General features: G+C 48.1%; 3 protein-coding genes and 2 long non-coding RNA genes across 9 annotated transcripts; 2 read left to right on the top strand and 3 right to left on the bottom strand.

Moving 5' to 3' along the window:
* Positions 1-2,109: 2,109 nt before the first annotated feature.
* LOC133227142 (macrophage-expressed gene 1 protein) lies at positions 2,110-6,229 on the top strand. The gene has a single exon (XM_061381606.1). The coding sequence runs from the start codon at positions 2,222-2,224 to the stop codon at positions 4,373-4,375; it is 2,154 nt and encodes a 717-aa protein (XP_061237590.1). The 5' UTR covers positions 2,110-2,221; the 3' UTR covers positions 4,376-6,229.
* Positions 6,230-6,977: 748 nt separating this feature from the next.
* On the bottom strand, positions 6,978-51,013 carry DTX4 (deltex E3 ubiquitin ligase 4). 2 transcript variants are annotated; one of them, XM_061381608.1, is made up of 9 exons: positions 50,952-51,013; positions 41,078-41,789; positions 33,019-33,080; positions 32,239-32,400; positions 29,702-29,763; positions 28,349-28,501; positions 24,687-24,848; positions 15,903-15,992; positions 6,978-10,395 (listed from the first exon to the last, which is right to left on the bottom strand). In XM_061381608.1, the coding sequence occupies exons 2-9, from the start codon at positions 41,680-41,682 to the stop codon at positions 10,162-10,164; spliced, it is 1,530 nt and encodes a 509-aa protein (XP_061237592.1). In that variant the 5' UTR covers positions 41,683-41,789; positions 50,952-51,013; the 3' UTR covers positions 6,978-10,161. The 2 variants fall into 2 exon arrangements, with proteins under 2 accessions (XP_061237592.1, XP_061237591.1); XM_061381607.1 differs by lacking the exon at positions 50,952-51,013 and adding an exon at positions 50,134-50,373.
* Positions 51,014-63,198: 12,185 nt separating this feature from the next.
* Positions 63,199-70,977, bottom strand: LOC133227141 (uncharacterized). Its single transcript, XR_009729732.1, has 2 exons — positions 68,993-70,977; positions 63,199-67,930 (listed from the first exon to the last, which is right to left on the bottom strand). It is a non-coding gene; the product is annotated as an uncharacterized LOC133227141 (long non-coding RNA).
* A 17,095-nt stretch (positions 70,978-88,072) lies between these two features.
* Positions 88,073-103,684, bottom strand: FAM111B (FAM111 trypsin like peptidase B). Of its 4 annotated transcripts, none has more exons than XM_061381602.1 (3): positions 103,393-103,684; positions 100,302-100,417; positions 88,073-91,747 (listed from the first exon to the last, which is right to left on the bottom strand). In XM_061381602.1, the coding sequence occupies exons 2-3, from the start codon at positions 100,380-100,382 to the stop codon at positions 89,618-89,620; spliced, it is 2,211 nt and encodes a 736-aa protein (XP_061237586.1). In that variant the 5' UTR covers positions 100,383-100,417; positions 103,393-103,684; the 3' UTR covers positions 88,073-89,617. The 4 variants fall into 4 exon arrangements, with proteins under 4 accessions (XP_061237586.1, XP_061237587.1, XP_061237588.1 ...); XM_061381603.1 differs by having other exon boundaries at positions 100,302-100,414; XM_061381604.1 differs by lacking the exon at positions 103,393-103,684 and adding an exon at positions 101,000-103,386.
* Positions 103,685-105,934: 2,250 nt separating this feature from the next.
* On the top strand, positions 105,935-121,747 carry LOC133227140 (uncharacterized). The gene is made up of 2 exons (XR_009729731.1): positions 105,935-108,909; positions 114,127-121,747. It is a non-coding gene; the product is annotated as an uncharacterized LOC133227140 (long non-coding RNA).
* Positions 121,748-122,361: the final 614 nt, after the last annotated feature.

The following is a 122,361-nucleotide window of genomic DNA, read 5'->3' as shown; positions in this document are numbered from 1 at the left end:
TACTTTATCCTTTCATCTGTCAGTGGGCGCTTATTGCTTCCATGTCTTGGATATTGTAAATAGTGCTGCTATGAATATTGGGGTGCATGTATTATTTGAATTAGAATTTTCTCCAGATATATGCCGAGGAGTAGGATTGCAGTATCACATGACCACACAAATCAGGCTTTTTTTTTTTTAATTGTGGCAAAGTGTTAGTTGCTCGGTCATGTCTGACCCTTGGCCCCCACGTGGACTGTGTCCTCTGTCCATGGAATTCTCTAGGCAAGAGCACTGGAGTGGGTTAGCTGCTCCCTTCTCCAAGGGACCTTCCCAGCGCAAGGACTGAAGCCAGGTCCCCTGCAACAGAGGCAGATCCTTTGCCATCTGAGCCACCATGGAGAAAGTCACAGACTGGAAGCACACTACTTTACCGTAGCTCCCCGTGCAGTCCAGGGGCACTGAGTGCATTCGCGTTGCTGTGCAGTCTCACCATCATCCGTTTCTGGGATGTTTCACCCTCCTAAACTGAAGCTCTGTCCCCAGTAAACACTGACTCCCACCCCGCTGGCATCTAACAGTGTACTTTCTGACTGTGGATTTGACTATTCTAGGTACTTCGCATCAGTGAAATCAAGCAGTATTTGTCTTCATCTAATGTATATTGGAGCACATTTCTAAGGTTAGCTTGATATGTGTCCTACAAACAGACTGTATGTATCTTCTCTTTTCCCCTGGACTCTTCAGCTGGTTCTCATTAGCGATCTACTTAACTCACACACATGTGAGCCCCGTTCACCCCACCCCATTTTCCGTCTTTGGTGCCCATGCGTTTGTTCGCTATGTCTGTTCTCTAAGCAAACAGGTCCATCTGTATCATTTTTTCTAGATTGTGTCAAGGTTTTAATAGCAACTAGTGATGCTCCGCCTGTAAAGCTAGGCAACCGGCCTCATTATTTCTGAAAACACCTGTCAGCTGCCTCAGTGACAATCCTGTGGTGATTCAATTCCTTGAAATTGTCTTTCCAGAATGCAGACAGGCAGCCTGTGAATTGAAACATGGCTTTTGCAGTCTCAGTCCTGCGTCTGGTTCATGGTGTAAGGGTGCAGCTGGGAGCCATCAGGGTGACATAAGGGTGCAATTGGGAATTTCCATTAACTCCTCTGGATTCCCTGGCTTCCACTCAATGTGCTAGTTGTCCCAAAGAACCAACAGAACTGGGCTCCAATCAAGCCTGATTTTAGGTCTATGGGCCTGAAAAGACTACTTTAAATAATGAGGCTTAATAGACTTAGCACTAGTTGCTGCTGCTGATGCTAAGTCGCTTCAGTCGTGTCCAACTCTGTGCGACCCCATAGATGGCAGCCCACCAGGCTCCCCCGTCCCTGGGATTCTCCAGGCAAGAACACTGGAGTGGGTTGCTGTTTCCTTCTCCAATGCAGGAAAGTGAAAAGTGAAAGTGAAGTCGCTCAGTCGTGTCCGACTCTTAGCGATCCCATGGACTGCAGGCCACCAGGCTCCTCCGTCCATGGGATTTTCCAGGCAGGAGTACTGGAGTGGGGTGCCACTGCCTTCTCTGTTAGCATTAGTACACAAATGCAAATTCATGAAGTTATCTTCTCCTTACGACACAACAAATGAATTGCTGCTTTAAAAACCTGAATGGTGAAGACCGCATTCATTTTTACACATCTGTCTAAGTTACATGCACTTAACCATGGAATGAAAAAATTAAAGTTATAAGAGCAGGTACCGAGTTATTGCCAACTATACACAGAGGAAAAGGAGAGTGATATTGAAGTCCCAACAGAGAGTCATTAGGGGAAAGCAGAACCATCAAGAGAGTGAATAAAAAATGAAACCAAAGCTTTCTTTCAAAGCTGGAACGCTCTCATGGGGGTAACGATAAGGTGTGTGGTTGTGTTTTTTCTGAGTGCCCACTGCTGTGCAGAGTAACCAGCTGGGCGCTGGGGGGTCGGGGGCAGCTGACTGTTAAGGATACAGGGCTGGGTTTCCTATCTAGTGCCACACAATGTTTTCAGTCCTGATGGACCTTAGAGTTCGAATCGACTCTCATTTCCCCATTTCGAGATTAGACTAGCCCAAAGAGGAACTGGTGGCTTTAGGAGAACTGCTAAACTTTTTGTTTCAGCAACGGCTTTCTTTCCCATCAGTTCAGTCTGCTCCAAGCCCTCTGGCCACAGCTTAGGACCGGTGGGTCAGGCCGGGGCTGTCTGAGCCATGAACAGCTTCAGGGGTGCCTTTCTAATCTGGGCAGTGGCAACATGGGCTGAAACGGACACATCTTGGGGAGCGACTGATGAGCCTGGGTTTCAAAATTGCAAGAATGCCTTAAAATTGCCCGTTCTGCCCGTCTTACCCGGAGGCGGCTGGGATAACCTGCGGAACGTGGACACGGGACGGGTGATGGAGTTGGCTTACAGCCACTGCAGGACCACGGAAGACGGGCAGTACATCGTCCCGGATGAGATCTTCACCATTCCCCAGAAGCAGAGCAACCTGGAGATGAACTCCAAAATCCTGGAGTCCTGGGTAAACTACCAGAGCAGCACCTCCAACTCCATCAACATGGAGCTCTCTCTTTTTTCCAAAGTCAACGGCAAGTTCTCCCTTGAGTTCCAGAGGATAAAGACGCTTCAGGTGAAGGATCAAGCTGTAACTACCCAGGTTCAGGTAAGAAACCTGGTCTACACGGTCAAAATCATCCCAGATGCAGAGCTAAGCTTGGGGTTTAAGAAGGCGCTCATGGACATCTCAGAGCAACTGGAGAACAACCAGACCCGGATGGCCACCTACTTGGCAGAACTCCTGGTCCTCAACTACGGTACCCATGTCATCACCAGCGTGGACGCAGGGGCCGCGCTCATTCAGGAGGACCACATCAGGTCGTCCTTCCTGCAGGACAGCCAGAGCAGCCGCAGTGCCGTGACCGCGTCCGCTGGAATCACCTTCCTGAACATCGTGAACTTCAAATTTGAGGAGAACTACACCTCGCAGAACGCCTTCACCAAGAGCTACCTCTCAAACCGAACTAACTCCAGAGTTCAGAGCTTTGGAGGACTTCCGTTTTACCCAGGCATCACCCTCCAGGCCTGGCAGCAGGGCGTCAGCAACCACCTGGTGGCCATGGACCGAGCTGGCCTGCCTCTGTATTTCTTCATCAACCCCGAACGACTGCCTGACCTGCCGGGACCCTTGGTGAGAAAGCTGTCGAAGACGGTGGAAGCTGCCGTGCGCAGGTATTATGCGGTCAACACCTACCCCGGCTGCACAGATCTCAGCTCCCCCAACTTCAACTTCCAAGCCAACACTGATGATGGCTCTTGCGAAGGGAAGATGACCAATTTCTCCTTCGGGGGAGTTTACCAGGAATGCACCCAGTTCTCAGGGAATGAGGTTGTCCAACTCTGCCAGAACCTGGAGCAGAAGAATCCTCTGACTGGCAGCGTGTCCTGCCCCTCTGGCTACTCCCCAGTCCAGCTGCTCACTCAGACCCACGAGGAGGGTTACAACCACCTGGAATGTTCCCGCAAGTGTACCCTCTACATCTTCTGCAAGACAGTGTGTGAAGACGTGTTTCGAGTAGCCAGGGCTGAATTCAGGGCTTTTTGGTGCGCAGCCAGTGGCCAAGTATCTGAAAACTCTGGGCTCCTTTTTGGTGGGCTCTTCAGTGGGAAGAGCATAAATCCTCTGACCAATGCCCAGTCGTGCCCAGCCGGCTATTTTCAACTGAAACTTTTTGAAAACCTTAAGGTATGTGCCTCTCTGGACTATGAGTTGGGATATAGATTTTCCATTCCCTTTGGTGGGTTCTTTAGCTGTGCGGCGGGGAACCCCTTGGTGGATTCTGCCACATCCAAAGATCTGGGGGCACCTTCTCTAAGAAAGTGTCCGGGGGGCTTTAGCCAACACCTAGCCCTCATCAGTGATGGGTGCCAAGTGTCTTACTGTGTCAAAGCCGGGCTTTTTACTGGAGGGTCTCTGCCTCCTGTCAGGCTCCCTCCTTACACCCGACCACCCCTCATGAGTCAAGTGGCCACCAACACTGTCCTGGTGACTAACCACGAGACGGCCAGCTCCTGGATTAAAGATCCCCAGACCCACCAGTGGAGGCTGGGGGAGCCCCTAGAGCTTCGCAGGGCCATGAGAGTCGTCCATGGAGACGGCGAGGGTCTGTCTGGAGGAGCAGCCGCGGGGCTCACCCTGGGGGTGACCATCGCCCTGGCAGGGGTCGTTGCCCTGGCCATCTATGGTGCCCGGAAGTCCAGGAAAAAGGGATACCAGGCCCTCCAGGATGAGAAGCAGAGTTTGGCTGCAGGCGCTGCTGTGAATGGAGATGCCCTTGACCAAGAGCAGGCACAGAACCCTGCCTAGGCTCTCCCAGGACACCGTTTCTCTCCTCCCCAGTCAGGCCTTCAAGCATGGCTTTCATTTCTTTTTCTCTCCACTTCTGCCCTCCTAAGTATTGCTGTGTCAAGTGCAACAGAAGTCCTTGTGGAACTGTGACTTTCTAGGTCTCTGGGCCAGGAAATAAATATGGACAAAGTTGGGAGAGGGACTGGAGGGCAATTGTGACTGTTTAAGCAAAAGTCATCCTGGAGCCTAAAACTTGAGGCGGTCGTCTCTTCTCGGTGTGTGCCATTATCTTCACCTGAAAGTTTGTGTGCAAGAAGGACAAGGGAGAATGTTCATATTTGGATTTGAGGATGCATTTAATCTGAGGTCAGCCATGGTTTCCAATTCATGAGCTCTAAGGATGTCTTTGAACATTACCGCCCCCCCCCCCATTTTGTGTTTTTTGAAAGCTGTCTGGATTTCACACTCCCAGAAGAGCCCCAGAAGACACAGCAGGTCCTGCTTGGCTATCACATTTCTTTTTGAGGTACTGATGACTGCGTCGTCTCCTCTGGACCAGGAGATGGTGCCTAGACCAAGCCTACTCTTTTCAAGCTCCCCACAATTAAGAGTTACTGAGACCAGGCCACTCTTGGACTTCAGACTAGTGTCGTGAGGTCCTCAGAGAATATTTTAACATTTAAACTTCTCTTAGGAGGTCAAGGGGGAAGGGGTGGTTTGGAGACCAGCAGTGAGTGAAGAAAGGGTGAAAGCTAGAAAAGATTCTGGTACTATGGGGAAGTGGAATTCTTACCCAGAACCAGCTGCCTGGTTTCGTCCTCTCAGCTTGTCCTAAGTGGGGCAAAGAACTTGGCTAGATCAAGCGTGACCCTCTCGTTCTGTTACCCAGGTATGGTCCCTCTCTCTTCCATAGATGACCATCCCCCCTTCTATTCTCCCATCACGTGCACACACCCACCTCAACACACACGTACACACACCCCACATTCTGAAATTTTTCTGGGGGTGGAAGACAAGAAAGATGCAAGAAATCAAAGTATATCCACATCTAATTATCACTGCATCCCCCAAATCTGGACAAGATAGAAAAAACCCAATCATGTACCCTGTCCTTTTCTTTTCTCCAGCAGAAAGGAGGTTGATGTGATCAAATCAATGTTCTTAAATGAAAAGAAAAAAGACACCCAACATCATTTGTGGCACGTTTATTTCAGTCCCACACTGACTCCCCTGGGACACCTCATAGGATGCATGATTGTCACCTGGCATTTGATGCTTTGCCTAATTTTAATAATGGTTTCACTTAATTGTAATTATTAGGGTGACTCTGTTAATAGTCTGCACTGTATTTTTAAAGCTATGTATTTCTTCACCAAATCGAATGTCATGGGTGAGTTATCCTGGATGAAGGATAATTTGTCCTGTCCTCATTTAACACCTGCAGTCACAAGTTTGGCTTCTACCAGGTCCTTCTTCTGGGAGCTTGAACTGTCCCAGACTGTGGGAAGACAAGAGGGAGGTCCTACAGTCACTCCCACTACAATACAGAGGAGTGACTCACAAAACTGGAGCTGTGCTCTCAACCAGACAGAGATTTCTACAACCTCTGTACTAAACCCCTGCTTCTTAAGCATTAAAATGCCTTCCCTCACCTCTGGGGGTTTTGTGGGTATGTTTCAGCCAAGCTAACCACTTTCCTGCTGATACTGACTTCCCTATGAGTTCTTGAAGATTACTGAATCGGATAAACAAAGTATACCTTTAAACTCTGAGACTTTTAATGTACTAACAGCCCACTGAAATGAAAAGTTCTTCACCAACTTAGGCTTCTAACAACGTTGCACGTAAATATGTATTAAAATGTGTACTTGAGGAATGTGTTCTCTATTCATCCACAGGAAATCAGAATGAGACAGCCTGAGGTTTACATTCATCAAGTCACTTTACAAAATCCAAACCCTGATGGGGGTTACATAGGTTCTACTCTCTGAGTCCTGCTTTCTTGACTGGCTAGCTCAGGTTGGAGTCTGGAAACACTGATCCAGACTTCCAAGAAAACCACACTCCGTGGACCGTCAGAAACAAGGACACATTTGGGTGACAAAAGCCCCTTTGCAATTGCATTTTATCTTTGTGTTCTCATTCGAATCGGGATTTGAAAAACTGGAGGAGGAAATGGCAACCCACTCCAGTATTCTTGCCTGTGAAATTTCATGGACAGAGGCGCCTGGTGGGCGACAGTCCCTGGGGTCGAAGAGTTGGACCCCGCTTAGCAATTGAGTACATCTGAAAAACACAGCCTGTGAGCTATTGAAATGTACCGGACATTGTGGCCAAGTGAAGGGAACTTTGAGAAGCAAACGCTCGTGGTTTTTAAGATGGTCTTTCCCCTACTGCTTCACTTGTTTCCCCTGCCAGGTCGTCTGTTTCTTTGGAGGAACAAGAAGTCAAAGTAGGTTACTTGGTCAAATGTGTGGGTAAAGATGTAAAAAAGAGTAGAAAAAGGGACTCTCCCGTTCAGTGGAAGGACTTGCGGTTGCTCGCGGACTTGGCGAGGTTCCCCAAATCCTCACCGGTAGGCGCACGGATGGACGGAAAGCAGGCTGAGGACACTTTGCGGTTGTTGTTTGCCGTTTATTGTTCCGCACGTAAACCTCATGAGCACCAGGTGGCGATGTCCACTCACAGAGCAACACCAAGGACTTCAAAACACACCAGTTACAGTGATTTACAACAGGACAGTCACCCGCTCTCCCCCAGAACCACCAACCCCCCGCCCCCCGCCCCACCATCAATGCCAGGGACCACAGACCAGGAAAAGAGGACAGGGCCCTTCCTTGTACCACACAGGACCTTCCCCCCAACCATCTCATGCCCACAACACCAGGACGAGCACTTTGGACCAGGCGTGAAACCACAAAGAAGTCCAGGCTTCCCCAAAGGGGTATGGAAACACAAAGGCAACTACACACACACACACACACACACACACACACACACGATCCACCTTTCAAGGGATGAGCACTAACAGGGTTTGTCTCCAGTCCCACGTGTCCTCCCCGGAGACTCAGGAGGGGAGACACGAGGCTGCTGGTGCTAAGACGATGAGAGGACAGGCGTGGGATTCCCTGCACGGGGCAGGGAACACAGCAGGGCTTCCGGCGGGAGGACTTCCTGCGTCCGAGTGATGGATGCACAGGACCTCTGCCGGCGGGGGTTCTCGCCCAACCCAGGGCTGTACCTTTTCAGGTTGGCATGAGAGAGAGGGCAGAGGCATGCCCTTCCCATCCCCTTTGCCTGGCACAGTGTTAGAAAAGGACATGAACGGTTCCTTCTGCCCAGAAAGTCCCACTAGAAGAGCAGCAGATGAGGTAGCCCCTACAAGCATCTCGGGAAGAGACACAGGCCATCAGTACTATCAGCATCCTGAGGGGGAGGCTGGAAGGTGTGAAGACGACTCTCAAAGGGGCACCGCCTGCCTGCCTTTCCCCTGCAGCCTCTTCTCTCTGCCCTGGGCCCGTCTCCTTCTCCACCCGCACCTTCTTCTGGCCGACCCAGGGAAATCAGTCTCTCCACCCGGCCCTCTGCCAGTTACCAGCCTCCCTTCTTTCCCCACATCTAGCCACACCGCTCTGTCTACCCGCCGACTCTGGGTCTGTTTCCGCGTTCCTGTGGGTGAGGAGCTCAGAGGATCCCGGACAAGGATGCCGAAGGAGGGTGGGGGCGTAGTCGGGCTTACGATGAGGCCCTTCTCTGGCACAGGGTGGTCCGGCAACGGGCATGGGCTGACATGAAATGCTAAGGGAGGGCTCTCCCGTTGAGTTCAGATGTTTCCTTCCCGGCTGCGGCAGGAAACTGCCCCGTTGTGTGGTGGGCTGGGGGCCAGTCTCCTGGTCTGCTGGTGAGATAAATGACCGATGGGTGAGGCTGGAAGGCCTCCTGCCAGAGCGCCCTTCGCTGGAGCTAACTAATATCCCCAGGGCAGCTTGGCAACTAACACTTTCACGTCTTCTGCCACGTGGAAGAGGAGGACGAGCTCAGCACCAGTGCGCCCGAGCGAACCCACTGGCCGCCCCCGTCAGAATGCCTGCAGGCCTGAGAGCAGGGCACTCAGAGCCGACCCTTGGAAAAGTTTGGCTGTGGCTTCTAACTTCAGTACCGCGTCTGAAGGCTTTTCCATTTCCATTTTTCCAACATTGAAAACCTTCTCTCTCTATATATATAGATATATATATATAGAGAGAGATATATATATGTCAGAGCCCCAGACACGAGGTATATAAATTCGAATCAGGATCCAGAGCGACTTCCCCCAAACACGGAGTTCAGAGAATCCACTTTCAAAGGGGGCAGAATTGGGGTTGCCTTCTTCATCCCGTCTCTCCTCCCTGACCCCCAACTTCATGGGAGCCGAGGGGAATGTAGGGGAGGGGACAGCAGGGTGTTGGGTCACAACCCTGACACAGGTTGGACTGGACCCCAAGGTGGTCCCACCCCTGCTGGGAAAGGGCTGGAGGCTCCCTCATGCACTGGGCCAGCCTGTCATTGCAGAGGGAGATGAGGGTCCCCGCACCCCCTCCAGGCTCATTAGACAATGTGCATGGAGACTTGCTGAGGTCCTCATGGACCAGCTCAGATCCCACCTTGAGAGAGATATACAAAGGGGCCCATCCACCCCACACCCTACACCTCCCCCCGCCCCAAGCGGAGCTCTGTCTCCGTCTGGGTTCATGTTGACTATGGGACAGATGTCAGACAGTGAGGCACATTGACGAACCGCTGCCTGGCTGTTTCAGTCCCATCATACTGGGGTCCGACAGCTTGCAGAACCAGAGTGTGAGATCATGATGGGACCCTCCACCAACCTGGCCCAGCGGCAGAGCCTGGCCCAGCGCTGTGCACACAGGCATGCACACACACACACACACACATCCACAGATGGCACGGAGCCCAGCCTGGGCTCCACTCACAGTGACTGGATGAATCACAAGGAATCTTTGAGCTGGTCTGGGATGAGTTGGAAGAGTTGGGCTCCTCTCCCTGAGGACTAATTCAGATGCTAAGTGGGACGCAGGCTCTGGTCTGATCAGAGAGGGGCGGGAGACATAGCGCCCCAGAGAGGAATCCCAGAGTCCCTCCGTCTGCATAAGAGAATCGGATGCCTCTTTGGACAGGGGAGAGGGGTGAGCGGGAGGCGGGAGCAGCCAGGACCACGATGGGAGCTGAGATGCTCCTGGAAGCCCTCACTGCTCAGACCCTCTTGGTGAGAAGCACTTCCTCGATGTACATCGAGGCATCGGTTGCCGATGTCGCAGTGGTTTAGCGGTTCACCCCTCTGCCCCTCAGTCTTGCACAGTGAGAGCTCCTCACCTCCAGGGGATGAGAGAAAAGTAGAAACTCCGCTCTCCAAGCAGAGTGGAAGCAGCGAGAAGCCAGCCAAGGCGGGCGCCTCTGGCTTCACAAGGCCAGGGTAAGAGGTGCCCGTACCCTAAGTGTGCTGACCGTGCCCCCTGCTGGGGGGTAGGGGGCGGTGAGGGGAGGAGTCCCTGCCTACCCAGCACCGAAACTCCACAGGAACAGATGGAGGGCGGCCCTCACCCTGTCCCACAGCCCCTGTGTGTTGGATGAGGTTTGTGAATGACACCCCCTTATTCACTCTGGCTCCCTGCTGTGGCCGGAAGGATGGGAGATGGAGACTGCACAAGGGGCTCAGGAGGGCACGGCACCAACTTCCACCCTGACTCTCCCCACTTCCTGCCCTGTGGCTCCCACACCCCTGCCCCCCCGAGGCCCCACCCCCCCGCTTAGTCCTTCTCCTGGGCAGTGCTGTCCTCGGAAATGCCCTGGGCGGCCAGCTCGGCCAGCACGTTGTCCAGGTAGTTGGCGTCTGGGTAGCCGTGGCCGGTGAGGTTAGAGCCGAACTCTGTCTTGTGATGGACTTCATTCCAGATGACGGTGTCTGACTCACCCGTGGTGCTGGATGTCCCGATGGCAAAGATGAGGCGGCGGTCCCAGGCCACGAGAAGCAGCTTCAGGACCTGAGAGAAAACGGGGGAGATCAGCGCCAGACAGGCTGTGCTGGTCAAAGATCATCCGCAGGGAGGACGCTTTCCCCGCCCAGGGGTCCCAGCCCTGCCCACATGACAGTGCTCCAAGAAGCACAGGGAATGGACAGGAGTTGGAAGTGGACTCAAGGACCTGGTTCAGTCTTGACTCTGTCACGGACCAACAGGCTGGCCTTGGACAAGTTACATGACCTCTCTGAGCTTTCAGTGGTACTACTTACCTCCAAAGGTTGTGAGCGTCTTAGGGGGCCCTACATGCAGAGTGCTTTCACAGCAGTGCCTGGCATAACACTCAACTAATGTTAGGGCCCAGCATCACGCACGCTAAGTCACTTCAGTCATGTCCAGCTCTCTGTGATCCCATGGACTGTAGGCCACAAGACTCCTCTGTCCATGGGATTCTCCAGGCAAGAATACTGGAGTGGGTTGCCATTTCCTGCTCTGGGGGATCTTCCCTATCCAGGGATGGAACTCACATCTCTTACATCTCCTGCACTAGCAGGTTGGTTCTTTACCGCAAGCACCACCTGGGAAACTGGCATCATAGCAGCATTTTAAAAGCTGGGATCTAGGAATTTGAGGCTCTTAGGAGCAGTCTGAGATCTTCTGAGCCGTGCTCACCACCACCAGCACAAGAGTGTGGCATTAACTGACTCACAGCTAATGCTGTGCAGTGCTTCTCCAGGGACATGGTAGAAGTGTTCGACCTCTTCCAGGCCATTTCATAGTTATTTTTTCATCCGATCCTCACAACCACCCTTGGTGCTAGATTTCCCATCTGAGCCTCACCTTGGCTGTGAGGCTCAGATGGGAAATCTAGCACCAGGTCTGGCAGGTGCTGTCATTACCTCTGAGTCATGGGTGAGGCTCAGAGAGGTGTGAGGACGTGCAGCATGTTTCAATTCAGCTACACTGAAAAACAATCTTGGTTGAGGGAGACAAACGCCTGACGCCCTGCCCAGTGTGAAGAAGGCACCTGATAAAAATGCACTGGGTTCAAAACCGAAAGCCTGTAAACATGGTATGAACTGGAGGTGAGGAATCTTAGTGATCAGATCAGCAGGGGCTTCCCAGTGGCTCCATGGGAAAGAATCTGCCTGCTGGTGCAGGTGATGTGGGTTTGATTCCGGAGCTGGGAAGACCTCACATGCCTCGGAGCTCATGAGCCATGACCATTAGGAGCCGAAACTACTGAGACCTTGTGTCCGGACGACTGAAGCTCCTGCACCCCAGAGCCCATGCTTTGCAGTAAGAGAAGGCCCTGCAGCTAGAGAAAAGTCTGTGTGGTGAAGAGCCAGCATGAAGACCCAGAACAGTTAAAAAAAAAAATAAAAGGCTGGAAGATGCTGAAACTAAGAGCCACCACTTCCTGACTGCTTACCTACTAAGTGCCAGACTCTGGTTCATCTAATGGTCCTAACAGTTGGCTATGACAGGATACTCATTATCCCTTCTCTGCGGAAGAGGAAACAGGTTCGGAGGATAACAGATGTGTCTGGGTCATGCAGCTCAAAAGTGCCAGAGCGGGCCCTGACTTCAGACCTGCCTGCCTTTACATTCTGGTCTCAGGCATGACTCTGCTGACCCACAAGTGGGTGTCAGGATAGATTTCATGGAGGGGATGCTTGTGAGCTGAGTCTCAGAGAGCGGGGAGGATTTGAGGTGTATTAATAGAGAAGAATGTACAGGCACAGGGAAGACATATCATCCAAGGCACAGATCACTGCTGCCACCAAACTGGGCATTTCACAAAATGCTTATTGTTATTGTTGCTTAGTTGTTAACTTGTATCCAACTCTTTGGTGACCCCATGGACTGCAGCCCACCTGGCTCCTCTGTCCATGGAATTTCCCAAGCAAGAACACTGGAGTAGATTGCCATTTCCTTTTCCAGGGAATCGTCCCAACCCAGGGATCAAACCCACATCTCCTGCCTTGGCCAGTGGATTCTTTACCACTGAGCCACCAAGGAAGCCTTTCATCAATGCTGTGTGTGCTAGTCGCTCAGCTGTATGTTACTCAGCAACTCCTTGGACTGTAGCCCAAGCTTCTCTGTCCATGGGATTCTCTAGGCAAGAATATTGGAGTGGGTTGCCGTTTCCTCCTCCAGGGGATCCTCCTGACCCAGGGATTGAACCCGGGTCTCCCGCATTGCAGGCAGACTCTTCACAAATGTGAAGAAACTCTTCACAAGAAAGAATTCTTCATTTAACTCTTACAACATCCTGTCCACAGAGCTGGAAATGATCACACGCTTTCAGGGATTAGGAGACCGAGACGTAAATCAACTTCATGTCCATTTCCCACATGTGGTAAACGGCAGGACTAGGATTTGAAGCCAGGCTGGTCTGGCTTCAACGCTTACGCTCTATCACCTTGCTCTGCAAAGGAACCCAGGGTGAGGGTCTGAGAACAGCAAGCATGGGGGATACAGGCGAGGACCGGGTGGGAAGGGACAATTCAGACCCAAACTGTGGGAGGTCTTGTCTACTGAACTGAGAAAACCATCCTAACAGTTTTGCGTTGTCTTCTCTCTATTTCTGTTAAACAAAGGAGACTGATGTGGGAAACTGTGTTTTAGAATCACTATTCTGGTGACAGATAACTAGTTTGGAGGATTAGGAAAAGATTCAAGTGGTTCGGAGGGCAGTGCAGGGAGGAGTGTGTGTCTCAGGGCCATGTTCATGCGCCCAGCATGGTTCCAGGGATACAGAGCATGGTAAGTCCCCGAGATATGAGTAAGGATAGCACATCCGTTAAGTCCAGTGCATTCATAAGTCCAACCCAACTACACAGACAGCAATACAGTACTATACCATAATAGTAGCTTATAATATTTTCACACAAATATTACATAAAAAAACAAACAGAAAATAAGGAAAACATTTTTAATCTTACAGTACAGTACCTCGGATGTGAGAGTTGGACTATAAAGAAAGATGAATGCCAAAGAATTGATGCTTTTGAACTGTGGTGTTGGGGAAGACTCTTGAGAGTCCCTTGGACTGCAAGGAGATCCAACCAGTCCATCCTAAAGGAGATCAGCCCTGAATGTTCATTGGAAGGACTGATGTTGAAGCTGAAACTCCAATACTCCAGCTACTTGATGCGAAGAGCTGACTCATTGGAAAAGACCCTGATGCTGCGAAAGACTGAGGGCAGAAGGAGAAGGGGATGACAGAGAGGACAAGATGGCTGGATGGCATCACTGAATTAATGGACATGAGTTTGAGTGAACTCTGGGCATTGGTGATGGACAGGGAGGCCTGGAGTGCTGCAGCCATGGGGTGGCAAAGAGTCGGAGCAACTGAACCGAACTGAACTGAACAGCACCTTGAAATCATAGTACGACAGCTGGCACACAGGGGCCGGCATCGAGTGGACAGGCGAGAAGAGTCCCTGATTAGAGCAGGGAGAGGACGTGGGAGGTGGTGGAGCTGAGGGACCATCAGCAGCAGGAGACGGGGGTGAGCTGCAATGTCACTCACGCCTGATGCTGGTGGAACGCACGCTCACATCTTCGAAAGTTCACAACTTGAAGGTTCGCATGTAGGGGACTTAGTGTATGTCATTAACAAAAAGAAGGAGACCTGGCGGAGAAACAGCTCTTGGCAAGAGGATTCACGTTTTAACCACAGGACTTGATGGTGGGGTCATCTAGCCAGCAGTTGGGGCTGCAGGTCTCGGGTGTAGAGACTTGTTGGTTCTGAGCAAATGGGTACCAGGACTGGCTCCGACGACTCATCTGGGGACACTGCACTGGGCACCCCTTCAGGATGACGTGGTGGACTCTCTTGTTGTCCCAGACTCTCTGCTTCTCCCGCTGTGAGAGGCTGTAGGCACGCTCTTTGCCGAGGAGCCTCCTGGTCTGGCTTGCTTGTGACTTGCGGGAGCCTATGAAAGGCACGGGCTTCCCTGGTGGTGCAGATGGTAAAGAATCTGCTTCCCAATGCAGAAGATGTGGGTTCAGTCCCGGGGTTGGGAAGATCCCCTGGAGGAGGAAATGGCAACCCACTCCAGTGTTGTTGCCTGGGAAATCCCATGGACAGAGGAGGCTGGCGGGCTATAGTCCATGGGGTCACAAAAGAGTCGGACACAGCTTAGCAACTGAACAGCATGAGCAGAAGTGACAAGCTTCAGGGGGAAGCTTTGATGGGATTGTAGAATCCACTTGCATTCTCTCTTGGTCCTCTGCCCCATTCCATGGGGAGGGAATGGACCAGGGAAGCAAATCTCTTTCTCCCTGAATTTTAGAACCGGATCCTTGAAAGCTGACCCACAGCAGCCACTGAGTCATAGTCAGTAAAACGCAAACTGTATGAGAAATAAACGCAGGCTGGAGGAAGCCACCGAGATTTAGAGGCTGTTGTTACGTGCCATGACCTAGAGAGAGCTAACCAAGACGCACCTCTTGGCCAATAAATCAACAGTTCTTTTCGCTTTTGAGATCAGGAAAGGTTTTAAAAAACCCAGTGATTTTTCTGGGCTTATCCGCAGAAAAAATGAACATGAAGTTGTAATTCTAACTTTCGAGTTCATGAGACCACTGAAGCCTCCCCCAGAATCACTAGGAATCCAGAAACCCAGCGATTTTTCCCTCTGCTCTTTTGGGGAAAGTCAAAGTATTCATTGACTGAGTCCCTGGTGGCTCAGTGGTAAACAATCTGCCTGCCAATGCCAGCAACTTGGGTTTGATCCCTGGGTCGAGAAGATCCCCTGGAGAAGGAAATGGCAACCCACTCCAGTATTCTTGCCTGGGAAATCCCATGGACAGGGAAGGTTAGTGGGCTACAGCCCATGGGGTCACAAAGAGTCAGCCATGACTTAGCAACTAAATAACAACAAAAATCTTCATTACAGAGAACAGTAAAATGCCACAGATTAAGATCCCTGCTCAGAGTGGTGCTTCACAAGCGCTCAGGTGCTGTCAGGACCCCTGAGATCTGGTTAAATGAAGTAGTTCTAAGGACCTGTATTTACATCGAGCTCCCAGATGTTGCTACTGCTGCTCTTCCCAGGACCTACCAGTAAGCAGCAAAGCTCTAGAGGAAGAACCTAAAATAGATGAATTATTGCCCGTAAAATCCAGGAGAGAAAAAAGCCAAAAGTCCAGCCCCCACCATGCTACAAAAGCAAAATTGTAGTCATATCTCTTCGCTCCTTTAGCTAACTCCACTATGACTTGGGACATTTTTTTTTTTTTTTGGACCCAGACCATTTGTAAAGTCTTTATTGAATCTGTTACAATATTGCTTCTGTTTTCGTTTTGGTGACTTGGCTGCAAGGCGTCAGGGATCTTAGTTCCCCAACCAGGAATCGAACCTGCACCCTTGCATGGGAAGGCAGAGTTTTGACACTGGACCATCAGGGAAGTCTCTCTATGGTGACTTGATTACACAGGCATCTAGAGCTAAGAGACCCAGTTCTGCTCAGCACCACTGGGAGCAGAGCTGGGGCCGGGACGCCGACACCTGCCCTCACCTTTCTCCCTTTCTCGCTGTCCGGGAGGTAACAATGTCGAGGGAAGCCACGGGCGCTGAAGCTTTTCCCAGGATTTGGGTGTTCCGGCCCCTGAAAGCAGCAAAAAGAAAGCAAAGAGCATTTTTAAAAGTGTTTCAGATAAGGGTTGTGATTGATCCAAATACTGATGGATCCAAATATTATTATCCATATAATAATAGCCATCGGGTCTAGACAGAGAACAGACCCAAGGAGCGATGGGGCGGTGGTTTAACACATACCGGGGTCCTTGGACCCAGGTCAGGACTCAGAGCGGGGGCCTCCCAGCTGTGTGAGCCGGAGCTGCCATCTCTGAGGCTGTCGGTGACCCAGGCCTCAAGGAGGGAAGACGTGCAATGCTCACTTTGTAGGACGTGATGTTAGGTGAGCCTGGCGCACTCTCAGAGCCCGGGAGCTGTTTATATCACCTTGGTCAGCATCTCTTCCAGCTCTTTTGTTTCACAAAAGAGGAGAACTGCAGCCCCAGAGGTTAAACGACTTCTGTAGCATTAACAGCTTTGCCAGAACCTCAGCCCAGGTTTCCTGGCTTGTACTCTGGATTGTTGAACTGCTGAACTGCTCAGAATGACCCACGTGCTTCTGAGCTCTGAGCCAAGAGCCGAGAGATCAGAATGATCTGAATGACTCTTGGGGATTTTCTCCTCGGTCCTCACGGGTGTCGGTCTGTTTCCTTATTGAACGATATGCCTTGGCATCTGCATGACTAAAAATCTCCTAAGATTTCAACTGTCACCGCCCAACACCCCTGTGAAACAAGCTGTCTCAGGCCACGAGGTGAGAAAGAAACTGAAGCAGAGTTTAGCCAAAAGCCAGTCTTCCTAATCAGGGTTCAGAACAATCTACTGGCCTGTATGAGAAGCTCATGAAAAATGAGGGATTTCCTCCCAGTATCAATACACATATTTCTCCTCTACACCCACGTGCTTGTGTATCATTTCTGAGCAGCCCGGTCCCTCCTCAGAGGGTATGAAACCCTGTTTTAAAATCCCTTCTAGACAAAGCCAATAGAGTATGGATGATTCCACACCACTCCTGGCACAAGCTCTCACACAGGAGACCAGCAACTATCTCCCGGCTGAACAAGTGAATGAGTGAGCGAATGAGTCGTAACCAAACTGCAAGAAAAAACACAGATTTCCCGTTTTCCCTTACTAACATGACAGTTCCAAAACAATTTAAAAATTATGTGATTAAAACAAAAATGAATCCCATGGTTCAGACTGTCTATGATTTTGCAAACTGAGCAGCAGGAGTCCAATGAGGCCTCAGGGAAGGAGAGATTACAGGGATCGGAAAGAGGCGGCAGTGTCTTCTGGGAGACGCAGGACCGGAAGTTTCTGAATTTCATGTTCATGTGAAAGCACGTTGACAACACTCCCGCAGCCAAGGCTGTTTCTAAGCCAGGCTGGATGACTGGTGCCGATTCTGACTGTGGCTCCGCTCCCCTCTCCCGCCCAGGATGTCTCTGTCATGTGGCCAATGCAGAAGCCTGCCTAGCACCAGCTAAGCTCAGCAGTCACGACTTGCCCTGGGCCCACTCACAGCTTCTCCCCCAAAGAATCGTCCCCTGCAGGGAAGGCAGAGCTTACAGGTCCTCACTTCGCATGACAGCCCAAGCCCGCGTGGCCCTTGGAGTCTCCAGGGATGGACATGGCATGGAGGATGCAGGCACTGACTCTCGGGGGAGGTCTATGGACCACCTGTCAGGACAGCGCCCAGATGCACGCCCTTCGACACAAGCCTGGGCTTTCTTGGGGGAGCCGTGGTGCCTACAGGGGCGGCAGGTGGGCACCTCTGGACCCTCATGCGGGATCTCTACCCTCTAGTCCTGAAGCCTGGAAAAACACTGCATCCTCCCAAGTGGTTTCCCCACCCCAAACTTTGCCCCCTGCAGTCTGTCCTGCTTTCCACCAAGTCCGCAGGCTGTTTCTTGGGATTCCCATATTTCCATTCATTTCCCCATCGCGCCCTCAGCAGCCCTAGAGTCATCCCTGAAGTCTCATTTGTCCTCACATCCAATGGCATTGCCCTGGTCCAGAGTCCTCCTGGGGTCACTGCTGGAAGCAGTGGTCCCCTAATGGGGTGGTAAGGTCATCTCGACTCTGGCTAGACTGGCTTTGCTAAAGCATCATCCCAACCACGTGACCTCCCATGATCCTAGCCACCCGCCCAATGACCTTCAAGGACCAGCCGTGCCCCCAGCCTGCCGAGGAGAGTCAGTGGTCCCGGCCACAATGGTCAGGGCCTCCCCAGACCAGGTCACTGTCTTCCCCCAACCGACTGCTCCCTCCTCCTCTCCACCACTCGGGCAACTGAACCCAGATTAAACTTCTTTACGGGCCTCCTATAGCCCTCCTGTCTCTCCTCTGAAACTCCGCTGTGCCTGCCAACTAAAAAATGTTCCCCTTTATGGTCGCCAGTGGGGAGGGATGGAGGGAAGGGCTAGCTAGGGAGTCTGGGATGGACATGCACACACTGCTGTATTTAAAAGGGACAGCACATGCAGCTCTGTTCAATGTTATGTGGCAGCCTGGATGGGAGGGGAGAATGGATACATGTACATGTATGGCTGAGTCCCTTTGCTGTTCACCAGCAACTATCACAGCATTGTTCATCCGCTATTTCCCGGTACGGGTTTCCCTTGTGGCTCACCTGGTAAAGAGTCCGCCTGCAATTCGGGAGACCTGGGTTCGATCCCTGGGTTGGGAAGATCCCCTGAAGAAGGGAAAGGCCACCTACTCCAGCATTCTGGCCTGGAGAACTCCATGGATAGTCCATGGGGTCCCAAAGAATTGGACAGGACTGAGCAACTTTCACTTTCACTTTCTATATCCCAGTATAAACTAAAAAGTCAAAGAAATAATAAAATGCTAAAAACTTTCTCTTCCATTTCTTCATGTCTTTGCTCTACTACTGAGGGCCCTGCCCCAGAAAGGCTCCTCTGACTGTCCCAGACAGACAGACAGACATAGGCCCCCTTCCTTGCCCTGACAAGTAGGATACTCAAAAATGATGGGGGACAGGTACTGAGCACCTTGGTCCTGTGCCCGGGACCCTCATATGCACACACAAACATTATCACCCATCTTTACAAAACCCCTGCATATTGGCTTCATGGTTGTGCAGATAAAGAAACAGGGCTCAGGGGAGTCTAGCGGTCAAGGTCCAAAATCCCCTGCGAAGGAGGACATCAGCCAAGGGTCAGAACCGGGCCCATCAGACGCTGAAGTCCTTGTCTTGCCCCTGTGCCTGTCCCACCCTGCTTCCCACGGCTTGTATCAACGGTGCCCATCGGTTTTTACTCTAGAGCTCAGTGACGTGTACCTATTTCTTCTTGACTGGTTGCTAACTCCTTCAAAGAAGAACCGTGTTTTTTATTCAGTTCTTCTGCAGGCTGTTAGGTTTCCCTGTTTTATTTCTTCCCAGTCCCACTAGAATGGGGACTTCGGAGGAGTAAAGATTGTGTCTGTGTCACTCACCATTCTTCCTCTAGCACCTAGTTTGGCTTACAATTGACTCTCAGATATTTGTTAAATAAAAGACAAAAGGGAGGAAGGCGAGGAGGAAGGAGGAGAGGAGGGTAAACTAATAAATATTTGGTAAATAAAGGAATCCAGGGAGCCCCCTAGAACATTTAGAAAAAGCTTCAATTATGAAGGAAGGGACCCATTTGTATCTGTTGTTGTTCAGTCGCTCAGTCGTGTCCAACTCTTTGAGACCCCGTGGACTGTGGCCTGCCAGGCTCCTCTGTCCATGGGATTCTCCAGGCAAGAACACTGGAGTGGGTTGCCATTTCCTTCTCCAGGGGATCTTCCTGGACCAGGAATCAAACCCACATCTCCTGCACTAGCAGGTGGAATCTTTACCACTAAGCCACCTGGGAAACCCCACATTTGTATTTACTGACTGGGAAATTGTTCAGTTTCTTCCTATGGGCTGTCTTTAGAAGACTCACAAGAAGAAAGACACGCCCACAAAAGTCAAGGACTATCAACTTACACATGCAAATACCGTCTGACAAAAAAGATTCCACTTTAGAAAATTATTCTATGGAGATACTCACAGGCATGAGAGGTTATTCATTATGGCATTATTTGTTAAAGCAAAAGGTTGGAAACAATCCATACGCCCATCACATGGAGACTGCTGAATACAAATTATAGCCCCTTTATACAAGGGATGATTATGCAAAGCTAAGCACGAATGCGGAAGTTCTCTTTCTATGGACATGGGAAGATCTACACACTATATTGTGCGTTGAAAATACAGCATGCAGAACAATGTGGCTGATACGTCACCCTTTGTGTGAAGCTGGGAGGAGTGGAAGAATCTTTGTTGCAAATGCACAAAGAACCCTGGAAGGACGCATAAGAAAGTAAGGACAGCGGTGGTGAGGGGGGAGGGGGAGACTGGATGGAGGGGCCCCAGAGTGGGAAGGAGACTTTCCACAGGGTAACATCGTCTTAGCAGCTCGGGCTGCTCTAACAGAATGACAGCAAAAACAACAGGAATTCTTTTTTCACAGTTCCTGAGGCTGGGGAGTTTAAGACCAAGGTGTGGGCAGACTCGGTGTCTGATGAGACTCTACCACGTAAATTGTTTGCTTTCACAGGTTCGCAGCTGGAGATGAAGTGGCCTCAGGAGGAACTATACCTTCAGTCTCATCTCGCTCTGGTTTAGATGCTATTTTAAAAGACTTTGGACCTAGATTTTAAAGTGCATGCTGGAGCCCTTCCCTGGCGGTCTTGGGGCTAAGACTGTACTACCAAAGCAGGGGACCTGAGTTCAATCCCTGGTCAGGGAACCAGATCCCACGTCAGGGAACTAGATCCCATATGCCCCAAGGAAGACCCGGAGCAGCCAAATAAACAAATAAATACTTTAAAAAAAGAATTACAGTGGGTGCTGGATTGTGCAAAGACTTTGAGGACTACTGGGATGGGAGAGTTGGACTGTGAAGAAAGCTGAGCGCCGAAGAATTGATGCTTTTGAACTGTGGTGTTGGAGAAGACTCTTGAGAGTCCCTTGGGCTGCAAGGAGATCCAACCAGTCCATTCTAAAGGAGATCAGTTCTGGGTGTTCTTTGGAAGGACTGATGCTAAAGCTGAAACTCCAGTACTTTGGCCACCTCATGTGAAGAGTTGACTCATTGGAAAAGACTCTGATGCTGGGAGGGATTGGGGGCAGGAGGAGAAGGGGACGACAGAGGATGAGATGGCTGGATGGCATCACCGACTCGATGGATGTGAGTCTGAGTGAACTCCAGGAGTTGATGATGGACAGGGAGGCCTGGCGTGCTGCGACATGGGGTTGCAAAGAGTTGGACATTACTGAGCAAATGAACTGAACTGAACTGGGATGGAATGAATGTATTTTGTGGGTAGGAAGGACACAAATTTTCAGAGGCCAGGGGCAAAAAGCTATAGATTGAAAGTCTGGGTTCCCACCAAAATTAATATGTTGAAATCTCACCCCCAATGTGATGGTATTAGGAGGTGGGAGTGTTCTGTGTGGGCGATTAGGTGAAGCCATTATGAATGGGGTCGTGTGTGTGTGTGTGTGTGTGTGTGTGTGTGTGTGTTAATCTCTCAGTCATGTCCGACTTTTTGCGATTCCATGGACTGTAACCTACCAGACTCCTCTGTCCATGGGATTCCCCAGGCAAGAAGACTGGAGTGGGTTGCTGTTTCCTTCTCTGATGACCGGGGTTAGCACCCTTATAAAGCAGACACTAGACAGCTCTCTCACTGCTATCACGCTGGGACGCAGGGAGAGGGTGGTCCACGAACCAGGAAGAGGCTTTCACCAGACCCCGAGTCTGCTAGCACTTTGATCTTGAACGTCTCAGCCTCCACAAGTATGAAGAATGACATAGATGCACCACTATATATAAAACAGATAACTAATAAGGAACTACTGTACAGCCCAGGGAATTCTACTCAGCACTCTGCAATGACCTGTATGGGAAAATAATTTTAAAAAGAGAGGAGATGTATATATATATATATATATATGTATAACTGCAACCATGAAATTAAAAGACACTTACTCCTTGGAAGGAAACTTATGACCAACCTAGACAGCATATTAAAAAGCAGAGACATCATTTTTGTCAACAAAGGTCCATCTAGTCAAAGCTATGGTTTTTCCAGTAGTCATGTATGGATGTGACAGTTGGACCATAAAGAAGTTCAGTTCAGTTTAGTCACTCAGTTGTGTCCGACTCTTTGCGACCCCATGAACCGCAGCATGCCAGGCCTCCCTGTCCATCACCAACTCCCAGAGTTCACTCAGACTCATGTCCATCAAGTCAGTGATGCCATCCAGCCATCTCATCCTCTGGCGTCCCCTTCTCCTCCTGCCCCCAATCCCTCCCAGCATCAGAGTCTTTTCCAATGAGCCAACTCTTCACATGAGGTGGCCAAAGTACTGGAGTTTCAGCTTTAGCATCATTCCTTCCAAAGAAATCCCAGGGCTCATCTCCTTCACAATGGACTGGTTGGATCTCCTTGCAGCCCAAGGGACTCTCAAGAGTCTTCTCCAACACCACAGTTCAAAAGCATCAATTCTTCGGCACTCAGCTTTCTTCACAGTCCAACTCTCACATCTATACATGACCACTGGAAAAACCATAGCCTTGACTAGATGGACCTTTGTTGGCAAAGTAATGTCTCTGCTTTTGAATATGATATCTAGGTTGGTCATAACTTTCCTTCCAAGGAGTAAGTGTCTTTTAATTTCATGGTTGCAATCACCATCTGCAGTGATTTTGGAGCCCCAAAAAATAAAGTCTGACACTGTTTCCACTGTTTCCCCATCTATTTCCCATGAAGTGATGGGACCAGATGCCATGATCTTCGTTTTCTGAATGTTGAGTTTTAAGCCAACTTTTTCACTCTCCTCTTTCACCTTCATCAAGAGGCTTTTAGTTCCTCTTCACTTTCTGCCATAAGGGTGGTGTCATCTGCATATCTGAGGTTATTGACATTTCTCCCAGAAATCTTGATTCCAGCTTGTGCTTCCTCCAGCCCAGTGTTTCTCATGATGTACTCTGCATAGAAGTTAAATAAGCAGGGTGACAATATACAGCCTTGACGTACTCCTTTTCCTATTTGGAACCAGTCTGTTGTTCCATGGCCAGTTCTAACTGTTGCTTCCTGGTCTGCATACAAATTTCTCAAGAGGCAGGTCAGGTGGTCTGGTATTCCCGTCTCTTTCAGAATTTTCCACAGTTTATTGTGATCCACACAGTCAAAGGCTTTGGCATAGTCAAGAAAGCAGAAATAGATGTTTTTCTGGAACTCTCTTGCTTTTACCATGATCCAGTGGATGTTGTCAATTTGGTCTCTGGTTCCTCTGCCTTTTTTAAAACCAGCTTGAACATCTGGAAATTCATAGTTCATGTATTGCTGAAGCCTGGCTTGGAGAATTTTGAGCATTACTTTACTAGCATGTGAGATGAGTGCAATTGTGCGGTAGTTTGAGCATTCTTTGGCATTGCCTTTCTTTGGGATTGGAATGAAAACTGACCTTTTCCAGTCCTGTGGCCACTGCTGAGTTTTTCAAATTTGCTGGCAAATTGAGTGCAGCACTTTCAAAGCATCATCTTCCAGGATTTGAAATAGCTCAACTGGAATTCCATCACCTCCACTAGCTTTGTTCATAGTGATGCTTTCTAAGGTCCACTTGACTTCACATTCCAGGATGTCTGGCTCTAGGTGAGTGATCACACCATCATGATTACCTGGGTTGTGAAGATCTTTTTTGTACAGTTCTTCTGTGTATTCTGTGTATTCTTGCCACCTCTTCTTAACATCTTCTGCTTCTGTTAGGTCCATACCATAAAGAAGGCTGAGTGCCAAAGAATTGATGCTTTTGAACTGTCATGTTGGAGAAGACTCTTCAGAGTCCTTGGACTGCGAGGAGATCCAACCAGTCCATCCTAAAGGATATCAGTCCTGGCTGTTCATTGGAAGGACTGATGTTGAAGCTGAGACTCCAATACTTTGGCCACCTGATGCAAAGGGCTGACTCATTTGAAAAGACCCTGATGCTGGGAAAGATTGAAGGCAGGAGGAGAAGGGGACGACAGAGGATGAGATGGTTGGATGGCGTCACTGACTCAATGGACACGAGTTTGAGTAAACTCTGGGGGTTGGTGATGGGCAGGGAGGCCTGGTGTGCTGCGGTTCATGGGGTCACGAAGAGTCAGACACAACTGAGCGACTGAACAACAGCAACAACTGAATCACTTTGTTGTATACCTGACACTAACACAAGATGGGAAATCAACTGCACACCAATCATTTTTTTTTAAAGTCTGTGTTTTTTGTTCTCTTTTAAAATTTTACATTGGTGTGTGTGTGCTGAGTCACCTCAGTCATGTCCGACTCTTTGTGACCCCTGGGACTGTAGCCCGCCAGGCTCCTCTGTCCATGGGATTCTCCAGGCAAGGATACTGGAGTGGGGTGCCGTGCCTTCTTCCAGAGCACCTTCCCAACCCAGGGCTCAAACTGGGGTCTCCTTTGGCTCCTACACTACAGGCAGATTCTTTACTGCTGAGCCCCAGGGAATAGCTGATCAACCATGTGGTGTGAGTTTCAGGTGTACAGGAAGTTGGGTTAGACATGAACACATTCTGTGTTTTTCCTTGGTTACAGCAGCCTAAGTGGCCTAAAGACAAACATGGACCTGCAAACATTTAAATATGAAGTCATAAAAGCCAATGGCCAAGGGCGGGCTGACCTGGATGCCGGGGGGGATGCTGTAGATGATCCGGATGGTTCTGCAGTCCGGGTGGCCAGGCAGGGAGTGGGGAATGACGTGGTACTCCATCTTCCCTGGAGGCTGGGTGCCTGTCTTCACCCCGTAAATGGTCTTACAGGTCGGACACTGCAAACTCCCATCCTGAAGAGACAAGGCCCGAACTTCCAGTGTGGGAAACAGGTTTGGTCAGGACCACCCCACCCAATCTCAAAAGGTACCAGAGATAAAGGGCTGGTGTGTTAGTCACTCTGTCATGTCCAACTTTTTGTGACCCCAGGGACAGTAGCCTGCCAGGCTCCTCTGTCCATGGGATTCTCCAGGCAAGAAGACGAGTGGGTTGCCATGCTCTTCTCCAGGGGATCTTCCCGATCCAGGGATGGAACCCAGGTTTCCTGCATTGCAGGCAGATTCTTCACTGTCTGAGTCACCAGGGAAGCCCCAAGAAGTTGGGGTCAGGGGCAAAATGCACCCACACCAGTACTAGATCTTAGCTGCTCCCCTGCCTGCTATCAGGACTACTGAACGCTGAAGTTTTCTCCAGAGCAACAGGAGGAACACTCCAATCCAGCACTGGGCTCCGTGCTTGGGGACATATATGAAAGACCTCATCCTTAAGAGGGAGAAGGAAATGGCAACCCACTCCAGTGTTCTTGCCTGGAGAATCTCCTGGACAGAGGAGCCTAGTGGGCTGCTGTCCATGGGGTCGCACAGAGTTGGACACTACTCAAGCGACTTAGCATGCATTGGAGAAGGAAATGGCAACCCACTCCAGTATTCTTGCCTGGAGAATCCTAAGGACGGAGGAGCCTGGTGGGCTGCCGTCTATGGGGTTGCACAGAGTCGGACATGACTGAAGCAACTTAGCAGCAGTAGCATCATCCTTAAGAAGGAGACCAGGATTTACCCTGCTCATCAGGGCTCTGGGGGGCTTCCCAGGTGACTGAGCAACTAACACTTCCACTTTCAGAGTTCTGTTGGGGCAATGGCGGGGGGACTCTGGATTCAATGAGGTGAGGAGTCCTGGTTTCACAGCAGGACCTCATGAAGTGCCATCTTGGGGTAGAGCCTGGACAGTAAACCCTATTCCCAGGCTTGAAAACAGACAGGGGGTGAGGAGGAGCCTGTGAGTGGGCAGAGAGTGACGTGTGTACAAAGTGCTCTCACGCAGCTGGGACCAGAGCTCTCCAGGACATCCGGGTCTCCTCGGGGAAGACTGGAACTCACTGCGGGGCTATTTAAGGACACTTTAACCCCAACTCCACTCATTTAAAGAAACAGCTTGCATTCAGCTTGTGTTCGTGTGATCAAAGGGTGGGAAGCCAAGGTCAGGGTTCCACTCTCTGCTCTGGTCTTAACTTGCTGCATGACCTTGGATGAATCACCCCATTTCTCTCTGGGCCCTTCTCACCCCTTTTAAAGAAAATAAAAAAGGCATACTTCAAAGTGTAAGTGCGAAAGAGGATAAAAGATCGTGTCCGCACCCTTTTTGAAGCACCATGGAAATAAACGCAAAGGTACGAGATTATTCTTATATGCAGTTATCAAAAGGAGAACGAAGGTGCTAAGAAACCCCTTTAAATCCGAAATAACCTCTTCAAAGGCTGAGTCCTACTGAAAGTTTTTATTGTAGTGTCAGGAAACTGAGCAGGGAATCCAGACACACAGCATCCATCAATAACTGAGCTCTCTGAGACACAGAAAGATCCCGACATTGGCACTTTGGGAATTTCAACCATAGGACTACATTAGGATGAAGAAAAAGAAATTGTCATAGTACAGAGGTGTCAATTTGAATAAAAAGGGTTGAAAGTGTTAGTCGCTCAGTCACGCTGGACTCCTTGTGACCCTACAGACAGCAGCCTGCCAGGCTCCTCTGTCCATAGAGGGTTCTCCAGGCAAGGATACTGGTGTGGGTAGCCTTTCCCTTCTCAAGGGAATCTTCCCGACCCAGGGATTGAACCCAGGTCTACCTGCATTGCAGGCAGATTCTTTACCGTCTGAGCCACCAGGGGAGCCCCTTTCCCTTTTTCTTCTCACTTTCATCATGTTAGGAAGTAGGGATTGTTCTATTTCCATTTTCCAGATGGGAAATGAAATCTCAGAGAGATTGAAAATCTTGCTGCCCGCAGTCCTTTGGCTCCTCAGCCAGGGTTTGCACTTGGGTAGGCCGCCTTTACTCTTTTCCTCAAGCAGGATAAGGACAGGGCAGCCCCTGAAGGCCAGACATACTTTTGGATGAATAAGTGGTGGGAGGATATCACAAAAATCCCAGACTCTGATGCAATCCCAGCTGGGCCTGGAGAAATGAGAATTCGGAATCCCATAGATGGGGTCAAGGTGACCCAGGCCTGGGACAGAACATGAGAAAAGCCAAGGGCTTTAGGCACTGGTGGCTCAGATGGTAATGCATCTGCTTACAATGCGGGAGACCCAGGTTCAATCCCTGGGTTGGGGAGATCTCCTGGAGAAGGAAATGGCAACCCACTCCAGTATTCTTGCCTGGAAAATCCCATGGACGGAGGAACCTGGTAGGCTACAGTCCATGGGGTCGCAAAGAGTTGCACACGACTGAGTGACTTCACTTTCATTTTAGGCGCTGTGTGGAGAGACTTATCATCTGAGGGCACATCCAGGTTCCTGGAAGCCAGCTCTAATGGGGGACGGCCACTCCACTATCATTGGTGGGTAAGACAAGATCACACAGCCCTCCTTTCCAACAGTTGACCTTAAGGGCTTTCCAGCCATCCTTTGACAAAACCTTTAGTGCTTTTGAAAGGACAATGAAAGGCGCCCAAAGAACATGAATGTGACTGAGAAGCACGAGGCCTGGGAGAAGGAAGGGTCACTGGGGAGTCCTGTGCCAGCACGATGGACACTCACCATGGGCTGGTCACTGTAGAAAACTCCCTTCCAAACCCTCAGGGACAGACGTCTACACCTCTCAGACCACCACACAGTGTAGACACTGGGAGGAGTTGGGTTGGTGGTTGTTGTTTAGCCATTCAGTCCTGTCCAACTCTTTTGTGACCTCGTGGACTGTAGCCCACCAGGCTCCTCTGTCCATGGGATTATCCCAGTAAGAATACTAGAGTGGGCTGCTATTATCCTTCTCCAGGGGATATTCCTGACCCAGGGATGGAACTTGAGTCTCCTGCATTGGCAGGTGGGTTCCTTCCCACTGAGCCACCAGGGAAGCTCTGGGAAGGTAGGCAGCATAGCCCAAAAGGGAGGTGCAGACAGATTTTGCCAACATAGTAATTTTGGGGAAAACTGATGAGGCTGAGAACAACCAAGATCATCACTCCTGCTCCTCTGGGCTGCCCCTGCTCGCACGCTCAGTCGCTTCAGTCGTGTCTGACTCTTTGTGACCCTGAGGCCCTTAGCCCGGCAGACTCCCCTGTCCATGGGACTCTCCAGGCAAGAATACTGGAGTGGTTGCCATGCCCTCCTCCAGGGATCTTCCCCACCCAGGGATTAAGCCCGCGTCTTCTGCATTGCAGGTGGATTCTTCACCGTTGAGCCACCAGGGAAGCCTGGGGGTGCCTCTAAGACCCCCCCAAAGCACCTGGGTGCCACTCCAATAAGGCCTCCAGGCTTGGGTGCTGCCTGGGAGGTGGTGGCACCCCTGAGCTGGCACCCACCTTGTTGCCATTGTTGTACATGGCCACCAAGCAATAGACGTGGTAGACGTGGCCACACCGGGACAGCTTGCCCACCAGGTCCGGCTTGACCGTGGGCTGGGGGCCCTTGTAGCCGGATGGGGCCGTGAGGCGCTCCATGCAGATGGTGCAGTCCTGGGGGCGGAAAGGGGCAGAGGAGAAAGACTGTCAGTTCCCACTCAGCCTGGGAGGCCACAGCACCTCCACGGTCTTCCAGCATGATCTCAGCTGCCAAGCGGGCTGCTGCTGCTGCTCTTCCAGAAAGCCCACAAACCGGGGAACACGCGCCACTGGGAATCTAGACAGAATTCTGTCTTCTTTGGCACAGCAGAGTAACTCTTGAACTAATTCCTGATGGTGATACATGTTAATTTAGGCTGCCAAACAGAATGATAGCCCCTCCTTGGGGGCTGTGACTATCCCTCCGTGGGATCCCTCAGAGGTCTGTGCAGGAAACCAACACTTGCTGATTTGACCCACTGACCATTTACTTATTTAAGTGGACATTTGTAAAGGAACTGTATTTGAAGTGCCCTGGAGAGGCTGCAGCATGTTTCAACATTTGGGGCTGGATAATTCTTTGCTGAGGACTTCCCTGCTGGTCCGGTGGTTAACAGTCCACCTGCTAACGAAGGGGACACGGGTTTGATCCCTGGTCCGGAAAGATTCCATACGCTGCAGGGCAACTAAGCCCACACACGGCAACCACCGAAGCCCTGTGTTCCAGAGCCCCTGGTCTAGAACAAAGGAGGAGGCGGCAGAGAAGAGACGTCAGATAGATCGCATGGCCAACTCAGTGGACATGACTCTGAGCAAACTCCGGGAGACAGTGGAGGACAGGGGAGCCTGGCAGGCTCCAGTCCATATGGCCGCAAAGAGTCAGGCGTGACTCAGCGACTGAACAAAAACAGTTCTTCGCTGCGGGTGCTGTCCCGGGCCCTCCTGAGCAAGGTGGTGGGTTTAGCAGCATCTTTGGCCTTGGCCTGCTGGATGCCACCAGCGTCTCCTCTTCCCTCCAGTTCTGTAAAATCGCCTCTGGTTGAGAATCTCTGATCACCATCAAGCCCATTTTTAAGTCGGTTCCCATAGCTTATCACACCACTTTGCTTAAATTCACGGTAAGACAGTTGAGCACCAGTCAGCAGTTTGCTGAACAGGCAGGTGTGAGAAGTTAAGCCACAGCTGTGGCCCAAAACATCCACTCCGACCAGCTCTGAGTTGGTCGGGACCCAGAAAGCAGTGCCAGCTGCGTCCTGCAGAAATCTGGCCGGGGAGATGACTGGGGGTGGGGTGGGGAGGGTGAATCCCCCCACCCCCCGCCAGCCCTGGACTCACCTCGTCTGGCGGATGCCGGACTTTCTGCAGATACTTCTTCAGCACTTCTTCTGGGGTTTTCCCTGTGGGGACAGGATGATCAGGGGGCCACCAACAAGCTGGACATGCCAGAGAGGGGGGCGTTGTCAGCCAGGCTCAGAGCTTTCAGAAAAGACAAGGAACCACCGCGCAGTTGGATTTAAGGATGCAAAGGGGACACGGGGTGGACGCGGGAGCCAGGTGGTCTGAGGAGGGGGCTGTTTAAGTTCGCCTCATCTCCTGCCATCACCTCCCTGACACCAGCCTGCCTAATCGCAACAAGCCCACTTTTTCACTGGCACGGGCCAGCGGGCTTCCCTTCCCCAACGTCAAAGAGCCTGGACCTGCCCAAAGGCTGCATCGGGCTAACAGTAACGAAAACTCTCTGTAAACAGTTTCACGTCTTAAGACATTGGGCCGGTTTACGGCATTCCCTTCCCAATGTGCTAAGGACCGTCTTGATCTGTAATGTGGCGTCAAAGCACCATCATTTTTACGGGAAACCGGGACTTGACGACCTCAGCTTTCTGCCAGCCTTCCTCCTGTTGACGGTGCGGTTGCTGCCCAGCAGTAGGGAGAGGATGATGCATCCTGGCGGGGGCAGTGACTCTGGGATTTGGGGGGAGGGGAGCCAGGCCCCTAGGAGGCAGCCAGGACTAAAAGCAGGGGTTGGCAGGAGACAGCCTTGCCAAGGGGCAGGGAGGAATAAAGGGCTGGAGCCTCCTTGGCGACTCCCTGACCTTCTCTGAGCTTCTGTTTCTCACCTAGACAGTGGGCAAGAACAACAGCACCTGCCCAGAGGGGCGCTTGGACAATTAAACGACATACAATTAAATGGACCTAGAGCCCTGTGGCACTTAGCCTGCTAAGAGTCAGGTAAGTGCTATTAATAATAACAGGAAGAATGGGAAAGCGCAAAATCCCATCACTTCCTATGAGACCGCCAGGAAGATGAGCGAGTTCATTCAAGCAGAGAAGCGTCGATAGACTGGAAAAGTAGGACAAGCGTTTCACGAAGTGGAGCCTCCAGCGTCCAAAAGCTGTGGCGCAGGCCCTCCCTCCCCGCTGGCCTGCTCCTCTAACAAGAATTAAGCTTCTGTCGACTGAGAGCCTCTTGCTTGCTGAGATAAGTTATAACATGCTTACGATCCCACTGAAACCTCACCGGTTTGCAAGGGAAGGGCTTAGGGCTGACGGTCGAATCATTTAGAAATTGATACTAGAGACCAGGGGTTTCCCAGGTGGTGTCAGTGGTTAAGAATTTGCCTGCCAAAGCAGGAGATGCAGGCTCAATCCCTGGGTCGGGAAGATCCCCTGGAGGAGGAAATGGCAACCCACTCCAGGATTCCTGCCTGGGAAATCCCCTGGACAGAGGAACCTGGCGGGCTCCAGTCCAGGGGGCCACAAAGAGTTGGACATGACTTAGCCACTACACACACACACACACACACACGGACACACACGGACACACACACACGGACACACACACACACACACACACGGACACACACACACACACACACACACACACACGGACACACACACACGGACACACACACACACACACACACGGACACACACACACGGACACACACACACACACACACGGACACACACACACACACGGACACACACACACACACACACACACGGACACACACACACACACGGACACACACACACACGGACACACACACACACACACACACGGACACACACACACACACACGGACACACACACACACGGACACACACACACACACACACGGACACACACACACACACGGACACACACACACACACACGGACACACACACACACACACACGGACACACACACACACGGACACACACACACACACGGACACACACACACACACGGACACACACACACACACACACGGACACACACACACACACACCCCCCAGAGCTAGAGAGAGCAGCTGTAGAGGTCAGGCTGGGTCCTTGGGGCCCAGGTAGGCACAGGTATATTGACCTCTTAGCTGCGGGACTGTGAGGAGGGGATGAGCTCTTGAAGGAGGGTCAAGCAGCCAGAGCTTCTGGAGTATCCCAAGGGACACGAGAAGTGACTTCCACTGCCTTCCAGGACACACCTGCTGGGTACTGGCTGTGTGTATTGTAAAGGGGAGAGAATTGAGGCAGCCGGGGGTCTCGTGACTTGCAGGGCACAAAGTTGGGATCTGAATCCAGGCTGTTCGGGTTCCCATGCTGAGGTGCTCCATCTCTCTAGTGTATATTCTCTGTGTCACATGCTGTATCTTCATGTGTCTGTATCGTTGCCCTGAATTTCTCTGTTTCTCAAAGGGTCTCCATCAGATCCAAACCTATCCACTTTGGTGTAATCCTCAGAGTGGGGATTAGTTAGCCCATTTAGCAGATGCAGAAACCGAGGCACAGAAGGCACGGGTGTGATCCTCAGTGGTGGAGACAGAGCTGGGCTGGGAGCCAATCTGTGACCACCCCCGCCCCAGGACTCCTTTGGACAAGGAGGCTGATACCTTTCTTGGCTTGCTTCTTGGTGGTCTTGCGGCTTGTGTTGGAAACCCCGGGGATGGATTTTATTTCGCTCTTGCTGACGGGGGGTGGGTGAAGGACCAGCTTTGGTGGCCGGGTGAGACACACAGGCAGCCCTGCTGCGCTCATGAGGATCCCAGTGATTCCTGGAAGACAAGGGCACCAGGGAGGAGGGCGGAGGGTCAGCCCCCAGCCCGCTCCACACTCCCCTCCCAGTAACCCGCTCGCCCCTTCTCCACACAGATCCTCCCAGAAACACGTCCATCCCCCCTTCTCCACAGTGAGCTTTGCGTTTTGCAATCACTTCGCCCAAACTGTTCCTGCCCTTCCCATCCACCCCCTCAGGCCCTCGTCTGTCTCAGTCACCACCAGGATTCTCTCTTTTTACAAACGTCCATGACACCTGTTGCTTTTGCTTTTCTTGTTTTTAACTTCTTTTTATGTGTTCTTAAACTTTTCATTTCGTGTTGGGGTACAGCGGATGAACAAAGTGGTGACAGTCTCAGGGGAACTACATTTCCATGCGTCCATCCCACTATAAACTGCCCTCCCGCCCGGGCTGACATGACACTGAGCTGGGTCTGCTGTGCCCTGCAGTAGGTCCTTGTTACTTGTCGGTTTATCATGGACCAGCACGGACCGTGCAGGCCACGGGGTCGCAAAGGACACGCCTGAGCGACTTTCACCGCACTCAGTGCTTGCGCGTCCATCCCAAAGGCCCTCCTAGCCTCTCCCTTTTGTCCCTTCGGCCGGGGCTTCCTTACCTGCCAGCGCAGGGTTGACGGGGCTGGACCCACTCAGGTTCTTCACGGGGACAGTGGGGACCCTGCAGAAGCACAGAGCAGACACATCACGCTTTCGACAAGCGGGAAAAGGGCCACAGTGCTGGGAGCCCCAGAGCGTCAGGGGTTCCCCTGTTACAGGAGCCACGTGCTCCTCCTAAAGCCGCAGTCAGCCCACAGCCAGAGCTGAGCCCTTCAAACCCCAGCAGAGCACATTACAGCTCCACTCAGAACCTCACAGCCCCGAACAGACCAGGGCTCCCTCAGGTTCCGCGAGGCCTGTCCCGCCCTGTAGAGCCACCGAACAGCCCGCCCGAGCACCCCCCACCAGCTCCCTGGTCTCCCTGGTCTGCCCCGAGTCACTCATCTCCTCCTGTGATGTCGCTGTCTCTCCTGCAGGCCGGGCACACCCCAGCCTCAGGGCCTTTGCACCTGCGGTTCCCTCTGCCTGAAGTGTTTTTCCACCTGACCCCTGCTTGGCTCCCTGCTACAGATCCTTCAGTACAGGCTCCGACGTGCCCTACTCAGCGATGTCCCTGAGGCCATCTCATTTAACACGGCTACCCACCCCTCCACCCAACCCTGAGATGCCAAGTCCTCTTCCTTGGTCCTTTTTGCTTTTTGCCCACACTGGTCGACCTGCAGGATCTTAGTTCCCTGACCAGGGATTGAACCCGGGATCCCGGCAGTGAAGTCCTAACCACCGGGCCACCAGGGAAGTCCCACTTATGGTCTTTTGAAATAAATTGTTACTTTTTATCTCCCCTCTCGAAATCTACGCTCTATCAGGACAAATATTGCTGTCTGTTTCATTCAGAGCCTGACACTTCATGAATATGGCATTTCATGAGTATCAGTGGAAGCAATGAAATGAAAAAAAAAAAAAAAAGAAGAAGCGAGTTCAAAGCCACAGGGTATAGTCACCTCAGAAGCTTCTGGAAGGGAGAGCCCCTTGCCTGAATCAGAAGTTCCAGCTGCACTTGGAGGAGCTTCTGCTGAGAGGTGGGCAGAGGGCACCCACCCCCGGCCCAACAGGCGGAAACCATCACCTCTTTACCCAGAGAAACACAGACAAGTAGGCAGAGTCTCCTTCCTTGTCCTTCTCTCCAGCAACTTGAGCCAGGCTGGAGACAAGCCTGGAGACAGCCCCGCTGCCCAGGAAAGTTGGGGCCTCCCACGGGGCTGAGGACAAAATTACGGGGTGCATGGGGCTCGGTCTTGCGCCATCCCCTGCTACCCAGGCCTCTGCAGGTGGGCTTGGGGTGGGGGACGTGAGCTGGAGATCCTGATGGCCTGGGTCACAGACTACTCCAGGGGCCAGACTGCCAGAGAAGCCAGCAGTTCTGCTCTGGGGGGGCGCGAGGGGGTGCTGGGAAAGCAGGGGGGAGGGGAAAGAGCATTTTGCTGGCTTACTTTTCATTCATGTGCTTCGATGCCCATCCCGATAGAGACCCCCTTGGTGCTGGACACTCTCCCAGATGCTGGGGACACAGTGGTGGCCCACACAGCCTTTCATCTGCATGCTGAAATCACTAACGAGTCCAGCCTGCTTGATCCCAGACACCATTCTGAATGCTCAGAATAGACACATCCATCCAACCCTTCCAACCACCTATGCGAGAGATGTGATTGTCATGAACTCCGTTTTCATAGGCAGGGGCGCTGGGGCACAGAGATGGGAAGCTAGCTTCAGGGAGGCCACACAGCCAAGGGTTTGAAGCCAGCCCATCTGGCTCTGGAGCCCATGGTCTCAGCCACTCAGCATGTTCCTGGGTCTGTGTGGTTCTTATCACACCCCCGTGCTGCAGACAGAAAGCGTGAAGCTGCGAGCCTAAGGAATAAGTCCACCCTGAGAGGCGAGGCCAGAACGGCATCTGCAGGCTGGGCTGGGCGCTAGTGCGTCTGAACCCCACGCGCCGGGAGGATGGGCGCGCCCTCCGCCACGCGGAGTCCTCTGGGGTCTCTGTCTCCTCCCGGGGATGGTGACCGTGCACCAGGCTTGTGAGGGGATGTGAGAATAACAGACGCGGGAGTGTTTGTGTCTCCACAGGCCACCGAAGGCCACTTGTCCTCAGAAACCGGCTTCAAGATAAATCAAATCCTGATTGGGGCCGGGGGAGGGGAAGCTGAATTCAACATGAAAGAAAATCTCAAGGGGGCTTTCCTGGTGGTCCAGTGGCTAAGACCCCCAGCTCCCAGTGAAGGGGGCTTGGGTTCGATCCCTGGTCCGGGAACTAGACCCCACGTGCTACAAATGAATATTCCACACGCTGCAGCGAGAAGATGCTGAGGGCTGCAGCCACCAGTGCAGCCAAATAAACACTAAAGAAAAAAAAAAGTGAAGAAGAAAGTCAGCAAGAAAAAGAGGAACAGACTGGATTCCGGACTCTGTAACCTGCCCACAGGGCCAGGCGTGGCACAGCAGGTGGGAGTCCGAAAAACCAGGTTTAAGACCCAACCCCGCCAGGATCACGCAGGCGTGCTAAGTCACTTCAGGCATGTCAGGCTCTCTGCAACCCCATGGACTGCAGCCCTCCAGGCTCCTCTGTCCACGGGATTCTCCACGCAAGAATCCCGGAGTGGGTTGCCATGCCCTCCTCCAGGGGATCCTCCCTACCCAGGGATCAAACCCGTGACTCTCACGTCTCCTGCATTGGCAGGTGGGTTCTTTACCTCTAGCGCCACCTGGGAAGCCCACCGGTCACAACGTCCATCAACTTTATTGAGCCTCCATTTCCTTATCTGTAAAACTGTGGAAGTCTTAGGTAGGAGGCTGCATACTAAAAAGCAGACATTACTTTGCCAACAAAGGTCCGTCTAGTCAAGGCTATGGTTTTTCCAGTGGTCACGTATGGATGTGAGAGTTGGACTATAAAGAAAGCTGAGTGCCAAAGAATTGATGTTTTTGAACTGTGGTGTTGGAGAAGACTCTTGAGAGTCCCTTGGACTGCAAGGAGATCCAACCAGTCCATTTTGAAGGAGATCAGTCCTGGGTGTTCATTGGAAGGACTGATGCTGAAGCTGAAACTCCAATACTCTGGCCACCTGATGCAAAGAGTTGACTCATTGGAAAAGACTCTGATGCTGGGAGGGATTGGGGGCAGGAGGAGAAGGGAATGACAGAGGATGAGACGGTTGGATGGCATCACCAATTCAATGGACATAGGTTTGGGTGAACTCCGGGAGTTGGTGATGGACAGGGAGGCCTGGTGTGCTGCGATTCACAGGGTCGGACTGAGCGCCTGAACTGAACTGAACTGAGAGGCTGCGGGGAGAGACTTCCTGATGATTCTCCACTCCAGAATCTGACGACCCAACCTTGGGGGCAGTCTCCCTGCTGGGTTCCACATCGGGTCTGGTTCCCCTCCAGCCTCTCCAGGAGGTGCGGGAGGGTCTGCTCCCTGGATGCCCACTGTGGGGGGGCAGGCACGGCCCAGCCCTGCACCTGCCTACCCCCCTCACCACCTTTGAGGCCCCCACTCAGGCTGATAAGGAGCTGCAATCTGCAGGACAAAAGCCACCTTTGTTCCCACAAACTGGACCAGCAGGTTTACCTGGTCTGGTGAAGGAGGAAATAGTCCAACCTCCCCAGAGGGCTCGCCCAGGGTGGCCTGAGAACTGGGGGCTGGGAGGAGGGTCTGGAGAGACAGGGAGGGTGTGCCCCCCACTGCTGGCAGAGAATGCTGGCAGATGGGTGGGCGTCCCCACCACTGCCTGATGGCAGGAGAGGTGGAAGGGCTTGTCAGCGGCCCTGGACGCCTGCAGCAGGGCTGGGGAGGGGGACGTGCTTATGAAACGCAGAAGGGCCCAGGGGAAGGGCCCGCCAGGGGGTCGGGAGGCCTGGCGTCTAGGCTGACCCCGCGGGGCCTTTCTGAGAACCGCGCAGTCTCTCTGCCATCCTCGGCCACGTCTGCGTTACCGCGGCAGTACACAGGGCGCCCCAAATCTCAGTCCCTGGGAGGAATGCGGATCTGGGTCGCATCTTCTGTAAACAGCCCAGCCCTGTGCGAATCTGGGTGATCGTTTACATTCTTGTTTCCCAAGGGTAAGAGGAAGCGGCTCCAGAGAAAGCCTTTTCCTGCTTGGTGGTGGTTTAGTCACTCAGTCGGTTGGACTCTGTGACCCCAGGGGCTGCAGCCCGCCAGGCCCCGCATTCTCCAGGCAAGAAATCTGGAGTAGGTTGCCGTTTCCTCCTCCAGAGGATCTTCCCGACCCAGGGCTCGAACCCAGGTCACTTGCAGGGCAGGCAGACTCTTTACCAGCGGAGCCACCAGGGAAGCCCTTTTCCCCTGCTCGCCTAATGTCCCAGTTTTCTCAGATTCTTGAGGGCGTCAAGGGTAAGCATCAAGCTGAGTGCTGGGCAGACTGTGGAGCTGCAAACACCCGATCGCCCTCCAGCGGTGTTCCTGGTGGAGGTGAAAACCCGGGAGAGCGGCCTTCAGGGTCCACACCAGTCACAGCCCGCTGGGGCCCCTGGGTTATAGGCTTCTGAGCCCTCTGTCTGGAAATCAGCAGGCCAGACAAAGGGTGGTGAGCATTCATCCACCTCCTCCAGGAGCCGGCTCAGCCAAGGCTGCGGGACCCGACCCCCTGTCGGCCAGTGGGCAGACCCTCCGGCCTGCTTGCTCTGGGTGTGCATTTTAATTTCAGTCTCAGAGAATACAAAACGGAGAGAGGAGTGGCAGGGTGGCGGGGAAGGAGGCGTTGGTGAGGGGAGAGCCCCTCTGCAGACGCCACGGGAGAGGCAGTGTTTGTTCAGGGGGTTCTGAGCCAGCCCAGGGGTGGTCAGCAGAACCGTGTTCTTGTCTCTCCAGCCACCGAGGTCTCGCTGGAGATGGAGCCGCCTGCGTCCAGAAAAGAGGGGCGACTCCCGCCCTCGGGGGCACAGCTCCCCCCTTCTTTAGAAACCGCCCCGCTTGTGTCTCTGAATAATTCACAGGGTCTTTTGTTCCCCCCAGACCCTTCTCTCCAGGGCACCTCTCCCACCCTGCCGGGTCTTCCTCTTTTCTGGGGGAAGTTGCTGGGAGAGGTCACGGGCAGAGAGGGGAGGGGCCGGCCGCTGGATGACAGCAGGGCGATGGCAGAGGCAGACAAAGGGAATCAACGGGCTCATTAAGCGGCCGTGGGGGTGAGGGAGGTGGGGAGAGGCTGAGAGGAGAGAGCTGGGAGACGGAGAGCTCTGTGGAGGGGCCTCCCCTGTCGGGGAGACAGCACAGGAAAACCAACGCCTTTCTATAGCCCTTTTCAAACTGAACTGCCCAGAACTCCGCCCTCCTGGGTCCCTCAGATTCCATCTGCCCTGCTGACACTACAGCAGAGAGATAAAAGCTGAGATTTACAGCGATCTGGGCTTCCTTACCCTCAGTTATGGCAAGGAGGTCACTTGGCTTTTGCCTGCTGCTGCTGCTGCTAAGTCGCTTCAGTCGTGTCTGACTCTGTTCAACCCCAGAGACGGCAGCCCACCAGGCTCCCCGTCCCTGGGATTCTCCAGGCAAGAACACTGGAGTGGGTTGCCATTTCCTTCTCCAATGCATGAAAGTGAAAAGTGAAAGTGAAGTCACTCAGTCGTGTCAGACTCTTAGCAACCCCATGGACTGCAGCCTACCAGGCTCCTCCGTCCATGGGATTTTCCAGGCAAGAGTACTGGAGTGGGGTGCCATTGCCTGGCTTTTGCCTAGGGCACCAGAAATGAAGTGGTGGAGTCAGCTTAGATCTGACTTCAGCAACCACAGAGGGCCTAGCTCAGATAGTTCATAGTAATAATAATAGCAGCCTCTGACCAAATTCTCATCACGTGCCCAGCATTATGGTAAATCCCACTGAAAACCTCCTATAATCCCCATGGCAAATCCTATAAGCAAGGAACCGTTCCTACCCCATTTTGCAGATGAATAAACTGAAGACGGATGGTGCACAGCTTGCTCCGAGTTACTCAGCCAGAAACCTGGGTCCCAGCGCAGGTGGTGAAGCTTCTAGAGGGTGAGCTCTTACCTCCACATGAGAGTCCCTCTCCCACGGTGGCACGCACCAGGAACTCCTGCGAGAGGCCCCAGGAGGCTGCCTTTCGCCAGCGTGGAGACAGGACCAGCGGCGTCGTGCCGGGACCCGTCCCTCTGCCAGACTTTCCTGCAGGCCCAGAGGAAGTCATAGGAAAACCCCCGCACCTGAGCGGCATCTGACCATTTATAACTTGCCTTTGAATACAATGAGGAGCTGGCCTTTAGCCAAGAGAGCACCGATCGGATGCGGAGACGAAGACCTGGGCCCCAGCCCCGACTCTGTAACAGGTGGAGTGTGCAGCTCTCCCTGCGTCTGATGCTTGGAATGGGTCCTTGCTGGCAAGTGCATCTGGGCAGATGTTAAGGAGCGCCCTCTCCTCGTTGAGGGTTACATGCTGACTCGGGGTGGGGGGCAGGGCAAGCCTGATACCCCCAGTCCACACAGGCGGGAACGTGGATGTGCGGACAGTCTAGGGCTCCCCCAGTGGCAGAGGCAGGGGTAAGCTGGGCCACCTCCCAGTCCTCAGCATCCTCTCATCTTCTCTCCGCCCAGGGCCGAGACCCCCAGTGCAGAGACACTCCTGGCAGCTCGATCTTCGCAAGCTGGTGTCCACCCTAACTCTAAGGCTTCCTGAATATCTGCGGTTAGGGGTGTCCGCCAAGTCAGGCTCCTCCAGAGAAGGGAAGGCTGGCAGGTACAAGAGGCCCAATTCACATGAAATCCATGGCCAGCAGCCAAAGGCGGTGGGTACCATGTGGACCTGGGTCTCTCTGATTTTATGACTAGGAAGACTAAGAAGCTTGATAGAACACGGGAATAACAGAAGGGACAACTCCCCCAAGTTGTCACAAGTATTGACTGACCTCGTGCACGGAAAGTGTCTGGCACATATAAGTGGAAGTGTGTGAAAGTGAAGTCGCTCAGTCGAGTCTGACTGCTCATGACCCCATGGACTGTAGCCCAGCAGGCTCCTCTGTCCGTGGAATTCTCCAGCTAAGAATACTGGAGTGGGTTGCCATGCCCTCCTCCAGGGGATCTTCCCAACTCAGGGATCAAACCTGAGGCTCCAGCATGGCAGGCGGATTCTTCACCATCTGAGCAACCAGGGAAACCCCATGGTAAGCATTTACTAAACAGGGGCTGTTATTCCAGTCTGGAGTCCCTGGAGGCGAAGGAGTAACTCACACGGGACACCTGTGCGTGCGGTGTTCGATTGCCAGGGAAGCAGCGTGGCAGAGTTGGAAGAACTCCCTAAAGTTTGAGTCCCCGTCTCTGCTGATAACCAGATATGTACCCTGGAGCGAGTGAGCCTTTCGGGTCTTCCAAGGTAAAATGGGACCAAAAACCCGTGCTTTGTAGACTTGCAAGGATTAAGTAAAGCGATAAGGCCTGCAAACTAGAAGTGGGGGGAGCCCACGAATGATGTCTGCTCTTCCTTGGCAGGCATAGTCCTCACCGCAACCCTAACACCATGGCTGGGATTTACAGATGAGCAAGTCAGGATTCTACGATATTAGGGAACCGGCTTCTATCACAGGGCTGCTGTTGCTGCTGCTGCTAAGTCGCTTCAGTCGTGTCCGACTCTGTGCGACCCCATAGACGGCAGCCCACCCAGCTCCCCTGTCCCTGGGATTCTCCAGGCAAGAATGCTGGAGTGGGTTGCCGTTTCCTTCTCCAAAGCACGCACGCATGCTAAGTCGCTTCCATCGTATCCGACTCTGTGCGACCCCATAGACAGCAGCCCAGCAGGCTCCTCCGTCCACGGGATCCTCTAGGCAAGAACACGACTGGGTTGCCGTTTCCTGCTCTTAGTAAGAGGCAACGTCTCCTTCAGAATTCAGACCTGCCGGGACCCCAAAGACCAAAAGGCTCCCCTCCGCACCACACCACTGCGGGCCTTTCCCCTGCTGCCAGGGGGTCTGGAGAAGCCATGGAGGAGCTTAAGCCAGAGCAGCCCCTGGGTCCTCTGACTCAGGCGATCCTCAGGTCTGAGGCCCGGGGCTCCGGACGCGCTCAGGGGTGTCACCGCAGAAGCACTTACCCAGAGGCGATCAGCACCCGGGACTGGGCGAGGGCCAGTCGCTGCAGGCTGGTCCGATTCAAGGTCGCCAGGGCCACCCGGCCGGCCTTGCCGTTGGGCCCCGGCGGGCTGGCGGGACAGGCCGCGGGGGCTGCCCCTGCCGCCGCGCTGGAGGCTTGTCTCCGGATCGCCTGCGACGACGGGGCCGGCTTCCCGGGGCCCCGGCCTGCGCCCGCGCTGTCCGGCGGCGTGGCCCCGGGGCCCGGGGGCGGCCCCTTGAGGGCCGCGGGCGGGGCGGCGCTCCTGCGGGCGGCGGGGGCCGGCGGCGCCGCGGCCTTGACGCTCCTCACCAGGACGCACTGCGGGCAGGAGCAGGGCGGCGCGCGCGGCCCCGCGGCGGCGGCGGCCCCGGGGGCGGCCGGCCAGGACGCGGCGCGGCCCGCGGCGCCCGTGACCAGCGGGTAGACCAGGTCCAGGCGGCGGCGCACGCGGCGCTGGCGCTGCGTCTGCCGGTTGATCTGGCCCATGGTGCCGAAGTCAATGACGTAGCCGAAGCCGATGGGGCTCAGGTCGATCCAGGGCCTCTGCTTCTCGAAGGCGTGTTGGATGGTGATGCCCACGTCCATGTCGTAGGGCGTCCAGGAGCCGTGGTCGTTCTCCCACTCCCACACCACGCCCTTTCCGGGCGCCGAGGCGGGGTCGTAGTAGTTGCGCCGGACGGGCCGGAGGGTCCCTGCCGGAGAGGGACGGAGGAGGCGGTCAGCGGCACCCAGGGCTGGAACCCACGGGTGCTACCTTAAGAGGCTCGCGGTAATCGAGTCTACGTGGCCGGCCCTTGGCTGCCTTGGCTTTGAAGGAGGCGCCTTCCTGCCGTTTTAAGGTCTGCCGTGAACGGGGAGGGTTCAGGGGTGCAGGCTGGGGTGGAAGGCAGGGTGGGAAGCTGATGAGCTGCAAGGGAAGGATGTGGGTGACGCTGCAGGGTACCCCAAAGAGCACTGCCTGGTTTGGAGTTCGGAGACTCTACTTTAGTTTGCAGCCACATTTGTTTGCTTAATATAACAGCCCACAACCTCCTTTTCTCCCCCAGGAGAAATAAGATAATAGCTCCTTTGCAAAGTTTTTGCCATAATTAAATGTTGCTCTCTCACTCAACATGTATGTATTTGTGCCAAGTCCGGGATTTCTCAAGCGCCCTGTCCTTTGCACTAAGGCATATCACCTTTGACACATAGTAGGTGCTCTTAAATAATCTCTCTTCTTCCGTGACTCTCTGAAGGCCTAAGCCCCCGAGGGCTAAGAGGAAAAGAACACAGGTCAGGGAACCCTAGAGAACGTAGGAAGACTCTGTCCCCACCCAGGATGCCCGCCCAGGTGGTGATGGAGCTGGCTGTCTGGACTTTTATGTGTGTGGTAAAAAAATAAAAGATCAGGGTGGAAGAACTCTCTCATATTTCCCAGCATTAAATCTTATATCAACAACAGTAATAGCGATCCTAAGAATAACTTTCTATTTATCTAACATCTTTTATTCAAGAGGCTCAACCTTCCTAAAGATAGGGTTGTGGCTGTTTAGTTGCCGTTTAGTCAAAAGTTGTGTCTGACTCTTTGCAACTTCATGGACTACAGCCCACCAGGCTCCTTTGTCCATGGGATTTTCCAGGCAAGAATACTGGAATGGGTTGCCATTTCCTTCTCCAGGAGATCTTCCCAAGCCAAGGACTGAAACTGAGTCTCTAACATCTCCTGCATTGGCAGGCGGATTCTTTACCTGCTGACGCCCCAGGAAAGCCAAAGGCAGGGTGAAAGTGAAGGTGCTACTTGCTCAGCCCTGTCTGACTCTTTGTAGCCCACTAGGCTCCTCTGTCCATGGAATTCTCCTGGCAAGAATACTGGAGTGGGTTGCTGTTAGCTTCTCCAGGGGATCTCCCCACCCCTGGAATTGAACCCGGGTTCCTGCATTGCAGGAGGATTTTTACCATCTGAGCCACCAGGGTAGTCTCATTTAAACTGCCCAATGAGACAAAGTGAAGTACAGGTCAAGAATTTGAATCCAGATGTGTGAGTAAAGATCATGTTGTTCAACCTTAGATAACTCTGCCTGCTTCCTGAATAATAATAAAAAAGAGTTCCTGTAATTATAAAACAAAGATAGGACAGTCTCAATCTGGATCATCTCAGGGTGGGTGGGTAGGGGGTGGCAAGGGCAGGGAAGAGATCTGGGTTATTGCAGGGGAACAGTTAGAGCAGAGATGAACCTTCAGGACTGGCGGGGAAAACTAAGCCTGTAACTGTTGCCTCTTTCTCCTCCACCTCCCGGAACCCTGAATGCAGACCCAGGTCCACCCCAGGCTCATTTCATGGGAATTAAGCTCAAGGCTGAGGACGCCTGGCTCGGGGCAGGAGGGGGAGACTGGGAGAGCTCCTAGGGTGCTGGAATCTCTGCATCTGTCAGCTTAGGCTCCATCAGAGCGGTGGGAAAAGGCTCCCCTCCGCTGGCCCCTGACCCATCCCCTCCTCCAAGCCAGAAGGAGATACCAAGACCAGGGACAGAATCCCATTCAAAGGGGGAAGAAAAGGAACAATGACTATTGAGGCCTTTGCCAGGTCGTCACCCGCCCTCCCGCCCTGTCTCCAAGCCCCTTAATGACCCAGAACATCAATATGCAGAGGCTGGAGGGAGAAACAGAACAAGCCCCTTATTCAGGCCCGGGAGCTCTGCTGGGGGACGTCGAGGGCGCGGGAGAGGAGGGAGAAGGGGCACCCAGGAGGCCCCCGTTAGCCCCCCGGTTTCCCCCTAAGGAGCCAGCTCGCTGGGGGACAAAGTCGCGGCTTTCGGATCCAACGGCGGAGCTTCCGGGCGCATCAGCCGCTTGGTCCAGCCTCGTTCCCCCACCTGTTTGCTCCCTCGCCAGTGCTCCCTGACTCCCCCACGCCTCCTAGTCACCAGGGCAGGCCTCTGGGGACGCCCTCCTTTGCTGTTTTCATCTGCCGAAATGTTCCTTATCGTTCCTGTGCCATTTGTCACTCGTTTCTGGACGTGCCTTCCTGGTCCGGGCGCCACCCTCAAGGAGTCTGGGGAGACGGCGCCTTCGATCTGCTGGGTACCAGCATCCCGGCCTTTTTCACAGCAGAGCACCTTGCCCTCCAGCACCTAATGCAGCGCGGGCGGTAACGGGGGCCCTACAGACGCGCCGCGGTGCGCGGAAGACGCACCTCTGGGGACGCTGGCATCTGATTCCGGATCCCGTGTTGCTGTGTGTATCAGCGGCCGTGAGGAAGGCCGATTCAGGCGCTCCTTGAGCGCCTGGAGTCTAAAACCAGGCAAGGAAGTTACGAGACAGAGGCTGCCCGAGAAGGCTGCCAGCAGGGCTGTGTTAACAGTAAACCACACGCCCTGGGAGCTCCGGTCCCGGGCACGACTTCCTCGAGGTCTAGACCTAGAGCCGCCCCTCCGTGGCCTCCGCACACCCTGATATTCTCTGCCCGCACTTCCGCCCATATGAAGGATGGGCACCCTCTTAGGTGCCCATCCTTCAGATCTCAGTTCATTTTCTCAAGGAAGCCTCTCTGGGCCGTCCAACTGGCTCAAATTCCTGCCCCTATTATTATTATTTTTTACACACGATCTGGAGGTGCAGTCACACATTTCTTTGTGTGACTCATTTGATGAACGTCACTCTAACCCATGGGACTCCCGGTCTCACAGGGTGGGCATCCAGGAGCTTGCTCACGGCTGTGGCCCCCATGCCTGGCATGTCCTAGGAGCTCAGTACCTATCCATGGAACACATGAGGTAGTAACCACTTGGAGAACATTTCAAGAAGCGGAGAGCATGACAAAGAGCCTAGGGCCCGGGGGAGAGGGGGAATCTCAGGAGGTGACAAGGCTGAAGGAGGGCAGCTCAGGAGAAGCAGGCTGCTGTAGGTGGAGGGGGGGGGGTCCCAGGGAATGCCTGAATAAAAGGTTCGCTTGTCGGCAGGCATAGAGGAAAATACGGGCAGAGAACAGGATAAACCTGGAAAGGCGTGTGAGAGCCAGGGCACAGATGGTTGGAAACGCTGGGCTGTGAGGGCTTGTATTTACAGGTCTCGAGGAACCACTGAGGTTTGTGACACAGAGAAGTGACGGCACCAGTGTGTCCGTGCCAACTCGCTTCAGTCGAGTCTGACTCTTTGCCACCCTGCGGACCGTGTGAGGTTCTCCAGGCAAGAATATTGGAGTGGGTTGCCATGCCCTCCTCCAGGGGATCTTCCAGACCCAGGGATTGAATCTGTGTCTCCTGTGTCTCCTGCATGGGCAGGGGGGTTCTTTACCGCTGAGGCCCTGGGGAAGCACAGTGACACCAGAGCTGCTCTGTTTATTGAGTACTGTGTGGGGGTGGGGCGGTGAGGGATGGAGGTGGGAGAGGGTGCTGGGAGCAGAAATGAAAAGCAGGTGACAGACCACAGACCCCACAGAAGGGCGCTGGGCAGGGCGTGAGCCTGAGTAGCTGAATGCTTTCTAAGTGATCCAGGGCCACCGGCTTCTGCGTCTCCTGGGGAACAGACGAGTCACCGAGGGTTGGCCTGGCCGGGGGCCGGGCCCAGAAACCTGCACGTGAGCCCCTGCCGTGTTCATCGTGACTGCTCAGCTTTCAAGTCCCACATGTCCATATAGATGAGACGTGCAAACACAAAGCTGAAACGCTTCGATCACGGGCAAGCCGTAAGATGGTGATGCCATTCACCAAGCAGAGAGCTGTCACAAGGAGAGCTGGCTTTTGGAGGGAAAGATGCTGCGTTCAGTTCAGCCCTGGAGGGCGAGGGTGGACCTCGGCACCAAAGCTGGGGGACAAGAGGGATGGTGGGGTTGCATTCTCTGAAGATTTTCAGAGACTGCTCCATCAGGAATGGGCAGGTCCTGGACCTGTCTGTAGTCCTGGACCTGTCTATAGACCCTGAACTAGATAATCGGAGGAAATCCACTGGGTCCCAAGGTACAGTGACTGAAGGACAGGGATAAAGGATTACACAGACTAAGCAGGAAAAAAGAGAAAGAGAGAAATAAAAGGTTTCCCTGGCAACTCACACACCGAGACCCCAAAGCACCACCCAAGTTGTTGGCTCCTGGGAAATGAGAGACAACATCTCCCAGGGCATTTCATCCACGTCTCTGCGGCCCTGTGCTCAGGACGTCCCAGGCTTCTCTGACCAGTGGCCCTCATCCGCACTCGAACATTCCATGAGGGTGGAGACTTGGATGGTTTGCTGTTGCAACATCCCCCGGGCCTGGGACGGGGCCCGCGTGAAGTAGGTGGTCTGCAGGTGTTCCCCAGATGAGGCAGGGCACGCGCACTTGATCGGGAACCTCAGCTTTGTCGTGCACTTGCTGTAAAACTTTGGCAACTTCATCTTTTCCAACTTGTTTCCTTTACTATGAAACCAGAACAGCGGGTTCTTCATAAGAGGACCATGGAGAATGGAACCAGGTACTACATGCGGGGTGCCTGCTGCCTGCCCCACGCCGCAGTACCCTGTGGTCATGACGCTTGGCCCCAGCACTCCTGTGCTCACACACGGTGGGGAATATCGCGGGGGAGCGGGCCTAAAAATCAGCTCCTACCAAACCCTTGATTCATGCTCCATCTGACCTTTCTCACTGTGTTAAAGACATAAAAGAGGCCGACGTTGCCTGGAAAACTGAGCTGGAAGGAACCCTCCGTCACACCCTGTTACTTCTCATCAGCATCTTCAGTCGTGCCGGCTCCAGACTCATCCACCTGCTGACCTGCATGATGGGAGGCAGGGAGCCAGAAGGAACCTTAAGGCTGCCCTTCATTCTATGGATGAGAATGATGCTTAAGCAGTCAAGGGACGCAATGGTAATGATCGAGTCCGCTGAGACATACAGGGGACACTGCTGGAAGATACAGGTGATGAAGTTCCAGCCGCTGCCCTACAACAGGTCAGCCCAGTCAAGGCGAACGGTCAGGGGCAGAAAGGACCCAGCCAAGGCTTTGGGAAGCAGGCAAGACTCCTTCACCTCCACCTCCCTGTCTCTTTCCTCCTTCTCCCTTCGCCTCAAGGAAAAGTGACACTGAATGCAAATAAGCTCAGAGTCTGGGAGGAGAGGGGCCCAGGGCAAACAGAGGCGGGCGAGGTGTCTGCGACCCCCCAGCCATCTCCCTGGAGACAGACTGGATGAGGCTGGAGCTGGGGGACTGGAGACGAGGACTTACTTGGCAGCAAGGCAGGCAGCTTCTGAAAAAAACAAAGCTCCCATGTCAGGAAACGTCCCCACAGAGTAGAGGCAACAACAAAAAAAAAAAAATGAAAAAAGAAAGAGAGGAATCGCCTCTGGGCAAGGGGCTTCCAGCTCCCCTTTGTTTATGGAGATGTTTCTGGTTCCCAGCTTCAAACTGTGGCTTGGAGATGGTGGGTGCTTTAATTAGTCATCGCTAGGGCTTGGCCAAGGTTGCCTGGGAGCCAGTGGGTTCCAGTCTCTACCCTGTCACAGCTTCATCCATGAGCTATATGGAGAGGAATTGTGTGTCTGTTGGCGGAGAAGACAGAAGAGGGGGGTTGCAGACACCCCAAGATGCTATTCTGCTTTGGCAAGCTCCCCGACAGACCCAGCACTCCCAGGAATCCAGCCCAGGGCCTTCTGCACCGGGTCTGGCACGGAGGATGGGTTGGCCAACTGACCCTTAGCGTGAGTGGCTGAAACCAACAGTCTCTAAAAGGAAGAGAACAGTGGAACAAGTACCCCAAGGCAGTTAGAAAAAGGCTCCAGGGCCAGCTCAGGTCTAACCTGTGGGGCGCCCCAGCCTCCAGGGTCCCTGTGCACCCCCAGGCAGTGGTCAGCTGGTTCTCAGCAAAGAGTGGTCAGACCTGGGGAGGAGGGTCTGTCCTTCCACCGGGTCTCCTCCAGACTTCACTTCTGTACAAAGGATCTGTACCAGGCCCACCGCAGACATCCCTGAACACTGAGTAAGCTTTCCTCCTTTCCAAATGTGGGACCAGGCCTGGGACCTTTATGTTCCTAAGGTGTCCCTCCACCTGCAGCTGAGATTTAATCTGAAATGGGACAGCTCATAGGCCTCCCTGGTGGCTCAGCGGTAAGGAACCAGCTGGCCCATCCAGGAGACACAAGTTTGATCCCTGGGTCAGGAAGATCCCCTGGAGGAGGGCAGGGCAACCCACTCCAGTATTCTTGCCTGGAAAATCCCACGGACAGAGGAGCCTGGTGGACTACAGTCCATGGGTTGCAAAAGAGTCAGACACGACTTAGCGGCTCAACAATGACGACTGAACAGCTAACACCCGTCCGTGAATTCTGAGCAGGACTGGAGTTCCCTGTCGGGAGGTGTCTTGACCATCATCCTCCCTCTGGACCCACCAAAAGGGATAGACCTTTCCAACCGCTACCCCAAATCCACAGTTAACTTCTCCCTATCCCCCCAGGCCACACAATCCTCTGCCCCAGTCTCCCCTCTCCCCTCTGCCCCAGTCTCCACACTCTCCTCTGTCCCAGCCTCCCCACTGTCCTCTGCCCCAGTCTCCCCACTTCCCTCTGCCCCAGTCTCCCCACTGTCCTCTGCCCCAGTCTCCCCACTTCCCTCTTTAGCCCCTCCTCCCCCAGTCTCTCTCAGATCCACCTTTCCCCCTCTCTCACCAAGGCTGAAGCCCCCCAGATGCTAACACTTCTGGAATCCTTTTCTCAGAAGGCTTCCCTCAATAGGCGAGTGTCTGCAAAGTCCTTGGCAGCGAGCTTGTTGGGAGTCATGGCTACAGATGAAGACAGGGGGTGGAAAGACACCCCTTTCCCATGACCATCCTAATTAGCGCTCAGGACGTGGGGGCTTTCCAAGACCGGCGGACATGCCCTGCTCGGGCAGCTGTTGTCCGGCCCTCTGGGACTCTCCCGTCCCCTCTCCAGCCCCTCCTCCCCCACACCTGCCTTTCCGGGGGCTCCTCAGTCAGGGAGGCCTGGGGGGCTGCAGTCCATGGGGTGGCAAAGAGTGGGACACGACTCAGCGGCTGAACTGAACTAAGCAGTCACACTCGTGGGGAAAGCCCAGCCAGAATTCCAGAAACACCCCCCAGAAACACCACCTCCCTGAAGAGGCTGTTCAGGGATAGATGCGTACTAGACCAGCTGAGCTCGGCCCGAGGGCCTCGCAAAAAGGCAGGTCTCCCCAGCTTCCCCGCCCTCACGCCAAGGACCGGGCACCCTGATCGCCATCCTCACTCGGGCTGGGAAGCCGGGTTGGTAGTGGCCACAGCCGCGACTTACTTCTCACCAGTAGATGGGAGTTCAGTGTGTCCCCCATCGGGGACCTTTGTGGGAGGAAGCTGGGGACAGTTTCCTTGCAGGAATGCGCAGCCCCGGCCGCCTCCGCCCCCAGGGATAAACACGCTCGGCTTCCCCGCCGGCATTCCGGAGCGGCGGCCCTCCCTGTCCCCTGTCCATCTGCGCGGGCCTGTTGCTTCCACCCTCGGAGCGCCCGATCAGAGGCGCTCACCGCCCCGCGGCCGCCAGGGCGTGCCCGGCGATGACAGCCCCCCAAGTCCATCGGTCTCTCCGGGGAGGCCTTCGCAGGCTCGACTACAGCGCCGGCCTCCCGGGAATCTCCACCCTCCCCCGCGCCCGGTGCCCACCCCCAGGACGCGGCCGGAGGGACGGCATGCCCCCCGGAAGGGCAAAGGCAGCGACGTGGGCAGCCGGGGGTGCGGGTGGCAGGCCCCAGGGTGCCCGACCAACGAAGGCTCAGCCCACGTGATGCTGGCGAAGGCGGGCAGGTAGACTTGCCCACCGGCCGATATGCTGCCGCGGCCCCTCTGTTCCTACTAGAGTGGACTTGGGGTACCGAGCGTTTAAAGGGGGGGAAGACCGTTGAAGGGCTTTCTTAGGGGCGAGGGTAAAAGTCGGCCGGCCTAACCAGACCTGCACGGACGTTTATTGCAGCAGGTATCATAAGACGCTCGCAGGGCGGGGGCGCACCGTGCCCCCTCCTCGGCAGCTTATGGGGGACCCAGAGGTCCGGAGGGGGCCCCCGGCGGAGGAGGGTGCGCGCGGGGCGGGGACGGCCGGCTCACCCGTGTCCTGGCGAAACTGGTTCATGGAGTGCAGGTCGATGATGTAGGGCGCGAGCCGGCGGTCCACCTGGCCCAGCACCACGCTGCCGCCGGCGCGCGGGCCGGCGCGCACCGCCGCCTCGATGTGGTGGCTCACGGCGGGGCTGTAGGGCCGCCAGCGCCCGTGCTCGTTCAGCCATTCCCAGACCACCACGGCCGAGGCCAGGAGCATGGCGCGCCCGACCGCCCGCGGGCCCCGGCCCCGCACCCGGCGCCCCCGGCCGCCTCAGCCCCGGGCCGCGGGCCGCGCCGCCGCCGCGCGTCCGCTGGGGCCCCGAGAGCCCAGCCGCCGGGCTCGGATCGCGCGCCCCACGGGGTCGCGGGGCCTCATGCACACGGGCGCGCGGCCGGGGCTCCAGCCCTTGCACCGGGCGCCGGCGGGATCGGGCGGGCGGCGGCGCTCGGGGCGGCTGGCCGGGCCCTCCTCCCCGCCCCGCGGCCCCCGCCGCCCCCCGGCCCGCCCGCCGCGCGGGCCGAGAGCTCCCCCTCCCTGCGGCTTCGCGCCGCCGCCTCGGGAAGGAGCCGCCCCTCCCGAACCCCGCGCCCGGGCAAACCCGCGCCTGCGAGGGGCTCCACGGTCCCGAGACGCGAAGGAGCGACACCCCCACCCCCGACCAGGACACGGCCCGGGACCGCCGCTGTCAGCATCCTCAACTTGGCAGGCTCTCTCCCCAAAAGGGAATTTTTTTCTTTCTTTCTTTCTTTTTTTTTTTTTTAAGTGCAGTGTGATCGCTGTCCGCACCGCGAGCTCCGGGACCCGCAGCGCCTGGCACACTCACGGTCTGCACGCTCTCGCCGCGGGGGCCGTATTCCCGCATCTTCGCCAGCATCCTGCGCTGTCAGTCAAGGACGCGGGGCCACGCCCCCGGGCCCGGCCGCGGCCCGGAGCCCCCCGCCCCCTGCCGGCCGAGCGCGCTCCTGCCCGCCCGGCCGCCCGCCCCGGTGTTCCTGCCTGGAGGACCCCGGGGACAGACGAGCCTGCGGCCTACGGTCCACACAGTCGGATACGACTGAGCGACTCAGCACGTACCAGCCTCGCTGCTGAGACCCCCTGCAAAGGCGTGCAGAAATTGGAGAGATGATGGATTAACACTGTCGGTGTAGAGGGCAAATGTGGGTTTTCTGGCCTGCTTAGACTACCTTGGGCTTCCCTGGTGGCTCAGATGGTAAAAAATCCACCTGCAGTGTGGGAGCCCTGGGTTCAATCCCTGGGTTGGAAAGATCCCCTGGTAGAGGGAAAGGCTACCCACTCCAGTTTTCTGGCCTGGAGAAGTCCATAGACTGTATAGTCCATGGGGTCGCACAGAGTAAGACACGACTGAGCGACTTCCACTTTCACTTTAGACTACCTTACTGAAATAAAGAAGGCATGTGTTAAATGGATTTATTTTGCAGAATTTCTGTGACGCAAATAATGAGACACTGGGTAGGCAACGGCAACCCACTGCAGTACTCTTGCCTGGAAAATCCCAGGGACGGGGGAGCCTGGTGGGCTGCAGTTCATGGGGTCACTAAGAGTCAGACAGGACTGAGCGACTTCACTTTCACTTTTCACTTTCATGCATTGGAGAAGGAAATGGCAACCCACTCCAGTGTTCTTGCCTGGAGAATCCCAGGGATGGGGGAGCCTGGTGGGCTGCCATCTATGGGGTCACACAGAGTCGGACACGACTGAAGCGACTTAGCAGCAGCAGCAGCAGCAGGTCTTCCCTGGTGGCTCAGATGGTAAAGAATCTGCCTGCAAAGCAGGACTACTGGGTTCAGTCCCTGGGTGGGGAAAATCTACTGGAGGAGGGAATGGCAACTCACTCTAGTCTTCTTGCCTGGAGAATTCCATGGATAGAGGAGGCTGGCGGGCTTCAGTCCATGGGGTTGCAGAGAATGGGACCCTTCTCAGGACAGATAAAAGTTAGACTTGGTTGTTTGGTCATCAACAGTCAACGTGGAAAATAGTCTAAAATGGATATGTTCTGACTAAAAGATTAGCTTGACATCAGGATTACATATTAATCTTTCCAGAAAGCACAAAACTTGTTTTGCTAAAGCTGCAACCACATAAAACAGTGCATTTATATGATCAAGATCCAGGATAGGATCTGGAGAAATAAAAGTAGTTTCTGTATTAAGAGTGGGGATTAAGAAACTTTCTGAAATAATCGTTTTCTGCCAAAACATCATATGATCTCTTTTGTTTTGGAAGATCTGTGTTCCATCTGTTCCTTGCTCTCCCTTGAATCATATCTGCCCTTTCTTCCTTCACTAGTACTTTCCAAATCTCTTCATCCCTCTACCCTCACCTCCCTCTTCACTGAGTCCTAAGTACGAAGTCAACAAGAAAATACCAAACATGCTCTTCTTCGGGCTTTTGAAAGCACCAGACTTGAGGCTGCTTCTGAGCTTTGTTCCTGCTGGTCCCCTTGCCCAGAAATCTCCCCAAGGTCACCTCCAGAGTCTCCAGTAAACCTCTTCCCCAGGACCAGTCTCCCAATCCAACTCAATCAATGTCATTCCTTAAAACAAAGAGCTTTAGAGTCTGAAGGACAAAAGGAAAGGAGTTAAGGATACCACAATCCCACCAAGAGTCACCATTGTTGCCATTTTATAAATGACACAGTTTTGGGAATTTGAGCAGTTTGCCCCAGTTACATGTTTAACAGAGGGGAAACTGAGATTCAAAAATTCAGTGGACAAAACAAACCAAGACCAAAAAAAAAAAAAAAAAGCCAAGACAAAATAAAACCCCATATTGTTTTGTGACACATTATATGATGAGGAGATGGTGTGATAAAAGGCAAGACATATAGCAATGTGAAACTGCCTCAGTGCGAAAGAAAGGAAGGGAGACAAAGAGGATAGAATGTTCTGGAAGGACAAAGTAGAACTGAAGAAAAATGCATATAAACTTGTATCGAGCCATTTTTACTTTCAGTCATGGGACCAAGAGTATGAAGACCCTGGGAAGTTTCCTACGGTCTGGGTAGGCAAAGATCCAAAAATTAACTAGAAAATATCAGTAACAATTTAAGGGGAGTTGGAAGTATCAGAGTAAAAAAAACAGCACCTGACCAACTAAATGAGAAATTCCCAGGTAGAAAAAGCCAAAACCTGATAAAAGGGGTAAGTTCTGTGGGTGCTTAAATGGAACCTGTATTCTGTTGTTGAGTGGAGTGTTCCACAAATTTTCATTAAATGCTATTGGTTGATGACTTTATTTAGTTCTTCTTTTCTGAGGCTGATTGTCTGTATAGTTCTATAAATTTTTGAAAGAGGTGAACCGGAGTCTCTAACTAGAATTGTGAATTTGTCTATTTTTCCTTTTAGTTCTATCAGGTTTTACATCACACACTTTGCCACTTTGTTGCTTATGCTTGCACATTTAGGATTACTTTATTTTTTGATGGATTGACCTTTTTATCATTATACAGTAGCCCTGTTAGCAGTAATTTTCTTTGATCTGAAGTCAACTTTATCTAGTATTAAGATAGGCACTTATGTTTTCCTTTTATCAGTGTCTTCATTATGCATATTTTTTCCCCATTCTTTCACTTCAATCTGCCTCTAAAGGTATATTTGAACTGAGTTTTTAAAGACAGTTTATAACTAGGCTATGTTTTAATCTACTCTGGCAATCTCTGCCCTTTAACTGATATACTTAAACCATTTACATTTACTGTAGCTATTAATATGTTAGAGGTTAAAGAAAGAAAGAGAGAGAAAGAGAGAGAGAGAGAGAGAGAGAGAATGAGTAGACAAGCCACAGACTGAGATAAAAGGTTTGTGGTGTTAGACAGATGTGGGGAAAGCAAACATTCTTGCCTGGTTTCTGATTTTGGCAGGAAAGCATCTGGTTTCTCACCATGAAGTATGATATTGGTTATAGGATTTTTGTAGATGTTCTTTATCAACTTGAGAAAATTGCCCTCTATTTCTAGTTGGCTGATAGTTTTTACAAATGGGTGTTGGATTTTGTCAAATGATTTTACTGCCTCTACTGTTATGATCATATGGCTTTACTTCTTTAGTCAGTTCATGGGATGAATCATGTGAATAAGGCTTTGGATGTTGAACCAGCCTTGCATGCCTAGACTAAATCATATTCATTTGCTGATTTTTATCTGTATTCTTTCACTGTACTAAACCATGGCATGAGCATAATGGTTTTTTGAGCTCTACTAATCTTTTAGCAAATTATTGAACTGAAAGGTGGTCTTTGGAGACTTTTGAACTTATACATTTTAACAGTCTTGCCCAACAGGAAGTTTAGAAGCTAAAAATGGTCAATCAGAGATGCCTCACATTTACCGTTTACCAAATAACATATTCATCAGTTCAGCTTGCGACCCCATGGATGGCAGCACGCCAGGCCTCCCTGTCCATCACCAACTCCCAGAGTTTACTCAAACTCATGTCTATTGAGTTGATGATGTCATCCAACTGTCTCATCCTCTGTCGTCCCCTTCTCCTCCTGCCCTCAATCCTTCCCAGCATCAGGGTCTTTTCCAATGAGTCATCTCTTCGCACTAGGTGGCCAAAGTAGTGGAATTTCATCTTCAACATCAGTCCTTCCAATGAACACCCAGGACTGATCTCCTTTAGGATGGACTGATTGGATCTCCTTGTAGTCCAAGGGACTCTCAAGAGTCTTCTCCAATGCCACAGTTTAAAAGCTTCAATTCTTCGGTGCTCAGCCTTCTTTATGGTCTGACTGTCACCTCCATACATGACTACTGGAAAAACCAAAGCTTTGATTGGAGGGACCTTTGTTGGCCAAGTAACATCTCTGCTTTTTCACAGGTTCCAGGAGTGAGGCCACAGATGTCTTTGCAGGAATGCTCCCCACGTTGCCCATGCAACTCACTTGTGATTTTTTCTCTCATTCACGCTTAGCTCTGGGTACACCACTTCCAAATTACAAGAGGGAGTTTTTGGCCACACCTGAATTATGACTTGGCAAACTTGAAAGAACTCACCACACAACGGGCTGTTCCGGACGAATTGTCACAAGTCATTTCACGCTCAGGTGCTCCATTTTAGCCAGGGTCCACTAGAACACCAGAGGTTGTTACTCTGAAAACTTACCTTCCACTGAAAATGGCGCGGCCTTGCTGCAGAGCTACAGGGGTCTGCGTTGTGACTCTCCCACACGTGCTGTAAACTCCATGCGGAATCTTCTTCCACGTCTGATACTTCTAATAGCACAGGTCAGCTCGGCTGGATCATCCAAGTAGCAGCACTGTTTTCACCACAGACTGCATCTTCTGCAAAACCCTTTCCTAATCTAAGTCCCATTCAAAGATGCCAGCCTATTTTGTCACCCTATAAATGGGCAGAAGCAGTATACCCAGCTGTGAAATATGCTACCCTCAGGAACCAGAGGCATTATGACCTCCTCCTGTATAGTGGGGTATACCATTTTTTAAAGAGGAGACATCCTGGCATGCCCCTGATTTAGTAGGTTCTTCATAGCATTACCTCCCAATGTCTGAAATGCATGTGAGCCAGGGCCTCTAAAGTGGTGACTACTTCAGCTCATCTGGCTTGATTAGCATGATACCATTTATCAGTTCAGTTCAGTTCAGTCGCTCAGTGGTGTCCGACTCTTTGGGACCCCATGGACTGCAGCACACCAGGCCTCCCTGTCCATCACCAACTCCCAGAGTTTACTCAAACTCATGTCCATTGAGTTGGTGATGCCATCCAACCATCTCATCCTCTGTCGTCCCCTTCTCCTCCTGCCTTCAATCTTTCCCAGCATCAGAGTCTTTTCTAATTATCACTGATAGAGCTGACAAATATGATGGTCTGAATGGCATCCCACTCCAGTACCTTGCCTGGAAAATCCCATGGATGGAGGAGCCTGGTGGGCTGCAGTCCATGGGGTCGCTAAGAGTCCGACACGACTGAGCGACTTCACTTTCACTTTTCACTTTCATGCATTGGAGAAGGAAGTGGCAACCCCCTCCAGTGTTCTTGCCTGGAGAATCCCAGGGACGGGGAGCCTGGTGGCTGCCGTCTATGGGGTCACAGAGTTGGACACGACTGAAGTGACTTAGCAGCAGCAGCAGTGGGAATTACACATCATCCACACTCTCTAACAAAAGGAAAGTGTGTTAATATAGTTTCTTGGGGCAAAACTAAATAATATATACTGTTGTCTCTTTGTGTGAGTTCAAATGTTTCTGATCCCCTCTAATAGTGAAAGGAAAAAAAAAAAAAACCCACACTCATCCAATCAGTGACCACAACCATATACCCAAGACAGTGTTCATTTGCTTTTGCAAAGATACTGCATCTGGAATAGAAGCTACACCTGGACCTGCCATTTGGCTGACTTGGAGGAAAGAGACTCTCATTCTTCAGGACTTGCTAGGTTTCTGCAGGGGACAGACTGACAAGTCAAAGGCCTATGTGACAGAGGCCACTCTTTCTGTGCTCTTCAGGTCCTTAAAGAAGCTTGCACTAATTTCCAGGCCCCCCTCCCGCTCCAGTGGGGGTAGGTAAGTCAGTGAAAAGTCTCCGCAAAGACTTATGGTGCTGATGAGATAAACACTGGGGCTCAGAATCTGACATGGGAAGGACATTAATAAACATCCCAGGCTCTCGGCTGGACGCCCGGAAGGTTAAACTCTGGAGTGGAGTGGACCAGAGGTAGAAAAAACCTTAACATTTTGTAACCCCATTTCAAGTCAGTTTCATCTCTGACAAGATGAAGGTGATCTGATTTCACGCAATCAGAAGACAGAGTGACCTTTCTCTGGAGGGGAAAAAAAAAAAAAATCCTGATGGGGAATGAAGTGGGGGAGAAGTTTTCTCCCAGAAAGGCAACTGCCATTTTTTCACGTTAAATCCAAAGTGATGCCTGTGCTGGGGCCTGACGGAGCTCCTGAATACACCATTTGCATTTGACTGCGAGTGACTTTGGATCCTTCCGTTGATAGTCCATGTTTCAGAGTTGGACAGCTCCGCAAAGGAGCCAGCAGATGGAAATTCCCCTGGTAAGTTTCAACGTCTTCTGGCTGCAAGAGGACCGCGGCCTCGGTTTGGAAGGTGTGCGTTTTGCGGCTCCGTCCAGCAGGTGGCGATGTGGTACCGGGAAACCGTGCGCGTGCAGGCCAGCTTCCAATGTTCTTAAGCTTTTCTGGGAACTCCCGTTCTTTTGGGATTCTGGATTAATTTTTGCTGGAATATCCAGACAGGACAGGGAAATGGTTTGGAGCCAGTCTACATGTCTCATGTGAAGTAGTTCCTGAGAAATCTGTCTGGTGTTTATGAGATGGGAGTGCAGGTGTGCAAGGCATCCATTCCACAACACTTCACAGGCTGCACTAGTGGTAAAGAATCCGCCTGCCAACGCAAGAGAGGCAAGAGATGCAGGTTCAATCCCTGGGTCGGGAAGATCCCAGAGGAGGAAACGGCAGCCCACTCCAGTATCCTTACCTGGAGAATCCCATGGACAGAGAGCCTGGAGGGCTGCAGTCCATGGGGTCGCAAAGAGTCGGACACGACTGAACGCACACACCCACAGACACAACAGACAGAAAGATACCGAGTCCATCCAAAGCGCCTCCTCCAGGAGCTCACATTTCCTTCCTCACCTCACACCTTACCTGAACCCCACTGAGTGAATCAGGTGTCTTTCCTCCTACAGAATCACAGTGCAAATCGGGGGGCACGATTAAAGCTGCCCAGGGAAGTTCAGAGTGGTGGGGAAAAGCTGGTGGGGGCCAAAGCACTGGAGCTTCAGCGTCAGTCCCCCCAATGAACATTCAGGGTTGATTTCCTTTTGGAATGAGTGGTTGATCTCCTTGCAGACCAAGGCACTCTCAAGAATCTTCTCCAACACCACGGTTCAGAAACATCAGTTCTTCGGCACTCAGCCTTCTTTACGGTCCAACTCTCACATCCACACATGACTACTGGAAAAACCATAGCTTTGACTATGCGGACCTTTGTCAGCAAAGTGATAGCTCTGCTTTTTAATACACTGTCTAGGTTGGTCATAGCTTTCAATTCAAGGAACAAGCGTCTTTTAATGTCATGGCTGCAGTCACTGTCTGCAGTGATTTTGGAGCCCAAGAAAATAAAAGCTGCCACTACTTCCACTTTTTCCCCTTCTGTTTGCCATGAGCTGATGGGAAAGTCTAGCTCAGGTGGAAAAGAGAGGACAGTGGACATAGGAGAGAGAGAAGCGAACTGTTGCTCTCTCTTCCTCCGTTAGCCCCTTTCTGCAGGATTATTGCCCAAGTGCCACTGTTAATTCCTCTCTCATGTCCCTCTCAGCGTCTGGTGAAAACCAAGTTCAGGGACTTCTTTCTGACTCCATGCACATGCCTTCATGCCATCCCTCAGTCCTCGGTGCCTTTGACTGCCTGCACCTGGGCCAGAATCTTTTCCCCTCTCAGGGCAAGAAAGGGACTGGGGTGCCTGGATTCAACACAGCTGGAAGTTTAACTCCTCCCCTCCCTGAAATTCCCAGTACATTCACACAAGGGTGTATGGTCTTTGGTCCTCTGGGGGGACAGGGAAGTCTCAGCTCCATCTCTAAGTCTCCCCAAAGGCATCTGAGGTTGACGGAGAGAGGCAGGGAGAGAACAGGAGTGATGACATGCATTTATTTCTGTCTTTGTGTGGCTAGTGGGTAGTTTGGGTTCAAGCAAAAGACCTCCTGTTTTAGTTCACTCAAAGGCAGACAGCAAATAGTAAGGTTTAAAGGTTGGTGCGGTCGATTTCAGCTCTGGGGAGTCCTGCACTCAGAAGTCAGAGCCATGTGGCTTTTCTGCTGGCCACGAGGCTTGCTGCCCCACTGTCGTGAAAACCTTCCTTCCTGCTCCTGTCTAGATGCTTAGTCACTCAGTTATGCCAGTCAGGTCTGACTCTTTGTGACCCCACAGACTGTAGTCCACCAGGCTCCTCTGTCCTGGGGATTTCCCAGGTGAGAATACTGGAGTGGTTTGTCATTTCCTCCTCCAGGGGATCTTCCTGACTCAGGGAACGAGCCCTAGTCTCTTGTGTCTCCTGCATTACAGGCAGATTCTTTCCTGCTGAACCATTATCAGGAATGTTCCTGCCTGGAGGAGAGAGAACAGCCTGAGTAACAACAAGGAACCATTGGGATGACTTGTTTTAATCCTTCCTCTTGCCATCCAGACTGTTAACAAGAGGGCCTGTGGTGGGAAGGAGAAAGGAACACTTAATCCTCCCCCTTACCCATCAACTGAGGGATAGCATTTGCTCCAAGATGGCAGAGAGTCTTCTCATAAACCCTAATCCATGCCATCCGGATCTTGTTCATCTTCTCCCAAAATACACCTTGAAAAATTAGTTAGCAAGACACTGAAGCATAATATTTATTGCATTGAAACATAGTCGTTTATGCTAATAATAACTTAAATTTACCCAGCACTTTTGATTCTAGTCATTAAGTCAATGATAAGAGACAAATATGACCTCTAATGGTTGAAGGGGAAGCTGGGACACAGAAAATAATTTTTTTCATCCCAAAGTCACAAATTAGCAATGAATACAGTGAGAAGCAAAACCCCAATTCTTTGTTTATTTCTTTTCCCAATAGACTATGTGATTTTGAACGAATTTTGTATTATTATTTGCATTTTTTAGAGATAGGCTTTCCCCAAAAGATGAAGTAAAAAAAGCAAGTTTAAGTAACAGAAAGTAAATGAAAACAGAGCATCTGGTCACTCAATCTTAATGTATGTTTTCCCAAGTCATCTTCATCTGATATGTGTGGTGGACTGAATCACGGCCCCTGAAGACACAGCCATGTCCTGATCCCCAGGACCTGTGAATGTTGTCTTATACGATAAAGACCTTGCAGGTGTGATAAATTACGGATCTTGAGATAGGAAAATTATCCTGCATCATTTGCATGTGTACTAAATCACTTCATTGGTGTCTGACTCTGTGTGACCCTATGGACTGCAGCCTGCCAGGGTCCTCTGTCCATGGGATTCTCCAGGCAAGAATACTGGGATGGGTTGTCATACCCTCCTCCAGGGATCTTCCCGACCCAGGGGTCAAACCCAGGTCTCCCTCATTGCAAGCAGATTTTTTACCGTCTGAGCCACCAGGGAAGCTCTAATTATTGAGTGGGTCCAAATGTCCTTGGGCTTCCCAGGTAGCTCAGCAGTAAAGAATCAGCAGCCAGTGCAGGAGATGTGGGTTCCATCCCTGTGGTGGAACCCACAGGGAAGACCCTCTGGAGAAGGAAATGGCAACCTACTCCAGTATTCTTGCCTGGGAAATCTCATGGACAGAGGAGCCTGGTGGGCTTCAGCCCATGGGGTTGCAAAAGAGTCAGACACGACTTAGCGACTACAGCAACAACCATCTCATCTGCTTCCCCTCGCTTGAAGGTTGCACCCAATGCACCATTGCAACCTCCCTGTAAGATGCAGATGGTGACCTGCTGAACGAGGGGCACCAGCCACCCGGGGTCGGCAGGGGGCTCCTTCAGAAGCATCCAGGCTCCCACTGCAGGGAGTGAAGCCCACAGGGTCACTTGCATCGAAGGCAGAGTTGCCATACACCCACATGAAGGAAACAGAATCACAAGATTCTCTTACTTACAGATCCCAGAAGCTGGGGTGAGGAACCAGGGCAAGGGTGGTCCTCTATCTGAAATCACGAGTGAGCAGGGAGACAGAGAGCAGGGTAGCAAGCACCCAGTACTTCTCAGGGGGTTGAGGGGATGGTTCTTAGACTGAAAACTGGCCCCTGTACACGGAAGGCAGGGAGGAGGGCAAAGGAAGCTGCAGACCTCTCCAAACTGATGAGTAGCAGCTTCATAAGCAAGGGCACAGCATGCGTGGCTTGTGCTGAGAAGTCAAAACACAGGTGGTCTCTGCGTTCCCCCCACCAGAATTTTTTTTATTGAAATATAGTGAATATACAATATCGTGTTAGTTTCAGGTGTACAGCCAAGTGACTCAGCTGTATCTTTCAGATTATACTCCATTATAGGTTATTACTAGATATTGCATATAATTCCCCACGCTGTAGAGTAACCCCTGGTTCGTATCTATTTGTATCTGTGACTCTATACTCCTAATTTGTCTCTTCTTCCCTCACCTCTTTGGTAACTATACGTTTGTTTCCTGTGTCTGTGAGTCTGTTTCTGACTTGCACTGATACATGGACCCCTTTGCATTCTTTTTTAGATTCCACGTGTAAGTGCCATTCGGTGTCTTAAAGTGAAGGGTGTGTCCCTTGACTTTACTGTTCACGCTGTGGAAATGGTAGTCAGCGTGTCCCTTCTGAGGACAGAGGCCCCCCGGATGGCCAGATCCAGTTCGAGGGCCAAGAGGCGGTCATGTCCTCTAGATGTCCTCCGCCGGCACTCCACCGCTCGTGACTGGCTCTGACGATATCACACGCCTGCCTCTCCCACAAGGTGCCCAGAGTGGTCAGCGAGAGGCTTCTTGAGTATGGAGGTGCCTAGGGGGTCACTGTCTGGCTGCCCTGGAGGCAGACATCACAGCAACGATGCACCAGATGCCAGAGAACACACAGGTTAAGGTGATTCCCAAAGTAAGTACTGATCGTCCCCACCAGGAGCCCCATGAGCTGGACCCCGGATTCACTAAGTCCCCTAGGCTGGAGGGTGGGGCGTTTGGGATGTTCACTCGTGTTCTCCTGTGGTTTAATAAACAAAGAAACATTAGTTGATGTGTCAGGTATGAAGACAGATGTGTGGCTTGGATGATGGCACAGGTGTCTCTTGGCAAGGCAGTACCAAATGTACAAGCCCATCCTGTTTCAGAGCTTTCCTCCTTAGAGACATTTCGGCGTTGGTCAAGACAGGCTTTGCCAACTAGCATTTTAGCCTGGCTGGGGACATTCAGTAATGACTTGCGCATGTGCTGGGATGCCTCCCACACAGGCGGAGGCCAAGTAAGTTATGTAAATACTCCGGGAGTGTTTACATTAGGAGAGGAAGCATAACTCCCCACTCCATCCCTGTGGGTTGTGTACAATGAATTCCTTACAAAGAGTACATTAGACAGAGGAGAGAGAAAAGAGTAATTTTACAGGAGAGAATCTGATAAACACGACTTTGGTCAGGTGGTCAAGGCTAACTTCAGGTCACAAAGCATGTTGGTAGTATGTGCCCCTGATATGATATGACAATATTTTTTTAAATTTCCTGATATTTATTATCTATATTATTTATGGAAGTATGGTGGATTTACTATATTAGTTTCAGGTACAAAAGAGTGATTCAATATTATTATTATAATTATTATGATGGTGGTGGTTTAGTCACTAAGTTGTGTCCGGCTCTTGAGACCCCATTGACTGTAGCCCGCCAGCCTCCTCTATCTACGGGATTCTCTAGGCAAGAATACTGGAGTGGGTTGCCATTTCCTTCTCCAATTATCATATAGTTATATATTTACTATAATTATAATTATTATATAATAATCATTAAAAATAATTATTATTCATTTGATTTTAATTGAAGTATCATTGATTTATAATATCATATTCGTTTCAGGTGTGCAGCACATCGTCAGATACATACATACATGTGCACATATCTCTACATGCATATACATGTCTGTATATGTGTGTACACGTGTCTATGTAGATACATCTGTGTATGTTGTTCTTGCCGTTTAGTCACTGCCGAGGTCCAGCCCCAGCTGATCCAGGGAGTTCGAAGCGGGGACGGCGTTGGCGAGGATCAGGATACAATAACTTCAATTAGATATTAATTAAAGATATAAAGAGTAATAGAATAAGGATAGCTCAGTAGGAAAATTCAGTGGAGAAAAGAGGCTGAGTAGCTTGGTTTACACGGGAAACCAATAAAACTTCAAGACAAGAAGCTTGCACCACTTACGTAGGCCGCAGGCGTCCTTCCGTTCTCCCGAAGGAGAGGAGACACTGAGGCCTCCCCGGTCGGATCTTAGAAGCCCAGGCATAATTAGTAAGCATGGCGGGTTCCGTGCTCCGGATGGAGACTCAGCCAGAGTTTGAGAGAAAGAAGGACATGGGGAGACCAGTATTTTGAGGAACTGATCCCAATTCTTTATTTTCCATGGTCTACTTTTATACACTGAGATGTTAAGCAAAAGTCACATGGGGTCAGCAGTCCTGACTTTTATCAAAGTCAGGTGCTTCATACAAATGTATACAGAGGTCTTAGGGGTGTTACATCATCTTCTGGCCAGGGGGCCTGCTGACAATTTATGACCCTCTCCTTGTGACAGCGGTCAGTCAAGCAGGACACTTATTTCTCCAGGGGTGATTATTCTTAAAACAGATGCCACCCAAATAAAGTTACATTCCTATAGGGTGAGGGTGTAGTGGGTTTTAGTTAAGGAAAGAATTTACTTAGCCTAATGTCTAACGTGATTTGTATCAAAGGTTAATACTTATTTCTTCTATATATTCATTAATGTGTGTAAGGGCAGGGGATGTGGAGACTTAGCAACAAACATTGGCTCAACAAATGAAAAACCCTTCACCAATACAATTTCTAATCAGCCCACTATACTTATACAAATGGTTTTCTAACTTTTCTAAGGAACCTGTTTTTAGAAGGTTTAAAGCATCCCGTGCCTCTCATGGTTGGGAGGCTGTGAGCAATCACATGTGGCCAGACAAGCCTGTCAGGCAGGCCAGAGAACCTTCAGAGGAGTTTGTAGGTTAAAACACTCTTGTCACACCCAGGAGTTTTTATTAACTGGAGCTCTAGGTTAACTCTTTCTCCAAAAGAGGTGGTGGGGGACAGCCCCCTGTAAAGTCAGAGGTGTAGGTGAGAGCACAAAGTAGTAAAGTAGGCAGGCTCTGGTTATGGGGGTAGACGCTCGAGGATTTCCAGGGGGCTCCTGAGGCTCGATCCCGCCTTGCGTATGTCGAGCCTCCTTCCTCACGACCTTTGCCACGGGCGGAGGGCCTGGCTCCCAGCAAGTCACTAAGTTGTGTGTGACTCCTCTGTGACCCCCGTGGACTGCAGCCCGCCAGTCTGCTCTGCGCATGGGATTTCCCAGGCAGGAACAATGGAGTGGGTGCCACTTCCTCCTCCTATATATGTGTGCATGGACGGAGGAGCCTGGTGGGCTGCAGTCCACGGGGTCGCTGAGTCGGACACGACTGAGCGACTCAGCAGCAGCAGCAGCAGCATATGTGTGTATGTAGTTATCCCAAGAATTAGATGTACTGAGTCTCGTCCCCTTTATATCCTTGTTATCTATGCTGTATACAGCACTGTGTACAGGTGAATACCAACCTCCTAATTTATGCCTCCCTAGACCCCCTCTCGCCTTTGGTCACCGTAAGTTTGTTTTCTATGTCTGTGAGTCTCTTTCCACTTTGGAATTAAATTCATTCGTATTTTTTATTTTAGAGTCCACAGATGAGCAATACCATACATTTGTCTCCATCTGACCTCCTTCACTTAGTACGATAATCTCTAGGCCCCTCCTTGCTGCTTCCAATGCCATTACTTCCTTCTCTTTGTGGCTGAGTCATATTCCATCACATATATGTGCCACATCTTCGTTATCCATTCAGCTGTCGATGGACATTTAGCTTGCCTCCACCTCTTGGTTACAAAATGACACTTTGCCTCTGTGATCTTACTCTCCAAAACCCACAGCCCCAGTCCAATGAGTATTAGAAAAAAACATCAGACAAATTCCAATAGAAGGGCATTTTACAAAATAGTTGACCAGTACACTTCCTGTCAAGATCATAAAATATAAGAAAAGGCTGAGAAACTGTCACAACCAAGAGAAGTCTAAGCAGACCTAACAGCGAACGCAATGTGGGCACTAGCCGGCATCCTGGAGCAGGACAAGGACTTCAGGCAAAAACCAAGACATCTCTACAAAGTAACATGGTATTTAACATAGCCCCCCTAGTAGCCTGTAAATACACGGAAAATGGATATACTACCCTCTGAATTTCAGGAAACATATATCCTGACAGTTTGGATCATATGAGGATTTTGGAAATTCTAAAAGATTTCATTTGAGATTACTTCTAACCAAGCATTTAGCTACTCAGTCCAGGTGGCACAGTGGTAAAGAATTCGCCTGCCAATTTAGGAGATGCAAGATATGTGGGTTCGATCCCTGGATTGGGAAGATCTCCTGGAAAAGGAAATGGCAACCCACTCCAGTGTTCTTGCCTGGAAAACTCCATGGACAGAGGAGCCTGGCAGGCTACAGTCCATGCAGTTGCAAAAAGTCTGACACAACTGAGCGATTGACCCACACACCTAAGATTAACTGCAGCCCTAAGTGTTGCTACTGATGAACCTACGTATTTTTGAAGCCCTTAATTTCCATGTGCCAGACATTGTGGATAATGAGAAGAAGAAGTCTTGGATCCTGCCTTTAAGCAACTGAACTTAGGGGGAGATACTGCTGCTGCTGCTGCTAAGTCGCTTCAGTCATGTACGACTCTGTGTGACCCCATAGACTGCAGCCCACCAGGCTCCCCCATCCCTGGGATTCTCCAGGCAAGAACATTGGAGTGGGTTGCCATTTCCTTCTGCCATGTGTGAAAGTGAAGTCGCTCAGTCGTGTCCAACTCTTAGCAACCCCATGGACTGCAGCACAACAGGCTCCTCTGTCCATGGAATTTTCCAGGCAAGAGTACTGGAGTGGGGTGCCATTGCCTTCTCCGAAGGGGAGATGGGGAAGATGAAAAAAACAAAAACAATGCTTACTTTTATTGTCATAAAACTGAGTATTATTCATCTTTGTTCACATTGCTTAACTTTAAAATAGGTATAGTAGCCCACCTCACAGGTTTGTTAAAACCAGTTCCTTCGTGTACCTAGAAAAATGCTAGGTGCATAGGAAGTAGTCAGAACCATTAATTATTATTGTTGTTGATGAGATTGACCATTACAGAATTTAGAAACCTGTTATCATTGCCTGTGGAATAACAATTCCATAGATGATTCCCTGAACAGCTGGGGTGTATTCTGAATTGTCATTCTTTTTCATCCTTAATACTCACCTTTCTTTGAATCTGGCAGGTTTAGAAACAGTCCTTCCTACCACATTCTGTGTTTTTTCTTAACATCATAGATATGGATTTCAGGGTACAGCTGAATTCAGTGATGCTGGAAATCCCCTGTGGGTACTTATAAGCGAAGCCTGCAGTGTACGTGGCACCCACGAGCCTTCAGAATCAAACACGGGGGAGCCGGAGACCCAAAGTAAGAAGCGGTGTTATGGGTCGCCACATCAGGCTGGGGGACTACCTCCTGGAAACTCTTCTCGGTGTGCATATGGATGTACTGCGTTCAAGCACCACGCCTGTCTGCAGCTCTAGCCTGGATGTGTTCCAAGTATTTCTCTTCCCGCTGATCCTGAGGGATCACAGCACAGGCATCGGTAGACTTCGCCTCCCCAGCTGGACGGCCAGTAACACACACCAGGCTGCTGTCTGGCCCAGGGTCCTTCCCATCACACAGCCCCTCAGGCTCTTGCTGTCCCTGTGTCTTCACTTTCAGAGCTGCGTGGTCGAGCTCTACATCAGGTGTCTCAAACCAGCGCTCAAGGAGAAGCAGTGCTTATTTTCATCTTCAGCCTTCTCATAAGCAAATGTCCCCTTTACACACTGACCGTGTGTGTGTGCACACTCACGTGACTCTATGTCTTCTCCCACGGTCCGATACATCACATGCCGACGAGTGGAAATGTACAACCCTTTCCAAACAAAGCAAGCGGAAGAGCCTGCACTCTTCCTGATGTGCCATGAAAGGTGCCCGACTGAGTCACTGAGCCCGGAAAGAAATCTGTGCACTTCAACCTGAGCAGTTTTTGGTCAGTTTCCCAAAGTCTGTTTTATGCAATTCAAACAATTTTCCCCCCCTGTGTTTTATCCAAATTATTCTCAAAGTTTTTCTAATTTTATCACTTTCTCTTTCCAAACTGGGGTGCTTGTCTTCCATGATTGTTTGTTTCAACACACAAGGCTTTATTTCCTGTGACTCGGAATTTCTAGCAGCTGGTGCCCTGGCATCCATGCTTTTTTTCAACCTCAACCTGAGAATTTCAAGCAGCTGGTGCCCTGGCTTTTATGCTTGTTTTTAACCTCAAGCTGAAAGAGCTCGCCCTCTAAGGCATTGGCCAACTGTGAGCTGTCTAAAACAATGCTCAGGTTTCCAATGAGGGTCCAGTCACTCTTCTCCAGAAGGGAAAGAAGTCTGCCATCCGCGGACATAGCCTTCTTATGCTTTCTCCTTTGAAAGCATAGACACAGAGTTTGTACTCATCTTTGTGAAGTTCCCTGCATTTGAGAAGAGTTTTTCTGGTCTTCCCAACTGTGTGAATATAAAATTTGACACAGTCAGTTGATGTGTTGTTAAACTGACCAAATACCTGTTCCTCTTTCCCTGTCTCGCTTCTCTTTGGAGAAAAGATAACTCTCACGTGGCGGTTTTCAGGAGAACACCTGAGAGGCATTCCAAGGTTTAAGAATGCGTCAGTTCCTTCTGCGCTGTATACCAGCCTTTCTCTGCCAGGAGGAGTCCTCACTGCCTTTCTGACAGCCTCAGAGCTGCGGGCCTCCCATGAGCTCCCCCGTCACACGGAGCCTGTGCTTCCTTCCCTTGCTTGGCTTGATGTTTACATCCAGGGTAACATACACTGTCTCTTCTGGGGACACAGTTTGGTCTCTGGGTCCTTCAGCCTGGAGGTTGTCTATATTCTCTGAACTTGTCTTAGAGTCCATCTCCATTTGAGGAGTATTGGAATTATCCTGCTGGTTTTCACTGAGGTAAACAGAAATGTTAAATACTTTAAAATTATGAATGCAACAATAGTCTTTTATATTTCTCTTTGCTGCATACCATTCACAAAGTTTTTCATGGAAACGCAGAATGAATATGAAAAGGCCAGGGAATATAATTAAATCAGAATCTGAGTTGGGATCCAACATATAAGCCAGAAATATCTTATCAGTTAGATAAGTTCTTAACACTGCTACACTGGTGCAGTGTTTTCAGAGAAATATAAGGAAAGAAGCAACTTTTCCCCAAGTGCATCAAAAACAGAGATACTTAAATCTGAGTGTTTGTTACTTCGGGTCTTGGTTATAATTTTCAACTTCAAAATTTTTACTTTTTTTCAAGCATAGTGATGATTTGCACCAAAAAATTCTCAGTCTTCTTGTTGAAAAATTCAAGGAGCACTGTAGACTCAGAAAAAGAGATGATGGTTTGATATGATAACAGAGTCCAGTTAGTAGGGAGAGCCATGACTTAACTTTTGTAAACTTAAGGCCAAGTCTTCATTCCACTTCTGCCTTAGGCAACAACTCACTTTTCCTCACTTCTCATTAACAAATTGAGGAAAATAAAATTCTCTCTTCTTGCCTAACAAGGCTATGGTAAGAACAAACATCTTAAAAATTGCTTTATAAACTGTGAAGCACTGTGCAAATATAGATTATGCTTGTTACTGAATAGATCAGCCATTTTAGGGAACGGCATATATTTTCATGCTTTGCAATAGCATTCATATTATTTTCACTCTATAGCTTATTCTAATACGTTATATTTGATTTTATGGCTGTTGTTCAGGAAGTATTACAACTGTTTTTTTGGGGGGGGGTTGAAGTTTCCTTTGATCTAGCAAAGAGTTATATTAAAACATCTTCCTGCCACCATCCAACTAAAACAAGAAGAATAAAATGGATGAGACAGATTTTAAATTATTTACTATTTCCTACGTACAATGAAGTCATTTATTGGCAAGAAGGTCTATGAAGCCCAGTCTCAAGGATGGCTAAGTTTAATACTGGTATATTTCACAAATAGCGTTTATAAACATACCTTAGGAAAGCAGTGCTCAGTACAGCTCTTACACTTTTCAGCTGAGTCCTTCTGTGAGGGCTGCTCAGAGCTCACGATGGCTTGAAGATGAACACACAATTCAGCTGAAACATGTTTCAGAAAGCGTCAAATTAGAGCAGTATCTTCAAGGCTATCATTAATTGTATAGAGACTAAGATTAACAGGGACCCCCTAACGCACCTGTCCCGTTCAGCTCCACCCTCACTTTCCTTAGAGATGTTAATTTAGCATGTAGACAGTTTATCCACTAATTACAGTGACCTGAACAATAAAACCTCCTTTTTATAGAGCAGCACACCAGACTTTACAAAAATTATCTCTAATTGCCAGTGCAATTATACCACGTAGGTATACCTTCGTTTTGCAGGCGCAGAAAGTATAACTTAGATGACTTGCCCTAGGCCAGACCTACAAAGCAGAGATGGAATTCAGATGCCAGGATAAATACCTTACAGATGGATTTTCTCCTGGAGAGTTGAAAAGTGTGTTCTAGATACACCGATGTTAAATTCAGCCTCCATTTAAGACGGAGACAATACCGAGGTGATACCGTTGTAGGAAGACAGGTGGGAAGAGAACTCTGTTGTGCCATGAAGACAGAACAAACTTAGAGAGTCTGCCCGAGAAGACAGCGCGAAACTTTAGCTGCTGCTTTCGTTTTAAGGAGGTGCTTCCCCATCTGTCTTCCCGCTGACACCTCCCCAGAAGAGAATGAACAGTGTAAACCAAATAGTGAAATTTTCAGCAGTGATGTAAACCTCTAGAAAACTAGAGCCATGGACGGCAGCAGCCATCTGTCTTCAGAGTCCCAACATGTGTTACAAAGCCTGGCACAGGGCAAGCCCTCAGCAAAGAAACATTCACACAGACATGGTCAGTGAGAGCATGAGGTGGCCTGTGAGCTCTGCCGTTTTAGAACTGCTTTTCATAGAGTACCTCATGTAAGTCTTACAGCCCTCTGAGATACACTAGACCTATGTCACTGATAAAGACTTTGAATACCCAGACAGGTCAAACTATTTACTCGAGGTCACAAAGCCCCAGAAAGTATATTTCTCGTAATTTTTGATTATGAACATATTCAAACAGAGAAACAAGAGAATGGTACAATGCTGCTGCGGCTGCTGCTGCTGCTGCTGAGTCGCTTCAGTCGTGTCCGACTCTGTGCGACCCCAGAGACGGCAGCCCACCAGGCTCCCCGTCCCTGGGATTCTCCAGGCAAGAGCACTGGAGTGGGTTGCCATTTCCTTCTCCAATGCGTGAAAGTGAAGTCACTCAGTCGTGTCCGACTCTGAGCGACCCCATGGACTGCAGCCCACCAGGCTCCTCCATCCACGGGATTTTCCAGGCAAGAGTGCTGGAGTGGGGTGCCCTTGCCTTCTCCGAACGGCACAGTGAGCCTCTGATGCTCACACACAGGGTAATGCGCCCTTACGTTTGCTTGTTTACATCACCCTTGTGTTTTACATTACTTTACAGTTAGAAACGTCATGACACGTTCACCCTAATTGCCACTTTCCCTCTTTAAAAATTTTGGACTTTTTCTTATATCATCACAAAACTCATTTACTCAGACCAAGATGCAATTGAAGGATACATAAGTTGTCTTTAATTTTTGAGTCTGTCCTGTTCTAAAAAACAACAACATTGATTTATTGAAGAAAACAGAGACTTGTAGAGTGTTTACTTCCTGGGTGGCTTCTTCACCTTGGTGCTTAGTTTAGCTTCTAGCTCCTGCATTTCTGGTCAAGAAGTTACCTACAGACTGTGCTGATTCCACTCACTGTTTCACAGCAGAGCCTGAGCGCTGGCTTCATCGTTTCCTGGGACTGCGCTTACCAACAAACTCCCTTCAGCCTCTCTCAGCCTCAGTTCACTGTTAGCAAGGTGAGCGATGGTTCTCAGTCTGCCTTTCTGCCCCCGCTTCCCCTCCCTCCTCTGCCCCCCTCCCCTCTCCTCTCCCTTCCCCCTTCTCTCCCCCCCACTTCCCTCCTGTCCCTCTTCCCCTTCCCTCCTCTCCCTCCCCCCTCCCTCCTCCTCTGCTTTTCCCTTTTCTCCTCCCCTCCCCCAGGCCCCTCCGCACTCTTCTCTGGCTGGGACTCCCCAGAGCCTGGCCATGGCCTCATCCAGGGGCAGGACTCAGAGAGCGCAGGCCCCGGGCTTCCTTTAGGCCCACCAGCCAGCTCCGACCGGCAAACTGCATGATGGACGCAGCCACTGAGGTAACAGCCCGTACCTTCTGGGCTCCCCACACCTGCCCCAGCCCGGCCCAGCCCCTTCCTACCAGCCCCGGGCCGGGTCCGGCCTGGCCGCCCAGGGCCCGGCCCTCTCGCTGGGCCCCTCGCCCAGGGCTGGGGTGCCGCGCCCGGGTGTCTGCTCCCTTGGGAAGGCAGTCCTCCCAGCTCCGCAGGCGGCTGGCGAGGGGCGTGCTCCCACCTTTGCTCAGAAGAGCAGTCATGGAGGGAGGTGGGCTAAGATTTCGGAACTGCTGACTTTCTCGGAACCGTTGCTCAGCGGTCCCTTTGGAGACTCTCTTTCATTTCCTCCTGGCTTCTTTCAGCCTAGGCCTCCCGCCCACCGCCCCTGCCTCTCCGGGTTCCTCTATTCTTTTGACAACTGGGAAAGCGGAAAGAGGATGGTTGGAGACACTTCACAGCGGAGCACTTAAGGCGCGGCTGGAGGCCCGCTGGAGCGCACGGAGGACGCGGCGGATGGGTGGGGGCGATGGGGCTGGAGCCACCCGGGCACTTTCCTGGGGTGTCCTTCCCAGCAGCCAGGATCGGACCCACGACGAGGACAATTAGGAAGAAACCGCGGATGCAGAGGACGTGGAAGACCTCGTCACAAGTCGATTCTCCAAAGGTCTGAAAGTGCAGACGTTTGCCGGGACTGTGCATCTCAAAGCTGGCCGTCACACATCTCCGTCCGAAAGGGCTTGCAAAGCTCGGCACGCTCGGCGGAGAGCAAGCTTGCAGTATTCCACCCCGTGTTGAAGAAGGGATCGAAGTCGCAAAGCTGACAGCTTGGATGCAGCTTGACAGAGGAGTCTCCGTGTGTATAAGATGACAGGGTTGAAGAGTGCTCTTTGGTGACCACAATCTGCGTGATGATTTGGGAGAACTGGACTTAACGTGCATGCAATACACTTCAGGTAGTTGGTTACCGCTTCCTCTTCTGTGGGTCCTCTGGGGTTTGGAGAGAGGAACTTTTAAAAGGGCAACAGCAACAAGGAAACCAACTTGCCCGAAAGTGTCCACCTCTTACTGTCCTTCTCCAAAATCGTTATAGGTTTCTGGATCTCTGAGGGCAGAGAGTGCAACAATCACCAGAGAATTAGTATCCAGCTTATCCTTTTCTTTTTTTATTGTGGATTCTGAAGCAGCAAATATTCAGCGACAGGTAAAACGTAATAAAGAATGTAGCTGTTGTAGTCGCTAAGTAGTGTCCGACTGGTTTGTGACCCTCCATGGACTGTAGCCCGCCAGGCTCCTTCATCCATGGGATTTCGCAGGCAAGAATACTGGAGTGGGTTGCCAGTTCCTCCTCCAGGGGATCTTCCCAAACCTGCATCTCTCCTGAATTGCAGGCAGATTCTTTACTGCTCAGCCACCCATAAAGAATACTAGGGTTGAAATTGCTGAGCGAGCTGAGCTATCCTGACTTCTAAACATTGAACAGCATCCTGATTTCCATCTGACTTATTAATATTTGATAGGCTTTGAGATATTGAGATATTGCCTGGAAATTAAGAAATGGATCTCAGAATGCTATGAACATGAGTGAAGTCATCCTTTTTGAAACAAGCACTGATATTGCTGAAACCACCACTTGTAAGGTAAGAAGACCTCTGATGGTAATAAATACAACCAGTTAGTCAACTGAGAATGTGTGCAAATGTGAGTCATTTCCTGTGGTTTTTCACCCCCTTCTTCCTCTTCTTCTTTTTTTTTTTTTTTTGCCTTTTGCCCATTTCACAGAGAAGAAATCAGGTAAATTTCCTAGAGGCCACGGAACTAGTTGGAAGGGAAAAGAGTTTTAAGGCTTCAACTCTCAGAGCCTCACAGCCTTCTGGAGCTCTTCGGAGAGATGAGGTACCTTTCAGGTCCTCCATTTGCGATTTAAAAGATTGTCCCAGACCAGAGATTCCCCAACTTTTAGAAATGCAAATTCACAGAGCCCACACAATATGTTATGGTTTAACAAGTCTGGAGTGAGGCCTGATAATCTGCATCTTTTCCATATCACCATGGTGAGGGACTTCCCTGGTGGTCCACTGGTTAAGAGTCCATGGTCCCAACTCAAGGGGCCCAGGTTTGATCCCTGGTCAGGGATGTAGATTTCACAGGCCACAACTAAGCACTGAGAGCTGCAACGGAAGATCTGGTGTGCTACAATGAAGATCAAAGATGCTGCGTACTGAAGCTAGGACCCAGCATGGCCAAATAGATAAATGTGAAAAAACATATTACCCTAGTGCAAAACTCTGGACTGGATCATCTTATTCATTTTACTTTCTTATTGAAGTAGAGTTGATTTATAATATTATATTAGTTTCAGGTATATAACATAATGATTCAATATTTTTAGAGATTTTACTCCATTTAAAGTTGTTATAAAATATTGGATATTTTATAGTATATAATATATATTATATATTTATATGTATAATATATATATAATATAGTAGAGACTATTCCTTGTTCTCTACAGTATATCCTTGTAGCTTATTTATTTTATGCATAGTAGTGCCTCTTGAACTATCCCTATCTTGCCCCTTCCCCCTTTCTTCTCAACACTAGTAACCACTAGTTTGATCTCTGTACCTGTGAATCTGTTTCTGTTTTCTTGTACTCACTGTTTTATGTTTTAGATTCCACATATAAATAATATCATATGGTTTGTCTTTCTCTGTCTGACTTCACTAAGCATAATCCCCTCCAGATCCATGCACGTGGTCGCAAATGGCAGAATTTCAATCATTTTTATGACTGAGTAACACTTCAATGTATATACCACATCTTTACCCATTTGTCTGTTGGTAGACATAGATTGTTTCCGTATCTCGGCTACTATAAATAACACTGATGTGAACACTGGACTACGCATATTGTGTCTTTCCAAGTTAACGTCTTCTGTTTGGATATATAACCAGCTGGATCACATGGCAGTCCTACTTTTAGTTTTTTGAGGAAACTCCGTAATGTTTCGCATGTTGGCTGCACTCATTTAGATTCCCATCAATAGTGTACAGTTCAGTTCACTCTCTCAGTTGTGTCTGACTCTTTGCGACCCCATGGGCTGCAGCACGCCAGGCTTCCTTGTCCATCACCAACTCCTGGAGCTTGCTGAAATGCATGTCCATCGAGTTGGTTCCCCTTTCTCCACATCCTCACCAACATTTGTTATTTGCAGACTTAAAACTCATGTATTTATTTATTTATGATTGAGAGCTTTCTCCAGTGGCAGCGAGTGGAGGCTGTTCTTTCTCAAGGTGCTCAGGCTTCTCACTGTGGTGTCTTCTCTTGTTGCAGAGTGAGGGCTCTAGGTGCGTGGGCTTGGGTAGTTGCAGCACCTGGGCTCAGTCATTTCCGTTCCCCATGGGCTCAGTAATTTCGGTTCCCCATGGGCTCAGTAGTTGTGGTACATGGGCTTTTAGGTGCTCACAGCTGTCCCCTGAATTGGCAGGCAGATTCCTGCCCACTGTATCACCAGGAAAGTCCCTGTTATTTGTAGACTTTTGATGATAACCATTCTGACAGGTATCAGGTGATATCTCATTGTGGTTTTGATTTGCATTTTACTGAGTATTACTGATGTTGAACATCTTTTCATGTGCCTATTGGCCATCTGTATGTCTTCTTTTGAAAAATATCTATTCAATTCTTCTGTCATTTTTAAGTCAGGTTGGTTGTTTTTTTTTTTTTTAAATACTGAGTTATATGAGCTATTTATATATTCTGGATATTAACCCCTTATCAGTCATATCATTTAAAAATATTTTCCCCCATTCAAGTAGGGCATTTTTATTTTTTTTCATTTGTCCATGGCTGCTTTTGCTGTGGAAAAGCTTTAAGTTTAATTGAGTCCCATTTATTTCTTTTCGCTTTTGTTTCCATTGTCTTAGAGGACAAAGTCAAAAAAGAAAAAAAAATACTGCACCAATTTGTGTGGGTTCCATCACCCTTAAAGCCAGTTGCTAATGAACAAACGTTGCCCTGCTCTCTCTGTCAGGTACTGTTCTATGTTCTTAGTTCAGTTCAGTTTAGTTCAGTCGCTCAGTCATGTCGGACTCTTTGCGACCCCATGAAATGCAGCACGCCAGGCCTCCCTGTCCATCACCAACTCTCGGAGTTCACCCAAACTCATGTCCATCGAGTCGGTGATGCCATTCAGCCATCTCATTCTCTGTCGTCCCCTTCTCCTCCTAGCCCCCAATCCCTCCGAGCATCACAGTCTTTTCCAATGAGTCAACTCTTCAGATCAGATCACTCAGTCGTGTCCGCCTCTTTGCGACCCCATGAAATGCAGCATGCCAGGTCTCCCTGTCCATCACCAACTCCCGGAGTTCACTCAGACTCACATCCATCGAGTCAATGATGCCATCCAGCCATCTCATCCTCTGTCGTCCCCTTCTCCTCTTGCCCTCAATCCCTCCCAGCATCAGAGTCTTTTCCAATGAGCCAACTCTTCACATGAGGTGGCCAAAGTACTGGAGTTTCAGCTTTAGCATCATTCCTTCCAAAGAAATCCCAGGGCTGATCTTCAGAATGGACTGGTTGGATCTCCTTGCAGTCCAAGGGACTCTCAAGAGTCTTCTCCAACACTACAGTTCAAAAGCATCTTCGGCACTCAGCCTTCTTCACAGTCCAACTCTCACATCTACACATGACCACACGAAAAAACATAGCCTTGACTACATGGACCTTTGTTGGCAAAGTAATGTCTCTGCTTTTCAATATGTTATCTAGGTTGGTCATAACTTTCCTTCCAAGGAATAAGCGTCTTTTAATTTCATGGCTGCAGTCACCATCTGCAGTGATTTTGGAGCCCAGAAAAATAAAGTCTGACACTGTTTCCACTGTTTCCACTGTTTCCCCATCTATTTCCCATGAAGTGATGGGACCGGATGCCATGATCTTCGTTTTCTCAATGTTGAGCTTTAAGCCAACTTTTTCATTCTCCACTTTCACTTTCATCAAGAGGCTTTTGAGTTTCTCTTCACTTTCTGCCATAAGGGTGGGGTCATCTGCATATCTGAGGTTATTGATATTTCTCCCAGAAATCTTGATTCCAGCTTGTGTTTCTTCCAATCCAGCATTTCTCATGATGTACTCTGCATATAAGTTAAATAAGCAGGGTGACAATATACATCCTTGACATACTCCTTTTCCTATTTGGAACCAGTCTGTTGTTCCATGTCCAGTTCTAACTGTTGCTTCCTGACCTGCATACAGATTTCTCAAGAGGCAGATCAGGTGGTCTGGTATCCCCATCTCTGTCAGAATTTTCCACAGTTTATTGTGATCCACACAGTCAAAGGCTTTGGCATAGTTCAGAAAGCAGAAATAGATGTTTTTCTGGAACTCTCTTGCTTTTTCCATGATCCAGCAGATGTTGGCAATTTGATCTCTGGTTCCTCTGCCTTTTCTAAAACCAGCTTGAACATCAGGAAGTTCTCGGTTCACATATTGCTAAAGCCTGGCTTGGAGAATTTTGAGCATTACTTTACTAGCATGTGAGATGAGGGCAATTGTGCAGTAGTTTGAACATTCTTTGGCATTGCCTTTCTTTGGGATTGGAATGAAAACTGACCTTTTCTAGTCCTGTGGCCACTGCTGAGTTTTCCAAATTTGCTGGCATATTGAGTGTAGCACTTTCACAGCATCATCTTTCAGGATTTGAAATAGTTCAACTGGAATTCCATCACGTCCACTAGCTCTGTTCGTAGTGATGCTTTCTAAGGCCCACTTGACTTCACATTCCAGGATGTGTGGCTCTAGGTCAGTGATCACACCATCGTGATTATCTGGGTCATGAAGATCTATTTTGTACAGTTCTTCTGTGTATTCTTGCCACCTCTTCTTAATATCTTCTGCTTCTGTTAGGTCCATACCATTTCTGCCCTTTATTGAACCCATCTTTGCATGAAATGTTCTTTTGGTATCTCTGATTTTCTTGAAGAGATCTCTAGTCTTTCCCGTTCTGTTGTTTTTCTCTATTTCTTTGCATTGATCGCTGAAGAAGGCTTTCTTATCTCTTCTTGCTATTCTTTGGAACTCTGCATTCAGATGTTTATATCTTTCCTTTTCTCCTTTGCTTTTCTCTTCTCTTCTTTTCACAGCTATTTGTAAGGCTTCCCCAGACAGCCATTTTGCTTTTTTGCATTTCTTTTCCATGGAGATGGTCTTGATCCCTGTCTCCTGTACAATGTCACGAACCTCATCCCATAGTTCATCAGGCACTCTATCTATCAGATCTAGGCCCTTAAATCTATTTCTCACTTCCACTGTATAGCCATAAGGGATTTGATTTCGGTCATACCTGAATGGTCTAGTGGTTTTCCCTACTTTCTTCAATTTAAGTCTGAATTTGGCAATAAGGAGTTCACGATCTAAGCCACAGTCAGCTCCTGGTCTTGTTTTTGCAGACTGTATAGAGCTTCTCCATCTTTGGCTGCAAAGAATATAATCAATCTGATTTCGGTGTTGACCATCTGGTGATGTCCATCTTCACCATGAGTCTTCTTACACATGGACATCACCAGATGGTCAACACCGAAACTGTTAATTCAACTCTTAACAATGTTTAAATCCTCACACCACCTTTGCAAAGTGGGGACAACTTTTAGCACCCCCATTTTGCAGAGGAAGAACCTGGCCCCAAGGCTTTTGCCTCTAGAACTTTCTTCCTTCCTATTGTTAGCTCAGTCTCCAGGATGCCACCCCACCTCTGTCCTTTCCCATCCAGTCTGTTCCACTTCGGGCAGTCCTCTCTCCATGACCCTCCATGCAGGGGATGAGATCAGCGCCCACAGCTTCCTCCCAGGAAAGTCCAGGGAGGCCTACTCAGGCGTCCGCAACAACGGTGTCTCCTCGCCCTGGGTGGGGCCCTGCCTGTAGACAGAGACCTGGGGTCGGGGGGGCAGGGAACAGAGCTGGGGCAAAGATTGACATCCCCCACACCCAATGGCAACACTGCTGTGAGATGGCTTCCCAAGCCTCAGGTCTTTGGGGCAGAGCTTGAAGCCTTCTGGAAACTGGTTTTCCCTCTCTGGGAGCTGGAGGTGATAGCAGAGAGCTGTGAAATGGGAGATCTGGGACGTTCTATCACCTGATCTTTTGAGACCCTTCTATTGCTCTGAAGGAGCCAGCCCTGGGATTGGTTTGGCCTCTTGGGGCTGACTCAGCCTTCTTTCAGTTTACTCATGACCTGCCTCACCCTCACTAGGTAGTTCAGTTCAGTCGTCTCCGACTTTTTGCGACCCCACAGACTGCAGCACGCCAGGCCTGCCTGTCCATCACCAACTTCCAGGGCTTGCTCAAACTCGTGTCCGTCGAGTCGGTAGGTGGAGGAGGTCTTAAATACCCGTTTCTCCATCACTGATGATACCCTGGATTACTGTAAAAATGGAAAGGGATTCTTGGATCAGAATTAAGGAATTTACTTAGATTAACTTAGTAGTGTTGGTCACTCAGTCATGTTGGACTCTTTTGTGACCCCATGGTCTGTAGCCTGTGAGTCTCCTCTGTCCATGGAATTTTCTAGGCAAGAATACTGGAGTGGGTTGCCATTTCCTTCTCCAGGGGATCTTCCTGACCCAGGCAGGTTCCTTCCTTACTGTCTGAGCCACTAGGGAAGCCCAAATATAATTTAAGTGCTATGCAAATAGTTGAAGATGAGTGGCAAATTCAAGTTTTGCTTTTTGGAATTTCACAGATTTTTTTTTTTCCAAATATTTTCCATCCTTTGGTTCAATCTATGGATATGCAGATACATAAGACCGACTGTGTTTTCTTCTTTCCAAATACCTGCAAAGTACTTCTGGCCCTGAAAAGAGTAGGCTGAGTCCTTAGATACATTTTAAGTTATATTACATATATAATATATTACATATTCGGAAGTTTCTTTTCCTCCTTAAACTTTGTTTTAATGGGTCCCCAAATTCTGTAACAGTTTTGGCCAAGCTGTCTCCATTAAAAAGTACTGATTCAAAACTTCCACGCACAAAGTACAGAGGCCACAAAACACCAACCTTAACTTTCCTTCCTAGCCTTTTTATAGTAGCAACAACAGCAAAAGCAGGCTGGTGTCAAAGCCAATTGTAGACATTTTCTATGCCCTGAGGGCTTCCCTGATAGCTCAGTTGGTAAAGAATCTGCCTACAATGCAGGAGACCTTGGTTTGATTCCTGGGTCGGGAAGATCCCCTGGAGAAGATATAGACTACCCAACCCAGTATTCTTGGGCTTCTCTTGTGGCTCAGCTGGTAAAGAATCTGCCTGCAATGTGGGAGACCTGAGTTCAATCCCTGGGTGGGGAAGATCCCCTAGAGAAGGGAAAGGCCTGGAGAATTCCATGGACTGTATAGTCCATGGGGTCACAAAGAGTCGGACACAACTGAGCGACTTTCATTTCTATGCCCTGAAGCCTGGCAATTAATGTATTTTACCACCCTCTCCTCCCTTGCAGGCAATAGTGGAAATAGCTGAACCACATTATTGGAGTGATAGACTCAATAGCCAGATTTCACGGTGAGTGGACGTCTTTTTGTTGTTGTTCAGTCGCTTGGTCGTGTCTGACTCTTTGTGACCCCATGCACTGCAGCATACCAAGCTTCCTTGTCCTTTACTGTCTCCTGGAGTTTGCTCAAACCCATGTCCATTGAGGTGGTCTTTTAGTTCTACTTAATTGTCCAGCTGACCAAACAAACAGAAAGGGCTGCAGCCAATATGCTCAATGAGGCTGGATGGACATGTATTTCACCAGCAAGGTGTGGGCCATTTTCTGATCTTCCTTCTTTGCTACCCTTGGCAAGGTTGGATGAAGTCCACGAGGATTGTGCAGCAAAGACAGGAAGGAGAGTGCTGGAGGAACCCCACCATAGGGGCCTCATCTTTAGCTGGTTTATATGGGGCTTCCCCGGGGACTCAGTGGTAGAGAATCTGCCTGCCAATGCAGGAGACTTGGGTTCACTCCCTGGGTCTGGAAGATCCCCCTGGAGAAGGAAATGGCAGTCCACTCCAGTATTCTTGCCTGGGAAGTCCCATGAACAGAGGAGCCTGGCGGGCTACAGTACATGGGGTCAGACACAACTGAGCGACTGAACAGCAACAAGATGGTTCCAGCACAATTATCTGTTGGGTTAGGTTTCCCATGAGCATGCTTTATGGGTTAGCTGTTCTGCATCTCTCATTGACCTGTGTCTAAGAACTATCCTAGGGTCTATGTGTCTGATTTCTGTATAACCCAGTGATAAGCTATACCTACAGTTTTCGTGGAGAATGTTACTAGAACCACTACTTGTCTGGCCCACTCAATTGGACCCATCTTTGGTTCGGAGGAAGGGGTAGTGTTCACAAGGCAGGTATGCGCAAGCAGTGGCACAGGACACTGAGAGAGGCGGTCTTCACTTGTGTACCAGTTGAAAAAAAAATAAGTCTGAGGATCTGATTCAGCTAATTTGGAGCTGCCCTGAATAATGTTCAGTGTAGATTTAGTTGCAACATCAGGATCATGTGATTTGCAATCTTTGAGTGTGGTTGCAGCAGGAGGAGCCTTGGGCTTCCAGGATTTGACAAGAGGGTCCACCGTTCTCAAAATGTCTTAAAGTATCCTTCTGGTTAAAGTTATAGTGCACTTTTTGTTGTGAAATTGTTCTTTTCAGTTTCAGTAAATACTAAAGCAGGAAATGTCAGTCCACATTGCCTGGCAGAGAAAGAATGAGTCAGATGTTGAGAGAACCTAATTCTCTGTTATTCAAGTCGTTGTTAGGAAAGAATGCTTGCCTGTTGAATAAGTACTTGGGCTCTCGGATTATTAGTAATTATAACCCAGTAAATAATTATCGTGTGTACCTCATGTTATTATTACTATTTACTTTGGACTGCCCCGTCTCTGCTGCTGCATGTGAGCCTTCTCTGGTTGTGACCAGTAAATAATTATCGTGTGTATCTCACATTATTATTACTATTTATTTTGGGCTGCCCCGTCTCTGTTGCTGAGTGTGAGCATTCTCAGGTTACAGTAAATAATTATTGTGTGTACCTCACGTTATTATTACTCTTTATTTTGGGCTGCCCCGTCTCTGCTGCTGCGTGTGAGCCTTCTCTGGTTGTGACCAGTAAATAATTATCGTGTGTACCTCACGTTATTATTACTCTTTATTTTGGGCTGCCCCTGTCTCTGCTGCTGCGTGTGAGCATTCTTTGGTTGTGACCAGTAAATAATTATCGTATGTATCTCACGTTATTATTACTCTTTATTTTGGGCTGCCCCCTGTCTCTGCTGCTACGTGTGAGCCTTCTCTGGTTGTGACCAGTAAATAATTATCGTGTGTATCTCACGTTATTATTACTGTTTACTTTGGGCTGCCCCGTCTCTGCTGCTGCGTGTGAGCCTTCTCTGGTTGTGATCAGTGGGGGCGACTTTCTAGTTGCAGGGTGTGGGCCTCTCACTGTGGTGGCCTGGGCACATGGCCTTGTTGTCATGCAAAACGTGGGATCTTCCCAGATCAGGGATCGAACTTGTGTCCCCTGCATTGGTAGGAGGCTTCTTAACCACTGGACCATCAGGGAAGTCTTCACATATTGGTATTAGATTGAAGAATATCATCACATTTTTCTCATCAAGTCTATCTCTCTGCCAATTTTCTTGATAGACTTCCCATAAAAGCTCTTTCAAGTCTAAGATCTCATTTTTCTGTAGCAAATTTTGTCTTGTAAGGACAAAAAAAATGAGGCTTAGGATAATATAACCTTCCTCCAAAGAGACGTCACCATTCATTCTGGGAGATGGCTGGGTGGGAGTCACTAACCTAACCTAGGCTGTGCTGTGTTGTGCTTAGTTGCTTCAGTCGTGTCTGACTCTTTGCAACCCCGTGGACTGTAGCCCACCAGGCTCCTCTGTCCATGGGGATTCTCCAGGCAAGAATACTGGTGTGGGTTTCCACGCCATCTTCCAGGGGATCTTCCCAACCCAGGAATCGAACCCAGGTCTCCTGCATTGCAGGCGGATCTTTATTGCTTGAGTCACCAGGGATCATCCAGGTTAGATCATCTTAACTTAGTTGGGGTCGAGAATGTTTTCCGACTTGAGTCCCTGTGAAGGTTGGGATATTTGGGGGACATTCTTATACTGACAGGCAACATTTTGTTCCCATATAAAATTCTGCAGTGTTTACTAGACCCCCCACCACTTGATAGGCCTTAAATTCTAACTTTTGCCTCTGCTTCCCTCAGCTTCATGATTTGTTTCAAATGTCTGGTTAGCTAGTCAGATGCTCAACCATCTCCTCTGAAAATGGCAGGTGCCTCTAATGTAAAAGCAACATGAACAACAGAGCTCATCCTTTGAACCTATTTTCTCACTTGAATATTGGTCCTGTACTTCCTGCTTTCATAATGCTTTGATATCTTCACGCAAGTGTTTCCTATTTTTTGTCTATATTTTCAAGTTATTCAGTGTGCCTGCATGTGTATGCAGGGTGGGAAGACTGGTTTGAATACCCATTCCACCAGTACCAGAATTCTAAGACTAATCTTTCATATTGCTAAATTCCAATAGCAGTTGAATTCAAAACCTCTCCTGTCTTATACGTAAAATTTAGAACCTTCATTTACAAAGGGTAAGCTTCCTAGAATTGGAGTTCCGGTATTTGGGAGGCTTCTAAGACTTGGAAAATATCAATCACTAACGTTGAGAGAAGACTCTACACATGGACATCACCAGATGGTCAATACCGAAATCAGATTGATTATATTATTTGCAGCCAAAGATGGAGAAGCCCTATACAGTCAGCAAAAACAAGACCAGGAGCTGACTGTGGCTCAGAGCATGAATGCCTCATTGCCAAATTCAGACTTAAATTGAGGAAAGTAGGGAAAACCACTAGACCATTCAGGTATGACTGAAATCATCCCTTACGATTATACAGTGGATGTGAGAAATAGATTCAAGGGATTAGATCTGAAAGACAGAGTGCCTGATGAAGTATGGATGGAGGTTCATGACATTGTACAGGAGACAGGGATCAAGACCATCCCCGAGAAAAAGAAATGCAAAAAAGGAAAATGGCTGTCTGAGGAGGCCTTACAAATAGCTGTGAAAAGAACAGATGAGAAAGGCAAAGGAGAAAAGGAAAGATATACCTATTTGAATGCAGAGTTCCAAAGAATAGAAAGGAGAGAAAAGAAAGCCTTCCTCAGTGGTCAGTGCAAAGAAATAGAGAAAAACAATAGAATGGGAAAGACTAGTGATCTCTTCAAGAAAATTAGAGATACTAAGGGAACTTTTCATGCAAAGATGGGCACAATTAAGGACAGAAATGGTATGGACCTAACAGAAGCAGACAATATTAAGAAGAGGTGGCAAGAATACACAGAAGAACTATACACAAAAGATCTTCATGACTCAGATAATCATGATGTGATCACTCATCCATAGCCAGACATTCTGGAATGTGAAGTCAAGTGGGCCTTAGGAAGCATCACTATGAACAAAGATAGTGGAGGTGATGGAATTCCAGTTGAGCTCTTTCAAATCCTAAAAGATGATGTGGTGCTGCACTCAATTTGCCAGCAAATTTGGAAAACTCAGCAGTGGCCATAGGTTGGAAAAGGTCAGTTTTCATTCTAATCCCAAAGAAAGGCAATGCCAAAGAATGTTCAAACTACCACACAATTGCCTTAATCTCACACGGTAGCAAAGTAATGCTCAAAATTCTTCAAGCAAGGCTTCAACAGTATGTGAACCGAAAACTTCCAGATGTTCAACCGGGGTTTAGAAAAGGCAGAGGAACCAGAGAACAAATTGCCAACATCCATTGGATCATTGAAAAAGTAAGAGAGTTCCAGAAAACCATCTACTTTTGTTTTATTGACTATGCCAAAGCCTTTGACTGTGTGGATCACAAGAAACTGTGGAAAATTCTTAAGAGATGGGAATACCAGACCACCTGACCTGTCTCATGTGAAGTGTGTGTACAGGTCACGAAGCAACAGTTAGAACTGGACATGGAACAACACACTGGTTCAAAACTGGGAAAGGAGTACATCAAGGCTGTATATTGTCAGCATGCTTATTTAACACATATGCAGAGTACATCATGAGAAATGCTGGGTGGGATGAAGCACAAGCTGGAATCAAGATTGCTGGGACAAATATCAATAATCTCAGATATGCAGATGACACCACCCATTATGGCAGAAAGTAAAGAAGAACTAAAGAGCCTCTTGATGAAAGTGAAAGAGGAGAGTGAAAAAGTTGGCTTAAAGCTCAACATTGAGAAAACGAAGATCATGGCATCTGGTCCCATCACTTCATGGCAAATAGATGGGGAAGCAATGGAAACAGTGACAGACTTTATTTTGGGGGGCTCCAAAATCGCTGTGGTAGGCAACTGCGGCCATGAAATTAAAAGATGCTTACTCCTTGGAAGAAAAGTCATGACCAACCTAGTTGGCATATTAAAAAGCAGAGACATTACTTTGCCAACAAAAATCCGTCTAGTCAAAGCTGTGGTTTTTCCAGTAGTCATGTCTGGATGTGAGAGTTGGGCCATAAAGGAAGCTGAGCACAGAAGAATTAATTGATGCATTTGAACTGTGGTGTTGGAGAAGACTCTTGACAGTCCCTTGGGCTGCAAGGAGATCCAACCAGTCCATCCTAAAGGAAATCAGTCCTAAATATTCATTGGAAGGACTGATGCTGAAGCTGAAACTCCAATACTTTGGGCACCTGATGTGAAGAACTGACTCATTGGAAAAGACCCTGATGCTGGGAAAGATTGAAGGCAGGAGAGGAAGGGGACGGCAGAGGATGAGACGATTGGATGACATCACTGACTCAATGGACATGAGTTTGGATAAACTCCAGGAGTTGGTGATGGACAGGGAGGCCTGGTGTGCTGCAGTCCATGGGGTTGCAAAGAGACAGAAACGACTGAGCAATTGAACTGAATAGAATCTTGAATGACATTCTCTCTGCTGCTCTGCTTTGTCTTCTGGTAGGAGAAAGCTAACAGATTTCTCTCATGCCCTGTGCTTCACTGCAGTGGTCCTGTTAGCGTATTAGGGTTCCCCAGTAAAGCAGAACCAATAGGATTTGTACATTTATTACAGGTCATTGGCTTATGAGATTATGTACAAATGCATGTATGCATTTATTATGTTATTGGCTCACATGTTTGTGGAGGCTGGAAAGCCCCAACATCTGTAGGGTGAACCTGCAAACCAGAGACCTGGGATATCCCATGGTGTGCTCCAGTCAGCATCTGAAGTTCTGAGAACAAGGCAGTCTTGAGACCCAGGAAAAAACAATGTTTCAAGTCCAAAGGCAGGAAAAATCCAGTGTCCCAGTTCAAAGACAGTCATACAGGAAGAATTCTCTCCTAAATCGGGTGAGGGTCAGTCTTTTTGTTGTATTCAGGTCTTCAACTGATTGGACGAGGCCCACCCATATTAAGAAGGGCTATCTGCTTTAATCTTAATCTTATGCAAAATCACTCTCCCAGAAAAACCTAGAATAACGCTTGACTAAATATCCAGTCACCTTGTGGCCCAGTCAAGTTGACAATCAACGTTAACTGCCACACCAGATTTAAAGTTACTATGATCTGAAGGTAATTTGCAGAATATGTGAGAAAAAAGTTTTATGCAGAAAGAATTTTTAGAATTAAACTCCATCATCAAAAAAATAGGGGATATTTGTGGGAGAGCATTTTAAAGCTTAATTCAAAAAGATGGGAAATGATGTTGGCTTAGTACTTTGAAGTGGTATACTTTCCAGAGATTCTGTATTCAACATTCAGTTACAGGAAGCCAGTAGGATTTATACTAAATTTCATGATGCTAATGAAAATGAAGATCAGATACTGGCCCATTGTAAATATAACAGGAAGACCCAATATCCCTTGACACCACTTAGGAAGTAGAAAAAAGTCCAAACTGAATATAATCAACCCTCTAGATCTAACTACCAGTTTACAGGAAATAGAGGGAGTACAGCTACACATTCAGTGACACGATAGAGATGAAAGAGTGGAGTCCAGAATGTAGAATATTCTACAGGACACGTATGACCCAGTTTCTCCAATAAATAAATGTCTGAAAAAGAGAGATAGGAAGCGGGAATTTACACATTAAAAGCAACTTAAGAGACTTATATGACCAAATACAATGTGGAAACTGGATTCTGATTCAAACGATCCAGATGTGAAACAAACAAAAATTAACAAATTAAAGAGAAGTCAGGGGGAGGTATACACTGACTGAAATGATCACTATAATTTTATAAGCATGCTGATAGCAGTGTATCTATAGTAAAGATGCTGCTTAGCATTTTAATTGGGTAGTAGTCACTTGAGCAATGCATTTGTCAGAATTCACAGACCTGTACAGAAAAAAGATGTATTTTACTGTATATAAACCCTAACTTAATAAAACTACACATTGCAAAGAGAAGGAAATGCCACAGGAGAAAACAGACAGGAAAGAACACCCTGAAACAAAAAAAACTGGGGTTTTGAGTGACAATGGACAAGGCTGTTCCAACTCCAATGAGCAGTAACCAAGAGTTATAACATGAACTAGGTCGCGAAGAGTCAGACACAACTGAGCGACTTGACTTTCACTTTTCACTTTCATGCACTGGAGAAGGAAATGGCAACCCACTCCAGTGTTCTTGCCTGGAGAATCCCAGGGACGGGGAGCCTGGCGGGCTGCCGTCTATGGGGTCGCACAGAGTCGGACACGACTGAAGCGACTTAGCAGCAGTAGCAGCAGTCATAACTCAAATTCCCTACTGGAGCAGAGCATCCTGGCAATTCCTACAAAACATAATTTGATCATTGTTATCGGGTTGTAACTGCCAAATTTTCCATTATCCTCTTTTCTGAATAAAAATTTAAGTTCCTGGATTCTGGCCATACTCCACTCTGGTATATCAGGTGTGTGAGTAGCATGAGGAGGAATGGGCTGATATGTCTCTGGGCCATGAGGAGTGGCATTCAGGTGTGATGAAGAGAAACACGTTACCCAGCAATGCTGGACTATCTTGGAGAGTGAGTAGGTGTGCTTCATGTCATGGAAGGAAGTGTATATAAGGTACTAAGGGGGCTGAATGGGTAGGACTGTGATTAAGGTTGCTCAGTTCAGTTCAGTCACTCAGTCGTGTCCGACTCCTTGTGACCCCATGGACTGCAGCACACCAGGCTTCCCTGTCCGTCACCAACTCCCAGAGTTTACTCAAACTCATGTCCATTGAGTCAGTCATGCCATCCAACTATCTCATCCTCTGTCATCCCCTTCTCCCGCCTTCGATCTTTCCCAGCGTCAGGGTCTTTTCCAATGAGTCATTCTTCGCATCATGTGGCCAAAGTTTTGGAGTTTCAGCTTCAGCATCAGTTCTTCCAATGAATATTCAGGACTGATACCCTTTAGGATAGACTGTTTGGATCTCCTTGCAGTCCAAGGGACTTTCAAGAGTCTTCTCCAACACCACAGTTCAAAAACATCAATTCTTCAGTGCTCAGCTTCCTTTATAGTCCAACTCTCACATCCAGACATGACTACTGGAAAAACCATAGCTTTTACTAGACAGACCTTTGCTGGCAAAGTAATGTCTCTACTTTTGAATATGCTATCTAGGTTGGTCATGACTTTTCTTCCAAGGAGCAAGCGTCTTAATTTCATGGCTGCAGTCACCATCTTCAGTGATTTTGGAGCCCCCCAAAATAAATAAGGCTGCTAGTTTACCCAATATCCATTTTCCTTTCCTTACACAGTATTAGAATTTAGGCTATGCATCTGGTCAAGTAGAACAAAGACAACATTTCACAGTCTGATTATAGTTTTAAAAAATTTTATACAATTTTAAAGGTTACACTCCATTTACAGTCATAAAATATTGGCTCTATTTCCTGTGTTGTACAATACATCCTGTGGTGTACCTCACATCCAGTAAGTACTGCACCACCGAACTGAAGTATTTAAAGTGATGCTTTAGATTGCTGAAAAGAAAAAAAGCCAATGAGAGAAAAGAAAATCAATGCTCATTTGAGCTCTAATATGTGTTTTGTACATCCACATGATTCTCTTAAAGTTTTTTTCTAATTGAAAAATTATATTCATTATACTTTAAAGAAACAGCCCCAAATGTTGAGTTGGCCAAAAAGTTTTTTTTTTTTTTTCATTTTCACCAAGAACTTTACTGAATAATGTATTTACTGCCTTTTGCCATTTTTCAGACAACTTTATAATATTTTCATCTTTTTGATCAAAGAACTGTTCCAGATGTCTTTTATAGTTTTCCAGGGAATTGAATTTTTTCCATTAAGAGAACTCTGTAAAGACCAAAACAAATGAACATCTGAAGTTGCAGTGTCTGATGAAGATGGTGGATGAATCAGAACTTCTCAGCTAGACTGTAACAATTTTTGCCTGTTTATCAAAGAAACATGCAGTCTGTGTCATCCTGATGTAAGAGGATGCACTGTCTGTTGACTAATTCCAGATACTTCGTGCAAATGCTGCCTTCAGGTGGCCTAATTCAGAGCAGTACTTATTGGAATTAATCATTTGGTTTTCCAGAAGAAGCTCATAATAGAGGACACCCTTCCAGTCCCACCATACACACATATTACTTCTTAGGACAGAGACTGGCCTTTGGTGGGGTTGGTGGCAGTTCATTTCACTTGCTCCACGATCTCTTCCATTCCATACTATTGTACAGTATCCACTTTTCACCACCCATTACAATTTGTTTTAATGGAAAGTTTTTGTTAGGTGTCAGTAGAGAATTCCATATGGAAATGCAGTCAAGGTTTTTCTCGCTTAACTTATGTGGAACCCAAACATCAAAGTGATGAACATAACCAAGCTGGTGCAAATGATTTTCAATGCTTGATTCGGATATTTTGAGTATGTCAGCTATCTCCTGCGTGATATAACACTGATTGCTCTCAGTTAATGTCTAGATTGGATCACTATTAACATCAATTTGTCTATTAGATCATGGAGCATTGTCCAGTGAGAAATCTCCAGCACACAAATTAGCAAACCACTCCATACACTGCACAAATCTTTTAATTTCAATATTTTTAACCTTACTTGAAATAATAAAGCATAATATGCCAACAATGTTTTTTTCTATCTTCAATATTAAAATGGCTACACAAAAATTCACTAATTTTGATGTTTTTTTAAAATGCCTGCTGATACAACAGCTGTCACAATATGAATACAATATAATGAAATTGTTTCAAATGAAGTGTAAGAAAACTAAGAACTACTAGAGCCATCATACAGAAAAAAAAAAAAAACAAACCAACTTGTGGCCATCCCAATACTTTAAATCATTGGCATGTGTTTTTGAAAGCAGCATCCTTTTCCTAATATTGCATGGATTCAATCTGACTTTCTTGAAGTGACAGTTCTTGTTTGTTATCTTTCTCTTCATTGTGGCTCTCATTTTTCTCTTCTTGTAATAATTTGTACAAGTTCTCATCTTTCTGTTTAATATCACAAAGAATAGATTCCATAGAATAGCCAAATTCAATAAGGGCATAAGCCTTATTTACACGGCTATAAAAATGCCCAAAGCTGTGCATAGCAACCAACTTGCCAGATGCATTAAACACTGGGGAGCCAGAAGACCCACTAGAAAAATAAGTATCATAACTAAGTGTGTTAGTGCTCCACACCTCTGACAAGAAACTTCTCTGGGTAAACATAGGGAAAGCATTATGAATGTCTGAACAGGATCCTGGTACTACCCCATCTGAATAATGTTCTTTGTACCTCTCTAACCGTTGCTCTAGAGAAATCACAGAACAACCATCTATTTTCTTGATCTGGCCTTCTGGGTGACCAATTAAATAAAGTAAACCATCAGATGGTTGACGAAAAATCAGTTTTGACAGACCTGGAGGAAATCCATTTCCATTTTCACTCAGTTTTAAAATGGCATAATCTAGAGTTTCACCAGACACCATAAACCATGGCTCAAAGGAAAGCCAATCAACATCGTTAGGGCAGAACTCTTTATAAGCAAAAGTAACCTTTACACATGTGCTTATTATATCTGGCCATGACTTTCGATCTGTACCTTCTCCCACGATGAGGTGTAAAACATGTCTACAGGTGAAAATAAAACCATCGTTGAAAACAAAGCAAGTAGCATTGCCTGTGTTTCCATTATTGTCCCATTTCATGAATCCAACTGACTTACTAAGATGAACAAGACGTTCACAGATTGCAACTGAAACAGAATTTTCAGTCACTTTTCCAAAGTAATGTTTATACATGCTGAATTGTTTAGACGTTGTCAGTTTCATTCTCTCCCGTTCTTCCTGAAAATACTTTTGTATCCGAAGTGCTTCTTTTTTAAAATTTGGATACTGATGCATCATAACTTTATTCAATATTTGTAAATTCTTTACCCAGAGATTAGTTGTCTCCCTTTGGATTGCCAGAATAGCATATAGCCTACCTAGAGAGGGCCTTCGCCTAACTCGTGTGATTTTTCTCCGAAGTCTTTTGTAGAGATTATTATTGTAATAACGTTTAATTTTGGAAATGGACCGGCGTGTCTTATGTTTAATATCAAGCCCTAGACTCTGACATGGGAGAATTTTTTCTCTGTTGTGTTCTACATCTTCAGTTTCTCCATCTTTCTCTGGTTCATGGGCTTTGCTCTTAGACTGTGTTAAAGCCTGCAGACTGATATCTGCAGTGGCATTTTCATCTTCTGGTTTAATTTTTCTATGGGTACATTTCTTGATAGACAGTTTTTTAAGAATTTCCAATTCTAAGACTTTTCCAGATACTATATCCACAATGGACTGTTTTCCATAAATGTTTTTGTGATCTCTTAGTGTCCACTCAAGTGTGTCTAGATTTGAGAGAAATCGGCCATCATTGCAAAGGGCTTCTTTGATAGTCTCACCTTTCAAGGCATAGACACAAAGTGTAGTTCCTTGTACATGAAGTTCATTAATCTTAACAATCATCTTTTTGGTCTTCCCAATAGCAACAACGTGAAAAAGAATGCATTCAGTGTCTGGATTTTTACATGGGCGTAATACCTGATCATCTTTCTCGTTACTCCTTCTTTGACCAAATGTTATTTTCAAATGGGAACCACTAGGTAGGCATCTGAGAGGCATTCCTAAATTTATATACGCTTTTATTGTTTCTTCTTCATAAACAATGATGTTCTTATTTACATGTTCCTTCATCCTTTCACTGAAATGGTCATCAGCACTCAGAACTGAATAGATATTCTCATTGGGCCCACCAAATGCTGTAAACACTCTATGGTCTAACTTCCTGCGGCGTTCATTCAAACTAAAGGTGAAAAGACATTTCTCACTGGTGCTCACGTGTGGGTTCTGTCGTTCAGAGGATGTTTCCTGCTCAATGACTTCACTTTTAACTTTAATGGTGCTGTTACGTTCTCGTATGTCAGACAGAGACTGATCAACAGGTGTGCCAGAACATGCCTCCTCTATGACAGTATCCTTAGAAAAGGAAAGATTAAAAATTTAGTAAGGATCACCTTTAATAATAATGTCCCATGCCTTTTGAATTATAAAATCAAAATATACCATGCTGCATATGAGTTCATGTTTCACTAAGCAGTCTGTCAGTGCTTTTGCATATCATTAAACAACCTTTGAAAACATAATTTGAAGGGCTATATGATAGTTCACTGTACAATAGTTTCTAATCCATTCTTCTGTTGCTGGCTATTTAGATTATTTCTAATTTTTTTACTATTCTAAATATGACAAACTTTTCTATACACAAAACATTTTGTCTAAAGTCTTAAAATATTTTCCTATGCTAGATTCCCAGCAGCGGAAATAGATTATAAATGTACTTCACCACGTACACTGCCAAACTGCTTTCTCGGAAGGTCACATCAATTCCCCCTCCCCGTTCTTTCCTTATTGCCCAAGGAAATCAGTATTATGGTTAATTCTTCAAAAGGATTTGAGTACTACCATTTTAAAGGTTTGGTAACTGGGAGATATAGCTTGACTTTTTTTTTTACATTTATATGTATTTACTTACTAACAAAGCTGGTTTAACATATCACTTGGACATTTGAAGTACCACCTTTTAAAAAATTCCTGTGAAATATTTACTGTCCAGTTTATTCTGTACATGGTATCAACAGCACTAAGGAAAGATACTAACATGATTAATGAATCACAGGATTGGACAGATATACAAATCCATATTTAAAACATATTATACAATCAGTTGGAAATCGCCTAGGAAAAAGTATTTTGATAATCTGCTGGCAACAGATTCTTTAGGGACATATACATATAGTGGCTCAGATGGCAAAGGAACTGCCTGCAATGCAGGAGACAAGGGTTCAATCCCTGGGTTGGGAAGATACCCTGGAGAAGGAAATGGCAACTCACTTCAGTATTCCTGCCTAGAGAATTCCATGGACAGAGGAGCCTGGTGGGATACAGTTCATGGGGTCGCAGAGTTGGATAGGACTGAGCAACTAACACACACATATAAGTAGCATAGTCTTTAGCTTTGTCTGTTTTTGATTTTTGCATAAATGCATCTTTTGAATGTGTCTTCTTTTTTTATTTTTAGTTTTATTTACTTATTTTACTTTACCATATTGTATTGGTTTTGCCATACATTGACCTGAATCTGCCATGGGTGTACATGAGTTCCCCATCCTGAACGCCCCTCCCACCTCCCTCCCCATCCCTTCTCTCTGGGTCATCCCAGTGCACCAGCCCCGAGCACCCTGGATCATGCATTGAACCTTGACTGGTGGTTCATTCCACATATGATAATTTACATGTTTCAATGCCATTCTCCCATACCATCCCACCCTCACCCTCTCCCACAGAGTCCGAAAGACTGATCAATATATCTGTGTCTCTTTTGCTGTCTCACATACATGAATATGTCTTCTGCGATTTGTTTCACTATTTTTTTGACGTTCTTTCCAGTTGATGGAGCTTTAAATTCACTTTCACAGTTAAATAGAATCCACTGAAGAAATTAACTGGTTATGTGCATTTCAGTTATTTCTAGTTTTTTTTTTTTTTCTACCAACTACAGTAGTACAGTTCTGCTGTGAATATCTATTAATATGTTTCCTGGTGCACACGTGCAAGAGTGTCTCTTGGGAATAGATTAGGAGCTGAATTGCTCAACATCTGGAATACACATACTCACCATATTTAAATACTGTCAAATGATTTACTAAATGGTTGTACCACTTTACACCTCTACCAGTGGGAAATGGGAGTTCTCACTGCCTCCACATCCTTATTAAAACATGGTACTGCCCAACTGTTAAAGTTTGCCAATCTTGTGAATGTGAAATGACATCTTTCAAAAAAATTTTCACTAGGGTATAGTTGACTTGCAATGTTGTGTTAATTTCAGGGGTACAGCAAAGCTAATCATGTATCAGTTCAGTTCAGTTCAGTGGCTCAGTCGTGTCCGACTGTTTGCGACCCCATGAATCAGCACGCCAGGCCTCCCTGTCCATCACCAACTCCCAGAGTTCACTCACACTCATGTCCATCGAGTCAGTGATGCCATCCAGCCATCTCATCCTCTGTCGTCCCCTTCTCCTCCTGCCCCCAATCCCTCCCAGCATCAGAGTCTTTTCCAATGAGTCAACTCTTCACATGAGGTGGCCAAAGTACTGGAGTTTCAGCTTTAGCATCATTCCTTCCAAAGAAATCCAGGGCTGATCTCCTTCACAATGGACTGGTTGGATCTCCTTGCAGTCCAAGGGACTCTCCAGAGTCTTCTCCAACACCACAGTTCAAAAGCATCAATTCTTCGGCGCTCAGCTTTCGTCACAGTCCAACTCTCATATCCATAAATGACCACCGGAAAAACCATAGCCTTGACTAGACGGACCTTTGTTGGCAAAGTAATGTCTCTGCTTTTCAATATGCTATCTAGATTGGTCATAACTGTCCTTCCAAGGAGTAAGCGTCTTTTAATTTCATGGCTGCAGTTACCATCTGCAGTGATTTTGGAGCCCAGAAAAATAAAGTCTGACATTGTTTCCACTGTTTCCCCATCTATTTCCCATGAAGTGATGGGACCAGATGCCATGATCTTTGTTTTCTGAATGTTGAGTTTTAAGCCAACTTTTTCACTCTCCTCTTTCACCTTCATCAAGAGGCTTTTTAGTTCCTCTTCACTTTCTGCCATAAGGGTGGTGTCATCTGCATATCTGAGGTGATTGATATTTCTCCCAGCAATCTTGATTCCAGCTTGTGCTTCTTCCAGCCCAGCATTTCTCATGATGTACTCTGCATGTAAGTTAAATAAGCAGGGTGACAATATACAGCCTTGACGTACTCCTTTTCCTATTTGGAACCAGTCTGTTGTTCCATGTCCAGTTCTAACTGTTGTTTCCTGACCTGCATACAAATTTCTCAAGAGGCAGGTCAGGTGTTCTAGTATTCACATCTCTTTCAGAATTTTCCACAGTTTATTGTGATACACACAGTCAAAGGCTTTGGGATAGTCAATAAAGCAGAAATAGATGTTTTTCTGGAACTCTCTTCCTTTTTCGATGATCCAGCAGATGTTGGCAATTTGGTCTCTGGTTCCTTTGCCTTTTCTAAAACCAGCTTGAACAACTGAAAGTTCACTGATCACGTATTGCTAAAGCCTGGCTTGGAGAATTTTGAGTATTACTTTACTAGCATGTAAGGTGAGTGCAATTGTACAGTAGTTTGAGCATTCTTTGGCATTGCCTTTCTTTGGGATTGGAATGAAAACTGACCTTTTCCAGTCCTGTAGCCACTACTGAGTTTTCCAAATTTGCTGGCATATTGAGTGCAGCACTTTCACAGCATCATCTTTCAGGATTTGAAACAGCTCAACTGGAATTCCATCATGTATACATACATATATATCCGCTCTTTTTGTTAAGATTCTTTTCCCATATAGACCATTACACAGCACTGAGTATAATTCCCCATGTATACAGCAGGCTATTATTAGTTATCTACTTTATATATGTGCTTAGTCGCTTAGTCAAATCCGACTCTTTGCAACGCCATGGACTGTAGCCCACCAAGCCCCTCTGTCCAAGGGGATTCTCCAGGCAAGAATACTGGAGTGTGTTGCCATGCTCTCTGCCAGGGGATCTTCCCAATCCAGGGATTGAACCCGGGTCTCCTGAACTGCAGGCATATTCTTTACTGTCTAAGCCACCAGGGAAGCCCAACTTTATATATAGTAGTATGCATATGTCACTCCAAATCTCCCAATTTATCCCTCCCCTGAAATGGCATCTTATTGGTAGTTTAATAAGTTTAATAACTTCTGCCTGTTCATGTCTTTTACCCATCTTTCTATTGGATTATTTTTCATTATTGAAAGTACTTTATATATCCTGGACACATATTATTTATTCATCATATGTATTAAAAATGTATTCTCTGAGTTTGTGGACTTCCCAGGTGGCTCAGATGGTAAAGAATCTGCCTGCAGAGCAGGAGACCCAGGTTGGATTCTTGGATTGGGAAGATCCCCTGGAGAAGGAAATAGCAACCCACTCCAGTATTCTTGCCTCGGAAATCTCATGGACAGAAGTGCCTGGCAAGCTACAGCCCTTAGGGTCACACAGAGTAGGACACGACTCACTTTCTTTCACTTTCTAAGTTTGTGGATTGCTTTTCGTATCAGTTCAGTTCAGTTCAGTCACTCAGTCGTGTCCGACTCTTTGAGACCCCATGAATTGCAGGACACCAGGCCTCCCTGTCCATCACCAACTCTTAAAGTTCACTCAAACTCAAGTCCATCAAGTCGGTGATGCCTTCCAGCCATCTCATCCTCTGTCGTCCCGTTCTCCTTCTGCCCCCAATCCCTCCCAGCATCAGAGTCTCTTCCAATGAGTCAACTCTTCACATGAGGTGGCCAAAGTACTGGAGTTTCAGCTTTAGCATCAGTCCTTCCAGAGAACACCCAGGACAGGTCTCCTTCAGAATGGACTGGTTGGATCTCCTTGCAGTCCAAGGGACTCTCCAGAGTCTTCTCCAACACCACAGTTCAAAAGCATCAATTCTTCGGCACTCAGCTTTCTTCACAGTCCAACTCTCACATCCATGCATGACCAGAGGAAAAACCATAGCCTTGACTAGATAAACCTTTGTTGGCAAAGTAATGTCTCTGCTTTTCAATATGCTATCTAGTTTGGTCATAACTTTCCTTCCAAGGAATAAGCGTCTTTTAACTTCATGACTGCAACCACCATCTGCGGTGATTTTGGAGCCCAGAAAAATAAAGTCTGACACTGTTTCCACTGTTTCCCCATCTATTTCCCATGAAGTGGTGGGACTGGATGCCATGATCTTCGTTTTCTCAATGTTGAGCTTTAAGCCAACTTTTTCACTCTCCACTTTCACTTTCATCAAGAGGCTTTTGAGTTCCTCTTCACTTTCTGCCATAAGGGTGGTGTCATCTGCATATCTGAGGTTATTGATATTTCTCCCGGGAATCTTGATTCCAGCTTGTGTTTCTTCCAGTCCAGCATTTCTTATGATGTACTCTGCATATAATTTAAATAAGCAAGGTGACAATATACAGCCTTGACGTACTCCTTTTCCTATTTGGAACCAGTCTGTTGTTCCATGTCCAGTTCTAACTGTTGCTTCCTGACCTGCATACAAATTTCTCAAGAGGCGGATCAGGTGTTCTGGTATTCACATCTCTTTCAGAATTCTCCACAGTTTATTGTGATCCACACAGTCAAAGGCTTTGGCATAGTCAATAAAACAGAAGTAGATGTTCTTCTGGAACTCTCTTGCTTTTTCCATGATCCAGCAGATGTTGGCAATTTCATCTCTGGTTCCTCTGCCTTTTCTAAAACCAGCTTGAACATCTGGAAGTTCATGGTTCATGTATTGCTGAAGCCTGGCTTGGAGAATTTTGAGCATTACTTTACTAGCATGTGAGATGAGTGCAATTGTGCAGTAGTTTGAGCATTCTTTGGCATTGCCTTTCTTTGGGATTGGAATGAAAACTGACTTTTTCCAGTCCTGTGGCCACTGCTGAGTTTTCCAAATTTGCTGGCAAATTGAGTGCAGCACTTTCACAGCATCATCTTTCAGGATTTGAAATAGCTCAACTGGAATTCCATCACCTCCACTAGCTTTGTTCAGAGTGATGCTTTCTAAGGCCCACTTGACTTCACATTCCAGGATGTCTGGCTCTAGGTGAGTGATCATACCATCATGATTATCTCGGTCATGAAGATCTTTTTGTACAGTTCTTCTGTGTCTTCTTGCCACCTCTTCTTAATATCTTCTGCTTCTGTTAGGTCCATATCATTTCTGTCCTTTATTGAGCCCATCTTTGCATGAAATGTTCCCTTGGTATTTCTAATTTTCTTGAAGAGATCTCTAGTCTTTCTCATTCTGTTGTTTCCCTCTATTTCTTTGCATTGATCGCTGAGGAAGGCTTTCTTATCTCTCCTTGCTATTCTTTGGAACTCTGCATTCAGATGTTTATATCTTTCCTTTTCTCCTTTGCTTTTCACAGCTATTTGTAAGGCCTCCTCAGACAGCCATTTTGCTTTTTTGCATTTCTTTTCCATGGGGATGGTCTTGATCTCTGTCTCCTGTACAAGGTTATGAACCTCCGTCCATAGTTCATCAGGCACTATATCAGATCTAGTCCCTTAAATTGATTTCTCACTTCCACTGTATAATCATAAGGAATTTGATTTAGGTCATACTTGAATGGTCTAGTGGTTTTCCCTAACTTTCTTCAATTTAAGTCTGAATTTGCCAATAAGGAGTTCATGACCTGAGCCACAGTCAGCCCCCGGTCTTGTTTTTGCTGACTGCATAGAGCTTCTCCATCTTTGGCTGCAAAGAATATAATCAATCTGATTTCGGTGTTGACCATCTGGTGATGTCCATGTGTAGAGTCTTCTCTTGTGTTGTTGGAAGAGGGTGTTTGCTACGACCAGTGCGTTCTCTTGGCAAAACTCTATTAGCCTTTGCCCTGCTTCACTCCATATTCCAAGCCCAAATTTGCCTGTTACCCCAGGTGTTTCTTGACTTCCTACTTTTGCATTCCAGTCTGCTATAATGAAAAGGACATCTTTTTTGGGTGTTAGTTCTAAAAGGTCTTGTAGGTCTTCATAGCACCATTCAACTTCAGCTTCTTCAGCATTACTGGTTGGGGCATAGTCTTGGATTACTATGATATTGAATGGTTTGCCTTGGAAACAAACAGAGATCATTTCTGAGATTGCATCCAAGTACTGCATTTCGGACTCTTTTGCTGACCATGATGGCTACTCCATTTCTTCTAAGGGATTCCTGCCCACAGTAGTACATATAATGGTCATCTGAGTTAAATTCACCCATTCCAGTCCATTAGTTAGCTGATTCCTAGAATGTCGATGTTCACTCTTGCCATTTCCTGTTTGACCACTTCCAATTTGCCTTGATTCATGGACCTAACATTCCAGGTTCCTATGCAATATTGCTCTTTACAGCATCGGACCTTGCTTCTATCACCAGTCACATCCACAACTGAGTATTGTTTTTGCTTTGGCTCCAACCCTTCATTCTTTCTGGAGTTATTTCTCCACTGATCTCCAGTAGCATATTGGGCACCTACCGGCCTGGGGAGTTCCTCTTTCAGTATCCTATCATTTTGCCTTTTCATACTGTTCATGGGGTTCTCAAGGCAAGAATACTGAAGTGGTTTGCCATTCCCTTCTCTAGTGGACCACATTCTGTCAGACCTCTCCATCATGACCCACCCGTCTTGGGTGGACCCACACAGCATGGCTTAGTTTCATTGAGTTAAACAAGGCTGTGGTCTGCGTGATTAGATTGGCTAGTTTCCTGTGGTTTGTGTGTCTGCCCTCTGATGCCTCTCACAGCACCTACTGTTTTACCTGGGTTTCTCTTACCTTGGACATGGGGAAGAAGCTATTAGGTGGCATCAATACTGCTAGAATACAGACCACACTTTGAGAAGGACAGAGTTCCTTAACCTAGAGTAGCAGTTTGCAACTTTCTGCAATGATGGAAATTTTCTATATCTGCTTTGTTCAATATGGCAGCCATGAGCCACATATGGCTTCTGAGCACTTGAAATGTGGTTAGTGCAAAAGAAAATTAATTTTAAATTTCATTTACCTTGAATCCAATGAATCATTTTTGTTATTTCAAAGTTAGATGATTTTCCCCTGACAAAATGTTTTTACTGATATAGTCTACTGTGATCTTGTACTAAATCGTATTCCCAGTATTACTTGCCTACTATGTTCTTGAATTCTCCTTACATACATACCATCAAATCTAGCTATACTATTCTTCAAATAGGTTTGCCTGTGTACATGACTTTACCCAGACTATTCCCTTATACTTGATCCACCTACCTTGTGAAATTGTGGCCATTCTTTAAGATATTTCTCACATGACATAACTTTAATTTCTTGAGTCTCAATTAAACACTCTTTTCTCTGCACTCTAAAAGCACTTGTTTATATTTTGATTTAGTATTACTATTTTGCATACTTTGAGTAAAACCGCGTGTTGGTCCAAAATTGCGTTCTGAAGTCTGATTGCCTGGGTTAAAATCCTTGCTCTGAAGTCCATTACTTTTGCAATTTTAAGAAAAGTGAGGGTCAGTTTCTCTATTTAGGGATGATAATTTCTATCACAAAGAGTTTTATTAAATGTTAAAGGAGATAATCCACAGGAAGTGACAAGCCTAATTCCAAGTACTCAGTAATTTCTCAGTACATATTAACTACCTTATTATTTTTGCCCATCTATATTTCCAATGATAATGAATGTCTATACTGTCACCTTGCTGTTTAACAAGGTATTCTTTGCTTTGTTAATTCATATACTATCATTTTGTTTTTACACAAACACTTATATATATGATCTCCATAAATATATTTTAAATAATACATGAGAAGGGGTTATAATTGCCATTCTTTATACACTTATCCCCTTCAAGGATCCTAAGACAGTTCTATAGTTAGAGTGTCATTCCAGCAAAGTTGTTTAGAAGTACACACACCTTTGATGCTTCAGGTCTGGTACTCTGGTCATTTCCTGTAGCACTGAATGATGTATTCTCTTCAGTCTTTATGAAATTCATGATGAGTCCCAAGAGAATATGACTTTCTTCCACTACTGGCCAAGAAAGAGAAACAGGATTGAATTTACCAACCCCTTAATGACTAAAACAATAAAACACAACATATATGAAATAATAAGTTTCAAACACTGGTTATCAGGCAGGGCAAAACAGTGATCTCTGACCCCTAAGAGAGAGAGAGAGAAATCGGAGGTAGGACCTACAGACATCTACCTTGCTGCCTGGGGAGCATCTCCAGGCTGTTTCTCAGGGAAGGGAGACACAAGCAGAGCCTGGCACTTTCCCCAAGTGGAGAAGACAAGCTAAGAGTCCTGGTGGGCCCAGGAGGCTGGAGTTTGTAGGGCTAGAGTACTAGAGAGCTACAGCTACACAGAGTGTTAGAGATCTGTAGTGGGCACTGCCAGGGTCCAGCCCCGGCTGATCCAGGGAGTTCGAAGCGGGGATGGCGTCGGTGGGGATCAGGATACAATAGCTTCAATTAGATATTAATTAAAGATGTAAAGAGTAATAGAATGAGGATAGCTCAGTAGGAAAATTCAGTGGAGAAAAGAGGCTGAGTAGCTTGGTTTACGCGGGAGACCAATAAAACTTCAAGACAAGAAGCTTGCACCACTTACGTAGGCTGCAGGTGTCCTTCCATTCTCCCAAAGGAGAGGAGACACTGAGGCCTCCCCGGTTGGATCTTAGAAGCCCAGGCATAATTAGTAAGCATGGCGGGTTCCGCACTCCAGATGGAGACTCAGCCAGAGTGAGAGAGAGAGAGAGAGAGACATGGGGAGACCAGTCTTTCAAGGAACTGATCCCAATTCTTTATTTTCCATGGTCTACTTTTATACACTGAGATGTTAAGCAAAAGTCACGCGGGGTCAGCAATCCTGAGTTTTATCAAAGTCAGGTGCTTCGTACAAATGTATACAGAGGTCTTAGGGGTGTTACATCATCTTCTGGCCAGGGGGCCTGCTGACAATTTATGACCCTCTCCTTGTGACAGCAGTCAGTCAACCAGGACGCTTATTTTTCCAGGGGTGATTATTCTTAAAACAGATGCCACCCAAATAAAGTTACATTCCTATAGGGTGACGGTGTAGTGGGTTTTAGTTAAGGAAAGAATTTACTTAGCCTAAGGTCTACCATGATTAATATCAAAGGTTAATACTTATTTCTTCTATATATTCATTAATGTGTGTAAGGGCAAGGGATGTGGAGACTTAGCAGTAAACATTGGCTCAACAAATGAAAAACCCTTCACCAATACAATTTCTAATCATCCCACTATACTTATACTAATGGTTTTCTAACTTTTCTAAGGAACCTGTTTTTAGAAGGTTTAAAGCATCTCGTGCCTCTCACGGTTGGGAGGCTGTGAGCAATCACATGTGGCTGGACAAGCCTGTCAGGTAGGCTAGAGAACCTTCAGAGGAGTTTGTAAGTTAAAACACTCTTGTCACGCCCAGGAGTTTTTATTAACTGGAGCTCTAAGTTAACTGCTTCTCCGAAAGAGGTGGTGGGGGACAGCCCCCTGTAAAGTCAGAGGTGTAGGTGAGGGCACAAAGTAGTAAAGTAGGCAGGCTCTGGTTATGGGGGTAGATGCTCAAGGATTTCCAGGGGGACTCTTGAGGCTTGATCCCGCCTTTGCGTATGTCAAGCCTCCTTCCTCATGACCTTTGCCACAGGCGGAGTGCCTCCCACCGGCTCCCCGCAGGGCACCCTTGAAATTTCAGCTGACTAGCGGTCTGTTTCTCACACTCAACTGAGAACAGTTTCTGTTTCCCACACTCAGCTGAGAATAGTTTCTGTTTCTCATGCTCAGCTGACAATAATTTGTGTTCCCAAAAGTCAAACTGGAAAACTTCATAATTCATAACATATTAGGTATTGACAAAAGTATTAGCCATAGACCAAAGACTGCTCTGGTCCCACCTGACAAAATTTAAAAGCAAGCTTTGGAAGCGTAACACTTTTCCACTAACACAATTAGAACAAAGCTCAAAAATGCTGATAGGAATAGAAACATTTCTAGCGCTCATATATGTGAAATTGACAAAGCTTGATATCCAGTACAATTCTGAGGCATAAAAAGAAGCAGAAAAATAATACCCACAATGAGGAGAGAAGTCAATGAACAGAAACATATCCAGAAGTGACTCAGATGATAGAACTAGTAGACAAGAACATTAAAATGGTTATTATCTTGGATATCTGGCCAAAGTGACAGGGACCTGACTTGCCCTTCAGTCTGAAAGCAAAAGAAGACAATAAGCTAAACAGATGGAACAAGAATTTGCAAGGAACTAGGCATCATGCAGTTCGTGGCAGTGACAAATGACGGGCATCCTGTGATGACTCCAGCTGACTGCCTTGAGAGATTCCAGGCCAGGGCGCCATGAGGGGCAGCCAGGCAGGGCCCGTTGGCATTCCTGACTTGAGGAGACAGCTGAGAGACCAAGGTGGCAGGAGTTCAAAAGACACAGAAAAGAGAGACCTGCACAGAGGGAAGTCCGGATAGATGAACACTCCGAGGCATTCAGCTGAGAACTGATCACAACAGCAACGGAAGAACTACCCGGGGCCAGGAGAGAACCTCCACAATCCACCAAACCTTCGCGAGGTGATACTCCTTTTAGAAATCTCAGTTTCCTCATTTGTAAATTAAGGAGCTCGGCTGAAAGTTGTATTGGTCCTGAGAATTCTCCCCTCTGAATTTTTTTTTTTTTTTTTAAAGAAGAAGAAGATACCTGAATCCCATCCTCACTACGCTTGGGATGCAGTTATGGGAATCTCCACTATTAAATCAACTTTAACCACCACCACCACCCTTCCACGCCCAAGGCACACAAACGTTAACTGGAATAGCTCCCTAGGCTATCTGGAAGTGTCCTTCCAGGTGTAAAACTCTTGACCTTTGAACCTGGGGAGGGGGTTACCACAAGAGAAAACTGCTTATGCCCCCTCCCTCCAAAATTTTCTTGGATCTGGGCTGAGATCCTTCTAACTGGCGCCCTTGACAAACCTGCGCCTCGCCGCCCCAAGAACTCCACGTCCTCCTCAAGATCAGAGGAGCCGCTCACAGAAGCGGAGAATCTGCCCCGGCGGTGAGGGTGATGGCGGGACAGGGATCCGCGATCCAGGTTGCGAGGACGGCGCTCGGAGGAAACTCTTCCCGCGCGAAAGTTATCCCCCTGCAGAAGCCGATTGGCCGAGCCACTGAGAGCGGCGGCCAGAAAGGGTGGAAGCGGACCCGGTTGGCCGGGCGGTTCGCGCGTCGGGAGACGCGCGCCCGGCGCGTCATGAGGGCACCGCCTCCAGCCGGTCCATTCGCGCGAGACCCAGCGCTCTCGCCACAGTCCGCGTCCTGGTTCCGGGTCGGGCTTCGAGCCGTCCTGTCCCTTCATGCAGCCCGCCCCCGCGTCCGCTGCTGTCAGGAGCGGGCGGAGTCGGCGGACTCACCCGTCCCCGCAGGGCCGGTTACATGAAGGCTGCGCGGAGCGCGGGGCAAAGCGCTTGGCCTCCGGAGCCGCGAGGCCAATAGCGCGGCCCGGCGGCGCAGGGAGCTCGGCCGTCACGGCTCTTCGGCCACTGTCGGGCGGCCGGCGGCTGTGGACTGGGCTCTGGAGAGGCTCCCCACCCAGCCCGTGGGGACGTCGGCGCGGTGAGCTTCGTCAGCTTCCAGCGCAGAAATGGTCCAAAGCAGGCAGTCGAGTTTCTGTCTCTAACAAAGGAGCCAGCTTAGCTTAGAACTTGTTGCAACACGGATCCTCCAGCCAGGAGGAAGAGCCCAGCTCTCCTGGTTCCCAGGCCCTGCATGGGTACATGCAGAATTTTCCAGTCCCAAGGGAGGGCTCCAGAACTAGGCGTTTCCAAACTGACGACCAAAGCAGGGGCTTGAGAAAACATCGTACAGTTTAAGAAACAGTAGGAGGGGATGCCTTCACTATTAGGTGCTGTTTTGGAAAGGCTGGTCAGAGAAGGGGAGAACACAGTTGATACGTGAAGATGGTGACAACTCGTTTGAAATAGATGTTTATGTAAAAGTCGATGATATTGGAATAGTACTGAAAGCTTTTCCTAACTTGGCTTAATGTAAAATATATACAGAGAAACTATAATCACTGCTTAAATTCCAGGTACTCAGTGGGATTTGGAGAGTAAACTTTAGAAGTGTTACTGTAAAAAGCTAGAAGAAAAGAAGAGAAAAACTATGAGACTTTCATCAAATCGCTGTTATTCCTTAAATCATCTTAGAGCACACAGGTGACTGATAGTAACATACGTAGATGGAGAATGAATTATTGCACAAGGGACTTACAGATTCTCTTATCTTTGTAGACCCTGAGGATGTTAAAAACTTGTAAAAAGGAAGCAGTAGAGAATGGTGCTATTGAAGTTGCCTGACATTTCTAGGGACAGAGAATTTGTCCTGGAAAGGAACAGACCTTAAGGAGCACATGTATTTGTCATTACCACTAAGTACCTTGTGGGCTGGATTTTATTATAAATTGAAGATTTATTCTAACAGTTTGAAACAAGGGTGTGATATAACCTGACTTTTAAAAAAAACCACTGGCAGCTGTGTGGACCAAAAACTCTAGGGGGCAAGAGTGGATGCAGATGAAGAAAGCAATTAGGAGGAGGCTCTTCCAACTTTCCACCAATGTGGGAGGCACAGCTTGACTGGTATTGAGGTGTGAATACTGGTTGGATTCTACATGTATTTATTTATTTATTTTATTTTTGGCTGCACTTCAAGGGGTGGGGGAATCTTAGTTACCTGACCAGGGATTGGATCCATGCCCCCTTCAGTGGAAACCTAGAGTCCACTGAGTAAATGGAGGAAGTCCCTGTATATCTTTTGAAGGGCAAACCCATATGCTTTGTGTATGGATGGAGGGAGTTCAAGAAACAAGAGAAAAAGAGGGCTCAGTCATGATTTCTGGGCTTTTGACTTGAGTAAATGGAGTAAGGATAAAGTCTCCCTTAACTGGTGTGAGAAATCCAGGGAAGGAGTTGCTGCCGGCGTGTGTGTCTGTGAATTCTACTTTTGACATGTTGACTTAGAGATACTAATCCACTCCAACTGAATGACGAGTGAAATGAAAGAATTCACATTCAGTAGGTGATAGTGAATACTCAGGGAGGGTCAGGAAGGGGCATAGAACTGACCATGGCAAGCAGTAACAGACTAAAGTGGAAGAAGAACAGAGACATAAAGACAGAGAAGATTCAACTAGATGATGGTAATGACTTTGGCCATTAACTAAGAACATTTGAGATGCAGTGAAAAGGCAAAGGATAAGAGGCTTATGGAAGCTTCCTGATGGGAGAGACAGGGGGAAAGGGGGTCTTGTTCTGATGGCGGGGCCATGCTCAGTAAATATTTTTTTTAATTAATTAATTTATTTTAATTGTAGGTTAATTACTTTACAATATTGTAGTGGTTTTGCCATACATTGACATGAATCAGCCGTGAGTGTACATGTGTTCCCCATCCTGAACCCACCCCCCCCACCACCACCTCCCTCCCATCCCATCCCTCAGGGTCATCCCAGTGCACCAGCCCTGAGAACCCTGTCTCATGCATCAAATCTGGACTGGAGATCTGTTTCATATATAATAATCAGTAACTCTTTAATTCAATTTTCTACTGATGGATGGGGTTGTGTTTCCTCCCTGTTGTTTGACCTGAGACCAAACTATGGTGGAGGCAATGAAGAAAATGGCTACCTCCTTCAAAAGGTCTCATGCATACACTGCTGCACTCAGTGCCCCCGACCCTGTAGCAGGCCACTGCTGACCCACACCTCCGCTGGAGACTCCTGGACACTCACTAGCAAGTCTGGGTCAGTCTCTTGTGGGGTCACTGCTCCTTTCTCCTGGGTCCTGGTGCACCCAAGGTTTTGTTTGTGACCTTCAAAAAGAAGTAGGGCAAAGGCTAACAGTTTTGCCAAGAGAAGGCACTGGTCATAGCAAACACCCTCTTCCAACAGTACAAGAGAAGATTCTACACATGGACATCACCAGATGGTCAATACCAAAATCAAATTGATTATGTTCTTTGCAGCCAAAGATGGAGAAGCTCTATACAGTCAGCAAAAACAAGACCGGGAGCTGTCTGTTGCTCAGATCATGAATGCCTTATTGCCAAATTCTGACTTAAATTGAAGAAAGTAGGGAAAACCACTAGACCATTCAAGTATGACCTAAATCAAATTCCTTATGATTATACAGTGGAAGTGAGAAATAGATTCAAGGGATTAGATCTGAAAGACAGGTGCCTGAAGAACTATGGACAGAGGTTCGTGACATTGTACAGGAGGCAGGGATAAAGACCATCCCCAAGAAAAAGAAATGCAAAAAGGCAAAATGGTTGTCTGAGGAGGCCTTACAAATAGCTGTGAAAAGAAGAGAAGTGAAAAGCAAAGGAGAAAAAGAAAGATGTACCCATTTGAATGCGAAGTTCCGAAGAATAGAAAGAAAAGATAAGAAAGACTTCCTCAGTGATCAATGCAAAGAAACAGGAAAACAACAGAATAGGAAAGACTAGAGATCTCTTCAAAAAAATTAGAGATACGAAGGGAACATTTCATGCAAAGATGGGCACAATAAAGGACAGAAATGGTATGGACCTAACAGAAACAGACAATATTAAGAGGTGGCAAGAATACACAGAAGAACTGTACCAGATAACCATGGTGGTGTGATCAACCTACCTAGAGCCAGACATCCTGGGATGCGAACTCAAGTGGGTCTTAGGAAGCATCTCTACGAACAAAGCTAGGGGAGGTGATGGCATTCTAGTTGAGCTCCTTCACATCCTAAAAGATGATTCTGTGAAAGTGCTGCACTCAATATGCCAGCAAATTTGGAAAACTCAGCAGTGGCCACAGGATGGAAAAGGTCAGTTTTCATTCCAATCCCAAAGAAAGGCAATGCCAAAGAATGTTCAAACTACCACACAATTGCACTCATCTCATACACTAGCAAAGTAATGCTCAAAATTCTCCAAGCCAGGTTTCAACAGTACATGAGCTGTGAAATTCCAGATGTTCAAGCTGGATTTAAAAGAGGCAGAGGAACCAGAGGTCAAATTGCCAAAATCCACTGGATCATCAAAAAAGCAAGAGAGTTCCAGAAAAACATCTACTTCTGCTTTATTGACTCCACCAAAGCATTTGGCTGTGTGTCACAACAAACTATGGAAAATTCTTCAAGTGATGGGGATACCAGACCACCTTATCTGGCTCCTGAGAAATCTGTATGCATGTCACAAAGCAACAGTTAGAACTGGACACGGAACAACAGACTGTTCAAATTTGGGAAAGGAGTAAGTCAAGGCTGTATATTGTCACTCTGCTTATTTAACTTATATGCAGTACATCATGTGAAACGCTGGGCTGGATGAAGCACAAGCTGGAATCAAGATTGCAAGGAGAAATATCAATAACCTCAGATACACACATGACCCCCCCCCTTTATGGCAAAGAGTGAAAGTGAAGTCACTCAGTCGTGTCCGACTCTTTGTGACTCCATGGACTGTAGCCCACCAGGCTCCTCCATCCATGGGATTCTCCAGGCAAGAGGACTGGAGTGGGTTGCCATTTCCTTCTCCAGGGGATCTTCCCGACCCAGGGACTGAAGCCAGGTCTCCCACATTGTAGGCAAACGCTTTACTGTCTGAGTCACCAGGGAAGTGAAGAAGAACTAAAGAGCCTCTTGATGAAAGTAAAGGAGGAGAGTGAAAAAGTTGGCTTAAAACTCAACATTCAGAAAACTAAGATCATGGCATCAGGTCCCATCACTTCATGGCAAATAGATGGGGAAACAGTGGAAACAGTGGCTGACTTTATTTTTTTTGCGCTCCAAAATCACTGCAGATGGTGACTGCCACTGTAGGAAGCAAGTACAAGAGAGAAAAAGCAGACCCCAGGAAAGGGATGCGAAAGCATTATCAACCTTGCTGACCAGACACCTCAAGACATAGGACTCTTGGATTAAGCCCAGAGGGAACAGAAAAACATCTTGAAAGCAGGATGTGTGCCTGGAGGTGGAAAGCCATCATCAGACTATTCCATGACCGGGCATCTCTGAGTCAAATGTTTTTCGCATCTGGAACTTTGTTATTGAGACAACAACTTAAATCATTAGTACAAGTAAATCTTTCTTAGTTCATCTTTATGTTACATTCCTATCCTGTCTTAACAGCCTTGTGGCTCCATATGCTTCTGAGAACGCGTTTTCCCTTGCACGGACTCCCCTGCCTGAAAGCATGTAATAAAGCTGACTTGATCGGTTTGGGCACTTTCACCTGGGAGCGGTGTTGGTCTCCTGATCCTCGCTTTCAGTTCTTGTGTCTTTCTCATTCTTTCGCTGTTTTGTGCTTTCTGAAAACCCTGGCTTGTTGAGCCGGACTCGACAAGTGGCATGGGAACAGGAACCTGAAAGCGAAACCAACCTAGGAGGCTCAGCTCCGAGCGGAGCGGCGGAGAACGCAGGGAAATCCGGCTGGCGTGGTGGACAATGCAAGTACTTGGTAAGTACACCCCCGTGGATTTGTCAATCAGGGTAACAAAGGGGCAAAATCCTTCTAAGCATGCAGAATATATGCAAGTCTTAAAGACTTTGTTGAAAAGCTCAGGAGTACAAGTCTCTCAGTCTGCTTTTAAAGACTGTATTTTCTGCTAATGAAAAACATTGCTATTGGCTTGATCTGGCTAGAGGAACTTTAAGGTATAAAGAATGGCAAGAAGTAATGCGTTGCTTGCATGGAGCTTATCAAAGTAGAGACAAATAGCCTTGTCAGTGCGGTCTTTAGGAAATTTCATTAGCACGGCTTTGGGTACACTATAATCGGAGGTTTTGGAGTCTGATTGATGATTCCGCTTCTCGAGTGAATAGAGGCGGAGTTAGAAGAAGAGTTACATATATATGACAATAGTGACTCAGAGGAGGAGGAAAAAACCTTTAAAAGCAAAAATTTTTAAAGGGAAATGTTATAAAAGTAATGAACAAATTTTGTTTGCTAGAACAGCTCCTCCGTCTGCCCCCCCTGGGTGAGCCTTCTACTTTTGATCCGAGATTCCTTGGGAAGATGGTTTTATGTTAAAGCCACAAGTAACCATTCCCAACACCATCTCTCCCTTTCATAGGGGAGTTCGTGTGGCTCAGTCACAAGGTGATGAAAATGCGTTAGCTCTTCCTGTAATAGTGATACAGGTTCCACCCGGACCTCAATTCCCAAATGGAGGATTAAATTTATAACCCTTTATCTTTCAAAACTATTGAAGAGATCAAACAGGCTTGTACTCGATATGGAACTAATTCTCCTTATACTATGGGGATGATTCAAGGTTTGTCACAGGCAGAAAGATTGATCCCTCATGATTGGGAGGGAGACGGTTGCTAGGACTTGTTTAACTACTTGGGAATTTTTACAATTTAGGACTGGTGGCAAGATGAGGCTAGTTAGCAAGCTCATAGTAATGCAGCCACTAATCCTCCCGTTAACATTTCTTTAGAACAATTGATGGGATCTGGTGCATATTTTGGAGTTCAAGCCCAGTTACAATTTGATGATCAAGTACTCATCAAGTGAGTGATGATCAAGTACTCAGCAAGTAGGAATGATATGCTTAAAAGCATGGTAAAAAGTCAATCCTCCAGGACAGGCTACTCCATCATTTACTCAAACAATCTAATGGAGAGACATATGTAGACTTCATTGCACTATTACGTCAAAATTTGACCCAAACTATTTCTCAGCCAGGACTGAGAGATTTGTTATTACAGATTCTTGCTTATGATAATGCCAATTCAGAATGTCAAAAGGCTATTCAGCCACTAAAACTCACGGTGCTGCTTTTGAAGGAATAATTAAAGGCTTGTCATGGTAGTGGGTTGGAGCCATATAAAATGCAATTATTGGCTCCAGCATTATCTAAAGGGAAAAGAGGAAATGACACTCTGTGCCATCAATGTGGAAAAATTGGACGTATTAAGAGAGATTGGAAAGAAAAAAGATTTAAAAATGCTAAACAAGAAAATGAGACTCCACGCTTATGTCCAAAATGCAAAAAAGAAAATCAATGGGCAAATCAATACACATCTAAATATCATAAAGATGGGACATTCCCGAAATGTAATGTGGGGCCTGGCTTGAGGCCCCCAAAACAATCTGAGTGCTTGGAAGACTGTTCCTTTTGTGTTTACAGCCCAGGCTCCCCAAAACAATCTGTCTATGACCTGCTCCCAGCTACATCAGGGAGCGCAGTGTTAGACATGGGAAGATTCAACAGTTCCCATTTTTGTGAATGACTCAGCTTGGCTTCCTGGCCCCTATGATCAAAGTCTCCCAGATAAACCAGAAGAAGAAGAATATATATTAAACAATTACACCATTGGGTCTGAAAATACCCCTATTTGCATTGGGTATGGAGCTGCTGCTGCTAAGTCGCTTCGGTTGGGTCTGACTCTGTGATCCCATAGATGGCAGCCCACCAGGCTCCTCTGTCCCTGGGATTCTCCAGGCAAGAATACCGGAGTGGGTTGCCATTTCCTTCTCCAAAGCATGCATGCATGCTAAATAGCTTCCATCATGTCCGACTCTGTGCGACCCCATGGACAGCAGCCTACCAGGCTCCTCTGTCCATGGGATTCTCTAGGCGTGGAGAGATCTGTTTAAAAACAGATTATCAAAAATGTTTATCTGTTGTTAAATCTACTAAAGATGATAAGACTTCCTTTTTTCTTTCAACTGCTCTTATGTTTTTAGAAAAGGAAGATTGGATGCAATGGAATTATTGTAAAGGAGTGGAAGGCCATTTATTGATCAATACTACTGAAGGTCCCATAATTGATTGGGGACCCAGAGGGACTCCAAAATTAAAAGACACCAAAATCCCCAGTCCTTGGATATACCACAGTGGGACTCAGTACATTTGGTAATGGATCTTTGGTTTGGAATGGGGTAGGATTTGCCCCTCCCATTCCACATCTAGTTCACCATCCTATTCATAATGAGATCTGGAAAATACCTATGGCTTTGAAAACTCTCGAGGCATGGAATGGTCGATAGACTGAATATATTTTAAATGACCCTGCTAACTGCTGCTGCTAAGTCACTTCAGTCGTGTCCAACTCTGTGCAACCCCACAGATGGCAGCCCACCAGGCTCCGCCGTCCCTGGGATTCTCCAGGCAAGAACAGTGGAGTGGGTTGCCATTTCCTTCTCCAATTCATGAAAGTGAAAAGGGAAAGTGAAGTCACTCAGTCGTGTCAGACTCTTTGGGACCCCATGGACTGCAGCCTACCAGGCTTCTCTGTCCATGGGATTTTCCAGGCAAGAGTACTGGAGTGGGGTGCCATTGCCTTCCCCAGTAGGGCTAGATACATACAATGGAAAATTATTCAGTCTTGTAAGGGAAGAAAAGGGACTTTCTCAGTTGTCCAGTGGCTAAGACTCCAAGCTCCCAATGCAGGGGACCCAGGTTCGTTCCCTGGTCGGGAAACTAGATCCCTTATGCTGCAACCAAGACCTGATGCAAATAAATAAGTATTTTTAAAAATAATAATAAAAAAGGGGAGAAAATTCTGACACATGTGACAGTATCAGTGAACCGTGAAGACATTATTCTAAGTGAAATAAGCCAGACAGAAAAGGACAAATATTACAGGATTCCACTTAACTGTACTTAGAATAGTCACATTTATAGAGAATAGAAAGAATCGTGACTTCCAGGGGAATGAGAAGTTATTGTGGAGTGGCATAGAATTCAGTTTGAGATGTCAGGTTTTTCTGAAGATGGATAGTGGTGATGGTTACACAGCAGAGTGAATGTACTTAACACCACGAAACTGTGGCTAGGTTCACAAAAATGACTGAGATGGTAAATTTTATGTTATAAATATCTTACCACAATTTTTAAAAAATTCAGGAAAAAAACCCAACAGATATCCTACAATTGAAAAATATACTATCTAAAATTAAAAAATTTACTGGACAGGACTTCCCTGGTGGCACAGTGGATGAGAGCCTGCCTGCCAACACAGGGGACACAGGTTTGATTCCAGCTGTGGGAGGATTCTACATGCTGCAGAGCAACTGAGCCCATGAACCACAACTACTGAGCCCAAGCGCCTAGAGCCCACGCTCTGCAACGAGAGAAGCCGTCACAACGAGAAGCCTGAGCAACACAACCGAATCTAGAGAAAGCTTGCCATACAACAATTAAGACCCAGCGAAGCCAAAAATAAAATAAAATTTAAAAAAAAGTTTCACTGGACAAACAGCAAAATGAAAATGACAGAAAAAAACAGTGCATTTGAAAATCGACCAACAAAATCATGGAATTTGAAAAATGGAGAGGAAAAAAGATTTAGGGAAAAAAGAAAGTCTCAGGGCTCAGTACACAAAATGCTGAAAGAATTTCTTTAGGCTGAAGGAAAATGATACTAGATGGAAACTCAGATCTCCAGAAAGTATAAATACTGGAAATATCTTGAAATGCATCCATTAATTCAACAATATTTAACATGTACCCAGGATAGACAATGTCCTTTAGGCAATAAACATTTCATTAACCTTGTATATAAATCATTTTTATTATTAGTTTATGCTATATTTTCAGGGATGCTTCAGCAGGAGTCCTGTATATGCCAGTTATGAAGTGTCTCTTTTTGGGGGGTGGGCAGGGGGCCACACCACATGGCTTGCAGGATCTTAGTTCTCCAACTGGGGATTGAGCCCTGACCACAGCAGTGAAAGCGCTAAGCCCAAACCACTGGACCCTAAAGCAACTTTTATTTTTACAAAAACTCTACTCATAATATGCAAGCTTGTGTTAGACTTCCTTTTGTATTCATGGTCTGTCCAGCTAATTATGATAAAAATACAGGGCTTATAGATTGTTTACAGTGTTCCTTTTACACATGTTAGACTTCCTTTTGTATTCATGGTCTGTCCAGCTAATTATGATAAAAATACAGGGCTTATAGATTGTTTACAGTGTTCCTTTTACACATGTTTAAGTAATACTATCCCATTCAATGACAGTTGGCAGAGTATTTATATTCTTAAAGCTAGAGTGGGCATTTGGATACCAGTAGATTTGCAAAGATCTTGGCAAGAAAGTCCTACACTGTATGCCCTTGAAGAAATTATTAAAGGTTTAAAACATGCTGAAAGAGTCATTGGAATGCATATCGCTGCTATTTTAGGCATTAGCATAGCTATCACTACCACTGCAGCAGTGGCTGGAGTAGGTTTACATCAATCTGTTCAAACAGTGCAGTTTGTACAAGAATGGCATAAGGATGCTGACATTTTATAGTCCACTCAACAAAAAAACAGATGGCAAATTAGCTTCTCAGGTGGCTGATCTCCAGCAGACAGTAATACTATTCGGAGATCAAATGGTTAGTTTACAAAAGCAACTGAGATTAAAACGTGATTGGAATTACACCTCTTTTTGTTTTAGAGCACATGAATACAATTGGTCATGGTTTAATTAGGACAAGATCAAACAACATTTATTAAATCAAGGAAATATTTCTCTAGATATTCAAGATTTACAACATGATATATTAGAAACTTTTAATAAAAAGTTAGATATGATTTCTGGATCTAATTTACTTGATACTATTGCTGATGGTATATCCTCTCTAAATCCTCTTAAACAGATCAAGGCCTATGGACATGGAATTATGTTAACCTGTGCTATAATTTTAATCGTTTTCTTTTGCTTCTGTGTAGTCTGGAGAAGAACAGCAAGATGACAATAATGTCACCACCAACAATTAGCCTTTCTTACAATTACTTCACTTGCTGAAAAACAAAAAGGGGGAGATGTAGGAAGCAAGTACAAGACAGAAAAAGCAGACCCCAGAAAAGGCTTGTGAAAGCATTATCAACCTTGCTGACCAGACACCTCAAGACATAGGACCCTTGGATTAAGCCCAGAGGGAACAGAAAAACATCTTGAAAGCAGGATGTGTGCCTGGAGGTGGAAAGCCATCATCAGACTATTCCATGACCGGGCATCTCTGAGTCAAATGTTTTTCGCATCTGGAACTTTGTTATTGAGACAGCAACTTAAATCATTAGTACAAGTAAATCTTTCTTAGTTCATCTTTATGTTACATTCCTATCCTATCTTAACAGCCTTGTGGCTCTATATGCTTCTGAGAGCACGTTCTCACTTGCACGGACTCCCCTGCCTGAAAACATGTAGTAAAGCTGACTTGATCAGTTTGGGCACCTTCACCTAGGAATGGTGTTGGTCTCCTGATCCTTGCTTTCAATTATTGTGTCTTTCTAATTCTTTCTCTGTATTGCACTTTCGGGAAACCGTGGCTTGTTGAGCCAGCCTCGACATGCAGCCATGAAATTAAAAGACGCTTGCTCTTGGAAGAAAAGCTATGACCAACCAGGATATTACAAAGCAGAGACATTACTTTGCCAACAAAGGTCCGTCTAGTCCAGGTTATGTTTTTTTCCAGTGGTCATGTATGGATGTGAGAGTTGGACTATAAAGAAAGCTGAGCGCCAAAGAATTGATGCTTTTGAACTGTGGTGTTGGAGAAGACTCTTGAGAGTCCCTTGGACTGCAAGGAGATCCAACCAGTCCATTCTGAAGGAGATCAGCCCTGGGATTTCTTTGGAAGGAATGATGCTAAAGCTGAAACTCCAGTACTTTGGCCACCTCATGCGAAGAGTTGACTCATTGGAAAAGACCCTGATGCTGGGAAAGATTGAGGGCAGGAGGAGAAGGGGACGACAAAGGATGAGATGGTTGGATGGCATTGCTGACTTGATGGACATGCGTTTGAGAAAGCTCTGGGAGTTGGTGAAGGACAGGGAAGCCTGGCATGCTGCAATCCATGGGGTCGCAAAGAGTTGGACATGAAAAGGCAAAGGAAAAAATAATTGAAAGGAAGACAGCTTGGCAGAAGAAAAAAAAAAAAAAAAAAAAGCCTGGCTTGTTTCCCCAGGTCCCTCTGCTTCTTAGGTGACATTTGTATTTTTACCTCCCAATGGACTTTTGCCCATTTGTAATGGCATCCCAATGGCATCCCAACATGGTTCCTGCCAATCCCAAAGCATGTTGGTTTCTTGAGCTATCTGCTGATGCTTTATTCTCTGTTTACTGGTCATTGGAATAGCAACTGAACCATATGTTTGGAATTGTTGGCCTGATGCCATTTAGGAGGCGGTCTTCCATTTCAACCTTACACTGACCCTCATCAAAAAACTAACAGAGCTGGCTGAATCAGGACCTCTAGGTCCATGGCAGAGCTGCAGCATTGCTTCTCCTCTTGAAGCTGTGCCCTTCGAGCTCAATGCAAACCCACCACAACCTGGCAGCTGTGATGGTCAGGGAGTGCTCGAGGAATCTGCTGAGCCACCGAGACTTCACTTTCAGCTTCTGCGGATAGGATGTTGTTGAAACTGTCTGACATCCCTGAAGACAGACTGTTTACCTTTGATAGGACCACACACTGCATAGTCCCTTGGACTAAACACCTTGTTGGCCATATGCAGTAAGTCATCTGCATTTAATTATAAATGGAGCAAGAATACATCTAGCCAAGTCTTCCCTTGTAGCTCAGTTGGTTAAGAATCCGCCTACAATGCAGGAGACCCGGGTTTGATTCCTGGGTTGGGAAGATCCCCTAGAGAAGGAAATGGCAATCCACTCCAATATTCTTGCCTGGAGAATCCCATGGACTGTAGCCTGCCAGGCTCCTCTGTCCATAGGGGTCACAAGAATTGGAGACGATTTAGCGACTCCACCTCTTAATAAACCACCACCACCAAGTCACAGGTGGTTGGGTTATTTAATTGTTGTTAAACCTATAATGGGGCTTCCCTTGTAGCTCAGTTGGTAAAGAATCTGCCTGCAGTACACGAGACCTGGGTTCAATTCCTGGGTCGGGAACATCCCCTGGAGAAGGAAATGGCAACCCACTCCAGTATTCTTGCCTGGAGAATCTCATAGACAGAGGAGTCTGGCGGGCTACAGTCCTTGGGGTCATAAGAATCGGAGACGACTTGGCAACTAAACCACCACCACCAAACCCATAATGAGGTAAAGACTGCTCACACCTTCAAAGATGTCTCTACTCCATGCATGACGTTCAGTCACTTCAGTCATGTCCAGCTTTTTGTGACCCTGTGGACTGTAGCCCGCCAAACTCCCCTGTCAATGGGGTTCCCAGGCAAGAATACTGGAATGGGTTGCCATTTCCTTCTCCAGCGGATCTCCCTGACCCAGGGATCGAACCTGTGTCTCTTATGTCTCCTGCACTGGCAGGCACAGTTCTTTACCACTAGCACCACCTGGGAAGCTCCACCCACATTCAATAGTCCTAACAGCATGGGCTGATTTCTGTATTTAGAGTTAAAAACAACATCTTCTAGGAGCCAAGAAGACACCTTTCCTCTACCTGAGGAGAATATGTGAGAGAAAGAGAGAAAGGGAGAAGTTAAGAAGGAGAGAGAGAGAAATGTTGATTTAGATTCAAACTTGATGGATGAGGGATGAACAGGGGTTTTATGGGGGACACCCTGAGGCTGGGAAAGATTGAAGGCAGGAGGAGAAAGGGATGACAGGGGATGAGGTGGTTGGATGGCATCACTGACTCAATGGACATGAGTTTGGGTGAACTCCAGGAGTTGGTGATGGACAGGGAGGCCTGGCCTGCTGCGGTTCATGGGGTTGCAAAGAGTCTGACACGACTGAGTGACTGAACTGAACTGAACAGGGAAAACTGTCATCAGATGTACAAAGACAACACAGAGTGAAGGGCTGGAGATCTGGCCTCTGGGGAAGAATCGGGGTTGAAGGCCTGGACATCCTATTCCAGAGCTGGTCCTGGAATATGCCAGAGCCCAGTGGGATGGTCTCCTCCTCCTCGCCCATAAGTTTACAGTGGGCCCACCACAGTTCAACTTAGAAGCTGTCCCCTCCCTTTTATTCTTAAAAAAAATTTTTTTTTTTACTTTTAATTTTTTAATTGAAGCATAATTAATTCACAGTTACGTGAATGTGGTGGTTTAGTCGCTAAGTCGTGTGCGACTCTTGTGAGTCCATGGACTGTAGCCTGCTGGGCTTCTCTGTCCATGGGATTCTTCAGGCGAGAATACTGGGATGGGTTGCCATGTCCTTCTCCAGGGGATCTTCCCAAATTATGTGACTATGTTGTGCTAGTTTCAAGTGTAGAGCAAAATGGTTCAGTTATACATATATATATATATATATATATATATATATAATTTTTCAGATTCTTTCCCATCATAGGTTATTACAAGATACTGAGTCTAGTTCCCTGTGCTATACAGTAGGTCCTTGTGCTTTACCTATTTTATGTATAGTAGTAGTGTGTATATGTTAGTCCCAAACTTCTAGTTTATCCCCCACCATCCCCCTTTGGTAGGGGTGTCCTGATGGCTCAGCAGGTAAAGAATCCACCAGCCATGCAGGAGACACCGGAGCCGAGGCTCCATCCCTGGATCGGAAGACCCCCTGGAAGAGGAAAGAGTCGGACATGACTGAGCATTTATGCATCCCCTTTGGTAACTGTGAGTTTGTTTTCTACGTCTGTGAATCTATTTCAATTTATTTTTTTACTTTAACATTTACAATTTATTTTTAACTGGAGGATAATTGCTTTACAATGCTGCTTTCTGCCCTACGTCAACATGAATCAGTCAGAGGTATACATATGTCCCCTCCCTCTTGAACCTCCCTCCAACCCTGTCCCCTCTTGAACCTCCCTCCAAAGAGGAGGTGGGTGGGGGCTCTATATTTCTAGCAGCACCATAGGGTCAGCCCTGAAGGCCTGGCAGCTAAACTGCCTACAGAGACCCCTGGTCCATCCTGTCCTAGGAAGACAATACACTTGGGGGGCGGCAAAGCCCTCCCTTGCAGGACACCAGATGCTCCAAGGAGGTTTCCAGCAAGCAGGGAGTTTTTCCTCACCAGGAAAAGAACTATGGAGGTGACACTGCCTGGAGCCATTGCCTGGAGCCAAGAGGCAGCGTGAGCTGGATGGTTTTATTCATGCATCCTCGCAGGCACACTGGGACTTGGAAACCATCCTCTGAGCTCCTGTCTCGGTTCTGGGGATGGCTCAGAACTGGGCTGGACCAGACTCAGGCCAAACTAAGAGGCCTGGATATCTCCCCGAAGCCCCTCACTTGCTGACTTGAGTTTCCAAGGAGGCTTATTTTATCAAGCGAATTGCAGGGTCCCAGGCCCCTGCAGGAATTGCAGGCTCTGGGGCCAGACATGGATGAACACTTCCGTCCAATCCATATTCCCAGAGGGGACTTTTCTGGGTCATATTTGATCTTCACAGTCACCCCTTGAGCTAGGTGTGACTTTTGCTCCCATTTCACAGATTAGGAAACAAGATACTTTGAAGCCACTGGACTAGTTGGGGCAGAGGCGGAGGTGTGTCGGGGCGGAGTTTAACCTTAGAGCTTCACAGTTTCTTAGGACCCTGAACGGAGACCTTAGGCAAGCTCCGGTTGCATTTTGGGGTGCGGGGGTGGGGGTGGGATGGAGGGCGGGTGTCTTGATTCCCTATATGTGAATTAAAACGATCTATTCATTTGTGATTCTCCAACCATTTGCTTTCAAACTCAATCACATGAGTAGCTTTTAATAAACCACAGATTCTGGGACTCAGTCTCAGCGTAAATTCACCAAGTGAGGCTCGGTAATCTGCATCATTTAACCAGCAGAGGCATCAACAGATCTGCCTGAGGAGCTCAGACCAGCACTTCGTGGGGATCCTGTAGTGATCTTGTTGAAACACATTTCTGAGCTCCTGTGAGCTCCTGAGGCCATAAGGCTGGAGTGTGGCCAGGTAGGGTGACCTGCATTTCTCAAAAGGTGATGCCAATGCCGCTGGCGACCATCCGTTTTCACTGAACGAAAACTAAGGACTTCACAAACATTAACTGATTTCATCCCCATAACACCCCAGGGAGCAACTTCAGTCATCCCCATTTCAAAAGAAAACTACGGCCAGCGACATCAAGCAACTGGCCTGCAGGCACACAGCTACCAGCAGAGCCAGGCTGACTCCCTAGGCACGCAAGGCAGCTGGCACGTGACCTTGGCGCTCCCCCGCTGCGGTTCTAATCAGCTTCCCGGCCCACCCCAGCACCTTCCGGACTGCTTCCCTTCCGTCTCTCTTCCTGCTGCCCCAATCTGTCCCTCCGGGACCCTCCCGCACGGGGCCTGTGACCGAGGTCTGCGCGGGCAGCCCCTTCCCGGCCCCCACCCCTCCCGGCGCCGGCACTCGCGCAAGCCAAGCGAGTATTCGCAGCGGATAAAGCTGCTTCCCGGCGGATGGACACCCGCAGACTGTTCGCAGACGCAGATCAAGATCCGGGAGGAAGGGGCGGGGCAAGGAGGCGGGGCAAGCGGAGCTGAGCGCGGACTGACAGTCACGACGGCCAATGGCAGCTCGGGGTGACTCGCCAGGCTTCCGCGCTCTGCCCCACGACTTGGGTCAGTTCAGTCGCTCAGTCGTGTCCGACACTTTGCCACCTCATGGACTGCAGCACACCAGGCCTCCCTGTCCATCACCAACGCCTGGAGTTTCCTCAAACTCATGCCCATCCAGTCGGTGATGCCATCCAACCATCTCATCCTCTGACATCCCCTTCTCCTGCCTTCAATCTTTCCCAGCATCAGGGTCTTTTCAAATGAGTCAGCTCTTCGCATCAGGTGGCCAAAGCATTGGAGTTTCAGCTTCAGCATCAGTCTTTCCAATGAATATTCAGCACTGATTTACTTTAGGATGGACTGGTTAGATCTCTTTGAAGTTTAAGGGACTCTCCAGAGTCTTCTCCAACACCACAGTACAAAAGCACCCATTCTTTGGTGCTCAGCTTTCTTTATAGTCCAACTCTCACATCCATACATGACTCCTGGAAAAACCATAGCCTTGACTGGACGTACCTTTGTTGGCAGAATAATATCTCTGCTTTTCAATAAGCTGTTTAGGTTGGTCATAGCTTTTCTTCCAAGGAGCAAGCGTCTTTCAGTTACACGGCTGCAGTCACCATCTGCAGTGATTTTGGAGCCCCCCAAAATAAAGTCTTTGACTGTTTCCACTGTTTCCCCATCTATTTGCCATGAAGTGATGGGACCAGATGACATGATCTTAGTTTTTTGAATGTTGAATTTTAAGCCAGCTTTTCCACTCTCCTCTTTCACTTGTATCAAGAGGCTCTTTAGTTCCTCTTTGCTTTCTGCCCTAAGGGTGGTGTCATCTGCGTGTCTGAGGTTTTTGATATTTCTCCCTACAGTCTCCCACACCTTTAGGGTGCTGCAGTTGTGTCAGGGAACAGCGAGGTGGAGGTGACAGACGCTGTGTCGCGTCCTCCCCGAGAGTACCACTGTTAGCCCAAGGTTGCACTAGCTCATGTTGGCTCAGCTTTCCCCCCCGCCCCCTCAACTTACCTTCCGCTCAGTTAACTAAGGCTCAGCTCACCTGTCTCTGTCAAACTTGTGTTTTCATCACTCTGGGTCCTTGTCTATTTGGTAAAAGCAACATGGGAGCAAAGCCTGCAAGCCACCTCTCATTGTCTTAGCAGCTGTTTCCCCGCACTGACAGCGTGGAGCGGGCTGCTTGGCGGTGAGGTTGAAGAGAGGAGAGTGAGATGAAAGATAGGAACTGTCCTCTCAGTGCCAGACTCTGTGTTTTGGCGTTTTCTACAGGGTTGTCTCAATTCATCATCTTTCACTTTCACCCATTTCCTATTTCACAGATTAGGGAACAAAGTGAATAAATTGCCCGAGGGCGATCCTTGGATGATTTTAATTCCTGTCAGATGCCAACACCCAAAGTCTTTTATGGTGCCAAGGCTGCCTTTGCAGCATTTCAATACATGCAGTTCCAGTAAATCATCTCTTCTCATACTGTTTCATCCTTCCAACCATTTGTTCATCTGTTCATTTATTAGGGACCCATCCTCAAGGCTTCGCTGATGGCTCAGTTGGAAAAGAATCTGCCTGCAACACAGGAGACCCTGGCTCGATTCCTGGGCCCAGAAGATCTGCTGGAGAAGCACTTCAATATTGTTTGGCTTCCCTTGTGGCTCAGCTGGTAAAGAATCCGCCTGCAAATGTGGGAGACCTGTCGATCCCTGGGTTGGAAAAAATCCCCTGGAGAACAGAAAGGCTACCCACGCCAGTATTCTGGCCTGGAGAATTCCATGTATTGTATAGTCCATGGGATCGCAAAGAGTCGGACATGACTGAGCGAATTTCACTTAGTCTTCAAGGCTTAGGCCTAGTTGATATTAAAAAAAAAAAAAAAGGAGCTTTAAAGTAGAGGCTATAAAAATATATACACAGAGATTACAAAAAAAAACTATACATGAAATGTTGATATCTAGTATATTCCAGAGTGGTGGAGTCTGAAGACAGAGACATAGATAAAATCTATCCTTTGCCTTTCGGGTGGCTTTAAGGAGTGTAGTAATCGCTATAATTTTTATTTCCTACCCCTATGATTTTTAACTGAGCATCCACCCCATATGTATTATTTATATTATATATGTATATATATCTTCTATAATTAATATACTAAATGTTAGTTCAATTTCTTTCTTTTATTTTTTTTTGGATAAAAACATACATGGAGGTTGACTTATTATTATTATTTTTTTTACTCCAGTGGACATGTTGGGTACTTCCTGGAGAGCTTCCGTGATCTGGAATCCACCCCCGCCCCACCCCACCCCCGCCCCTCGCCACGTACATGCATGCCTGACTCTCTCCTGTCTTTCTTTGGAGCTGTGTCAAATGCCAGGTTTTCAAAGACGTCTTCCCTGACCACCCCTATAAAATATTCTTCTCTCCACCTCTGTCATCTTCTGTCCTGTTATGCCAATGTTTAATATACTGCACTTCACTGTATAGTATGATTTTTTTTTATTAGTTTAGTTATTGTTTCCTTGCATCAG

The sequence above is a fragment of the Bos javanicus genome, chromosome 15 (assembly GCF_032452875.1).
Source record: "Bos javanicus breed banteng chromosome 15, ARS-OSU_banteng_1.0, whole genome shotgun sequence".
Lineage (NCBI taxonomy): Eukaryota > Metazoa > Chordata > Mammalia > Artiodactyla > Bovidae > Bos > Bos javanicus.
Note: the sequence above shows the minus strand (reverse complement) of the source record. Positions and strands in the feature narration are given on the sequence as shown.

Excerpts from the sequence above, each read along its gene's own strand:
- FAM111B (XM_061381604.1), bottom strand. The coding sequence starts at position 101,081 with ATGCCTGGGCTTCTAAGATCCAACCGGGGAGGCCTCAGTGTCTCCTCT. Across the intron at positions 100,418-100,999 it reads GAAGGACACCTGCAGCCTAC|TAGTGGAAGAAAGTCATATT; the intron begins GTAAGTGGTGCA and ends TTTCTTGGCCAG. Across the intron at positions 91,748-100,301 it reads CCAGACCTGAAGCATCAAAG|GATACTGTCATAGAGGAGGC; the intron begins GTGTGTGTACTT and ends TCCTTTTCTAAG.
- DTX4 (XM_061381607.1), bottom strand. The coding sequence starts at position 50,344 with ATGCTCCTGGCCTCGGCCGTGGTGGTCTGGGAATGGCTGAACGAGCAC. Across the intron at positions 32,401-33,018 it reads CGTCAACCCTGCGCTGGCAG|GAATCACTGGGATCCTCATG; the intron begins GTAAGGAAGCCC and ends CTTGTCTTCCAG. Across the intron at positions 24,849-28,348 it reads TGTACAACAATGGCAACAAG|GATGGGAGTTTGCAGTGTCC; the intron begins GTGGGTGCCAGC and ends TTGTCTCTTCAG.
- LOC133227142 (XM_061381606.1), top strand. The coding sequence starts at position 2,222 with ATGAACAGCTTCAGGGGTGCCTTTCTAATCTGGGCAGTGGCAACATGG.